Source organism: Argiope bruennichi, chromosome 10 (assembly GCF_947563725.1).
Source record: "Argiope bruennichi chromosome 10, qqArgBrue1.1, whole genome shotgun sequence".
In the NCBI taxonomy this organism is placed as follows: Eukaryota; Metazoa; Arthropoda; class Arachnida; order Araneae; family Araneidae; genus Argiope; species Argiope bruennichi.
In genome coordinates this window covers 63,606,052-63,715,747 of record NC_079160.1, presented here as the reverse complement: position 1 = coordinate 63,715,747, position 109,696 = coordinate 63,606,052, and the positions used below count along the sequence as shown (strand labels likewise).

Below are 109,696 nucleotides of genomic sequence, written 5' to 3'. Positions count from 1 at the left end.
ATGTATCGTTTCGCAAATATTGACTTTTATTTTCCATCGGATTTACTTTGCAAAATGTTAATGGGAATTTCCAAATTGCATACGTTTGTTTCCATTGAGTCAGGGATTCAAAATTTCCACACTCCAGCTTTTCCCCTGAAACGTCGTCCATTAGAAAAAAAATTAGCATTTACAATATTTCATAAGATTAGGTACTAGTTTAATTATTTTTATTTCAATATCTTGATTAATTTATTATTTATTTTTTAATAAAGATTCAAGGGCATGCATGGTGTTCCATTTCCTGCATACATAATGAATTGCATTTAGTTATAGCATGCTCATAGAGAGCTAAATCTTTTGACGGTCCAAGTGAAGGATCTCCGATGCACTTCTAGATCTGTTTCAATCAGGAACTGTCCTGTCTCAAGAATAGATCCCTCAACAGCTCAAATTCTACACTGAATAGTGAGAGAGTCTTTTGGCAGAATGGTACTCCGGTCCTTCCTGAAAACCATATCAATGCTTAAGTTCTGTGACGCGTTTGCGATGCACGAGAAGAGAACCTGGGACATGGTGATTCGCAGCCCAGTAACATGACCACAATACAAAAGCAATTGCCCGTGTAGCGTAGCTGTTAACTGGCTTATAAGCTTTCACCACAGACTCTCCCTCCAGTGAGTCGGAGGTGAGACGAGCGATATGGCTGTTGGTGGTGATGTATTTAGCTGTTGGGTCTAATGCGCCTGTATCCGTTTGAGTAGCGCCAAGCGTTATGGAGAGCGTGTATGGTTGCTATTGCTACGTCGAGTCTGACGACTTTGTGGTTGCTGCGTCAAGTGAATCTGACGACTTTGGTTTGTTGTGGGTAGATGGTGCTACAACAACTGTACGAAGGTTGATGGTTCATCGTCCAAGGTCACCAATGTAGCGGATTGGAATGAGCGAGGATAGAACCTGGGACCTTGTGGTTCGCAGTAGCATGACCACAATACAAAAGCAATTGCCCGTGTAGCATAGCTGTTAACTGGCTTATAAGCTTTCACCACAATTCAATACAACACTTTCATATCCATCTTTGAATGTAGCTTTATGCACTTCCATAAAATATAGAGGAGATTCATCCTGACCAAGTAAGAAAAGTTCATAACCTACTGTTAAGCAAGACGGGACGCTAAACCATTTTTTTTTAATAGATAGAAATGCAATTACGATGAATCATGGAATGGAGAAGAAATAAGTAAAACTTCCATTAGGGCGTTCCGCTTAGCTGTACTTTAAAAACATCAGTTGAAATGTATTCAAGAAACTTACGCCAACAAAAATTAATTTTTTTTAAATTTTCCATGGGAATATAAGAACCTAATAAGTTTCCATTTTCTTCAGTTCTAATCAGGGAATCCTTTGAGATGTTTAAAAATCACTGAATTATATTGGAATATTTCTCGTTCATCTAATTACTCAGATTCGGAATTGTATCATAGGTTACTGAGTATAGATATTAAAAATTTGAATTGTGGTTCAAAAACTAGACTTCTTCAATATAGTAAAGCAGCGGTATAAATTGATTTCCTCAGTAGATCATTGAGTTATTTTCACTTTACTGAAGTACCTATACCTTTATCTTCAAAAAAATTTATCAGTAGCATGTCCTCGAGGTCTTTTTATCTGCTTATATCGCGTCATTTGAAACTTCAGGAAAACGAAATTAAAAGATAGGAACACTATTAGGCTATTTCTGGGAGTTTATCATTTGTTACCCATTTTCAATGGTTGAAATATTAAGCAAGTTTTTCGTAATGCCCTTATGCAGTTTAGTATAAAGTACACTACAACGATTTTCAAGGGCTGCTGTAAAATAAACAATGCATAAATGACAAAACATACAATCGGAATTTTAATAAATAGATTTGAATTTTACAAATTTTATGTTGCTAATGGGTGTATTTAAAATTAAGAGTTTTAAAATTTATTATACTATAACAATTGTAGAATCGAAAACAATAATTTTGAATTAAGCATAATAAAATTTTAAAATTAAATATAAATCAAAAATTAAGAAACGCTATAACTTTATTGTACTTTTTTGTGCATAAATGAAACATTTCTTATCTTATAAGATTTATCTGCATGCAAGTAGGCTTTAATTTTTACTTTCTGGTTGTGGAGAATTGCGATGCGTGAGGATAGAACTTGGGACCTTGTGGTTCGCAGTCCAGTAACATGACCATCATACAAAAGCAACTGCTCAGGTAGCGTAGCTGTTAACTGGCTTGTAAGCTTTCACCACAGACTCTCCCTCCAGTGTGTCGAAGGTGAGACGAACGATATGGCTGTTGAGTAGTGATGTATTAGCTGTTGATTCGCCTATACCCATTTGAGTAGCGCCAAGCGTTATGGCGAGCGTGTGTAGGTGAGTGGTTGCTGATGCTGTTGCTGCGTCAAATGAGTCTGACGACTTTCGGTTGCTGCGTCAAGTGAATCTGACGACCTGACGACTTTGGTTGCGGGTAGATGGAGCCACAACAGCTGTACGAAGGTTCAAGTTTCATCATCCGAGGTCACCAATGTGGCGGATTGGGATGAGCAAGGATAGAACCTGGGACCTTGTGGTTTGCAGTTCAGTAACATGACCATGATACAAAAGCAATTGCTCGGGTAGCGTAGCTGTTGACTGGCTTATAAGCTTTCACTACAAGGTATACGAAGTATAAAGTATAGTAATCGTCAACAAATTCAAAATCGAGATTTCGACGAATCTCCACGTTTTAGTCCTCCCTGAGTTCGAAAAACACATTTTTGACAAATGTCCGTCTGACTGTGACAAAAATAATTCAAAAACCTTTTGAGCTAATGGATAAAATCTGGTATATAGGCTCAAAACCAAATTTGGAGACTTCTATCAAATTTTGAGAAACATCCGTTCGAGGAAATCTGTCTGTCGAACAATTCAAATTTAAGTTACCCCTATAGTTACAAAATGAAGAGAGCTAGATATATACAATTTGGTAGACAGATTTAAAATCTTTAGTATAAATGACTATCAAATTTTGAACGAAATCCAACAAGGGGTTGATTGTCAATCTGTACTTTCAAAAGCGTGTAAACGTGATATCTCAAAAATGCAGTGACTTAAATATATCAAATTTGGTACGTGATTTTTTTTACTTTAAGTGTAGTATTATGTCAAATTAGTGTATTGGTTGGGGGGAACACCTCTAACATCCAAATTATGGATACGTTTGACCAAATGCTAGGGATTAATCGCCAAAACACTCGACTAGAATCACATTATAATTTCAATTAAAAAGCTAAATTCACGCCAAAAGTTGCCAATGTCGCGCAAGGTTTCGATGGGATAACATTTTATTATAGAGTGTGAGGGAAGCCTCTCCTTTTGGTTTTAAAAAAATATTTAACCGTCTTCTGACATGCTGTTTGTCTATGAATTGTATTTGATTTCAATGAATAATTTTTCACTTGTCTTTTGACAAACAAAATAAATTGAAAGTTTTTCACCGACTTCCATTATTTTAAAAGAAATAGGAACAATTTCTTCGCCATAGATTAAATGAGTTCCAACCAATTTGGATTCTACTAATTCATGAATTGTGAATAATTCTGGAGTCATCATCAGTATCACAATTTCCTATTCAATGTTGGCAAATGAATCGAATCATCATTCATCTCATTCATCATCATTCATTAAAATTGTAATATTATACGCTGAAATATTACTTGCAGTTGTTACGGAGATGACGTATCATTACATTAACCAAGTATCATTAGATAAATTCAATAAAAATGGTAAATTATCGCCAAATATTACTACTTCGTGCGGAATATCATGCAAGGTATTTTAGGATAACATCTTTATAAGAGAGTATTGGAAAAAGTTTTGAGGCGGCCCATCTCGCTGGTTTTAAAATTACCATTAATTATAAATTGAGTAAAATTTGGCAAAGGCTTTTTTTTTTTTTTTTTTTTTTTTTTTGCGATAACTTCTGAAAAATATTCATTATTTTAACCGATTTAAATATCAAAAATTATTTTTTCAATGGCATTAATTAAGTTGTTAGAAAATTCTTTAAGCCGCATTTCATTAACTTTTTAAAAAAATTTAAGTATATTTTCTTGCAGTATTTTAACTGTGGCAAATGAAAACCAAATCTTTTGATTGATTTGAATTATGATTGTTATTGCAATTTCATCATTTTTAGAAGCACCTATACCATTGCCTATTTAATAATCTAACTCGTCAGCGTCCTGGCCTAGAGGTAACGCCTCTTTCCCGTGATCTGGGCGTCCCAGCTGCAAGATCTTGTTCGGCATGGTTGTTCTCTACCCTGCGATCTATCTGTAAGATGTGTGAAAGAGCCCCCTTGTAAAAAAGGGTTGTGCAAGCGAGTGTGTGAGTGTTATCTTCATATGAGTCAGACTTCCGCCCTCGGGTGCTCAGGGGTCTTTACCCTTAGAAGCTACTGTTCCCCTCTTTCTCCAATCTCTTCAACTTAGTTTGAATTGGAGTTCACTCCAAGAGGGATAACCAGCAACAACTTAATCCAACTCTGCTCCTTATCAACAGTATATTTAAATTGGCACTTTGAGGAGAGGGAAAATGGAATTAAAAACACATTATTTATTCAGTGCGTTTAAGATATATCTTATAAATAAATACAGTATACTTTAGAATTATTTAAATCAAGACAGAAAAAAAATTAAGGAAGATCGGGGTTAGTTATAAAAAAATTTTGAAGAAAAAAATGCTTATATTTTTTAAGTATTTGTGATTTCTTAATTATAATTATAGTTTTATAACTTGATTATCCATTCACAATATACATAAAAAACATTCATTATTATTGTTGAATAGCATCAGAAATATTTTTTTTTCAAAATCTATCGCTTTTTACAGTTTACCTCGTATATGAGCCAAGTTGTAACAAAAAAAAAAAAAAAAAAAAAAAAAAAAATATTTTAAATGATTTTTTTTTTCTTTACAAATATTTTAATAACTAAAATGCACAAAACATTTTATGATTATTATCATCTCATATAATGATAATAAATGTTATCAATTAATTTACAATCAAAAAAAAGAAATCATTTGACCCATGAATATAAAAATCTGTCTGCATTAAAATTGCGGTTAATGCAAGCATATGATTCTTATCGCGCATTGTTTGTGCCCAAAGTTTGCAAATTAAACACTAAACCTTTTTTTTTTTTCCATGAAAATTGCGGGTCACGATAATTTGCTTTTAATGTCTTCATTCTGAGGCCGGAGTGTACCTAGTTGGAGATTCACTTTTAACTAAGAACCGCTTTGTAAATAGGTCTGGTGTACTCTAAGTTTGCCGAGACGAAATGTGTTTCCGCTCATGTGGCTTAAAGAGAGAATTCTAGCTCAAGTTCAATTCTCGTTATCTGATCGCTGTTGAAAATTACGTGGTCTGCCCAAAAAATAACTTAGACATTGCTTCATGAGATACTATTGTAAAAATGCATACAATACAAAATTTGTCAAAGTTATTGTGTAAACCTGCGCAAGCTGGGGTAAAATAATTCTTTTTCTGAATCTAAATAAAGTCTTTTTAAGATTTTTTTTTACTTCTTTTTCTATAAATTATTAATTTTCTATTCTTTCTTTCTTTTTATAAGGTTTAAAAACGTAAATATCTTCATCTACTTCTGAATTTCACGACATTAAACAAAATCCTTCTTTAGCTTTCAAAAGAGAAGAAAAATCACGCGATGAAATATTTTATGAAACAATGAAAAAATTCAATATATTGATGGAAATTGGAGAAGGGGGACTCTTACCGAAATTCAAAAAAAAAAAAAATATCTCACGATTATTAAATTGATATCATTAATTTTTTTTTTTTTTTTTTTTTTTTTTTTTAATTTTAAGATGTAAAAATCATTTTTGTACAGTTGTATTTTTGGAAGTTATCGTGGAAAAAAGTCACAATTTTGTTTAATTTTTAATTAAAATTTTAACTAAAATTTCAAAAAGATCTCATTGAGGTGCACATTTTCACGCGTCCAAAATATATAGTTGACAAATTTGGTGGCTCTAAATCAAATGGTTTAACCTGCAGACTGCCAACACATATACAAACACATTTTTATCTTTATTATTAGTAGAGATTAATTGTGTGGCCATGTTCTTTTTCATGCTTGCTGGTTAGTTAGAAAGGGTGAAATTTTTTTATTATTAAGTGAGGCTTTGTTAGATTTTTTCCATCTGAAAACATCGAATGCATGCTAATATTTAAAGCAAAAAAAAAAAATGAATTACATGAATCAATCATCAATCAAGTTAAATCTTGCAGATGATTGTGTACAACAATATACCCCAACTCATACTTTCGTGCATTTTTGTTGATCATATTGATTGAATTATTAAATATTTTGTTAAAATTAGAAAAAAATACATTTTTTAAAAACCTCTTAAAAATAAATGAAAAATAATTAAGAAAAATACATAAGCAAATATATTTTTGAAATAATCAATTGACTTATCTTAAATGGTTGAAAAGAAGTTGCCTTAATTTTAGTTGGTTGAAAGGAAGCACATGTTCATAACCTCTCGTCAATCCATGTAATACAGCCTTACGTAAAAATCATGCTTTGTAAAATTTCTTATTAAAAATTTTAAAAACCTCAGCATATAAGCATGTTATATCAGCCCTAGCCCTCGTCTCATCTATAGCAGATAAATAAAGTCACTGAAAATATATATATTTTTAATTTTAAAAAGCTGCAAAAATAATTTTTGAGCAATAATATTTTTGAATTTTACTAAGCGAAACACCAAAATCTCAAACAATTTTTAATAATTTAATTTTTTTTTTAAATTCGCTACAAAATGTATATTTTCACCCTACAAAATTTAGCAGCTCCAAGTCAAAAGATCTCGCCTGTAGAATCCTAACAATACAGGCACTCATCTTTATTGTAAGGATTACTCTTATTGTCTTAATTTTGCAATACAATTTCTCTTAATTCAAATATTTAGATAAATCTTATATTTAAATTATTATTTTAATTCAAATCTAAAAAAATTTTGTGGGATTATAAATAAGGTATTTTTTGTGACAGGCAATTACGTTATTTATTGCCTCTCAAAAAAACAGTTTTATCAAATTAGATATTTTATTTCATTTAACCCTTCTAAGGCCGTGGGAAGTATGCTTTCCACCAAATTTATCAATCTTTGTATGAAATTATGTAGGTTGGCATAAGTTCTGACAAATTTTTTAGTTAAGTCAGAAACTTAGATGCTTCAGTTCTTTATCTCAGACAAAATGATGTGCCTTGATTTGTTACTTAATTATTAATTAACCAAATTAATTAATCAAATGAAATTTATCTAATAAGCTAAATGAACCCCGTTTCTTATTTTAATTTCAAGCCTAAAAATATTTTAGCATAATATGATTAGAAAAAAATGGCCCTTTAAAGGGTTAAAGATATACAAATACTCAATTTTTATAGTAAGGCACTTTATTTTCAACAATAATTTCATATCATGTATGAGACACTTTAAAAACTTCTGCATTGCAAAATTTACAATAAAAACTGATAAAATTAAAGAACACGATGCATATTTTTCGCCAATTTCTGCCTAATCGCGCCAAACAATAGAAAACACCGAATATTAATTAAAGAATACAGTTAGATTATCATATTTCAGTTTATCACTTAAAAAAATTACAGTTTGACAATTCTGCTGAATATTTTAATTCAGTACATAAAAGAGATCTTCAGACTCTAACATTTAGCGTAGTATTGAAAGAAGTATTGAAGTGTCGACATTACAAAACAGATGCTAAAAGAATGTTTTCATTTTTCCTAACATATTTCTAAAAAATTCGGCTGAGTTTAATGCAAACGCGATAACTTAACCCTTAAAGCTTATGCATCGTATTCATAATTAGACTACTTTGATATTATTCTTGTCTTGTGCATGATAAACCATTACAAACATTGATAAACAACCAAAATATCTTACAGTCAAGTTTTCATCTTTTGGCATGATCAATCAATACAATTTATAAAAAGAATTTAAATAAAATAAAATGATTCAACATTTAACTTACTATTATTAACAAATTGAATAAAAACATATATTATAAAAAACATATAATAGATTAGATCGATCATATTTTAAAACCTTTACTGGTCTTTTTTGCTTTTAAAAATTTGTTCGACGGAAAAAGGACGATGATTAAAAACATTTAAATCAGTTGAAGTTTTTCTAATGGTCAATATTAACCTGAAATCACAATAATAATACCTAAGAGGTATCATACACCTACGAAAATATTTTTTATGTTAGTTCAATTTAAAAGATGCATTAAAAACGCTATGAAATTTGCCAAAAAGTTTTGGCTGCAGGAAACAATTTAAGTGCCTTTGTTGATTTAAATCCGAATCTTCACAAGATCTGATATTATTTTTTACTTTTATAATGTCTTACCAAAGTAGTTTCAGGCATTAAGTTTCTTATTATTAAATTGTGATGTTTTCCTCACATAACTGATGCCTTGTTTATCACCTAACACTAGAAAGAGTCTTAAGAAATTCTTAATATCGTCATCTTCTTGCTCTTCTCTTAGGCTATTGCTTATTTCTTTATTTTCATTATAAATCATTTCTCCTTTTGGAACAGTGCTTTGTTCTTTTCTTTTTTTCCCTTTTCTTTTGTTTTTCTTCTTTTGGCTACTGTTGCATTTAATTTTGCTGTTTTCCCCGTCAACATTCGTTCCACCTGTCGGAATTGAGACTTCTCCAATGCCTTTCCATTCCTCTAGTTCTTTCCTTGTACCATCCTGAGTTTTGTTACTGTTTTCCTCTAGTTCTTTCTTCGTACCATCCTGAGTTTTGTTACTGTTTTTCTCTAGTTCTTTCTTCGTACCATCCTGAGCTTTTTTACTGTTTTCCTCTAGTTCTTTCCTCATACCATCCTGAGTTTTGTTATTGCTTTCCTCTAGATCTTGCCTTGTACCATCCTGAGTTTTGTTACTGTTTTCCTCTTGTTCTTTCCTTGTACCATCCTGAGTTTTGTTACCATTTTCCTTCTCAGCATTTTTCTTTGTGAGAGGTATCTGTTCAATTAGATTCATGAATCTGCTGGCGCTTTTTATAACTTTCCATTCGTCCCGTTCTTTTCTTAAACCATTCTGAATTTTATTATCATCTATCTTCGCATCATTATTTTCTGTTGTATACATCTGTCCAGCCAAAGTTGTGTTTTTATTTGTAGAATTTTTTGTTTTCCATTCGTCTTGTTCTTTTCTTGTATCGTATCTAATACCATTATCTTCCTTTTCGATGTTTTTTCCTGTTGAATTTAACTGTGCAGTGAAAATTGTGTTTTTCTTTAAATAATTCTTTCCTTTACTCTTAGATATAGTCATGTTTTCAAATAAATTTTCGGTTATGGTAGCTTCCATGCCCTGTTCCTGATTTTGCAATTGAAAAGACTCAGTTTTTGTACGGTCAGCGTCAGAAACTAACCCGGTTTTTATCAAACTATTCTGTTTTGATGAAATATCCAAGGTGGTCGGAGAATATTTACCAGCCTTCCTATAGTCTAAAACTTTCTCGTCCTCAGTATTCAGATTTTCAGCTGATTTCGAAGCCAAATTTACAAATGTTGTTGTTTGCTTCAATTTTGGCGCCAAAATATTATCTTCTTCTGATTGAAGGTTCTCATGTTTATTACAAATATTGGTTGCAAGATTGGCCATGAAAGTTTCAAGAGAATTGGTTGATGACATTCGATTCAGAGTTTTAACAATTTCTGAACCATTAGGATCGCAAAGATATTTAAGATGCATCAATGAATCTTCCACTTCTGAATAATTTTCTAGTTCGTTATTATAAGACTCTTCAGTAAGATAATCAAAGTCATTATCAGAGCTTTTATTTATATTTCGTGCGTAATATTTAACCCATGACACTGAAATATTTTCAGCATAATAGATTTCCTCTATCTTTTTAAAGCGAAAAAAATCTTTTATTGCTTTTCTTATTTTTATCAGAACAACAATTAAACTTTCTTGCTTACTTGTAATGTTTAGGAGTTCCACTGGCCGTCTGTAAGAGGCTGCTACAATCTTGAGACCAGTCCACCCTCCTTGTTCATAAAATTCATCAATAAATTCATCAAAGTACATTGCCCAACATATGTAGCTACATCTCATGACTTCTGTAAAATTTTTTCGGTAGCAGAAAGAACATAAACAAGAAACAAATGCACTTGTAGCAAACACTTTCTCAAAAATTGGCAAACTGCCAAATAAATCAACGCGATTGCAAGTTCGAATAATATAATAGTAGAAGTCCATTTGAGAATTCTGAAATTCATTTATTTGTGCACGAATTTCCTTTATATATAATTTTGCAGACAACCATCGTCGGAACATAACTGCCTCACAGAGTTCTTCACAGTTAGAAGCTTCCACACAATCAGGATATGCTAAATATTCATCCTTATATACTTCTGTAACATCGTATTCAGGCGACAACATTATATATTCTCTCAATGTAAAGTGAAACCATTTATACGCAAAAATTTCGATCTTCAAATCACGCGCCATTACCGATAATCTTTACAGATTTGAATAAATTTAGAATGTTTGATACTTTTAGAAAAGAATTCTACCTATTTATTTTCATAGACTTTATGTATTCTTGGTATCTTCATGACGCACAAAAAGAAGGAAAATACAAGACTGAAGTTTTCATATGTTGCCATAAGTTGGATTAAACATTTTTTGCCAAACGAACTTGATTATACGACTGCAACACTCAAACCATGGAACTTTATTGGCACTGTAATAAATTTAACATTTGAAGAACAAATAACTGATTTAACAAATGGTATTACGACACCCTTCTCTGTTGATCCTGTATATGAAAGTTTGAATTCCCGTCTATGTTGTCTTGTGCATTTTTTTTAATTAAGGAAAATACTATTGTAATCTTGCTTTGATTAATGAAAAAGTCCAAATTAACCAACTGTAGAATCCTTATTGATAATACTTTTTACTAGAAATTTAAGATTAATCCTTCAAGATAATAGCACTTATTTAGGTAAACATCTCATTTTGAGGAAACTCAAGACCTAACTTGTAGATGGACCTTTAACTTTGAACCTATGATCAAATAACAAGGGGGACGCTGAACACACTTCTGGGGGTGATTTCTATATTTCCGAACTATACAAGAGGAAGATCTTTTTTATCATCAAAATCAGATTTAACATCCACCAGGTTCCCATATATGGTAGGCTTTTGGTGGAATTGCATTTCTCATCTTCGAACCCTTCGGTCCTGAAATCAAAACCTTACCATACGTCATTACGATATTTTACAAAATAATTAATTATGTTAGTATAAATTATTATTATTGCTGTTTGCATTACTACATATTGGAAACATGCTCTTGAAAACGACGAGTTCACATAATAATTGATAGCAAAAATAACAAATCTACACTCATAAAAAATGTTAACAGGATGATAGGTGAAGATGTTGATGCAGGTGAGATTGTTTGGGATTGACCACACTGCTGCCTGAGACAAGTCGCCCTGGGTAAATAAAAGGATATTAATGAGAAAAATCCGAAATTGCTTTGAGCTTATTGTGTCCCTGGAATCGGGGGGGAGGGGGGAATGCGCAGTCTCCAAGAGACAAATGATCCCGCTGGTGTGGTGTGGAAGTTTGGAGAAAGGGGACCAGCTCATATGCCGTCCTCGTTATCTGACCACGGTTCAAAATTACAAGGTCCATTCCAAAATATCCCCTGTGTTACTTTAAAATGGGACGTTAATATAAATGAACTGAACAGAATCAAGAGACAATCGAGCCTGCAGAATTGTCATGAGGACTGTAATATATACAATTGCCGATCTCATCAATCCTGGCAATGCTGCGTAGCTCAGAGATGATAAGGTGATCGACTGCACATTTTGTTCATTTCATAAAAACTCCCCTTCTTATATGGTGGTCACACCTTCGATATCTCGGGAGAGACAAGATCTCGCGAATCAGTGATGAAATCTAATTAGGTCAGAATATAGTGGGCTGCGAATCCAATTTCATTCAATATCTGTCAAGAAAACTCTAATTTTCGCCTTCGCAATACTTTGTATATTAGTCCCTGCAATATCCAATTGACACAAACTTCTAATTGGATGCTTTGTAAACAAAACAATGGAGAATGGATTTTTAGCTCAAGTCTTGTGCTTCTCAGCTGATCGTGATTGAAAATACAAGTTTCGTTAACAAGTTTCGTCCTTTGGTAATTTTTGAATCAAATCTAATCAAACTGAAACACTTTTTGCATACGAGTGATATTAACCCATTATAATTCTAAACTTCCCTGAGCTGATTTAGAGTCTAATTGTAACTACCAAGAGGTATCTGGAATTTTCATTTACACATCTGAATAGTCTAAGTTACCATGATATCCTACCAAAAGCGCACATTTTGCTTCAGATTTTTTCCCCATCTTTGCAAAATAAGAGGGAATGGTTGACATTGTTGCAATGGTTGTCCACAAAACATTGTTGCATATTCTCTAAGAAGAATTTTATCCCTACCACTTGGGGCCGCGGTGGCCTTGTGGTAAAGTTTCGGCTTCGGAATCGTAGGGTATCAGGTTCGGGATCCGATTCCACCGAAGAAGCGTCATATAAGAGTTCTGATGCACGTTAAATCCGTCGGTGTCAAACGTCCTCCCATTGGTGTGGTGCGGAAGTCTGGAGTGAGGGGGTGCAGCTGAAGTGTCGTCCTCGTAATCTGATCACGGTTCAAAATTACAAGGTTCGTCCCAAAATAATCATAGTGTTGCTTAATATAATATACAATAAAACGGGACGTTAATATAATATACAATACAATCCCTCCCTACTTACCGAATAAAATTGTGGACCTTGGGTAAGGCTATAAAAGCCTTGTATGACACTGATAAACAACAGTAATGAAAAATCGATATTTGGAATGAATATAGTATTTTTACTAAATCTATCGTGCGAACTTTAGCGATGAATCCTTACCATGTGGTTAATGCACAATTACCCTAAGATCGAATATGTATTTCGGAAACTTTTTTTTCAATCGATAGAAACCACAATTAGGCTTAGAACTGTAGTTGTAATCACAAGATCTCGTTCTAAATCTCATTTATTTAAACCATTGTGTTTTTGAGTTATTGCATTTACATATATGCTCTATTTATAAGTTGCTGCATTTACAAAATTGCAGTTCCAGGTTTGCTTTTTGTAGTTATGAAGTTTTCTAGTACTTAAACTGCCAGATGGACAAACTATCTGAATGGATTTTATTCAAAACTTTATACAAATCTACAGATTTGGTGTAAAGTCCATACAGCAAATTTCATCCGCTTAGCTCAAAATGTTTTTAAGTTATCGTGTTCCCAAACAAACGGACAAAATTCTCCTTAAATGCATGCTCCTTAAATGAAAGTATGTTAGAAGCTTTTGAAATCGGAAAAACTTTTATGCTATATATATTAAGTTATTGAGTAAATGCTAGTTTTAATAGAGTAAAATGAAATTTATGAAAAGAAAAATTAACAGACCCAAAAAGAAATTAGTCCCTCGGCTCAAATAAAATATTTAGATAAAGGAGAGTTGAGGTTCCAAATAATGCAGTTATTGGTATTGTTTCTATTGCTTTAGTAGTTAAGAAATTGATATCAAAGACAATATCAATATATTGAAGAAAAAATTTTCAAAAGTGGAAATAATTTTATTGTTGTAAAATTATATTGTTAATTCTCGTATTAACATATTGTTGAACAAGTACTGTAAAAACATGAATAAAAACTTTTAAAAATTCTTCTCTAAAGGAGAAAAAAATTAAAAACACTAGCTAATGCAAAAATCTATTAAAAATAAAATTAAAATGAATGAAAAAGAAGTAATAATAGCCAATAAGTAAAATATGCTCAAAAAAAACACCTGCATTTCAGTGAATTTATAAAATAATAACAGCTTTTATTAATGTGAAAAATTGCAACATTGGAGATTTTTAAAAACTTGTCAAATGTATATCTGCAAAACTTAGTGCAGAATCTACATTTGGTATGTAAAAGATGCTACAATAAAAGATTGCATTTTTTGCCCTTAAAATTTACTTTTTTTTTTTCTTTAAATGTTTTAAGATTTTACATAAATGAAATATTTATATATATAAACATTATTTTTTGAAAAAAGTATAGCTTATAAAAATGAGCTCTTTAATTTATATTCTGGCTATATTATTTAGTTTTAAAATTGGCATTCAAAACTTAAAATACCCGAAACTTCTTTATATATATGCCGCATTTTATATGTAGTATAATGTCTATATGCTCCAAAGGAAAGGCAACTGATTTGATTAATTTTAAAAGTATTAAAGAACATTAAACATAATTATTTAGCATAACGATATGATACCTAGATCTCAGAAGACTTTGTATATAAGGCTACACACACACACACACACATATAAAAAAAAAAATGGATAATTTTTAAAAAAAAAACAAAATTTCATTATGGCACTGTCAAAGAATATGAAAAAAAAATTAATTCCTTAGTATTCCACAATGAAAGAAAGTACATGATAAAATATTTTATAGAAACAATAAAAACTCCTTAAATTTCACTGTAAAATGAAAAAAAACTTCTGCAAATATTGCAAAAAAAAAAAAAAAAAAAAAACTTTTAAAAAATTGCTATAACTGAAGGGCAAATGGTGCCATATTTTTCATTGGAATTTAAAAAGTCTATCATAATATTTAAATAAATATTATGATAGAAATATTATAAAGTTTTATTGCAATCATAAGTAACCATTGATTTCATAAATAAAAAGGAATGTATAAATTTAATTTAGAAAAATTGAGAATTCTTATTACAAAAAAATACAAATTTGAAAAATACGGCAAGAAAAATATTAAATAATATTACAAGAAAATAGAAAATTTCAATTTAAATTCTGATTATCTATTATTGCCATTAAATAGAAATTTTTATGAATAAAGGAAAAATTATTCAAAGAGAAAGCATCCCAATTGCCATAAAAATCAAAGTCGAGAATTTGATGAATCTCCAAGTTGCAAGCCTCCTTGAGTCAGAAAAACACATTTTTATAATAATGTCTGCTTTTCTATCTATCTGTGAATATGGTAACACAAATATGCTGTGAGCTGGATGGATGAAATTTATTAATGGTGTCTACTTCAAATTTGTAGGTTTCTATCAAATTTTGGCCAAAATTCATTCAGAGGAAGTTGTCTATCCACTATTCAAGTACATTTGAACTCGATAATTTCATAACATAAAGAGCTAAATAGATAAAATTTCATGCAGCATCTAAAATATAGATTTTTCTTAAATTTTGAATTAAATCAGACAAAGGGTTGATCATCTATTGGTCTGCTGTACTTTTGCATGCATGATGGTATGAAATTTGTGGTTCTGTGGCCGAATGTATTTTCAATTGTGGGATGTGATTTTATTTGTGGTTGTATAACAATTTTTAATTGGTCAGACATTTAATCAGCATCCAAAATACATGCTTGGTTTTCTAATACTTGTGTATTAATAACATGCTAGTTATTAATTGCCAAATATTACATTCTAATAGACTCTTTCTTAACTATTGTTCGCCAATGGCTTAAAAATCAAATATATTTATTAGAGAAAAACTGGGAAGTTTGGAGGATACCACTCCCATTGCTATTTTAAAAAATGTGGTAGGATTTTTAAGCTTTCTTTAAAATTAACTTATATAATTTTCATTCTCTTAATAAGAAAATGATGAAAATTTTGCGATATATATATATTGAAATTTCTATAAATCGAATTTTTTCTGGCAATCTTTAAGCTTAATATACAGAAGTTCGACTTAGTCACAATATATAAAATTTAATAATGCAAGTAGTTTATGTAAAATAAAAGAAAATCAATACTCAATATTTGAAAGGAAAAAAAATGTATTCAAAAATTACATATGTATATTTTTCAATAAGCTCTACTCATTTGAAATCTAAAGAAATTTCCAACTATAATAAAAAAAAAAATTTAAAACATTTTTTAAAAACAAATATATCTTTTTCATGAATCAACAGTCTCTATTTACATAATTTACAAAAGCATGTAATTAATTCCTCCTCTTCCTAACTCTGGATATCCTCCATGCATTAGGTTCTTCATATTTATTGTAAAGGGGCTCCAATTTCTGCTGTTTCTTCTGCTTACTGAGTTTTGTGGGATTAGCAAACTTATAGAAAGCAGGGGCAAATTCCACCATCCACTTGGGATCAATTGTTGTTACTTCTCGCATGTACTCTTTTGTCGTCTGCACTAACTCATGGTAGATTACCCTATGGAGGAAAGAACAATATCATGAAATATTTTATTGGCCATTAAACTTACCAAACCTCATATAAGGTATTTCTGACATGTATAAACCTCATATAAGGTACTGATCATGTATGAAGAGCAAGTTATTTGTAATTGCAAGTTATTATTAAAAACAAATATATATTAAATGGAGAATTTAAGATTTGATTAAATAACTATCTATTAATTGCTTGGTATAGTTAGCAGTGACACAGCAAAGGGAAATAAGGGAGTGCATATGCCCCACACCCCAGAAAGCAGCATAAAATATTACTTTTATATCCTTAATGCCAAATATAACAAGGACTGACAAAAACATTATATGTTTAATATGCCATTTACATTACTAATGATTAGTATGGTATTATTATTGATATTAAGTATGGTATTATTAAAAAGATTTCACAATACTTGTTTATTTTTATGGCCCATAAAACTTTCAGAATATGCCAAGATTGCCAAGCTTCATTACACAAAAGAATGACAAAATTGCACCAAGATATTTGCATTCCCAGATTTACATAGCGATCAAATTATGTTATGATCACCATGCTCCGTTACATATAAAATGACAAAACTGCTAAGACAATTGAATTCCCAAATTTACTTAGCGATTTTCAGATTATGCTAAGACCACCAAGTTCCATTACACATGAGATGCCAAGATTTCTCCAAGGAGGTTGGAAAAAGTTTTCATTTTACATTCAAGGGAATTTACAATTTTTGGTGAACAATCACGGGCATAAAAATAAACCAAGTACCAAAGTCATATATTATGATGGCTAATTGAAAAATGCCAAATATCAAAATGAATGTCAAAAAACATGTAAACATTGAACTTGTTAACACAATAAGACATCAGTGCCTTCACTGATGCCATGTTGCTATTTTTTGCAAATGCTCCAATAAAATTTATTACAAAAAAATGACATAATTTTAAATATAAAAACAAGCAAACAATGCAAAAACCACTACGAAACCGAATGTTTGCTATTCACTACTAAATAAAAAAAAGCATAATTTTTAACTTAGCAAAAAAAAAAAAAAAAAAAAAAACTGAAAATGAAAATGAAAATCTCATTGAAAATTTGTAATAATATTAAATAATAGGAGTAAGTAATATATAATAATTGCTTATTTATTATAAAAAGTAACACAAACCATTCTGGTTGTCGATGGAAGAGAGCACTGGATGGATGGATGTACACAACTTGACCATCCACCAAAGTGCGATATCCTTCTTGAGGATCCTTCTTTGCAGCATTCCGAAAAAATCCACTGCAAATAGCTTTCTGAACACGAGCTGTAGTTTTACCACAAGATACAATATCCAGTTTATGTCTACAAAACAGAAAATTCAAAAAAGATTTAAATAAAGACACTCAAGAATAAATAAATAAGAAAATTCTTTTCCAATTACTTATATATTATTTCAAAATAAAAACATAAATATAGTTTTAAAATTCATAAATTTTATTATTATATTTGTTGACAACCATCAGAAAAGTCCTTTATATGAAGACCCATTAAATGGCGGAAAATTTGTTGCTCTAAATATAATGGAACCTTGCATAACAAGCGTTCTCGAATCTTACTTGTAATGCAAAACACTCGATAAGTGAAACAATTTTTTTCTACAGGAATCCATGTAAAATAGGACAATCCATTATGTTCCAAAATAAAATATTCAAACAAATTTATAGCATAATATTATATTAATTACAGCATAATATAATTTATAAGGCATGTTATATCCTTTATAATGCACACTTTTTTTTACTAGAAAATTATCTAAAGACATTTGTTTGCAATTCAAAATTTTGCAAAAATGAGGCACAGTATTATCGTTAAATGAACTTGTAGCACACATAGCCACTGCCTTATCCAGGTGATGATTCTCAATATTTGATGCAATAATTTCCCATGCTTTTAAACTTGCATGAAACATGATCCAAGGTCATAAAAAAGCAAAAAATCTAGTATAAACCAACTTCAAACTTTGAATCATAAATAAACTTAATTTGTCATTCTTTTTCTAATAACTTATAAACTATTGATCTATGTTAATTTGACATCCACACTTTTTTACATACACTATGCATATAAAATAATGTATTTGGGGGGGGGGGGTCTTTGAATGAAGTCTATCATTTTGAAAATAATATTTTTGTAGATATAATTTCTGTTTTAAGAGTGAATAACTATAACAGCTACCTAGAGTAATTAATAATGAATCAAAGACTCATGATAAGTAGAAAGTGAGATTATTGTTATTCATAGTAATCTTGAAACACATAGATACTATATGAAGTGAAAGTTAGACATTCAGCTCAAGAATATGAAAATAGGCAACTTTAAAAAAAATTCACTTAATTCATGGCAGACAAACAAACAAAGGAGCATATAACAAAGGAGAAAAAATACTCACCTGTCCATAATTCCCAATAACTGTTTGCGAATATCCTGGGCGCGCTTTAAAGTTCGTATCTGTACAAAATTCTCATGGCACCATGCATTGGAAAACCTGTTATTTTTCCATGAATTATATACAGCTAGTAAAGTTAAGTGATCTCCTTCAGGTTGATTAAATTTAGCTTTCTTTTGATCTGCTAAAGTCTGTTTATCCTATAAAAAAAACATTATTTTTTTTCTATTTAAAATTTCGAATTAAAAAAAAGTTAAATTAGCAAAAGAAAGTTAGAAAATAAAGGCAACATATAAGAAAAATTTTTAAAAAAATTGTCACAAAAGATAATTATGCATTAAATAGTATAATTAAATTAGGTAGAATAATAATATCTTCGATTTCCGTTTTGAATAATTGCCAGGGTTCATTTAATAGTTTAAAATACTCTAACAAGAAAAAAAAATGCCTGCTTAAATAAAATAATTAATTTAGAGTTGTAACACTAAATACAGAAATTGCTATTAATTGTGAAAAAAATGTGGCTCTATTTTCATCATCAAAATATCTAATTTTTTTTAATTTTTTAAATATATACTCATTTTTTTAAACAAATTTAAGTTAAAAAATAAAATTAAAGCAACATAATCATCTTAACCCTTTAAAGAGTCATTTTTTCTAGTCATATTATGTTAAAATATTTTTAGGCTTGAAATTAGAATAAGAAAAGGGATTCATTTAGCTTATTAGATAGATTTAATTTGATTAATTAATTAATTTGTTTAATTAATAATTAAGTGACAAACCAAGACACATCATTTTGTGTGAGATAAAGAACTGAAGCATCTAAGTTTCTGTCTTTCTAAAAAAAATTTGTCAGAACTTATGCAAACCTACATAATTTCATACAAAGATTGCTAAATTTGATGAGAAGCATACTTCCCACGGTCTTAGAAAGGGTTAAAAGAAGCTGAATAATTCTACTACAAAAAGAGAATATAGAAAAGTGAAAATTTTAAGAATTAGAAATTTATGTTCCCTATTTAAAAATTAATAAGATATTATTATTCCTTCTATAATCTGAGCATTTGTGAATTGTCAAAAAGATTCTTAATCAGTCACTACTAACATACCAAAAACAAGATAAATTACCTTTGGTCTGTAAAATACATTTTGTACAGATAACATTGAAACTATAGTGAGGATTTCTTCACTGCATGCCAAGTGAACAGACATGATAAGCATCTTTGAAAGATTGGGTTCCATGGGAAATTCAGCCATCTAGAATTACAGAAATAAGAAACTGAAATGAATTTTAAATAAAGAACAGAACAAAATGAAAGTTTCGTTATAAGTCAATACCCAAACAAAAAGTATATTCTGCAAAAGTTCGAACTTAGTAATTATATTAAACATTAAAAATAAATAAAGTTTTTTCCCCCTTTTGCCATTTATGATTATTTCTCATCAAGGAAAAAAGAATAGAATTTTAAATGTCAAGAGAAATTAATAAAATGAAGTCTCTTAAAATAAAAAGGTTTTATTTCAATTTCCAATCAGAAAATATGCAATACAAAAATTCTTCTATATAATCTGACTTTTTCAAAGAAAATAATAATTTCTGACATTTCTTTTTATGAATAAATTTGATAATTCAAACATGTTTCCTCTATACAAATATTTTGAAACAATTTCAAATGGGTAATTTTTGGTTCATGATAATCAGAAGAAATTACTATTAGATATAATTAAAATCTACAAAATAAGAAAAAAAATTAAAAACAATTATCATCAGAAAAATGTCTTGAAATAATAAATAGGAATTTATTACTGAAGTCTGCTTATCCTTCATTTTAATTTAAAATCAGAATAAAAATAAAATATCACCCCAAACTAATGACATAATTTCTTACCCTTCTTCCAAGTCGAGTTAATAATCCTTCATCATCAAGAGCGCTTAGGGAATGTAGTTGTTCTAATGCCATTATGAGAGACTGTTAGGGGGAATAATAATAAAATATATAGCAGTTTACAATGAAAGCAAGTACAGAATAAATTCAAAAATAGAAGTAAAATAATTTACATGGTAAAAAAAAAAAAGTTGTTTTTACAATAAAATTAAAAAATTATCTAGATATTTTTAAAAAATGGCAAAACAAAAGAAAAACAGCCTTCCAGCCCCAGTCATTAAAATCATTTTACCTTTTTTTTTTTTCACCCCATTATAGGAAAGTTTAAGAACACTAGTATATCATAAATGGTCAGCTGAGCACCACCATCTTATATTTTTGATAAATCACACAAAATAATTTAATAAAGACACCCAGCTCAACAAATGAATTGATTGTATCCCCCTGAAGCATAGCTAACCAATCAAAATGTTAGGCTAGTAAATAATAGTGATCAAATAATCAAATATAAATAGGTGAATTTCAAAAAAAGGCTAGTAAATGGGAAGCAACTAGCATAAAAAATACTATAGAAAATAATAATTAATATAATAAAAATTATAATAAAATATAATTAAATAATTTATAATAAAATATAATTAAATAATTTATAATAAAAAATAATGACATAATTAATATAATAAAAAAAAGAAAATTATAATAAAAGAAATTTTTTTTATTTAAATTGTTGATTCATAACATTTGAATAATTATTACATCATAATAAGAAGCAATAGGTATTAATAAATTTTGAAATTTTTTTGTTTGAATTTCTTATAAAATACATCTGTTAATGCAAAATTCAATGACAATGAATTATAATAATAATAGTGATCATATATTTTAATAATAATAGTGATCATATATTTAGCCCCAACAACCAAATGCAAAATTTGTACGATTTAACTGTCTAAACCTTTTCAGAAACTTATGATATACTTTTATTTCAAGTCAGCAATATCATTATACAAAAAAAAATAATAAAAAAAGCTAATTTAAAATTTCTTGAATATTAAATAAATGTACATTTTACTAAAAATTCAGCTTTTTCTGTCTTCTTTCTAAAAACTTACTTCTGCTGGTGGTGCATCCATAAAATCAAATGTGAGCAAGTCATTGATCCCCATAGCTTTTAATTGCAAAACTGTATGAGCAAGATTTGTTCTTTGTATTTCGGGTACTGGTGTAGTCAACATCTCATCTCTGTACGCTCTTTCTGTGTACAACCGATAACATTTTCCAGGTCCAGTCCTACCAGCTCGACCTGCTCTTTGTTTTGCTTGAGCCTATTAGAGCATAAAAGATTTATGTACTTACTTATTTAAGTCGAAAGAAAGCACAAATAACTAAAAAGTAGAGGAAATATGACTAAAAGCTCAATTTAACTTTTAAGAAAATTCTTCCTAACAGTATGAGGCTAAAATAAAAATATAAGGAAATGTAAACAACATAGGTCAACATTTTTTTTTTTTTTTGTTCAGTTTTAACTGATTTTAACTATATTTGAGAATTGATTTTTAATATGAAAATAATTTCTCTCTATTGGCTTTATTTTTGAAATTCCAAGTGATTAAATTATAAAATATTAAAACTTTACAGAACAAGTTATTTCTTGGATTGATGAATTACCATTATAAAAAGGCAAAGAAAAAAAAGAAAGGAAAATATTAGTATATATTCAATGCCAAACAATATAAACTTTTATAATGGAACCAAATAACTTTTTCTTTCGTATTTATTTCATTCTTTTCATTTATAATTTTTAATTATGCTATTGAGCTATAAAAGTGTTGGTGCATTTTTTCAACTAATTAAAATATTTTATATAATTTATTAAGGAAATTTTTTTGGTTTAATGCTTACAGCAAAATCTAATTTAGTACATTAACATAAGTAACACTTTCAGTTATGTCTTATAAACTAGAAGAGATGAGCAAAAAATAACTGTCTCTATAAAATATGTGGTACTATATTATTAAATTTTATAAATCAACACTATAGTTTCTTATTCTATTTATATATGAATTTTGAATATAATTATTTTTAAAACACAATCATCAAAGTGAATTTTACTTCCCAAGTAGAATATAAAAATCATTCCTACACAGCTTTGCAATTCCATTAAAATCTGTTGACTTATGTCAAGACATGAGCAGAAAAAAAAAAAATAGCAAAATTGAATACTCAACTTACTTGTGAGATAGGTGTGACTATTAAAGAATCCATTCCTGTCTTTGAATTGTATACATTTTGTTTTACAAATCCAGGATCAACAACATAATATATACCATCTATTGTCAATGACGTTTCTGCAATGTTTGTAGCTATAACAACCTACAGAGAAATAATATAAGATTATACTATTTTACATATGAAAGATTACAAGAAATCAATTTAAAATTTTAAAAAACATAAATTTTGAATCTAAAACAAAAAATAATTTTATCAATTGGGACAATAAACAGTATTAAATGGACTAAAACTAATCTTGTTATTTATGTGAAGATAAAACTTTATGTAGTTTGAAGATTTGATCATAATCTTCCATCCAAAAAAATTTTTTAAAAATAATGCAAGAAAATAGCTTTTTATGTATAAAAAGATTAAAACATGACAATATTTTATAAGCTTATGTTACGGTATTTCGCAAATTTTCTTTCTTATCGGTAAAATATTTAATACTTCCCTCAAAATTTACTTCAATTTCAAAGTAAAATATCAACATTTAATTTTATCATACCATCTATTTGCACTACTGATCAAACTACTTGTCAACAGAGAAAAATAAGAATTTTCTTTTAAATATTTATTTGACTACTTTGTTATACAGTTAAGCATGTAATTTAAATTTAAATCATTAATTAACATTGCTGAAAAAGGCAAACATAGCAAAATAAATTTCGATTCAAAGGTTTCAATTTTTGCATTCAAATTCAAGTATATTTCAAGAAATCAAATTATTATCAAAAATACATGATAAGATTAAGAGTTTTATTATTTATGACTGGTTTGTGAGTTAAATATATCTCAATAAAATAATAATAAAAATATGCATTGAATTTTATAAAGCACAAAATATTCATTTAACAATTATATTTATGTATATCTAAATCAATACTTTTACTCATTAATTCATTCTACATTTTTCAGATGCATCATTGTGCTAAACAGATAAAAAAAATAACTTTCCAAACACATTGACAAATTTCTAACAGAAAATTAAAAAATTATTTATTAAAAACGATTAGTTTTAAAATGAAGCAGTATTAATCTAAAAGGAAATAGGACTTATAGACTTATACAAAACACTTATACAAAAAAAATTAATTCCTAGAGAAATAAAAAAATTCTGTCTAATTAGAAGAAATGCGCATTTCAAAACAACAGAAAATCAAGCAAAAAAACAGATGAATTGCAAATATACAATTAAACAATAATTCAATAGAAAGACAAAAACTCTAAAGTTGAATTGAGTAATTTTTTTACCCCACTTTCATTATATGCTTTATCCAGTTTTAAATAATTCTCAGTAATTTTAGAAAGGATTGATGCACAACAGCAAAAGATTTTTCTTTAAAGTACAGCATTCATAGAGAAAATGTAATTGCTCTTTAAAAAATTTCCAATCAGATGATATGTCATTCATCTTCAATCAAAATTGGAAAATAATATAAAATCATCGATTTTCAAAGGTGGATATTATTTGCAAAATAAAAGAAACCATAACAAGTAAATGTTAAGTTTCACGATTATATTTGTTAAAAACAAAACCTACAAACCATTTAATTGGCTATAAAAACATAAAAATTATAAAATTATGGAGATAATTTTTGGCCCCTTAAAAATTAATGCATCATTTTATTGTATAAGACAGGTGTTTTCTTTAATTTTCCAAAAACATTGGCAAATTAAGATAAAAACATTCTGAGCTCTTTTGCTCTTTTTTTTTTTTTTTTAGAAATTTTTATGGAAAAGGTATTTTTATCTACATTTATAATTTTTCCACTTTGTTATCTTGATAAATAACCACCACAGAACATGAAAGAATTGTCTATAACAAATCACCAACAGAAATGCTTACATAGACAATAATTTACATCTTAAATACAGAAATCTGGGGGGGAGACAAAAAAATTTTCAACACAATTACAAAAATATTTAGTGACGCATGGAGAGATTCATATTGAATTTAGAAAATTACCTTTTTATTGAAGTTTACACTACTAATAGTGTATTCAATTCAATATTAATAAAATTAGAACAGCAATAGAATTCAATACCTTTCTAGCAGCAGGTGGAGCTGGTTCAAAAATTCGACTTTGCATTTCACTGGGCAGAGCAGAATACACAGGCAGAATAATAAGTTCAGGAACTTCTGGTCCTAATGATTTCATCCGTTCAAACAAAATCTCACAAGCAGTATCAATTTCTTCTTGACCAGTGAGAAATAGCAATATGTCACCTATGAAGAAAAAAATTGATATTTGTTTTGAATACCAGAAAAATGCATAGAACTGATTTAGGATTATTTTTTTCAATATAATAAATTAACTTGCACATTAGAAAACTAAAAAACCCTGAAAAAAAACATATTGAATAAATTATGCAATTAACTCTACTAATAATAAAAATGAATGTGTATGTATGCATGTGTGCATACTGGGCACCATACAAGCTAAACTTTTTGCTCTATAGCTACCAAATTTGATACATATATAATTTGGAAAATGGAAATGTTTGAATTAATTCAGAGAAATCAATAAACTACATAATGAAATTTTGAAATTACTAAGGAAGTAATGGCAAGTTTCTAACTTTCCAAAATCTTGAATTTTCTTGTGTGTTATTGTTTACACAATTTAATTAATGTCAGCATTATTTTCGAAAAGAAATTCAGATGCTATGCAAATGAAAGTTTTTTGGCATTTCTTCAAAGTTTGCAAAAATAAAAACATGCAGATAGCCTTTTTGAAAACTATTATATTTTGATTTTTTAAATGGAATTTCAGAATGATTGATGTTTTTTTTAATTATAAAAACTTCTTTACACACTTTGATACTTTTATTGCATTGATTTCTTTCACTGTAGTTGTATATCATATTAAGATCATGAAGCAAACCAAATTTTAAACTGATCACATAGATAAAATTATTCCGTAAATTTCTTATTGTTACAAACCAAAAATACAAAATAAAAAAATAAAAAAAATAAAAAAAATTATGCTTATTACCAGGAGGTTCTGTAAGATGAATCTGCATCACAGTGATCATAGAAGCATCCAAATAATCACTTTCTGGTTCTCTGGCATACAAGATTTCAACAGGGTAGGTTCTTCCAGGAATAGTAAAAATAGGCTAATGAATAAATTAAGAATAAATTGAAAATATAATGAGCAAAGAAGAACTATTAATCAAACTTAAGAATTATAAAAAATTCATTTATTTTTAATTAGATAATGAAATATAATTTCATATTTTGTTTCCAAGGATACTTCTTTTTTTGTTATTGCATGTTTGTTTTTAATTTTTAGTCTTCTACATAAACATTAATATTTCTATACATATTTTTATGTCAAAATAGAATTAATTTAAACAGATTAATTTTCATAAAAATTTTAATATCCAGATATTTAATAATTCAATAAAAAATTGTGTTACAGTAAATAAATTTAAGATCAATAATTATAAAAATTAAAATTCTCAAGAATTACATTTATATCTTTATAATTATTATTGTCTCTTGGAGACTTTTCTGATTTTTCACTCACAGATTATATTAATTAATATAGTTTCCTATAATGTTGCATATAAACAATACTGATCATTTAGACTTAAAAATTAATCAAAAAAATATTAATAAAAATTATGAATTCTTGAATGCTATAACAAACTACACATCTTAGAAGAATTTCTTCAGAATTTCAGAATATCTTCTTTGCAATTGCTGCACAGACACCGTTCTTGCAAAAATGCTTCAGAAGCAGAGTTTGATCTTTCAGTAATAGAATCATAACTACCTCCCTAAATGCAGAATAACAGGAATTTATATTCTCAGCCTTTTAATCACAAGTGTAATGTGTGCTGTGCATGCCATGTCTTTTAATTAGCATTTAATTGATTTTTAATTAATTAATGGTTTTTTAGTATCTTATGATGAGTGCAGAGCCATTTAACAGTAAACTTCTGAAAGTCACAAGTCAAATATGTGCTGTGCATGTTACATCTTTTGATCAGCATCTTAAAATTAGTTTATCTTCTAATGCAATTTTTTTTTTTTTTTTTTTAATCTTTTGATGAATGCAATACCATTTATGGTATTGCATTCGGAATTCTTATTTTTTTTCCATACCATTTCGAAATTCTTATTATTTTTTTTTTTCCGCAAAACAAATTCTCATAGCTTCATGTATACTCAGATGAATTATCAAGCCATTCTAACTAGTGATTTATTTATCAATTTATTTTTACAGCCTACACAAGTGCAATTTTACTTATCATAAAGTTGTAATTTAAAATGTCAGATTTCAGATATATCATAGGAGAAGAAAAATAATTATTGTTAATAAATAAAAAGTGGATGTAAAAAATGGAATTCATTATTTACATTGTTTCTTGATTTATAAGAACAATATAAAAATACTCTTTCATTCTCAGAAAAATAATTTGATCAATTTCTATGTCTTTGATTTCATTATATTTCATGAAAAAATTTTCCTACGAAACATATGAATAAATCTTTTAATGAAAAATAGTTCCATCATAATTAATAACTGTGAAATAAATAAGTTATAATTTTTTTCTAGAAAGCATACAATTTATTTTAATATACAAACTAAAAATAACTCCATGTAAAAGGAAAATTCTTAATACTTAAACATAACCTTCTTACCAAATATTGTGTTATGCATAAATACTTACAGCTTCAAAAAAGTACTGGGAAAATTTAACAGCATCCAAAGTAGCAGATGTGACTATGAGTTTTAAATCTGGACGACGTTTCACAGCCTATGAGGTAAACAAGAATTAATTCGAAATTTATAGCATTACAAAGACAAAATTTACATTACCTACTGTTTCAGACAAACTGTTGGTACCTGTATTATAAATATTTTTATCTTATTGCAACTCTATTTTGATGGGGGTGTTTTAATTAAAATCTTTGGTATGGTGACATCACAAGTCAAGTTATTTTCCTTTTGCTAAAGTAACAACAAAGAGTGTTGGAACAATAATGATGGATTTTTGTTTAAAAAGCTTGATATCATTCGTTTAATTCACACTTCTTCATTAAAAATAATAAAGAACTTTGTTCTTTATAATACACTTTTGGCAACCAGCTGTTTGCCAAATTATTGACTTTTCAGGGTGTTAAATAATTATGATGAAATATGGATTCATTAATTTCATTTTTTATGTCATATGACTGAAAAACACCAATTCAATTCATTTTGGTGGTTGTTTTTTGGTAAGAATTTTTGGTATGATGACATCACATATTACATCCATATATCAAACGATTTTCCTTTTGCTAAACTGGCAACAAAGAGTTTTGGGGCATTAACAAAGGATTTCCACTGAAAAAAAAAAAATTATTTATCATTTTATTTACTCCTATTTTTTTATTAATAAAATTACACAAAGATGTATGTTTTTTATAATACGCTAGACATATTTGGCGACAAGTTTGTTATTCTAAATTATTGACATTTTAGATTGTTAAATGATTTATAGAATGCATTCTTTAAAAATTATCCCTTATTAAATAACATGACTGCAAAAACATGAATTCGATTAAATCAGTTAACTGCAAATTAATATGAATTATAATGATGATGATATATGATTGAAGCTTTAATAATTTGGTTACACCATTTAATTGTATAATAATATAATTGATACTTTCAAATTCCATATTAGTGCTTGATTCAATGAAATACATTATCATTCAATATACGAAACAGAAAGAAAATGGATCATATATATATAACATTTTATTGCTATTTTTTTATTTTTGCATTCTTCTAAATTTTATTATACATTTTGCAAGATATTTTCCCTTACCTTGACATGGGTGCATAGCACAGTCTCAACTTTATAACTGAAATGTTGTTTGGAAATTCAATTTTATGAAAGTTTCATGATGAATATGGATCTGATGAAAATTACATCCGTCAGAGGCCAAACATCCATACAAGTTTGGTTGCATAACATAGGCTCAGGTGTGATCTTTTTTCACCATCTGACCACAGATCAAAATTAAGGGATTTACCTCCAACAACACTCATAGATTTAAAGGGACATTAATTGAAAAATTCATCATCAGCCCATACCTTTGAAAGCAGTAAAATTACTAATTACAAACAATAATAAATGTGCATTTCTTACTGGCAAAGTATGAAATTTTGGCATTTTATAGAATGCCTATGTTTTGTATGTAATACTTAAAACTAGCCAGATTATGAAACGATTCATATTTCACACATTTCCTAGGCATTCTATATAATACCAAATGAGAAACCGGCAAAATATGAAATATATCTCCGATTCATTTCGAAAATAATGAGGCAACAAATGACTTTTAAAGCATGCCAGATACCTGTTGTGTGAATTAAAGGAAATGAGTGATGCACTTGCATGCAAAAAGTGTTGTCAAAAAAAATCATACCTTCTGTAATCATTCCAGTAAAAATGATGAAAATGATATTTTGTTTCAGAACTAAAAATGCTATTAAAGGTGAAATTAAATTCTAAAATCAATCCAGAAAAACAAGCCAAAAAAATATTAATGAATTTAGAGTAGGACAAGCATAAATTTTGTTTTGTACAACTTTCATTTTTCTTTACATATTTTGAATATTTTTTTAATGGCAAGTTCATTATTTTTTTCAGAATAACATTTATATTTTTGAGGAATGCACATCATTTATATAATAGCCTTTTTTCATACTTTGCCTAAATAGCATTTGTCATGCTATAGAATGACTAGATATTATATACAATGCCTGAAGAAAATATGTAATTCCCATATATCATACTTTGCCTAAAAATGCCCGGTATGTACAATGTAGAAGAGGTGTTCAAATGAAAAGATACAAAACGTCGTAACAAAGTAAACGTTAACATACTTGGCTATGCCGCTATGGGAAAACATAGCGAGACATCTAGGGATGCGATTGGAGTCTCCGGCATAGATCGGAGCATGCGCAGGAGAGAGCAGATACTCTTATAAAGAGCGCTGCCCAACTGATGTGGAAGGTCCGCTGCATGTTGAATTCCTCGAGCACAGAAAAACCATTAACTCCGATGTGTATTGTGAGATACTCCGAAGACTACACAGGTCCATCAAGAATAAAAGACCAGGGATACTCATGGAGGGTGTGATTCTGAGCCATGAATATGTGTGTCTACACGTCTCCTGGGCCACACACGCAAATTGGCCAAGTTCAAGTAGGAGCAGCTTGACCATCGCCCTACAGCCCAAACATGTCGCCCTGCAAATTTAATGTGTTTGGTCCCCTGAAAAGACATCTGAAAGGAAAGCATTTCAAATCGGATGGCGAACTCAAGGACGCTGTGAAGGACTGGGTTTCGTCATGGCCACAGGAACTCTGGGAACAAGGAATCCTTCAGCTCCCTAATATACTTTGAATAAAATCTTCATTAATACCCACAGTATCGTTTTGTACCTTTTCATTTACACACCCCTTGTATATAAAATGCTAGGTATTCTATAGAATGCTGGCATTCTTACTTTGCTGGTAACATACATATAAATAAACTCTTTTAGCTCCTAGTAAATAATGATTATTTTGCTTTAAATTTAATTCAAGAAATGTATTTACTAGATAATTATATTACAGTGCTCAGCAGGTTAACCAAATGAAGACATATGAATTTATTTCAAAAATTAAACAAAAAAAAAATATGCGAAATTCTAATGCAGGCGAAATATAAATTTATAAAGACTATTGAAATTTGCTAGCATATCAGTGTCATCAAAATTAATATAATGTATTAAAAAATTCAATTAATTTAGCTATAAAATAATTTTTTTTAACATGCAATAAAAGGTACTTTTTTGCATAAGAAAAAATATCATTGAACAAAAAAGACAAAAACTTTTTAAAAGAAAAACATAAGATCTTACATCTTTTAACAAACCAAACAAGACATCAGTGTGTATTGTCCTTTCATGAGCTTCATCAAGCATTATAACAGAGTAACTTTTGAGATCTGGATCAACTAAGCATTCAATGAGCAATAAACCATCTGTCAGGTATTTAATGACTGTCTCAGGACTTGAACAATCCTCAAAACGAATGGTGTAACCCACCTAAGAAAGTATCCATAATTAATTATTAACTAAATCATTTTGAATACCTAAATCCCAAATTTATTTGAAAAAGTTGCCAATATGAAATATTTATATCAAACACTAAAATAGCAAGACAAACATGTTAATTCATCTCTAATAATATTTAATGTTCAATGAAAAAATTAAAAATATAAAAAGTTTAGCAAATATAATGGAGAAAGAAATACATATATTAAAACATCTTCCATCTATAAAATATACAATAGAACAAATTTTGAAAATATGCCAGAACATTCAAATTATGTAAAAGGAATTTCAAAGATCAAAATAAAAAAAAGAAATGTCATACATAATTTAATTTAATAATTATAATTATCTAAATGAAACGTACATGAAATTGGTTACATATTGCAGAGTACAAAAAAACTGTTTAAATCTAAAAATATAAGTGTTTTGAGAACTTTTTAATATAATAATGTAACACTATCATATTGAAATTAAAAACATTTTTTTTTTTACAGTTAGATAAAAATTCATTAAAAGTGAAATTTTTGGATAAATAATTATAAGCTCTAGAAACTTACTTCTTGTCCCAATCGACAGCCAAATTCATCAGCTACTCTCTTAGCAACAGACGAAGCAGCTACACGCCTGGGTTGTGTACATCCAATTTTGCCTCTAGCTGTAAAACCTGCTTCTGCAAGATACTGTGTCATCTGAGTAGTCTTTCCTGATCCTGTCTCCCCAATTACGATAAGGATCTGATTATCAGTCACAGCCTAAGAATAAGAAAAAATAATAGGTACAGATTCTTCAGCCATAAATAAATTCTTGAATAAAAATATCCAATTTTTAATTGCTAATATAAGCAAGACATATTTATTTTATTTTTATTTAGCAGTATAATTTCATTGATAATTTATTTTTAAACTTGTTCATGAAAAGGGAAATTTACTTCTGTCTTACATAAAAAGTTATTAAATGAAATTCTTCTGATTACAATCTAATTTTCAATAAGATCTCCAAAAGAATATTATTCCAAGGTAGCGCAAATTGTCGCACAATATTATACAATATTGTGCAATATTATATTATTTAATTTTTAATAATATTATACATTACGAATAATGATTAATATCATACAGTATTGTATAATATAGGTGTACTACTAGGGTGATGGATTGAATAAAGGAAGATTTTAGATTAGAAATTTTTAGTAGGATATAAACAATAAAGAAAAAATTTCGTAATAATAAAGCTATTCTTCCCATAATGATCAAACTAATTTTCTTTATTTTTACATTTATTTTATATTTTATAAAGTTATATAGCCTTAGAATTTTTAAAAAATGATGGAGTTTATTTATTTTATTTTATTTATTTATTTATTTTTACTACTTTTTTTAAAAAATTATTTTACTTTATTTATTTATATTGACTAAAACAAAATTCAATAAATGCATTATTTGTACAACAAATAGCAAAAAAAAAATGGCAGAAATAAAAAATATATATATATTATTGCATAAAAATTTACAAACTATAATCTAATCAGATTTCATCTTAAAGCATATGTCATCTGTACTTAAATTTGAATTAAGATATATTTAGACAAATAAATATAATATTTATTAATAAAAATAAACTAATTTATTTGGTTATTAAATAATAATTTTCATAAAAACAGTTGGTAAATATTAGCTTATGTGTTTGGAAACAATTTCTCAATTGCAGACATTTAAAAAAAAAAAAAATTAGTATTTTCATCTGCAAGTAATACAAGTAAGTATGTAATAAGTAAATAAATAATACAAAAAAAAAAGGAAATGAGACGAAATATAATATAATATTTATTGATAAAAATAAATGAATTTATTTCGTTATTAAATAATAATTTTCATAAAAACAGTTGATAAATATTAGCTTATGTGTTTGAAAACAATTTTTCAATTACAGACATTTAAAAAAAAAAACTAGTATTTTCATCTGTAAGTAATACAAGTAAGTATGTAATAAGTAAATAAGCAATACAAAACAAAAAAAAAAGGAAATGAGACGAAAATACACAGGAAATTTAAAAACTTATAAAGGCACATGAAATAAAAATGGCATAATATCAAATACTATATTATTTTTAACTGAACAGATGACTAACGTAAAAATTAAGGCCAAAGAAATTAATAACATACCTTAATAAGATCATCTTTCAGTTTGTAGATAGGAAGACTTTGTCTTTGTTCTAAAATAGAGAGCTGCGTTTTTTTGCCATAAGATGCTTTGGAACCTCCACTTATATGTTTCTTCCACTCTGGAATATCATGAGTAGATAATCCATTGCCACGAATATTTGCTGCTAATATACGACCTTCAGCTAAAAAAAAAGTAAGAAATACAATTGAAATATTGAATTCATTAAGAAAATAATTAACTCAATATTTAATCAACAATATCAATTATGGAAAATTGTAATTTATCACTGTAAAATATAATACATAAAATTATTAAATAACACCCAAAATATCATTTCAAACTTTTGAGATACAGTTTTAATTGCAAATAGTTCATAATTTCTCGTAAATTTGTGCAAATAATGTGTTGTAATTGAGTAATAATTACTCAAACTATAATGCCGTTTCAAAAGCATAACTATTTTCTTTAAATTCTCAATCTCTTATTATAAATATTCCACTTTGTTATAAATACTATAATAACGAATTAATTACCATGGTTTGGCTAATGACAGTGACATTTCAAAATTATAAATTAACATTCATCAATAATAAAGATGGTATCAACATCGTAGATTCTAAAATTTACTGAATTTTTAAGTATTTAAAAAAATTATTGCAAGGAAATAATAAAAGAGAAATGCATTGGAAACATAAGCTGACAATTCGAAAAAAATATTTAAAATGTCTGTTTTAATTAATATGTTTTTATATATATTGCTTTCTCATAATTTTTTAAAATATATTAAAATTTTTATAAATTCAATTCCTCAGAAACATGAATAGTATATTTCTCTTCATAGAATAAAATAATTAACAGAACAAGTTAAGAAACAAACACTCTGATATTAGAATTATTTTGTGATGTGAATTTATGCTAATTTTCAATGATCTAGAAATAAAGTAGTCCGAATAACAAATTTTCTTAGATAAATGAATATTAATAGAGTTGTCCCTATTATCAAATTATTGGAGAAATTTATTTTCCCTGTAACTGCTGTAGTTTGTGCTAGTATTTAGAAGCATATTACTTGTTTGAAATATACATATAATGTTCAACCTTTCACTTGTTTCGCTTCATTGTGCTTGGATAAAGATCCCAAACAACAAACAAACAAAACTTTTTTGGGGTGGTTTTTTTTTTTTTTTTTTTTTTTTTTGTAATTTAACACTCGACATTTTTAAAATTACAATTTATAGTTTTTTTCCCCCCTTCAAATTCTGAGGGAAGTTTTATTTAAAGCACAATTGCCTATAATGCTAAAAATTTATTAAAATTTTTATATTATCTAAAGAAATTAAAGATATTTCCTATTGAATACATAATTCATTTCTGAAACAAAAGTTGATATATTGAATTCCAGACACAAATGCAAATTTCTTTTTAAAATGTCAAAATGCCCTCCCGCCTCCCAATCATCAGAAATAAAATTATGTGCAAGCATGCTAAAAATATGTCAATAAAAAATATTAATAAACATTTTTATGCAATTAATTTAAAATTTAGCCATCACAGTTTATTTGGAAACTACCATTAAAAGTACATGTATATGAAAACTCCATTATTTTAAATGCAATAGGTCTGTCTGAATGCAATATACAATTTGAATCTGTTTGTGTCTTTACACATGGACACAAACATTTCCTTTTACAATTATAGATTTTAAAAAATAATTATAATTATAAAATATTCTTTCAACTATGTCCCTTTTTTTTTTTCATTACTTATAAATAAATTTCATAATAAGACAGATTTCAACCTTCAGGCAGAGGATCAATCCAGTGCTTGTTGAGGTCAGTTGGAACTGAATCTGCTCCCCGTAATTGTTGCTGCTGTTGCTCACGACGCTCTTTAGCCAAAGCAGATTGCATCATAGCAGCTTGCGCCAAGGAACCATCTGGATTCTGAAAATATAATAAAAATCATTTTTTATCATCCAGATATCATTTTGAATACTTTCAGAATTAGATTCATATTTTCAATGAAATCAGTTTCATATCAGCATATCATTATTTTTTTTTTATTTTGGATAAATGGGATACATTTTTGGCTATTACTAGCATATTAAATAATTACATGTTATTAATCTTAAGCTTTCATTAAATATCTCAATCAAACTGATAATTATAGTAAAGAAGAAGTATATGTCGACAAGTATGGAACTTTTAATATATTTTAATTTATTTATTTTTTGTTTGTTTGTTTGATGTGATATTTGTTAGTTAGTTTAGCACATGTTAGTTGCATTTAATACAAAAAAAAATCTCTGAATTGTTTCTGTTCATAGCAATTAGTTTGACATAATATATCCTCTATCAATATATATATATCCAAGAGTATCTAATACCAATAAATTACAACCAAACCAAATCAAAGTAATCTTAAAATAATTACATAAGAATATTTATAATGATTTTTAACAAGATTTCATATTTGTAAAAACTACTTTCATGTTTTATATACAGCTTCACACATTATAATTTACTTTTTTCAAACTGAAATTTAGTTATATAAACAAGCAAAAAATAATTGAACCAAAAAAAAAATGCAAAAAAAGTAATAATTTTCATCTAATATTTAAAAAAAACTTTAAAAATATTTTTAAAGTGTTCATTTAATATGCAAATACTAGTATTGCAATTTCTTTATCATTCAAATAATAATAAATACATAAATTTAAAAAAAATACTTTGACTTACTTTCATTACTCTAATAGGACTTAAATCTCTCATACTAGTCTTACCATGTCCAGATAAAAAGCTAGGTTCATCCTCAACAAGTTCTATCTCAATGTCTTCTTCTAAATAGAACAAATATAAAAAAAAATATCAATTTTTTAAACCATTTTATGTCATTAAATTTTTATATAATTAAATTTATTTAATTTTACTCACCATCATCTTCTTCTTTTGGTAATATGCCAGAAGTCTCATCAAAATCTGGCAATTCAGACATATTAATGACATTTGCAGCAAGCATCTGGAAATTGAAAATATGTACATAAATAAATAACAAAAAAAATTATCAATTAAAATAAATGTATTATAAAAAAGAAAAAAAGAAGCAAAAAAAAAGAGAGACACAGAGATACAAATATGATAAACTAGTTGCCTTTAGTTAATTAATAGCCTTTCATTTAGATAACTTCTTATCTGTGATTCTACCAAACAATTACACATTAAATATTAATTTAATTCTATTACTTCTATTCATTGTGTACATGAATCTTTCTATTGGAGTAATCAAAAATGTAAATATCTTCTGAATTCCATGCTTCACTTTTTTTATTTGTAAACTATGCAAATGTAAAACAGAATCCTTCTTCTTCCAAAAATGGAAATAAATCGCACAATTAAATATTAAATGAGACAGTGAAAATTATTTGAATTTCTGGACAAAAATGTAATCTAACAATGGAAATCAAAGGAAAAATTTTCAAAAATTGGCAAAAATTAGCACACCTATTAAATTAGTATTAGTAAAAAAATAATTTTTTTTTTTTTAAATTGCTCAAGTAGTACATTTTTATTATTTAAGGTATATATGTAACAAATTTATAAGATGTAGGCAAAACAATCAAGCCTGTAGACTGCAACACATATAGTCATCTTTATTATTAGTTGTAATGCAAAAAATGAGTGTATGAAAGCTGAAATTATATCAAATTTTTAATACTATCCAATTCAAGGGAGAAAAAAATTAGGAACAATTGGCATTCAAAATTTTCTTGATGGGATAATCAACAAAACAAGCTATTAAGGGGGAAAATAAAATTACTTTGCAATATATATATATATAAATGCATGTAAGATAATGACACAACATTTGACATGATATTTTCTAAAAGAATTTTCAAGGTTTTAAAATATTGTGTTTTATAATGCTTACATCTTTGTTTTTCATTCAACACTTATCACGAATATAATAGAAAGGACTGCAGATCATTTTAAATAATTTTTGATAAAGTTTAATACAGCTAATCTAAAAAGAAAATAGTATTTTCAATTTATTCTAATTGTTTTGCCAGCTGATTTGCCAGAAATATTGGTTGTGTTTAAAATCAATTAAATCATTTAATCATAATTTCATGCCAATAATTCTCACAATAAAGTACTTTTAAGCATGAAATTCTGTTAACATAAAAGTTGTATTATTTTGACTAATTGACTGAAATATGACGAAAATGGGGTTTTGGGGCGACAAAGGCTGTTATCCCTTAATGCCAAAAAAGTGCACTGAATAAATATCAAAAAACTTCAGAAATTGAAGAATGATCCAAAGATACTGCTTATTAGAAACAGCTATCTGAATAAAAGCTTTGAATAAAGAACATGATTGAAAATCGAAATTAAGTTTTGCACCTGTGAGTTGCGTATTTCGAACACAACAAAATGATATGCTAATGAATTGGGTTTTTTTTTTTTCCTTAGTTTTAGCAATTTTTGAAAAAATTAGTTTTGGACATAATTTGTAATACTGTTTTTATTCCAAGGAAATTAAAAACAATCTCACTGCTTCATAGAAATGCTGAGTCATGTGATAAAAAAAATTCTTTCTTTGTTTTAAATTAAGCTTAAAATAGTTAATTTCACTTGATGCCTGGCACTAGTTTTGACAAATATATTTTTATCATATTGTGACAATTAACATTTTTTACTTTCATTTTGCTTCTAATTACAAAGCTAGCCTTTTTATAACTTAATGAAATTTTTTTCTGTTATTTATAAAAACTAAGAATTGTTAAATCATTTTCATTTTATCATAAGATATATAATCATGTTTTCTTGTAAATTTTAAAAACTAAAATATAGAAATCCTATTTATTTTTGCACATAGTTTAAAAAGCAAATTTTATTTAAATTTTCAAAATATGAAACATTTTTAAAAAGTTCTTTATAAAATTTAAGAAGTAAGAAGAGGTAAAACAATTTTGTTTTTCTGACCATTTCTAAAGTTGCTATTCTTTTCTACTGAGAAAAATTGATCTATATAAAACTCAATCCCAATTAGAACATGGTATTGTTTCATCATCAATTTCATGCCGGTTTTGCCAAATCATATGATGATAGACATCTTGGAATGTTTAAGATCTTAGTTTTACGAGGCTGCAAATAAAATATTTCAGCTTTCTAAATATGGTGAGCTAGTACAATAGAAAATTTACTTTTTCCACCCAAGACATGTTAAATTATATTAGTTGCTGGATATACATAAAAATCCAGCAAATAATTTTTGGACATGTTATGCTTTAACATCAATGTTGATATTTTCAGAAATAGATGTTTTTATCCAAATTGACAGGTATGTTGTAAATTTTAATAAATGTTGAAAAAAATTCACAGATTTTTATTGTCATTCCTACAAATGATGGCGTAACCTTTTTGGTAATAATTATTTGAATTATCATTTATTCTTATTTTTTCTTTTATTTTACTTTATTTTATTTTTGTCAAACTAAACGAATATCTTTTGTTCAAAAATAGAAAACATTGTACAAATACAAAAATATTAAAATTTAAAAATATATATATTTATATTATTTTTCTTACTTTTTAATAAAAACTAGGCATTATTATAAAATAGAAAAAAATCTTATGCTTGAAAAAATGTGCAGTTCTGCATTTGCAAGCATGTACAAAGGTAATTTCTTTGGCTAAGATATTAAAAAATGCTTAATCTTTGCAGCAATTCTTTACTATGCACTTTGTATAACTTCACTTATTTATTCCCCTTGTAAACTGTACAGAAAACAGTTTATTAAACAGAACTGTTCTTAGCTTTCAACAACAGGAAAACTGCATGATTCAGTTTTGATGAATCAATAAAAAAGGCTAGAATCTCATGGCAGCAACATAATATATTGGTGGTAAATAAACAAAAAAAAATGTATTTAAAAATTTCACTACTAAATTAGTCTCATTAAAAAGACAATGTTCTAAAATTTGAAATGGTATAAAATTCACTCTAGTGTAATAATATTTTCAGAAGCTATCACATCTATCAGCTTAATTCTTAATTAATTAAAATTCTAATTAAATTTTTAAAACATTCAAACTGCATATTCTTATCCTCGGAAGTATATATGTACTTAGTAACTTTAGGTCAAATAGCCTGGCCTGTAGAGCACCAGCACATACATTTATTTTTATTTCTGATTCTAGTTTTCTAATATTTATTTTTGCACGATAATATTTTCTTATACAACAAACAACAAAATTCATCACAACTTTTAATTAATTAAAATTTCAAAAAAAATCACATTGAAGTACATATTGCCTGTCTCTCACATATATATATGTGTCTAATTTGATAGCTACAAGTCAAATGGTTTGACTTGTAGAGCACCAAACACACACCTACATGTTTATTACTAGTAGAAATATATTTATATGGGAAAAAAATATTGCATTTTAAATTTGTGCCATTTGTTTATCAGCATAATACTATTAAAAATCAGGAATCAAAAGACACTGAATATGGGATATAAAATCATGCAGCATAAAAATAATAGAATATCTATATGATCTATTACATCTCTTGAGACTGCAGCAATGAAAAATAAATGAAATATTTTATCTTAAAAATTTAATAAATACTTGTTTCATTTCCCATCTTTCTGGAGAAGAAACACGTTGAACATGCCTTCTAGAACAAACACTATCATCATTTGTAGAGACAGAAGGAAAATTAGATGGCTGGTCTGGATTTCTAAAAATGTTCTGAGATGATACTGTTTTCATAGATTCTGAGTTGACAGTAGTTGGATTCAGGTCTTCTCCTGTTTCCTGATCCACATCCTAGAAATAACACAAAAAGAATTGGAATTGTATTAAAAAACTATATTTTGTATACTATATGTTTTAAGTAGTCTAAAAACTATATGTTTTAAGTAGTCAACAAAAATTAATGAAGCAGTAATGATTGATAAACCAGAAATGATCCAGTTGATTCAGAGAAAAATGTTATAGATTTAAATGTAGATATATTCTAAATATGAATGATACAGGAAAATTAAAAACTCAGTATATGTTTAGCCAAGATTTAAATGATATTGTTAAAAATAACTAGAGAAAAGTCTTGGTTTCTTTTTAAGTATTTAAGTAGTACAAATGTACACAACTTCCACTGAAACATTTTTTTTTAAATTAATACCTTCTGGAACTAAACTTGCAAAGTTTCCACATAAATAATCTCAGGCAGAGAATTATTTACAACAAATATATGATAATTGTGAATGGTCTACATAAGATTATCAAGGGTAACAAAGAAATGTCAGATTTGGTTTCATTTCTAAATGTTATAACAGTTCATTTTCATTAAACGTTTGCAGCTCTGGTGGCATAGCATTCTTTTTTAATGCAATGCAAAATGACATGAAAGTTAGAGCATTCAAATTTATCAGATATGTTTATCATAAATTGAATTCTATATGTATATTTAAAATTATTGCATTTTTTATTTAATTTAGCATTTTTAAAGTAATGCTTTATTAGAAATTTTTTTTAACAAAAAAGATAATCACAGCTAACTATAGATTTTATGGTTTTAAAAAAATCTGAAATTTAAGCTTATCAAATACAAAACTGAAATATCATTGTATAAAATTAATATCAGAGTCATTCTGACTTATGCTTCAAAAATCTGGGCTATGGTCCAGAGGCATAAAAACCTTTTAGTTATTTTTTTAATGAAAACTTTATAGTGGAATAAAATTTTGATGCAAAGTTACAAAGAAGATAAAATCACAAACTGTACAAATGTTTTAAGACTATTAATATTAATAAAATAATAATACAAAAGATGTAATGAAAAAGTCATGTCATTTGCATTCATATGAGCACACCTTAGTTTCCTAATTAAATCAACGAGAAAGCATTACAGAGAAAGGCAAAAAACTAAATGAGCTAACTTATTGATGGGGCATTGATGATGATGATGATGAAGAAGAAGATATTGGGTAACTGGTTCACTGAGCATTTTCAATTTACTTTTATCTTTTATATCTATTAATAGTCAGCATATTAAATTATTCATTTATTTAATATTATAATAATATCAAGACAGTTATATACTATAATTTTCTTTTTTATTCAATTAAAAGAATTTTATCAGATTGAATACTGTACACTCCTTCTTAAAATAAGTGACAGTAGAGGAACAGCCAAATTTCATAAAAACAATATGAAAAAAAAGAGGAAATAATTTGAAATGCCCTTAAAATATTATTACTACTATCTTAATTCCATCGGAAGAAGCACTAATGGCATCATTAATTTGATCAGCAAATAATCATGAATTGTGTATGATATTTTAAAAAATTTAATGAAAAAATTTAAGACTGAATTTGGTGAATGAAACATAGATTTAAAATGTAGTTAATTTACTGAAAAAAAATTATCATATATATCTTTTATTTTCCAACAAATGTATATACAAATACTAATTATTTATGATATAATTTTACTGTGTATATAAATGTGATCAAATTGGCCTTGATTCATGATTGAGCAATTTTTAATGAGTTATAACAAAATTTTATCTTCCTGAATATTTATTTACAACTAATCATATTTAAATTTTTTTAAATATTACAAGAATTATTTAAATCCTGAACATTAACTTATTTACAAAATATATAATTAAAGATACATTTCCAAAGGAGACTGCAGGATTGAAGATTTCAAAAATTTGTCCCTCACAGGACCAGATGATGAATTTAAAAACGTTGTCGAAATTACTTTTATCTACCTACAGAGATGGTAATTTCCAAAACTTCAATGACTGTTTTTCTTCCTCTGATGAGAATACTTCAATATCACAAATCTCAAAGAGCGTAATGAAACCTCCGAAGACTGTTAGTTAGTCTTGTTCCTCTAGCGAGAATTCAAACTGAAGAGCCATTGAAATTCCAGCTCAAAATAGTTTTTTTTTTTAAAACATGATCTCAGCTTGGTCTTCCTTCTGTGATTAGAATCATTGATACAATATAAATAAATCATTCCTTCAATATAAGAACAATGACTGAGAGTTTTAAAATCTATCCATTTCTTCTAATGAAAATTTTTATAAAAACATTCTCCATCCCTAGACCAAATCCTCATCCTTTTCCCCCAACCCTTATTCTTTACAAATTCATCAAATTCTGCCTTGCTACCAAAATTTTAAAAAGAAATCAAAATTGCTTCATTGAAGTGAATAAGTCAAAAAAATTTCACCTGACTATATCCCATTTGAGAGAAATGAAAGTTTTGTAAAAGAGCTACGGTATGAATTTGGTTTAAATCTGTTTTTATATATATTTTTTAATTTTTATATTAATATTTATTAATAATAATATTTTTTAAGTTTTAATTTTAAAATATATATATATATATATATATATATATATATATATATATATATATATATATATATATATATATATATATATAATGTGTAAATCGGTCTAAATTTTGGCAGCAGAATGTGTGTGTGCTTAAATTATATGCTTTAAACTTTTTCCTCTTTAAGAAATTACATGAAATATTGCAATTTTCACAATAAAAATGTTGACACTTTAAGTATTATATTTTTAAATATAACTGCTTTTACCTTCAAAGATAAACTAGTTTTTTGGCCAGTAAAAGAGAGAACTTTGACTTTGACTTTCTGTCCTTTCTGCACAATATCCTCAACATTTGTGACACGGCCCTCACGAGACAGCTACAATATAATAAAATATACATTTAATATAATATAAATATTTAAGAAAATAGAGAAAAATCTGCATGCTTTATAATTGATAATTGTGCTAATGATAATCTTCCCTTATTTAAGATTTCTAAGAGCATTAAAAATGAAAAAATTTTAACACGCATTTAGAAAAAAATATACATCATTTTTATATAGCATTCATTTTATACAGATATCGATGACATTAATTTTGGAATTAGTCAACAAGTAAGAAATTTTTATACAAATTTAATATGCAAAATTTAAAATTGCAGTAATTTTCAATACCACAAATGCAATAATATCTACAATAATTAATTCTTATAAATAAAACAAAAATGATATTTTTTTGGTGTGTTTTTTTCAAATAAAAGTTACTGAATAAGTTTTCTTTAAACTTTGACTCCAAAACTGTGAAACTAAAAAAAATTTTAGTGATGGTATTATGAGAATTAATTAAGCTGATATTTTTTTTATTAATAACAGACATGAAAATATTTTTGTCTTCATCAAATATGAGTATATTTGTTATAGAAAAAATGTATTTTTAATTTGAAATGAATTTTAAAAAAATATTTCAAATCTTCTAAAGCGTCCTTTAATAAAAATCATAACCCTTTATAGTGTAATGCACACTTATATTCCTAGGGAAAATATTAATAAGCTTTGAAAGAAATATGTTCCAAATTTGAGGAAAATTTAAGAATAAAAGTAGTATTTTATGAATAACAAAACATTAAATTAAGCATATTTAAGAAAGAAAGGAACAAAATACATTTTATTTCTAGTCTCCATAATCACTTTTATTAAATATACTTTCAATCACAATGCAAAATTGAAAGTATATCTTACTTGAGAAATATGAACCAATCCTTCCCACCATTTTCTCAGACCTTCTAATTGGATAAAACACCCAAATTGCTTTATGTTTGTAACTTTTCCATTATATACCTATGAAGAAAAAAAGAAAAAAAAGCAGAATTGTTAATCATTTTGAAATTTAAAAAAACAAATGCTTCAGAAACAATCTCAACATGAAAGCAAAATGTTGTCGCTTAACTTTGCAACTAGCACTTACAATAAATAAAACTGAATTTATTTAATTCTTTGAAATTTATCTAGTATAGAATATTTGAAAACTAATTAAAAATGAAATTTCATGTACTATTAACATTACTAAGATCACTTGAAATCTCAAGATATCTAATAAACTGATACTAATTATAAAGTAAGCATAACAGTATTTAGAAACTATTTAAATATACATATATATTGAGCAAATTTCACCACAAGATTTTCCAATCACTGTTACATTTTAACTAATAAAAACCTATTTCACATAAATAATTCAAAAGCATTTTGATTTTTTTAAATCAAACTAAAATGCATATAATTACAGAAAATACCTTAAAAATAGGTTAATTGGAATGATAATTTTATCATAAATATTCTGCTAATTAATCAGTATATAATAATAAAATCAGAACAAAAATTTATTAACATACTGAGAATAAATCCACAACTTCAGATTTTTCTAAAGAAGGCAAATAATAACAAAGTATTGAAGATCTGAGTACTCAGGGCCACTTTTTTTTTTTTTTTTCAATGTCTGGATACTAAGTTATCAATCTGTTTAAAATTGTGAACTTGATACTGCACACATATTTATTCTATTTTCTATTGGACTGCTTAAAATTATAAATTCTATTTAAAATAAAAATTCTGTCTAAAAGAAGCTTTTTTTTTTTTAAGAAATTCTACAAATGGCCCTAGGTACAAGATCTCATTGTACCACAAATCACTCTTCAAAAGTTGGATTTTTCTCAGTAATGAATAGAAAACTAACATACACATATGAATTTAATTAAAGAAACAATAGCAGGTTATGTTTTATTTATCAAATAATAACTATTTAAATTGAAATGCAAAAAAATTATTAGTAAACTACAAGTATTTTCCTAAATTATTCAACATTATAATTTGAAATATTAATTCCAGATATCAGCAGCATGCATTATCACTTTGAAGCACTAATTGATATTTTTTTTAGCGAAGCACTAATTGATATTTTTTTTAGCAATTTCAATGCAATATTGTTATTTTCTGTTGCCTAAACAAACATCTTCAAAATATAGAAACTTTTTTAAGCATTCAATATTTTTAAATATTTAACATCATATAGTTCTACTTTAAAATCTATTTCAATCATATAAAAATGTCCAGTTTTTCTGTCTAGTAATCTTTTTAAATAAAAATCCTCTTTTTTCAATAATATCCTCTTATAACAGTTACTGCTGAACTTGCATTGTCAGTGCAATCAGAAGAATCTATAATGTCTGATAATTCTTTGGATGCCTCAACTTCAAACACAGTTGTTTTTAAGAACTCTTCTTTTAACCATTCTTTTTTTTTTTTTTTTTCCTTATTCTGGAGTATCTGTCAAATTTCTACATTTCCATGGTTTTCGACTACCTCAACAACAAGACAGAGACAAAATACTGACAGAGGGTATTCTCTTTATCTTTAGTGAGTGCCATCCAAAACAATGTATTGATTAGAATATGCACAATTAAATTCTATATTTTTGTAATTAATCTTCCAACAAAAATCGATGCAATATTGTTCTGCTTATTCTATACTGTTATGCTGCTGCCCAAATTGGAATTCGATCATTCAAAACTGCTCCTGTAGTCGCAGTTGCAATATTTGCATTAGGTTATGATTTCTTTATTCCATCAGGATTTCTAGGTATCTAAATCTATAATTATCAAAATTTAATTAAAGAGGAATATATATAAATTATAAATATGCAATACAAAAGTTGGATAAAAAGTAAAGATTTCATTAAAATATGTGATAAATTTTATTTAAAATTATAATTTTTCTTTTAAAAATATAAAAAATAATAAATGCTCATATTTATTAAAACAAAAAAATAATGTGCTGCTATCTCTTAAATAATAATCTGCAATAATAATAATAGCAAATATATTTTTTATAAGTCCAACACATTGAAAGTTATTTATTGTGAAAAGATCTAATAAAATGACAGCATAAAGAATATGATTGCTATTGTACTTTGATCTATGTCCTTAAACACAAGCATCTAGATACAAGATTATGTAATTGCATACAAAATGTCTTCTACTGATTTCAATTAGTACTTAATATTGCAAAAAAATCGTCATTTAGAACTCAAAGAGAATTTATTTCATTTATTTGATTACCTTTGTACAATAATAAAATAGATGAATTGCAGAATTTTACATTAAATTATCCAAAAATTTTGTCACTTATAATTTGCCACAGGTTTCTCCTACAAAATTTTAAAATGGCTATAAAGAGGCAATTAGTGTTACCCTTCATGCAATTCAGCAATAAAACTTAAAACTAAACATTATCCGATTAAAGAGTGGATCTCTAAGTACACAGGTCTCCCCTATATTGGTTATTGGCCACTGAAAACAAGAAAAAAGAAATCTGAAATAATCAATTTTTTTATTAGTGATAGATGAACTATTTCATTCATTAATAGCAATAAACTACAAAATAATCTTGTATAGAAACATCAGATGTTTGAACACAATGACAGCCATATTTGCCAACAAAAGGAATAAAAATAAAATATATAATTCACCTGACCAACAATAGGTTCCAGAGATAGAGGTGGAGATCTCTCACGCTCATATCTTTTATGATGAGAACGATGCTTATTTTTATAACCATGCTGACAATCTCTGCCTGGAGGCGATGATGAAGACTTTGATTTCCTGTAGCTGTGTCTTTTTGGAGAAGGAGAGCGTGAACATCGGCTTTTCCTTTTGTGGGATGGAGATCCAGATCTGGAATGTATCATTTTGTGATATTTTGCAGTAGAATGCTTTCTTGTACAAAATGAGCAATATATATATATATATATATATATATATATATATATATATATATATATATATATATATATATATGATAAAATTGTCATCACAACAAAAAAAATCAGATAATAATTACATAAATCAAACCTAAAATAATAGATGAATGTGTGTGCATGTGTATGTTGTCATTCTATACAGTTTAAACTGTTGACTCTGAACTACCAAACTTGTACATGTATATTTTGGAAAGCAATAGTGTTCATTTCGGAGCCAGTTTTTTTTAATAGGAATTTTATTTTATTAAGAATGAAATGAAATTTTGGCATTTCCCTATTATAACATTCAAAAATATTATGGTACAAAGAGATTTTATTCATCTTAAAATTCAAAAAATTGCCTTTTTACGATACCAGTTTTTTTAACATATAAATTAAGTCTATATTTAATCAGGTTTTAAATAATATTTTAAGCATATTTTTCAAAAATTTATTTCACAAAAAATAAGAATAAAGTATAACACAGGAGCATCTTATGTCTGCATGGGAAAAAATTAGCTTTTGCAACATGTTACCATCATGTTAATAAAAGTTTAAATTAAAAAATTAAATTAACCGCTATTGCAAATTAAACCTAGATAAGTGCAATTTTTAATACTGTCTGTAAAAAATGAAATATAATATTTTTTAGAAAGATTAGTGTAAGAAAAATTAATTGAGAACTTTTAAAATATATATATTAAGAATTCAATAATTCCGTAGCATTTAATTCACATATGGTTTATATATAAAGCGAATATAAATTATAAGCAGGTCCACTACCTAATATTTGAAAAGTTAGTATTAGGCATATACATCTAATATGAAAAATGGTCTAAATATTACTTTATGCAGTTTGATTCAATAAATATTTTTATAAATAATGAATTTTATATTTATATACAATCCTATAAATCATATTTAATTTTTTTAAAAATTATAAGAAACTAACATTTTAAATAAAAAGAAAGGTTCAACTTTTTTGTGACTAAAACTGTTTGAATATTGAAAAATTAAAATTAAATTTAAATAATAGTATCTTGCAAAAACACACAATTTTATCACTGACTGTCACATGTTAATAATTAAGCAATTTTACATGTTTGAAATTAAATAACATGAATTTATCCTTATTGCAACTTATCAAAAATTGAATTTTAAAGAAAAACTTAAGATCTTATCCTGCTCATTCTAATATTTACAAATAAAATCTTTTAGGTAACATTTCTACAAAAGTAATATATAAAAATTTAAGTATGTATGGAGAAAACAGATAAAAACAATATATTTATAAAAACATCAAGTGCTACTAATGATGATAAAACACAAATAAAGCAATAATAATTTGTTGAAATTTATCATTAGCAATGAATTTTAAACAGCTAAAAAGCTTCTGATATTTTTCGTCACACATCAAAACAATTTAAAAGAAAGAAGATCATCCATACTAATAACAAAAAAATTACTTTTTATTTGGATTCAGAGCTTCAAGTTCAGCTACAGCAGCTTCTGCAATATTCTCATCCTCGCTTGATAAATTCTAAAGAAAATTATTGAAAATTAAAATAAATCAATTTCTTGGAAACTAAATAATGCTTTATAAAAATCTACTATGAACAGCATGTTAGGATGAGTTATCAGTAATTAGCTGACCATTTATTAATTAAAAAAGAGTAATTTTTTTTTACAAATGCTAATTTTTATGTCATCAATATATACTTTCTTTTTTTTTACAAGTATTTTGTTCCAGTAGGACTTTAAAATTAGGTTGCTATATAAATTAAAACCATGACACCCAAACAAAAAAATATTAGGAAATACTACATTTAAATAAATACATTATTTTATCAGTTTAATGTCACAAAAACTAGTAGTAATCAATTTTTTGAAATAATACTGATTGACAAAATAATTTTTTTTTTTTTTTTACAGCTAATCAGAATTTCAGCATTTTTCCAACAGTTGAAAGAGTAATTGTCATCGTATATTCCCTTTGCTCTACAGCAGTCAAAATATGTATAAGTGTAGAAATATAGAAATATTATGTTGTGAAGATAATACAAAATAAATTTATTGACAATGAACATTTTTTCACTTAGCATCTTCAGCATATGAAGATTATATAAAATAAATTTATTGACAATGAAATTTTTTTCACTTAGCATCTTTAGCATATGCATAATCTGCATTCCATATATTGTTACTAACAAAAAAAAATACCCTTTTTTTAAAAAAATTAATACACAATAATGTAAAATTGCAAGCGTTGTGGCATAGGGGTATTGGGTCTTCCCCGTGATCTGGATTAAAGGGTTCGAATCCTAAGTCATACTTTGGTCCTAGTTGACATTACTAAAAAACAAAAGAAGGTCACTCAGCTTAAATCACTGAGAGATAACTGTCAGCGGGCTTGTAAAGTGCCATAAGTCACAACACAGCAACAACATAATGTTTTTTTTTTCTTTTTATTGTATTGTTATTGTTATGCAGATGAAAAAGGGCTAAAGAAAATGCCTCATAACTTTTTAATGAATTCAATTGCTTAGGTTAACTCTTAACTTCTAAGAGATTGGGGCTATCAGAACACTTTTAATACAAAAATGGTTTATTATGTTACTGCACTAATTCACTAATATGAATCATGTTTCTTTCTTCAACCATACAGAAGCAATGAAGAATTGAAACTTTTCACAAACCCCCATTTATACCACCATTTTAGCTGCATAGTCTATTTAATCAAAACTACTCTAGTTATCTTGTATGCAAGATAACTAGATTTAAATATACGAATTTTATTATCTTGTATACAAGATAACAAAGGCATTATAAATGGCTTAAGAAAATTGTAAGCAGAAAAAATGCAAAGCAAAAGTTATGTCATGAGAAACAGAGTTATAGGTAGTTTGACAATAATGAATCAATCTAATAATAAACTAACTATTTGTTTCCTATAAAATTATTTACTGGTATTCTTTTTAAAGAAATTTACTGAGGTGAAAATTGAGAAATTAAACTCTAAATTAAAAATAGAACAGTTCAACTGAAAAGAATCAGGGGTTAGGACATAAAGAATTTAATAACTTCATGTCATTTTTAAAAGTTTACAACTTTTTAATATTTTATAAGATGTATTTAATAAAACTACAGATTTGTACCGCTTTTAACTAAAAAAATTGTGCATATCTGATTGGAGAAAAACAGTAATTTTCATTTGTTGAAAGAAAATAAAATGTTTAGATTACTTTCCAATGTTATAGTAAATAAAAGTATCAATGTATATATAGGCTTAATTAGTTTTTATGTTACTAAATAATGTAATTATATGTCTTTTTTTTTTATATTAACTTACAATTATTTCAGAGTCAGGTACAGTAACAGCAGAATTATCACCTTTCTCATCAAATTGAGAAGTGTCTTTTGGTTTCATCTGTTTAATCATTCGAAGCAAAGAAGATATGAAAGAATCCTGAAAATGTAAAAAATTATACTTTATATAAATTTTAAAAAGTAAAATTTACAAAGAATCAAAACTACAGAAATAGTAATGAAACACAACAGTAAATGTATAGCATATAAAATAATTTAGAAATAGTAACTATCTTTAAGGATGAATTTATTATTTACAGACACTTGCTTATAAGCTAAAATTAACCACTAAATATATGTATTAGGTCAAATAGAAACATTTACAAAAATTTCAATGTACTTTCTTTTTCAGTAAACATTATGTTTTATACTATATTGATCTGGTATTTTCTAAATTACAATACTCATTTTCTTCAAGAATATTAACTGAATTTTAAGGATCTATCACATAATCTGTAAACTTTCTGCTAAATTTGTGCATCTTTTATTTCAATGAATTTATAATTATAACTTTTAAAAAATTAAATCAATTATCAATAAATAATTATTAATTAAAATATTCTATTTCATCATAGTAATTCTGGTTAAATGCAGATTGTAGATAAAACAAAAAGTCTTGCAAACATTTAAGCAAAGCTTGTACAATATTGCAATTGAATCAGAAAAGTATTTCATTACACTAAAGGCACTTGACTTACATGAAATTATAAACGTTTATTGTTCTCTCCCTTTTTAGAAAATAAAATTAATGTAGCTTAAAAAGACTTCATTGTGTTTTGCTTCATTGCATATACAGCAATAATACAATTCATTTATAGATAAACAAGTTTGCATAATGTTTAAAATCAATTAGATCTATCCCATGAATATAGTTAATTCTATTTTATATTACAAATTAACTGTTTATAATTACATTCTTAAGAGAGTGAAGATAATGCACAAACAAAAGGCTGAGATAAACTAATTTTTCTGGGTAAAAATTTTGAGGTACAAAACTTCATTCATATTTTTGATATTATCAACTCAGAATGGAATAGACTTTTTTCATTAAAAAATATGAAATAATGAAAACAAAATTTATTCTCATTATTCTGATTTGAATTTGCTTAATAGTAATATATCATTATAAATTTTATTCAATCCTTTTTTCTCCTATAGCTAACAAAGATTAGACTATTATCAAAACAATTAATTTGGTTTCAATGTTAGGGCAGACATAATAGCAACAAACATTACTTCACATTGCTTTAGTGATGAAACAATCTCAGTAAGATGACAAAAAAATATTTTTTAAATCCTTTCACAATGGGTGTATCATATATCCATCTCCTACAAACATACTACCCACACATTTCTGGAAATCGAACTTGTGGGACAGTGATGCATATGTGCATTTTAAACTGGAACAATTTTTAAATGCTATTAGATGGCTCCTTATGTCTATTACTTTTGAAATAAATATAGTTTTAGTTTCCTGACTTTCAGTTTATTCATATTCTGCCCGGTTTTGGTATTTTACTCATCAACTATGGTGGGGGGAGGGGGTAAGAGTAATGTAAATAAACAGAGCTGGATTCTGTAAATTTCCAGTTGGTAGAATCATTCGCGTTTCTAGTCTCCCTCCAAATTCTTTTTTTGTTATTACTGTGTAACTGTAACTAGTCTTTTTGGGTTTTACTATCAGTTCTGCTGTATTTTGCATGCTTTTGGATACATTTTGTACAATTCTCTTTTTATTACAGAAAAACCTGGTTTTCAGTTTATTAAAGCAAGAAAACACTATTTGTCAGAGGAAGAATGTGCTTATATTATGAATGAACTAATAATCTAAAAAAGTAGCAAAATTGACAGCGTTAGGACTTAAACTTTATTTTTTGTGATTCCCCCCTTCAAAATTAAGCTTAGCAACACGAAGATCAGATGATTAAGCTCATGTACACTCTGTCCCATATGTGCATCTAGGATTAAAGCCTCCAGTCCCAAAAGGATTAAATATTAATTAAAAAATATGAAATACTTACAATAGTTAATAGTACAATAACACAAAATAAATAAAATAGCATTCATTTGCTAGCAAATTATATTATTTATACACAAATAATAAATAATACAGTGTTCTTCAATAAAATGTAATAAAAATGAAAAAAGTCAGAATATGCTTACAGTAAATTCTGCACCATTATCATTAAGAGCTTGCTTGAAGGATTCAAAAGTGTCATTTTTTTCAGATAAATTAATGACAAATTCAGCTGAAATAACAAAAAGATAAATTTTAAAAAACCGTGAAATGTTTCAGTAGTAGAAGCAGATTTTGTGAGTTATATATATATATATACAAACGTTTTTTTGAAAATAATATGTTGCAAGTTTCATTACTGGTCTTATTTTCAATATTCGAAGCAAAAGTTTTGTAACAATGAATAAATTAACAATGCTCTTAAATTTTGCAAAGAGTGATAATATTGATTTTATAAAATTATAATAATTTCTATTCATAAATATTAGTACTTAAAAATCTTAAAGAAGAATTCTGAAGGAAGCTTGTTCTATGCAAATAAGAAACTATGCTATAATAAATATATGCTTGTTCTATGCAAATAAGTTCTATGCTATAATAAACAGCTACCAAATTTGACATATATATACTTTGGAAAATGTGTACCTTAGAACTTTTGAAAATTACAGTTAATTAAAATTTAAATAAAATGTTGATATTTTTTCTGCCATAACTATTGAAATTCTTATAAAACAAAATTTTATACCATCTTCAAATTCAAAAAATTATATTTTCAATGATATTAATTTAATTACCACCTAGTTAATTATGTATTTTTAATTAATTTTTAAAAATATTTTTACATTTATTTTATAATATATCTCATTATTGTAAAGAAGCATTTGTTTCATAGTTTGTTGTTGTCAAAAAAAAAGGTTTTATTTTTTCAAGATGGGTAGATCATTATTTTAACTAGGTTTTTAAAATTTTCTGATTCTTACAATTAAGTAAGTAAGCAATTATATGTTTTTAGCTGATACTTACAATTAAAAGTAAGCAATGATAAAAGTCTTTTACAGACTGCCCATTTATAAATAGCTTCAGTATGAAACAGTTTTTGTATTAATTGCAATTTAATCACTTCTATTTCAATTAAAGTTCAAACTTTGGATAAGATGGTAAAAAATTAGGAAAATGCAGAATACGATAAACAGAACAACGTAAGGCTTCTACAGTAGGCGAATCTACACTATTGGTAAAAACATTATACATCAATAATTTGCTCTGATACTCTTATAAAATAATTAGAAGCACCACTTATTTACATAAGAATCAAACACAATTATTTTGCACATAAGAAGTTTACTGTCGTCTCTTGTAATTTGTAGACTGGTATGGTTGTGATGGGAGAAGGAGGTTTGGAAGGAAGGTAGAAGGTTGTGTTTTTCCGGCTCTACTTTCTGTATTAATTTTTGGTGCGTGGAAGGAAGGCAGCTAGAAGTGAAGGCTGTTTCTTGTTTCGAGTGTTTGTTTTTGCCATTGATTTGTTCGCAGCTTTTGATTTTTGTTTTCTCTAAACAAATCCATTATGGTGTTTCTGTTGGGGGTGGTTCCCTAGCTTGCTTTTCAGTTTTTGCGTTGACTTCAGCTGAAGTTTTTCTCTTTATTTTTGGGGTGCCAAGGTGGCTGGCACTGGATTCTGGAAAATAAAGGTAGGATTTTTCTAGTTTTTCCTTTTAATTGTTTCGTTTTCTACTAGTTTTGATTCTGGCTGCATCGTATTAGATTCTTCGTCAGTAATGACGAAGAGGAAACCAGAAGACTTTGAGTCAGAGGGGAAATATAAGGATAGGAAACTAAATTATATTCTTACAAATGAGTTCTCGGAGAGGGACAAAGCAAACATTGCAATTCAAAGGGGTTGCCCCAAAATAAAATTGTGCATTGATAGTAATAATGGCCCGTCGCCATGGATTAAACCCAAATCAATCAATGCCACGTTCGGACCACTGACCCACAAAGAAGACACTTTTTCCCTAAACAAATACAAAAAATTGGTTCTAGTTACTCGGCACTTAAGCTCAGTGGAGAAAGTAACTGATTTTGTAAAGAGTGTTCCGGAAGCAAGGATTCGTATCATTGATACGAATATTGTAACAAAATACATCATCCGTGATGTTGACACGGATTACAGCATAGTGGAAATTAATGAAGAACTATCTTCACAGGATATCATCGCAACAAAAATAGTTAGATTTAAAAAGAAGGGGACGGCAGAACCTATCCCAATTGTTCTTATTGAAGAAATTGGGAAAACTAATCGATCCGAAATAAAGATCGGCAGACTTATCTTTAAAGTGTCCAAATTTATTGAAAACCCTAAAGTTTGTTATAAATGCTTAAGATTTGGTCATACACAACTCCGGTGTCAACAAGATAAGAGGTGTAAAAATTGTGGGGGCTCACATGCCGAGGATTGTAAGGTACCCACTAAATGTTTTAGATGCGAAGAGACTCACGACGCTCTCGACAAAAAATGTAGGTTTTACAATCTAGAAAAAGAGATTATAAACCTGGTTAGAGAAAAAGACATATCATTTCAGGAAGCAAGGAGGATAGCGAAATCGCAATCTTTTGCACAAAAGGTTAAGGGCGATCAGCCGGTCCAGTGTACCGAAATCCCCAAAAAACAAATAACGGACCTCTACTCGGCTTTACAAGACTTAACAAAACTAATTTCTGCTCTAATACCCCAAGGGAATGAACTCGTAAAACTCCAAGAAGTCAACAGACAGTGCATTGCACGTATTGGGGAGACTCAAGGAAATTTAGAGAAACAAGTAGAAGAGAATATTACTCTCCGGAAACAAATCGAGACTCAAAGGGCAACGATTGACTCGCTACAATCTAAAATTGCCCTTCTGGAATCCAATCTTGAATATAGTCACGTTCTGAGCCCAGGCGTTGTGCACGATCAACGGTCCCTCGCTGAAATAAATCATTTCAGTGTTGCGGAGGATTTCTCGGGTATCGGATAATTAAAAAAAAAAAAAAAAAAAGGGAAAAATTAAAAGTTTTTACTTTTTTTTATAATTTTTATTAATTTTATTTTTTATTTATTTTTTTCCATGAGGTTTATTCAGTGGAATGTTAGGGGGATCAAAAATAAGATCCCTTGGCTGCAGGCCCCCCCTTTTTCGGCGGCCCAGTGTTTAATTTTGCAGGAAACATGGCTCAATGAGTCTGCATCCTTTTCTCTTAAAAACAAAAAAATCTTTCGAGCTGAAAGACAAAATTCTACTAGAGGTGGATTGTTAATTGCAGTAGAACAGAATATCCCTGCCCAGATTTTGTCACACTCACTTCCTCCGTCAACAGTGGAGGTCTTAGCGGTTAAAATATGGATTGGACCAAATTCAGAATTCCCACTAACGGTTATCAATCTTTACTCTCCTGGAGGTAAATTTGATGACAACTGGTTGGAATCCTTGTACTCGCAAATCTCTTCTCCTTTCGTTTTACTGGGGGATTTTAATATACACCATCCAGCACTTGGGAGCGATCATTTATCTTCCGATGCAAACCGGGTCCTGGATTGGATTAGCACAAAACATATGTGCTTGCTTAACACGAAACAATATACCAGATACCAGGGGACTCAAGCCCCTTCGTTATTAGATTTGTCCATCTGCTCCGCAGATATAATTAATAAGATTAATATTGAGATCTCGCATGATATGTATGACAGCGATCACTGCCCCATTTTTATTTCCTTTTGCAATTTAGATGCAAAGTCTATCTATACTCGAAAATACATCAATTGGGGCCAATTCTCAAAGAAGGTCAATGCTCTTCTTCAAGGTAATGGGGATGTCTCTTCCCTTGATAGACTTACCAATATCTTCCAGGTAAGCGCAAACTCATCATCGTACTCGTTTTCTAAATCAACACACTCGCACTGTCCTTGGTGGGACGCTAGATGTAACTACCTTAAGGCCCTCAAAAGGAAATTGTTAAGAAAGGCGAAATCATATCCCTCCATCTTAAACTGGACTGCATACAAAGAAATGGCGGCAGCTCTCAGAAAATATGTTAAGTATAAAAAACGCAGTTTTTGGGAGAAAACTTGTCAGGAGGTAGCTTCTTCCCATCAGGCTTTTAGCATCGTTAAAGCCCTACTAAACAAAGATGAGTCTCCCTGTAAATCCAATCTTGTTCTCTCTTCGGGTACTACTCTGATAGCGCCGACTGCTCAAGCAAATGCAATTGCAGCTAACTTAATTAAGAGAGCACCAAATGTGCGTATTCCTTTAGATTTCTCAGTAGATGATCCAGAAAATTATGATGAAATGAGTTTGAACCGTCCGTTTTCCTTTAGGGAATTCCAAAACGCATTAAAAAGAACAAAAAACAAATCCCCTGGCATGGACAAGATAAATAAGAAAATGTTGTCTTGTCTTTCCGATGAAAATAAATTTAAAATTCTCGATTTATTCAATAACTTATGGGCGAACACGATTGTTCCAGAAAGCTGGAGAATAGCGAAGATTATTCCTATTTTAAAACCCAAGAAAAATGCAGCAGAGATCACATCCTACAGACCCATCGCGTTAACATCAGTATTGGGAAAGATTTTTGAACGGATTATTCTGGACAGGCTTTTGCGGTATTATTTGGAAAAAAGATTTTTCTCTCCTTTTCATGCTGGTTTCCTCCCGTACAAAGGCTGTGACAGCCTCTCTGCAGCCCTGTTCAATAAAATTTTAACAGCCAGAGCTAATAAGAAACTTGTGTATGGTATGTCTTTTGATCTAAAGTCTGCGTATGACAACGTATGGCATGACGGCTTGATGCTAAAAATTTTACAATCGGGGATTAAGGGTAAGATTGCCCTGTGGATCTCACAGTTCTTACATGAAAGGAAAGCATTTGTTTCATGGAGAGGAGTGTCTTCCTCACTTTTTAAGCATGAAAGGGGCGTTCCGCAAGGAAGTGTTCTTTCTCCGTTGCTCTTCACAATTTTTATGAATGACATATATAGCATTTTACCCAATGATGTTTTTTGCTTTATATATGCAGATGACGTTTTTATATTAGTTGAAGAAAACAATATCGAAGCGATCAAAAATAAGATGCGGTTCTGTGTTACTAAACTGGAAAGCTGGTGCGACGAATGGCATATGGATATTGCTCCCCAGAAAAGTAATATTATAAACCTCTCATCTCGTAAATCGCCAGTGGGGTTTGGAGTCCTTTTTCACGGCTGTAGTATCCCTTGGTCTAATAACGTTCGCTATCTAGGCATTCAGTTTGCTTCAACCTTGTCTTTCCGTTCGCATATCGACCAGATCAGAACTAAAGCCTTTAAAAAGTTAAATGTGATCAAAAGTTTGGCTGCTCCCAGATGGGGTGCAAACGCATCTAATTTGATAAACATTTGCAATGCGTGCATTTCACAATCCATGGAATTTGGAGCACATACGGTTGGCATGATGAATAAAGCTGGTTTTGCAGCTTTACAAACGATTCAAAACAACATCCTTCGTTTTGCTCTTGGACTCCCACGATGGACACCTATCCCAATTTTATTTAAAATATCAAATGAAATAAATATGAGACTTAGGTTTGAAAAGAAAAACGTGTTATTCTTTGTTAATCAGTTCTCAGCCCGCGAATACACTGAAGTTTCGAGATCAATTTCCGAGGTGAAGTCTGTAATCTCTAACCGAATTTTCCAAAGACTTCCCTGCGCAGGCACTTTAGAAGAATATTGCCATCAAAAAAACCTGTCCCTGGACCAAATAATCCCGATTATGGTCCCGGTTAGTTGGGATGATTGTGAACATTTTACCATTAAAACCCATGACTTCGGCTTCCAACAAAAGAGCTTGGATTCGACTACAATTAAACGTTTATTCGCCGAGTTCAAATCACAGCTATCCCCAAATCAAATTATACTGGCCACAGACGCATCCAAGAATGAGAATTCTACTGCGGTGGCGGCTATAAACTGCTCCTCGAAGGAAGTCATTAAGGGAACGGTTCACAACATTAACTCTGTGTTTTCAGGGGAGGGTTTTGCCATAGCTCTGGCTGTAATGAACTTTGTCAAAGAACATAAAGATTATATTTTATTGACTGACAGTTTATCTAATTTGACAGCCCTGAGATGCCTAAATTTCCATTCTCCCAAAAGTGCCCTTTTTGTGGCCCGCGTTATATTTGATGCCTTAAAGACATGTTCCTCGTTAGAACTGATATACACTCCTGCCCACGTTGGAATTGCAGAAAATGAACGGGCTGATGATTTAGCTAAGCAAGCGTTAACTTCTTCAAATATTTGTGACTGGATCTCGCCCGAAGACACTTGTTCAGTTTATACTAAAATCGTACGACATAAACAAGATTTAGAATGGGAAAATTCTAAATACTATGAAAAATACAAATGGCTTGTTTCTTTCAATCTTAAAAAACTTAAGTTATCTAGACGTAATGAGGTTTTAATATTACGATTAATATCTAGGACTCTTCCAGTAAATGCAGTTCTTCATAAATGTAGGCTCATTGAATCACCAAATTGTGCCCATTGCCAGATTCCAGAAACTTGTGAACATTTTGTTCTTTCTTGCAGTAGATACGAGTCAGCGAGAAATTCTCTCCGTGCTAAGTTGGGTTGTGTTCCACTCTCTTTTGACTGGATTTGTGATTTCTCCGTACAGGGTCGTGATAAAGTGAAGGCTATGTTGGCTTTCTTTGTGGCTTCTGACAGATTTTAAAAAAATTTTTGTGATATTCGAGTTTTGATTTTTGTGAACCCGGCACAAGCTAAGAATCCGTTCAGGAGCATACGCCGGAAAACAAACCTCATTCCTTCCTTCCTTCCTTTGCACATAAATAAAATTTTAAAAAATATATCCTACAAAATGACTGTAGCAAAGAAATGTACCTAAATCTTTATCGTTGATACCCAAATGATTGTCAAGTTCTGTACATATTTTAGAAACAAGAGATAAATACTCAAGTTTCCGAATTTCTTCCATGTTTACATTTGTTTGTTTACAAATAGAGACTTGTGATTCATTCACTTCGATTCATTTATTCGTGCTTCTTTTTATTTTTAATTATTTTTTTTATGTATAATAACAGCTAAATATCACAGTGGTTAAAAATATTGACATCTTCATTTTTTTTTTATTATTATTATTATTCGGGCTGGACAACGTATTACGCATTGTACTCAAATCTTCATTTCCAAATTTTTTACACTTTTTTATTTTCTCATATATAAAGAGAAAACAATGTAATCGTCAAAAAATCCAAATCCGAGATTCTGAGGAATTTTCGTGTTTAAGATCTTCCAAAAACGAAAAACACACTTTTGTCTGTCTGTGTGTGAAGACGATAACTCAAGAACGCTATGAGTGAGTTACACGGGTGAAATTTGTATACTGACTTAAGACCAATTTTCTAAATTTCTTTCAAATGTTGAACGAAGTCCATTTAGAAGAACTTTATTTATCCAGAGATCCGAGTACAAATGAACATAATAGCTTCAAAACATATAGAGCTACAAAGATAAAATTTGGAGCTCAGGCTTAATATCTTAAATGCATATTAGTTAAGAGATTGTCCATCTAGTTGCATCTGCTTTCGTATGAAATTAAGTACTCAAAAATGCAATAACGTAGGTAAATTAAATTTGACAAGTGATTATTTTCAGACCTAAATTTTCGCTTAAATCGTTTAAATGATAGACGTCTAAAATGGATGTTTGATTTTCTTTCTTTATTTAAGAAGCATGCAATTCTCATGTGCTGGGCTCTCAAATAAAAGTATTAACATTCGCGGCATTCATTGCTTTACCTTAGGTTTACAATGTTACTCAGAGAGAGAGAGGTAACAGTTTTATTAGAGAGCAAGTGTCGACAAATTCATTCCAAATTGTTTGATTATGTGAATTCGCATTTAAAGTTTTATTTCAACTGTCATAATTTCTAAGCTGTTTAAAAAAAACCACCTCCTATTAGTAATATTGTCCGCCATTCAGAATAGCGAACAACATCGTGGAGATATAGTACTGTCTCTTGTGCTAATAGGAATATTAGTTTCTATTATAATGATATGGGAGATTCATATGAAATACAATCTCTTTTCAAAGAATAGATAGCATATAATTATTCCTTCTGGCAATACAACAGAATTTAGCAGAATTGCAAACTGCACATTTTTTATTTAAACATTCAGCCATTGTTTTTTAAATTAATCACTTAAAAATATCAATGAACAAACCAGTTGCCAATAAAAAGGATAAAAAAAAATCCGATTCTTTTCGGCGTTTAAGAGAAGGAATCGATTTAATCGTAGGATATTAAACCTAAATTATAAAACGGGCAAAGTTGACAATTGTTTACATGATAATGCAGGCTCATAATGGGTAGAAGGTTAGGTCCACGATAGACGTTTCTTTTTTTCCCCTGATATTTTTCAAAGTAATTTAATTCATTTTCTTAAATTTGATTTACAAGAGCCACACACTTGAAGTTATTCAAATTAAAAAATCAACTATCATTTAAATTTCAGAACAATATACTCAGGATATTTTGCATGTTTTCAAATTCAATGCAATGTGTACTCCCCTCCCCCCCTGCAATTGGTTGACTAGCATACAAGTTAACAACTTTGATGTACTTTGTATTTGTTTGTCTTTATATCTATGATATTTAGATCGTGTTAAAATGGTATGCTTAAGGAAAATAATTTAATGGAATTCATCCATAAAAATGTTTTATTTCAAATTCTCAATTTAACATCCACCAAATTTTTAATGCTGCCAGAAAAGCTCTAATTTAGAACATTTCACAGCAATCTATGTATTTTTAATAAGGATACCTTAAAAAAAAAATATTTTTCATTTATTGGGAATTATTATTTTTAAAGCTAATTTATTTTCGTTTATTCTTACTTCTTTTGATATTTTTAGAATTAAAAAAAATGATGTTATTTTTTTATGCTTTAACAGTGGATTAATTTAAGAAAAGTCAATCACTCTTAGAGGAGAAAACCCATATTTCCATCCCATCCAAAATCTTCATTGCTTATTTAAATCAAAAATTTTCAATTTAATTATATTATATTTATTTGTGCAGCATTTCATATTACAGTAAATCAAAACATACAGCATCCTTCCCAAAAATCCAGAAATAAAAATTTATTTGAAATTTTTACTACTATCCTAATCATTGATTCTTAACTTGCCAAAACTGTCGTTTCAAAATTTTCTTTTTCTTGTTTCATATTTGAAAACTCTCTTTACAACAGACTTCTTTTAAAAGGTGCTTCAAATATGAATTTCACATTTCAGAAAGAATTTGCAAACACTTGTTTATTTTCATAATCAGGTCTGTACTGGCTAAACAAATTAATACTTGTATCAGTAAAAAATAATAATAATAATGCAAGAAATAGCTTCCTATTTAACATGTATTTGTATAAACTCCATTGACTACAATCATGAAGATAAGAAAAAGAAAAAAAAACATTCAATATATAAAAAATAAAAGACCTTTATTTATGTACAATCTTCTATTTACAGTCTATCAGCAACTAATTGTTCAATTAAATTAATTCCTCCTTCTCCTGACTCTGGATATTCTCCATGCATTAGGCTCCTCATATTTGTTGTAAAGTGGTTCCAGTCTCAGCTGCTTCTTGTGTTTACTGAGTTTGGTGGGATCGGCAAATTTATAGAAGGCAGGCGCAAACTCCACCATCCACTTGGGATCGATAGTTGTTACTTCTCGCATGTATTCCTTGGTCGTCTGTACCAATTCATGGTATACCACCCTGATGAAGAAACAACATCAAATCATTTTGCTCATTTAAATTATCAATAAGTGAATTTCTGAGTGCTGCTACTTAATGTGTAATGTAAAGACAATAAATTAAAAATATTAATATTTTGCAATAATAATAATTTATAGACATATTTTTTTATAAGTCATCTTATATTGCTTGACACAATTTACATGCCGATAACAAAATGCAAATAACCTTCATGACTTTTTACTGATTAGTGGTTATACATATGGAAAAAGTTTAAAAAATCTGACAAATATATTAATTTTACAAAATTTACCTAACTTGCATAAAAGACAAAAAGTATTACTTTTAGTATTAAATATTACTATTTTAATTTATGATCAAATATTACATGACATTACCCACTAATTTTGTTATATTCAGTACTAGTAAGGATTCAATCTAACTGGTCTGTATAAAATTGAATGTTAACAATATATCCAAGAAATAACTTAGAGGTTTAGTTTCCAGTAAATCTTACAGCTGTAATCTGCATTTGATATATAGAAATACTTATGATTATTATACACCAATTTTTCCAGCAACATCTGCATCAATCTTAGACATAACCAATGAAATCAGAACATTCACTGATAAATATCAATCATCTTTGAGCATTATTATGAATAAAAAATATTTGATTATTCTAATTACAGGTGATTTTCAAAGAAACAGAGCAAATATATGGGAAAATAAAAGCTTTGTTTTTCCATATATTTGGTTTTGAATGTATGTTCTTTTGCCAACATGTTTAAAAGGGAGGAAAAAAAATGAGGCTATTTGACTAAAAATTTGTAAAAATACTAAGCAATGGGCACAAGTAATACATCATAGTTGCTTATTTAAAATGAAATGAAACACAAACCATTCAGGCTGACGATTGAAGAGAGCACTGGATGGATGGATGTACACAACTTGACCATCCACCAAGGTGCGATAGCCTTCCTGAGGATCCTTCTTTGCAGCATTCCGAAAAAACCCACTGCAAATAGCTTTCTGAACACGAGCTGTGGTTTTACCACAAGACACAACATCCAGTTTATGTCTGCATGAAAGAAAATTCATAAAAGATTTGAATACAAATACTTAATGATAAATAAATTATTTTCCAATTTCTTACACATTATTTAAAATATAGTTTTAAAATGCATAACTTTTATTACTATATTTATTGACATCAGGAAATTATGTTCCTTATATGTTTCCATTTAAAGGAAATAAATGGCAGAAAATTTGTTGATCTAAGTGTATTGGGACCTCACTTAATAAGCATAATTCGTTCCCGAATTTTATTCATAAAGCAAAGTACTCACCAAGTGAAAAAAAAAAAAAAATTCTGTAGGAATCCACATAAAATAGGACAATGTATTATATTCCAAAAAAATATTTAAATAAATTTATAATTACATAATATAATATTATTTACTGCAAGAAAATTGTTTAAAGACATTTGTCTTTGGAATACACTTCAAAAATTTTGCAACAGTGAGACACAGTATTATTGTTAATAGTGCGCACAGTCACTGTTTTATCAGAGCGATGCTTCTCAACATTTGATGCGATTATTTCGCATGCTTTCAGCATTTCCTTTATTTCACTAAAGAACTGTTGCTCAGATGAGGCTCTTATTTCTTCCTCTCATAACTAAATCTCTTCTACAACTTTTTACTGTGGCAAAGAATATAGCTCCATAAGCAGGGCCACCGCGTGGGTATTAGGCACCCTTGTTCAAATGGAAATTTGGAGCCCCTTTATAGGGTTCTGTTGCACTGCAGCAAATTATGTGCTGCATCATATGATTTTCTCTCAATATACTATTTGAAAGTCGAAAGCCCATTTATGTCCTTTGCTACTAAATAAAGATCCAGATAAAAAAACTAATTTAACTAAAATTTTAGAAACATTTTTTTTTTTTTTTTTTTTTTTTGCAGGAAATTTATTTCTGAGAATTTAATGTGAAATTTTTTCTTCTTTCTGCCGATTCAAAATATTTAAGTAAATTAAACCAATATTAATACAAATTACTAAAAAGCATTTGTTATAAGCAATTGAAATATTGAAAACATCTCAGGTATAAACTTTTAATGAAAAAAAGCTATAATTATTAGTAATTTGTTTATAATTTTTTTCGATTATTTGGAAATTGTAATTGTATATCAGAAATAGATAAATCAAATTCTGCCCAATTAAGAGTAAGATTTATCTGGGTTTTATAGAGATAAATAAAAAGTTGCTTCTTGAATTATTTTATTAATTTCAAAGATAAAAGTTTTTCTTAATGAATTGTTTCTTTTTATGAATTTTTACTGCTATGAAAATAATGCTAATAATATATTTAGATTGTTCATTTACCTCTAAATAATAATCCTATTTTTTGGAGCAATTATAAACAAAAAATGATTTGAAAACAATTAATAACAGTACTTTGCATCCGAAGCAATTCACAGAATGTACGCACTTTATGAGCAGCGACTACGCATATGATTCAAAATAAAGGTATTCCCTGTTAATTCAAGAGCACATAACGCACGGTGGCGCCGCAACAGCTTCACAGCACGTAAAGAATAAATATATGCCGATACAAAACATTCCCAATTTCTGTTGTTACATGTTACAAATTCTTAGATTTTTAACCCGTTCCGTGTGGTAGCGCGAACTCCACACGGAACGTGTTATTGTTGTTTGTATCGGCAATCAAATTTTGTTTTACACAAAAGAAAACAACCCGCAGAAAGGAAAACAAAAGTAAAATAATATTAAAGTATAAAAGAAAATCTCATTTTATTGCTTAGAAAATATAAAACATGCAAAATTGCAAGCGTATAATTAACAACTTTATTTTAAGTAACATTAAATTAAAAAACTGTAAGTACTATAAAGTTTGGTGCCCCCCTGGCCCAGGCGCCCTTGTGCGGTGAACAATTTTGCCACCCCCACGCGGCAGCCCTGTCCATAAGTTATTTAGTAGTTTTGATTATGTTTTTTCATCAGCTAATCAATGCTGTTGCTACCCACCTCTTGCTCCAAAATCTTGATCGGAGACAAAATTTCGTTAATTAAGGCTTCACAAGCACATGCTGAAACTCTCGGAGTTGAATTCAATAAGCTATCTGACCCAAACTTGTTTCATGTAGATATGCAAACTCTCTATAAAGTAGCTCTCTAGACAGATTAATAAAAGTCAACCTAGCATATAATGTCAGAATGTCTCCTCTGCATTCATTCTATGAAATATGTTCGTTTAACAAATCACTTCTTTACATTTTATTTTGCTCTTTATGTGAGGTGCTCGTTATGCGGAATTTACCTTTGATTAATCAAAATAATATATCACATATCAAATTAACTGAAATTCTCAAAACATCAAAATTTTAAATGCAAAGAGAACAAAAAGAGAAAATATTTTTAGTTTCTCATGTCATCACAATTAGAAAATGATGTACAATATTGTACTATAACAAATAAATAAAAATCTGCATCAAATGTGTGCTTGGGAAAAAAGTTTACTTTGAAATTTTTCAGAAAACAATTACGGTAATATGAAACTTGCCAGATTCTTCTGGAATATATCATATAAAAAGCAGAATGATAGAATGAATCTAATTAAAAGCTTTAGTCAGAAATTTAATCAAATAGTTAAGTCTCTTCACAGAATTGGTAATTGAGTGATCTATTGAAGTTCCTATCAATTTGGTAATTGTCTCATTATGCATGCAAAATATTGAATTTAGAAAAAAGTTTCCTTGAATAAAATCTGTCATTTTATACATAAATAGGGATCTTGATAGCAGGATATATATACTAAAGACTGAACAAATCTTAACAGATAGTTTTCCTTCAATATTTTCTATTTCATTTCATTCATGCATCACATATTGAAGATGGACCATTACAGAATTTTAGAGAGAAATTTAATGCAGGAAACACCCTCATCATCTGATTTAATCAAAATTACAAAGCCCATTCCAATAGTCACTATGTAGTATCAAAACAGAACAATAATCTAACTGAAATCATGATTACAAAATCGTGAAGAAAATTAAACAATTTTCAAAGTAACTAATCAACAAATAATTTCTTTAATTTTTTTACATTTTTATTTCACAGTGCCAAACAAAAAGTGAGAGAAATAATTACCTATCCATAATCCCAAGTAATTGTTTTCGAACATCTTGAGCACGTTTTAAAGTTCGTATCTGTACAAAATTTTCATAGCACCATGCATTGGAAAACTTGTTATTTTTCCAGGAATTATAGACAGCCAGCAAAGTTAAATGATCTCCTTCAGGTTGATTAAATTTAGCCTTCTTCTGATCAGCTAAAGCTTGTTTATCCTATAAAAACAAATCAAATTACTGTGTAATAGAAATTCAATTCTCAAAAGTCAGAGTTATTTAATAACCAGTAAATATAAGAAATCTTTTAGAAAATCCTTTTCTACCTTTAAATTAAAAGTCCTAATAAATTCAGCATTTATCATCATGATGGTATTAGTATATTTATGCTTATAGAAATACTTTTAAATAATTTTTTTTATATTTATATAAGCAAACTACTTTTATATAAAAAATGTCTTTTTTAGTATTAAGTATAAAAAAATAATAAATTAAAACAAAACTTTTATATATTAATTTTATTAAGATTAAATAAAATAAAGCAAACAAGCATTTTAAGGAAACAAAAAATTATTCTATTATTCATCACCTAAATATCCTTATAAAAGAAATAAATTTTTCAATTTAATCATTCAATTAAAGTTTTAGGAACCATTAATACAAAGCTCTTAAGAATGTAAAAGACTCAGTTCCTCCTCTTATATCTGAGCTTTTTATTTAAATGGTTTCAAAGAGAGAAAAAATGTGGACAGACAAAATTCTAACAGAAACTTCTACTTTCAGATTCTTTCAAAATTTGCAGGTAAAAAAGTTAAGAAAATCAACACGCCTTCTATCGTGTCAACAATTTTCCTCGATCGATTTCATTCAAATTTGACAAGTTAATATCTTGAATTAAACTCCGCTATAATAATCTAATAATATTTTAAAATTCTATAATAATTATTTAATGTTATTCTTAGTTACCAATGCAAAATTTTTTTGATGAAAATAGGTTTCAAGGTGAAAAGTTTAAGAAGCACTGCTCTCTCTGGACAAATAAGATGAAAAAAATTTTGTTTGAATACTTACAAAATAAACTTATAAATCAAATATGTTAAAATTAAAATCTTTTCTTTATTGCATATTTCTTACTTACCAATTTTATAACCAATTTATTTACATTTAATGCAATTATAATTTTAAATAATCAACTAATCCAAGCAATTTTTCTATTTTGTTTTCCACTGTATTTTGATATAATCACTAATGAAAATTAGCTAAACTATGGTAGATTTATGATGGCAAATTTGTATCACTTTCATGCTCCACCTCAACAATACTTTTTGTCAAAATTCCTCCATTTTACAACGATTTTCCAAATTTATTTAGATATTTTGTTGCATATATAATGTATGCAGCAATAGAACATTTTAAAATGTTTATACGTATCAGAATGCATTTTCCCTTAAAATAATAATACAATAGTTGACTGTTATAAAATTAAAAATCAGAGCAGACTAATCATATTAGAAAGAGGAGAATAAACGCTAAATATGTTGGACCAAATTTAAATGACGCTTAAAAAATTCAATACAAGCCAATACCTTCAAATGAAAACATGTGAATGATAAATAAATAAAACAAATCTATATAACATATAAAAATATTTAAAAAAAATAAGTAATTCAAGTTTTTATTGAAATTTTTATCACTGAAAATCCATTCTGAATTGATCCAAGTGCTACAAAATAGAAAATAATTTCAGATAATCTCCTAGTAAAAAATTCAGAAAAATATTGAACCGTAGCCTTTAATTAAATAATAAGTAACTTTTCTAAAAGGTATTTAGAAAAGCATTTATATCTATTTGAAATTTTATTTTAAAATAAATATTTCTGTGCATCTGGTTAAAAGTCTATTTTATAATTTCTGACAGAACACTCAATTTAACATTTTGCACAAAAAGTTGAAAATTGAAAGGATAACAATTTTTAATTCCATCCTGCATAATTAATATGCATTTGATTTTATATTTTTACTTATAAGCTTGGTACTGTTGATTCTCAAAAATCTTAAATAATGTGTAAATACAGCCAGAAATGAACAACTAACTTTTCTGTTCAAGTATTATAAATTGATTATAATTTGTAATACTTGAATTAAATGTTTCTTCATGCTATATATATATAAAAAAAAGGGAGTACTTTATTTGAGAAAGTAGTTGTGCTAGTTAAAAACATATATAATGATTTTTCAAAATTTCTTTTAAAAAGATGTTAATTATATATTAGATAAATCTTGCTAAGTTTATAATTTGATTCATATTTCAATTCTTTAGTTGATGATAATCATGGCTCATATACTACTAAATTTAAAATCTTCTCTCATGAATAGAAAAAAAATTCTGATGTGAAATAATATTAAAAACCATTTTTACTTTTTATAAAAATGGTTTTTAGAGGAAAAAACCTGGTATTTATATGACTAAAAAATAAAGAAAAATTTGATCAAAACTGTCTACATTTTGAATGCAAAATAAGAATCTGATAACAATTTTATACACACTATTTTTTATACATTACTCATTTGTTGACTTTTCAATCAATAAATAGAATCTATCATAAATTTATATGTATGTCTTTTATAAATAACAGAGTGTGATGTTTTTAAAACTTTACATTTTACTAAATTAGAAGTGTTCAAAAAACTGTTTTTACCGGTCTAACTATACACACACATCTGAATATAAGGTAATCTGAATATAAGGTTACACATACATCTGAATATAAGGTAAGAAAATTTACCTTTGGTCTGTAAAATACATTTTGTACAGACAGCATTGAAACTATAGTGAGGATTTCTTCACTGCATGCTAAATGAACAGACATGATGAGCATCTTTGAAAGATTAGGTTCCATGGGAAATTCGGCCATCTAGGATTATAGAAGCAAGAAATTCAAATGAATTTTAAATAAAATGAGGTTAGACAAAAGTGGTTTTAGTGGAAGTGGAAAGACTTTAAAACATATATTTAAATACCTTTTGAAAAAATTGAGCATACAAACTAAACCATTCTAAATATGCATTAAAAAATTATTTCTACAATTAATAATTATTTCACAATTTCAGAGGACACAATTTATATATAAAAAATCATTTAAATATTACCAAATAGAAAAAATATATAGAAAGTTTCATTTTTTTTTTTATTTAGAAAATACTGAAAATTATAGGAAAAACTCAATTAACTCATGTTTTCTGCTCAAATGCTATTCTTTTTCTTAAATTAATTTAATAAGTTAATTTAATGTTGCTTTATGTGTCACAGCTTTACTATAGTTCCAAATATTTACCAATTCAGATGAAAGTAAATTGTGATTTTTTAACATAACTGAGCACACAAATTACAGAGAAAATTAAATTATTAATCATCTGAATTAAAACCTGAAATATAATGAAAAGAAATGTATTATTGAACTCTGTTTATGGTCAGTGCAAAAATAAAATTTTAAAAATCAATGCAAAAAAAAAAAAAATACAGCTTAAAATCAAGAATAATGAGTATTTTCTTACCCTTCTTCCTAGACGAGTTAGCAAACCTTCATCATCAAGAGCACTTAGGGAATGTAATTGTTCTAAGGCCATTATAAGAGACTATTGTAAAAATAAAAATAAATTTAATAAAAATAAAATAGATTAAAACAAACAATAGAATAATATTTTATATAAAAATATAATCAATATTATTGTATCATCAATCCAGAAATGATTCTCTATTTTTTAGGGAACCATTTTACCATGGAATTTCTGAATTTTTTACACCTCAAAGAAACTATTCCATACCTATTAACATAAATTCATTTAAAATTGAATTATGAATGCTTTGAATTATTTGTTATTCCGAATTTAAGAAATGAAATAACAATTATAATTTTAATGAAATGTTATTAAGATTCTAAGGTACATAAAAATTATGAGCATTCAAATAAATGAAATCGAGTTGCCATATATAGAATAAGGTAATTTCAGCTTCATAACTATTTTGAGAACATTCAACAAACCTTCAGATCACAATGGAAATGAGGAATTTCCAAGTAATTAAAAAAAATATTACATTTTATTCAAATAAAATAATATTTATGAATTTCAATTTATTTCTCTCTCTTCTTTCCAGAATATCTTTAAAAATGTATGAATGTACAGTTAGGTGAACAAATATAATTAAAAATCTTGCTAAAGTAGTATACACACATCCTTTTACTGCAATCAAATATATCAAAAGACATTAACTGCTTTTAATAGCATTTTAACAATTAACATTACTGTAATGTCATTCAGAAATATGCATCAGTGCAGAAAGAAAAATATTTTATGATTTAATACCTAAATTGTCTAGAAACCAAATCTTGTTCTAAAATTTTGAATAGACTTACTTCTGGTGGAGGTGCATCCATAAAATCAAAAGATAGCAGATCATTAATCCCCATAGCTTTCAGCTGCAAAACTGTATGAGCCAGATTTGTCCTTTGAATTTCAGGTACTGGTGTGGTTAGCATTTCATCTCTGTATGATCTTTCTGTATACAGTCTATAACATTTCCCAGGTCCTGTCCGTCCTGCACGACCCGCTCTCTGCTTTGCTTGAGCCTACCATATCATCAAAATTATGAATTTACGACAATTAAAAAGTAATATCAAATCTATAGATAATTAAATACAAATATGCATTCAAAATTTTAAGCTAAACAAATCTGTAATGTAAATTTATAAATTATGTATATTTAATTTTTTAATTTATATAAAAAAAATTTTTGATGATAACTAATGAACAAACTTTATATAGATTTTGATAGTTCATTATTTAAGACAACTTATCGTGATATAATTTGAATTCTATGTAAAATGCATGAAAATACAAACATAAATACTTTTTTAAGCATACAGTTATACAAATATTTGTATAATTATGATCATGATAAAAACAACACATTTTTAGAAATCTTAGAACCAGATTTTTGAATATACTTACTTGTGATATAGGTGTTACTACTAGAGAATCCATTCCAGTTTTAGAATTGTAAACATTTTGCTTCACAAATCCAGGGTCAACAACATAATAGATTCCATCAATTGTCAAAGATGTTTCTGCAATATTTGTTGCTATCACAACCTATCAAGAAATAATTATGCATAATGGATTGTAAGGAAAAAAAGTAAAAGATAACAGTTTTATTCATAATAATTCAATAAAATCATTGTATTTTACTGAAAGTAGAAAAAAATGGGTACTAATTAATTATGATTCATCATAAATTATATTTAAAATTTTAAATGAAGCATTTGAAGGGATAAATACTATTACATAAGCAAAATCGTATTGTGACATTAATTTTTTTAAATGTATTTTATATGCAATTTGATCACAACATGCACTGATAAAACATGATCAGATAGAATTTGACCTTGAACACAAAACTCTCTCATTGCCCTAGTGTATGATTCTTGCCTTTTAAGGTATTGTCTTCTTTGAATCATATATACTAACAGATGCAATAACAGAACATAGATGAAAGCTCTGAATAATCATCAGATTATAAAATATATCATTAATGTAAATCCAATAAAATAAAAAGATTGATAAATATGCAGAGGTTCTTCTCACACAGAAAGCAGATATTCATAATGATATTTATTGTTGTATTTCAACCTTAAGGGATTATCCCATTTATTTACAAGAGGAAGGGAGAAAATTTTGTTTCCTTTTTAAAGTGTCTGAAAGACAAAATATGCCAGACATAAATTGCATAGGAAGCAGAGAAATAATTCCACATTTAATTTTTTCATAAAATTCTCTTAGAAACTGTTGAAGATAATTTCTTCATAACTGTCATCTAAAAATCTTTTTAATGTACATCCTCATTTAAAGTAACAATCTAATAAGGTTTTTTTTTTTTTTTTTTTTTTAAGCAGCATCAAAAATTGAAGACATTTGAGAATAGTATGAAGAAGAAAAAAAATCAGCATTCAAATGATAAAATAAACTTTTGCAATAATAATTTAAGAACCAAGTTTTATAGCAGTTATTTATATTTTTAGAAAAACACTATCACAACTCAAAAAGACACATTTTTTTTATGATGATTAATTTAGGAATGATACTATAAATACCAAAAATACATGTTTTTAATAAAAATCAAACAAGTTATTGAACAGTAAACAAAAGAGAGACATCTATTAGAGATATTATTTTCCATTTAAATACAAAAACACTTAAAATTTATTCTTCAAACCTTTCTTGAACCAGGTGGTGCAGGTTCAAAAATTCGTGTTTGCATTTCACTGGGAAGAGCAGAATACACAGGCAGAATAATAAGCTCTGGAACCTCTGGACCTAATGATTTCATTCGTTCATATAAAATCTCACAGGCAGTATCAATTTCTTCTTGACCAGTGAGAAAAAGCAATATATCACCTGAGAATAAAATAAATATTTTTCAATGTGAAAAAATAACGAAGATATTAATCATATAAAATCAACTTGGAACTTTTAATAATTAGGTTACCATCCAATTACTTTTTAAAAATAATCATAATAGTTTTTTATAGGGAAAATTTTAATTTTCAACTGCAAGTAACAATAAGATCATATTCTATTAGAAACACTTCTCTCTATCTCAATTACAGAAAATTAATGTTCTAAAAAAAATTTGTGTGGTTAAAAATTATAAAAAGATTGTGAATCTTGAAAGAATATTATTAAACCTTTTATTTGAACAAGCAATTGAAATGGAATTTAGTACAAGTTTTATGATATTGCACACAAAGTTTCATTAAAAATCTAATCATGAAAATTAAATGAATATTAAAAGTTATAAAAAGATTTTTTATATCATAAAGATTTTTTATATGTTTATATTAAAAATATTTATATATTTTCCTTAATATTAGAAGCATACAAAAGTCGTAAAATTGAAAAATAATTTTATTAAATACCAAAATCCGAATTATACCTTATTATTGGAAATAGTAATCAAATTTTTAAAAAATTGTAAATTCAAATAAAGAGTTAACAATTTATTGAAAGACATGCAAACAAATATTTAGATCACCTGGTGGTTCAGTAAGATGTATTTGCATCACAGTGATCAGTGATGCATCCAAATAGTCATTTTCTGGTTCTTTGGTGTACAAAATTTCTACAGGATAAGTTCGCCCAGGAATAGTAAAAATAGGCTAAAAAATTTTAATATTTCATTAAGACACTGAATGAATAAGAATAAACAAAAGCAATCATAAACTTTTCACTCCCTTTATTACTTTATAAGATAAATGGAAATCAAAATTTTGCTTCAGACAAGAATAAAAATTTTTAGCCCTCCAAACATAGAAAATATTTGGGCACATATTAACATATACAGTGATTTTAAAAATATTGAGAAGCAGGAAAAATGTAACATTTCTTAATAATTTAATTATATACTTTGATTCCTTTTATCATCACATATAATTTATATATGATATTTAATTATTTCATACTTTTAATGATATATTTAATCATAGTAAATCATACCATAAAAACTAAAAATATACAAGATGATTAAAAAAAATCTTCATAATAATAATAATAATAAAATATAAATTGTTACCCTCAAGAAATACACATTTTATTATATTAATGGTATTAACATATTCTCAATCATCTCTTCTCGATTATTAGAAAATTAAACAACTTCTATGCAAAATTTATCAAAAAAAAAAAAAAATGATATAACCAATTCCCATATTTCTATGCTCTACACATGCTTTAAATCACATTAAGAACTACAACATATCAAATCAAGAAATAGCAAAGTCTTCAACAAAATATCTTCAACAAAATACTTCATTAAAAAATTACATTTCATCAAGAAAACTCATCTGAAGAATGCATACATATACAAGCAGAATTACTATATTATATATTAATGCTTACCGCTTCAAAAAAGTATTGTGAAAACTTAACAGCATCCAAAGTAGCTGATGTAACTATGAGCTTTAATTCTGGACGCCTCTTTACAGCCTAAAAAAAAATATGAAAAATAAAAACATTAATTAAACAATTTCAATTTTTTTAAATTATAAAGATACAATTGTAAATACTTTCTATTCCAAATTAAGTTTCTTCACATCTTTTTTTAATATATCATACTTCATATATAATCCCAAAATGAAAATAATAAATAAGTAAAATAATCAGCATAATGATTAAATTTCAGGAGATTCAGATATTGATTAAGCTTTAATAAAAAGTGTTCAGCAAATGTATTTCTAGAAGGAAAGGGGGGGGGATTGTTTAAATCAATGGTACAAAAACTTTTTCAGTTCTCTATAACTTGAAGAATTCATGCTGCCCTGTACTAAAGTCCAAAAAAATATTTTTTGCAAAACAATCAATAATTTTTACATTGGACAGACGAAAATAATTAGAACACATTTTAGGTCACTGATAAACACTCTTTAATAGCTATTGCTATGGAAAAATCTTGTCATTACAATAAGTTTTCTCAAATACAGGAATTCAATTAAATACAGCAATCCTTATTTTCATTTCCACAATCATTTTATAATAGTCACTGCTAACAATCCAACTTAACACAATTAAGAAATAGTAAATCAAATTAAAATTGTCATAATTTTAGTAATGAAAATTATATAATCTGTGTGAGGAAATCTAGCTATCCAAAGCGCTGCAGTACACACTGGGAATCAGCAGTTTAGACTTTCAATAAACACTTGCAAAATAATCAATAGTCTGAAAATGTCCCATAAAATATTATTTGCAAAATAACTCACAATATACAAAAGAGTTGATGTCTGTATTTTTATATATATATATAATTTAGTGATAACTTTTGCATTTTATTATAAATCGTTAAAAATATGAATATAAATAAACTTTTCCAATTTCTCAAAAATTACATCAATTATGTTCTAATTCTGAACCAAGAAAATCTCCTATTGTAGATTGAATGCATTATCAAAATACAAGTCATTTCCAAGATGAAAACTAAAACTTAATTTTGAAATACATTGTGATAATTAGTTTTGTAATACATTGAGCAATTATTCAACAACAACAACAACAAAAAACAGAATGTAATATAATGCTGAAAAATAAATAACTATATTAATATCCTACTTAATTTATTAAATGCATCAACTACTTTACACTATGTGCATTCAAAAATTTATGTCTGATTAATCTAATGGTAGCATTTTAATAGTAATTTCAAAATATATAATTACAAAAGTTCCTTATTATAATTATATCGCTATTTTTAAGGAACAAGAGAAAGAAGGAATGAGGAAGAGAGAAAAAAATATAACATACATTTTTCAACAAGCCAAACAGGACATCAGTATGGATTGTCCTTTCATGAGCTTCATCAAGCATTACTACTGCATAGCTTTTGAGATCTGGATCAACTAGACATTCTCTGAGTAACATACCATCTGTCATGTATTTAATAACTGTCTCAGGACTTGTACAATCCTCAAAACGAATGGTGTAACCCACCTAAAAAAACATGAATAACAATGTCAAAAAATGTGTTTATTTTTTTTTTATTTTTTGTCTTTTTCAAAATAAATAAAATAAAATATTTAAACTTTAATCCGTGTATAAATCACATGATAAAAGTATTGCAAGTTTTATGATATAAATATAAAAAAAATATCATTTAAGACTAAAGTATTCAAAACATTAGCAGATTTCAATTAACTCAGAAGATCCCTCTTTATGAATATTTAAAATAAGTAATATTTATATGACAGTTCAAAATAAAACATATACAAATACACTTATTAGACTTCATCAACTTAAAAAAACTAAAAAACTAAATTTAATTATTCAAACTTAATCCAATAGATAAATCACATCTAAACTCAATTACTCAATGTATTATAGATTTAAACATTTTAAGAATCATTAAATAAACAAGATGTGATAGATTTCATTTTACAAATTATTAACATAAAAACTAAATCAGACCATTTTTATAAATTACATAAGAATGAGCAATCTCAAGAATGAATAATTTATAGATACTAACTTCCTGACCCAACCGACAACCAAATTCTTCAGCTACTCTTTTAGCAACCGACATAGCAGCCACACGCCTAGGCTGAGTGCATCCAATTTTGCCCCTAGCAGTGAAACCTGCCTCTGCAAGATATTGTGTCATCTGAGTAGTCTTTCCTGATCCTGTTTCACCAATTACAATAAGGATCTGATTATCAGTCACAGCCTAAAAAAAAGAAAATGCATATTAATACATGATAAAAAAAATTTTAATTTTCTATTTAAAGAAGCAATAAACAGAAAATAGTTTACATTATTTTAAATTAGTACTGGAATTCAATTGATTACTTGTTTTAAGCTACTTCATACTAGTAATAACTACAAATCCTATTATCTGTTATAGGTTATAGTTCAGTTTTTAACAAACCTTCCAGAAAAAAAATAGAATTAACAAAATTTTACAAAATACACTTTGAGGAATTTAATTAAAAGAAAAAGGAAAGAAGCCTGGTGCAGAATGACCAGCATTTCTGCTGTCTGATATTCCTAAACTTTTCCCTTTTACTTCCAGTTTTCTAAAAAATTCAACTGCCTCTTTGGTGAAGTATACAAAATATTCAGAGTAATTTTGCTTCATTTTCTTCCTCTTATGATTTGTACAGTATATTCTTAATAGTATGTGCAAAATAGTCTATGAGTTTTTTAAAGTAAAATCAATATCGGAAAAAAATTAAATAGTGTGTACTAAGCATATAATTAATTATAAATAATATAAAGTTAATATATATATGGATTATAAAAGTGTTCACACATATTGAGAAGTATTTAATAGATTGAATTTCGAAAAAAATACAAAATTTAATCAGCTACACTTTCACAAACAACAAGAAAACCAAAGACACAAAAAATATTGTCATTTTCAATTTTATCACTATCGCATGATTATTTGTTCAAACATTACGCCATTTAATAGAATTACGAATTTAGATATATCTGAATACTACAGAAAAGAATTAAATAACACTGAACTAACCAATTAAATGGTTTATAAAATTATGAAAAAATTTCATGAAAATTAGGAAGCAATTAAAAATATTTTCTTTTACTTCATTATTAATTTCAATTGAAATCGATGTCAAAATTCGAAGTCAAAGATAATTGTTCAAAATTATCATGTATACCTTTATAAGATCATCTTTCAGTTTGTAGATAGGAAGACTCTGCCTTTGTTCCAAAATAGAAAGTTGTGTTTTTTTACCATATGATGCTTTGGAACCACCACTTATATGCTTTTTCCATTCTGGGAGGTCCTGAGTAGACAATCCTATACCACGCATATTTGCTGCTAATGTTCGACCCTCAGCTGAAGAAGACAACAGCACATTAGATAAAATAAAAGATTTTTTTTTTTAAATCAAACATAAAATTGACAACAATGGGTTATTTTGAAAATCACAGTTTAATGTACAGAATTTAGACAATCCACTTTCGAGAAAAAAATCTCAAATTATAAATCATTTCTAAAACAATTTATTAATTGAATGAATAAAATAATAAAAACATGTTATTCCTTAAAATAAATACAAAGTTGTCACAAATTACCATTTTATATTTATTTAGTTCGTATTCTTTGTATAGCCAAAGCAATTATAAATTCAAATTAACTATTTATCATAACATAGTCTAAAAAATAAAATTAATGAAAGTGAATCTATTATATTCATTAGTATTTGATAAGAAAGAATAAGAAAATCATTAATTTTCAAACTGATAACTGTATTTAAACCCTCTTGAAACGTGAAAGAGGAAATGGAGTCAAAAACTATCTATACTTTCATTGTTAATACAATACAATAGAAAGTATCCATACGGAATTATTAAATGCCTTTCTATTCATGAAGTCCCCATTCTATTCTCTTTCTTTTCATGAAAAAAATGTAATTTCTAAAGGATTCAATTGCTCATAAAACTTATGCCTTAATAATTTGCTATAGACCTTAAAATTATAATAGGAAGCTAAAAAGTGAAGCGAAACATGAAAAGTTTAAAAGATTGAAGGATAATAAATAAAGTTTCCTGAATCAAAATTGAAACAAATAATTAAAGCAATCCTACTTTCCTTTAAAAAATATGTGTTAACTATTTTTCAATTTATAGAATATTTCTTCCTTTTGTTGCTTTACAAAAAATATTTCGCAATTTGAATTCAAGAATATTGAATGCATACCATCTGGTAGAGGATCAATCCAATGCTTGTTGAGGCCAGCAGGAATAGAATCCATTTCAGCTTCCCGTTGTTGCTGTTTCTGTTCACGACGTTCTTTAGCTAATGCAGACTGCATCATAGCTGCCTGTGCTAAAGAACCATCTGGATTCTTGAAAACAAAACATAAAATTTTTTTACTATGCAAATACTATATAGAATTACTTTAAATTTAGAGTCATACTTGTATTAAGTAATGGTGCATAAAACTATATCTTATTTTAAAATGCAATTACAAAGTTGTCAGCAACAAAAAAAAGTTTTTGTTAATCGACATCTTTACAAAATCGTCTTCAAGATTATTAGTTCCACAAAATGAAGAAATATAAATATTTATAAATTCATTATCTAGTGTTTAGTATATTACTTTAAATAATTAGATAAAATTTTATTTTCATTAATAATGTATATTCATATTTTGGCAGTTATGAATTAATTCTTTTCCAGTAAATTATGAAAAGCTAATACAAAAATATAGGAAAAAAATTTAATTGAGTAAAGAACACACATGCACATAAAAATAGCAGCTGAATTAATAATTATTGTTTTTAAATGTTTGATTCAATTCAGTACCTTGAGAAATACTGCTTCGTTAGAAACTTAATACTAAAGTATCAAATGGACATAGTGAAGCAATTAAAAATGAAGTTAACCATTTTTTAGGTCTATTGAAAACTGTATGAATTGCATGTAGTTGTAACAGTATAAATTGAAACTGTATCTAATTGTATGAATTCACAATGCAAAGTTGACACAATAATAATCCCTTGAATAACAAAATATTTGTTGACTTTATTATTTACTAAGCATTTTTGAAGCAAGAAACATTAGAATCTTTCTGAAATATTTCATAAAAACAACTATATTTCAAAATAAGAGCATAAAATTTGGTTCATTATTGCATAGCTGTGCCCATAAGTGCCTAATATTTTCAAAATTGAGAGAGTTTTACCAAATCAAAGATAAAATGTTCTACAAAATGTTAAAAAAAAAAAAAAATATCACTAACTTTAAATTTACTATCCAAAATTTCAGTATAAAAAAAGCACAAAGGATATTAAAAAATATTTTTAAATAAAATGCAATTTTGGTTTTGAACAATGAAACCAATAAAGGATTTTAAATCTTAATTAAAAAATTTTTTAAAGAAAGGGCTATTATGATATACATTTAATTTTTGTAAACGCATAAAGAAATTAGTAGCATGAAATATGTCTGTAAAAACAATAAAATAGCACAGAAACATTAAAGAAGACAGATTAATGTAATAGATAAAAAAAAATGGTTATCACATATCATTAAAAAATTGAGCTTCTAATATACAATGGCATACCTTCATAATTCTAACAGGACTTAAATCTTGCATATTAGCTCTACCATGTCCAGACAAGAAAGCTGGTTCATCCTCTACAAGTTCAATTTCAATATCTTCATCTGAAAGAAAAGAAAAAAAATGTAAATTTTCACCAAAATATTCTGAAATTTATCATTTAATTTATAGATAATTATTTAATTTACCATCATCTTCTTCTTTTGGTAATAACCCTGTTGATTCATCAAAATCTGGTAACTCAGACTTATCAATACAATTTGCAGCAAGCATCTGGAAATGGACATACATGTATTTAAGTTGTTTTTTTTAATTCTTTAAAAAATTAACAAATTAAAATGTTTTTTTTTTAAAAAAATTTCAAATATCATATAAGAAGAAAATTGTTCATGAATACTTTTATACTAAATTTTTAATGTCAAATTTTGAAAAGACGTCTTCATAAAAGAAATTATATCACAGAAATTCTCTTTGAAAGTACTCATATTGCTACACAATACAGAAGAAATTAAAAAAGAGATACTTTGTAATATAATTATCAGATAAGTTCATTCAGTATAGAATCATTATGAAAATCTTTGTGTTTGCATAATCTAGAAGGAATTTAAAGGAATTCAGAGATCCAAATATGTTAATTACATTTAAAATACAATAATATTATATCTGAAATTATTTAAATGGGAAGACTAATACAGCATATTGTCTTTTCTATAACTCTCAGCATGAGATGGTACTAATTACAGCAATGTTTTAAATAAATCAAGTGGAAAAAATGTATTTACAATGATAGACATTAATTTAATAGACCTATTGAACTCTGGCTGCATCCATAGCTAGAATTCAATATACCTAAAAAATGAAGAAATGAGTGATTTTTATCATTAAAAGAAGTTAAATACTTGTTTTATTTCCCATCTTTCAGGTGAAGAGATTCGTTGGACATGCCTCCTAGTGTCAACATCACTATCATCAACTTTGGAGATAAGAGGAAGACTAGATGGTCGATCTGGATTTCTCAAAATATCTTGTGTAGAGACTTTCCTCATGGATTCTGTGTTAGAAACAGCTGGATTCAAATCTTCTCCTGTTTCTTGATCCACATCCTGCAAATAATATAAATTGAAAGCTCTATGAAAATCCTTACCAATGAAATAAAAGCATGGCTAATTCAGTGTGAAAGACACCTCAATAAAAAATTCGAACTGAAAAAATAACAGTCTCAAACAATAAGAACATCAAAAGAAAACAACCATTTTTTGAAAATACAAATGCCAATATTTATTTTTAAATAGTCACCATTAGGACCAATTGGTTCATTGGTGATACTGCTTATATTTAATTTAATTTAGATATAAAATTATGTCCATGATTCATAAAAATATGAGACATTTAAATTGTATTATTTTAATTATCTTACATACAGCCTGGTCACTATGTACGTGAACATATCTGTTCATGCAGTTCACCTATCTTCTAAATTTGATAGCATTGCAGCAACTTTCAAATTATTCTTGTAAATGACAAACAAACAAGGGCGTTTAAACAGAAATAATTATTCTTTTTTAACTTTCAAAAATGGGAGAAAAATACACAATTAAATATTTCATGAAACAATGAAAATGGTTTGAATTTCAGGATAATAATGTAATCTAATGTTGGAAATCAGACAAAAAAGTATATTTTAAAAAACTTTTAAAATTCAGTAAAAATTTACAGGACTATTAAATTAATATCATTAAAAAGACAAGTTTTTAAATTTTAATACAGTGTGAGATTTATTTTTGTGCAATAACATTTTTGTAAGTTAATGTGGAAGACATCAAAATCCAGGTTAACTTTTAATTAATTAAAATTTTTAAAAAAATGCTCTGTAATGCATATTTCTATCTTTTAATGTACATATGTGCCAAATTTGCAGATCAAACAGACTGGCTTGTAGAACCCAACACATACAGAAATACACACATTCAACTTTCATATCTAAAATTTAACTCAATACATTAATTACATCTAATGCCAGTATTTATTTATTTACTTTGATTTCACGCTTTTCATATTAAGTAAATAATTATGAGTTTTGCTCAAAACATCAATATTAATGAATTTTTAAAAAATATTTGACAGTACATAAAATAGGTAAGAATTAAGATAGAGAATGAACATGAATGATAGCTAAATTTATCATAAATGTATAAAAGTACTTGTGATTAACACAAAATATTCATTATAAATCAAATATGTATTCATAAAATAATATTAAATATTTTTGGAAGAAAAATTTAACAGTAGCACAAATATAATTTTAAATTTGAAACCATGTATTTTTTTTAATTATTTTTTTTTTAAGAAACTGCATGCAGCAAATTGATTAAATACATGTATCATATTTTAAACAGTTTTATATTTTACCTTCATAGATAAACTTGTCTTTTGGCCAGTAAATGAGAGGACTTTCACTTTTACTCTTTGGCCCTTTTGAACAACATCCCCAACACTTGTAACACGACCTTCACGACGTAACTATAAAACAAAAGAAATTTTTTATTATGACATAAAAAAATTGAAAAACAAAATAACAAAAACTGATCTGAAACTGACAATCATTAATACATAAGAATCTTATAGAAAAGACATCCCTCTTCAGAAATCAGCATTATACTTTAACTGAACCTCGAAATCAAGTGATTAATATTGAAATTTAATTTTGTATTAGTATTACACACAAGTGTATAATAATAACATAAATTTCAGATGTCATGGAGCAGCAAATTTTCTTATACACAAAAATACACTATTTATATTTAAAAAAATATAAAATAATTGCAGTTAATGCCATAAAATTTATAAGAATATTAAAACAAAGTATTTATTTTGGATAAAGCAAATTAAGTTTGGAAAATATAAATTAAATACAAATTAAGCTTAAAATATATTTCTAGTTTTAAAATAGATAGAAAAATAGACTACTAATTATTGTATAAAGGTTTCATAACTTTTGAAATTTGCAATATATGCTAATAACCTAGTCATTTTTAAAAAATTATTTTATATTACGAATGGAAGTTTAAAAACATTTTAGAATAACTGAGAATTAAAAAATCAAGAATTTTACAAATCAAAAAAATTACTTAAACAGCATTTTAGAAACATAAAGATTTAAAGAAATATTGTATTATCTTTCAAAATACACTTAATTCAATTCAATATCTTTATTTAAAATCACAACAACAAAAAATCAGAGAGATTATTTTACTTGAGAAATATGAACTAATCCTTCCCAACGTTTCCTTAGACCTTCTAGTTGAACAAAACAGCCAAACTGCATTATGTTAGTTACTTTTCCATTATATATCTATGGAAAAAAAACAATACAAAATCAGTGGTTACAAAAACAATAAAGAAAGACCAGAACAATTTGATTTTAACAGTGTTAAGAGATTTACAGTAATAAATAAGAATTAAGCAACAACTAGTGGAGGATTTATGCATTTTGATACCCTAGGCAACACTCATCATGAAGCCCTTCTTTTAACACAATGGTCAGTTTAATTTTACATTTCAGTACATTTTTAGCTAGTTAGGATATCTTTTTTTTTTCTTTTATTAACTTTGTAAATATGTATTTATCGAATATAATTCTAGTTCACATTTCCCCATAACACTTACATGCACTTACTTGCCTATCATTCTCATTTGTACACAACATTATTGAAGGAACATTAAAATGTACATTTCTTTTTTTTAAATACATTAAAAAATCTTTGCATGAATTTTTAAACTTAACATGGTAGTAGCATTCAAAACTTAGAATGGCAGAAAGGGTCATAACAAAATATACCTTACCTGACTCACTACAGGTTCCATAGGCAGAGGAGGAGGTTTCTCACGCTCAGATTTTTTATCATGGGAATGGTATTTACTCTCTGAACTATGATGACGATGTTTCTTTGAGTAAGGTGACAAAGATCTGGATCTCGTTCTATGTCTCTTTCGACTATCTTTTCTAGGAGAAGGAGAACGTGAATATCGACTTTTCTTTTTATAGTATGGTGATCTAGATCTAGAGCGTGATCGTTTCTTTCTGTGATGTCTTTCTGTTGAATGTCTCCTACTATAAAGATATAAGACATTAAAATTTCTAAAAAATAAGAAGATATGATATAAATTTGAAGTAAAATTTATTATTTTTATTTGCTACCACTATCTTAAAACAAAGCATGTTTAACAAAAGTGCCATTACAATAGAAAACAAAGAAGGTAATAATAAAACTATTTAGCTATGAATAAAGTTTCTTAAGAATGAGAGACATTTGAAAAGTATTATGTTTTTCTTATAAAAAAGTATAAATTATATAAAAAAATACACACACACAAGAGTTTTAGTAGCTTTGTGTACCAATATAATATTTACAATTATCTAAGCCTTAAATTAAAATTTTAAGCAGATGAAACTTTTTTCTTACTTAGATTTATTTTAGCAATACTGACTTTGTAAAATATTTAAATATTTTAATACTGTTTATGTAAGTTTAAAAAAGGGATATAAATGAACACAATATATCTGCTCTGATAATATTTATGTTACTCACTTTACATGCTTAAATGTATTTAATGGTACCACACATTTAAATGGTGATACCGTTTAATTGTGGGATGCTGTAAATGTGTACAATATCATTATTTCTTGAAGTAAATAAACTAAAAACTCCATTTGTCAGTAACTTTATGGGAAAATAAAATTTAAAATAATAATAAGTTTAGGAATCACACTTCCAAAAAAATTGAAAATCAACTGGGAAAATTTTCTCCCAGCAAGCTGGAAGACACAGGTAGATTTCTTATAATCTAAGTTAACATTTTTTTAAATTAATTTCAATCCTTAAGCAAAAACAAATGAAATATTGCACACTAAAGTGATCACATATAATAATTTTATTGATACCACATAATTCAGCATTTATTATAAAACAAATGTTTTACATGGTGCATAGAATAATTAAAATAATTAAATAAACAACTAAAATCAAATATATTCAAAACATTTAAAGCAAATGCAGTTTTTAAAATTTTCTAAAACTGACCACTTCTAAATAATGCTGTCAAAAAATATTTCAGCTCTTTCATTTTTATTTCATTAGTTTAGCTTTACTTGCACACACCTTTAAACAATTTAAGAAGAAAGGAAGCATAGAAGTTTATTTATTTATTTATTTAAATGTAGTAATACAGATCATGTTAAAAAATAGTTGCAGTTATGGGTTGAAAATCACTTTTCAGACACTAACTTCTAAAGAATTGCAGCTATTGAAAAACTCATTATAAAAAAGTTGTTCATCATAATATGATGTTAATTCACTTAAATTGATTTATTTTCCTAAAGTCCTAAATAAGTTATGGGAAAACCAAAATTTCACTTTCTTGCCATTTCCACTTCCTTGGAACTAGATGGGTTATCTATACACTCATCCAATCCTCACAACATATCTTAGAGAGGTTAAAATCAACCAAAATTACTCTAATTGTCCTGTTAACAAGATAACATGAGCAAAACATTACAGGCATGTGTCTGCTTACGAGTGTGTTTTTGAACTTTTTAATGCAGAGTGATTTCGGGTTCCAGACACCCAGATTGGTGATCATTTACAGAAAATTTATGTCATGAGAACACTGCAGTAGGCAGCTTTCCTATAGGAAAGGAGGAGTTTCTTAAGGAGTTTATCTAAAAAATAGACCATCTTACAAAATTTAAAGTAATTTTACAATTTTTAAAAATACTTATGATGATCAAAAATTTCTGAATTTATGCACTTCACACTTTAAAATTTACAGGGTTTGAATTATAATTGAAGGATACTTATATGTGTTTGTGTGCATGTAAAAGTTAAAGGATATATTATAATTCTAGAAGTAATGTGTATTTGAATCATAAAAACACAAATTAACGTAATTTGTGCAAAATAACTGAAACTTTAAGCTAACTTTGTTATAAATTTTGTCATCTCATTTCACAATTTCAATTCCTTTATAAAGCAAATAACAAAAATTTATTAATTATTTAGTCTTTTTTTTTTCTTTGAGTTTTTGTAGTAAACAGTAAAATTTTAATGTAAAGTGAATATATATATATATATATATATATATATATATATATATATATATATATATATATATATATATATATATATATATATATATATATATATATATATATATATATATATATATATATATATATATAAACATTTTATTCATTTATTTCTAAAGCTCCTAATGAATGCTACTTCAATAAAATAAAGATATTAATCTTAAAAGCTATCACTTCTGAGCTTAATTTGGTACAAAAGGTTTATCTTCAGTGGCAATTTTCTATAAAAGTATGATGTGGCCTTTTTAGGAACTCTTTGGTTGATTCTTGTTTATCTGGTTATTAAATAAAATTAAATAATTATCTGGTTATTAAATAAAATTAATATTTTCATTCAAAATATTACTATTCTTCAAAAATTAAACATTTGTATCAAAGTGAATTAAAAAAGCAATAGTAGTATTAATTTTTTTTAAATCATGTTCTTCCTTTATTATTTTAAGTACTATATTATACAAATATTAAAACAAAACAGCAAAGTAAAAAAAAAAAAAAAATCCAAATAAAAAAAATAATCTGAAAAGCAATTTTTTTTCTGTAATTTTTATTTTCACAGATTTATTGTTATAATGATTTATAGATTCATACACTAAAACTATAGAAAAGCAGTATAAAAGAAGCACCTTTTCGATTTCTTGTGTCTTGATTTTTCCTTCGTATAATCTGGAGATTTTGATTCACGTTCTTCTTTTCTGTAAATATGATGAGCAAATAATAATAATTTAGTTTCAAAAAATACTAAATTGATATTGAATTTTGAAAAAAAAAAAAGAAAAAGATGTTTTCCTTTGAAGAATAATTAATCCACTGTTTATAGTTAAATTGTTCAGTACTCAAAAAAACCTTTTGTGTCTTTATTTAAAGATCCCAAGGCATTTCGACAAAAAGAGGAATAATAAACAAATTTATTGAAAAATCTTACTTCACATATGGGTTTAAAGCTTCAAGTTCAGCTATAGCAGCTTCTGCAACTTCCTCATCTTCATCTGAAAAACTCTAAAAGAAGTAATTTATAATTGAAACAATTAAACATGATTCCCCATTTGACAGAAAACACATTATTACTATTATCGTTATAACTGAACAGATAACATATTTGAAACAACATATGTCAGTGTAAATTTATTTAAAAAGCAGAGGAGAATGTTTATCGATTTAGCTTGTTTTAATGTTTTAAAAGCTAATTATTTAAAATCAATTATTCATTTGCATTTCACACATACATACATACATAGAAGCAGTAAATCAGCATTGAAGAAAATACAGTTGGGTGAACAAAAGGTACAAACATAACATATTGATACATGATAAATTTGGATTGAAAAAATATGAAAGTTAAAATATGGGAGGCAGCAATATCTATTTTTCACATGTAATAAATAACTTAATTTTCTAAATTCATGTGAAAATGCATATAAATCAAGAATTAAATATGGAATGGTTTAATAGAAGTATCTATAATGAAAAGATTAGAAGCAAGCTATAAGGAATTACATTTCTATAACTTGCACTTCAATTTTGTGTTATTTGCCTAAATTGGTATTTAAATATATTTGTATATTTTATTTTTTAACCAGAAAATTCATAACATCTACATTGATTAAAACACTAGCTTGCTCCAGTGGGAAAGCATATATATCATGCCTACTATGTTTTTAATTATTATCTTTTATGAATTATATTATTAAACATTCATACTTTAGTCATTTTTTAAATAATATGTAACATAAGGAAAAATTGATGACACTCACAATTTTTTCAGTATTGGGTATAGCTAATCCTGGAAATTTAGCTTTCAATTTGTCTAAATCAGACTTCTTATCTTTTTCAAAATCTTCATCGTCATCTAGTAAAGGAGTATCTTTGGGTTTCATTTGTTTGATAATTCGTAGCAAAGTAGAAATAAAAGACTCCTGAAAAAAGAAAACATGTTTTATTCTCAAATAACAAATAAAAAAGCACTAACTTTATAATTTCGTTTTCACTGAGAATTCATTTTTGAAAAGCAAGTGAAAACTTAAAAAATAAATGAATAAACAAAAACATGAATATTGTTCATTCTCAGATTCAGAAACCCTTTGCACTACTGTGCATGTATAAGGATGCATTTATTTCATCAAAAAAGGGGTGAGAATAGAAATGAAAGGAGGTGTTTATATTTAGCAATAGAATGAACTAAAATTATCCACAGCATTAGGAGACACAGTAATCAATGACATATTTGCATACCACTTCTTAGTGAAGTATAATCATCAAAAAGTATTAATCTCAAGACCCTGAGATGAATAGTAAGTAAAAATTTACATACAATAGTAATATTAAAAGAATTTGAAATAAATTAATGACTGAATTCTCTCACTTTGGAAATGTAGTAATACACAAAAATCTATATATGTATAAAATTGAATGCCTATTTGTTTGAATCTTATACAATTTCACACCTTTCAATAGAATCAAACGAAATTTGGCACACATATTTCTTAGCATCCAGAAGAAATTGTATGTTTTAAAAAATTTGTATTACTTTAGTACCATACTAAGAAATAATATAATAATAATTAGTTTTTAACACACAACAAATTTACTTTTATCTTTAAATGTCATTTAAAATTATTGTAAATTCTTTTACTTACATATTTTAGCACGGGAATTTTTAATATAACATTTGGTATATCATATGCCTTTTTTCATGATTGTTTCTTAGCTTGAACTCAATGAATAAGAATATTTTTTTACTTAATTAAATTTTCCAATTTTAATTATTACAAAATTTAACATGTCAGCTTCAAATCATTTTTTAAAAAATGTCAGATTACTTTCCTCTCACTTTGAGAGATCACAGAATATTTGCCTCTTTTTAATTTCATAGTATCTACAATTCAAGCAACTCTTTTTTTTTTTTTTTTTTTTCCTTCCCCTTTTAACCATTATTGTGATATTGTCAGAACTCAAATTTCACTGAATTGTGAATATTTGATTAAAGAAGATTTGAATATCACAGTTCCTAAAGTGGTATGAACATGAAGTAGGTTACAAAATCTTGCACAAAGCTAAAAATGCAGTCACAATAAATAAATACAATGATATTATCTTTAAAAAAAATCTAGTTATTTCATGCATGCTGGCATTGATTGCATCTTGAAGCATGAAAATTATTTTTTGGACTGATCTGAATTTTTTAAAATCCTATTTTAAGTTTAAACTTAATATTAAGAGATCAATGTATATTATTATGTGTCTTAAATACCAAATAAAAGAAGTATTAAAAAGCTAAAATTAAAGAATCTTTTAGGTTCCCTTTTCTTAAAATTGATAATTTCTTATTTAAAATTAGATCTCTTAAAACTGCCAGTATTAACTTAGAAACTTCATATTTCTGCCACAACCAAATATATGTTCACAAGTTTGAGAGCAGGAACTCAAAGTAAGTTTTACATATATGTGACATAAAATAAAGCTAAAAGTGATTGTTTATATGAAATCTTTAATATTAATTAATTATTGCTCAAAATAGAGTGGAGAGTTCAAAACAACTTAAAGGAGTTTTAATATTAGGATTCAATGTTATACAATTATATGTATTTTGCTTTTTCTAACATATATATAAAACAGATAAATACAAGCAGAGCCATAGGTACAATAACTAGTTTTCATGAAATAAGTAATTAATTTTCAGTAAGAAAAATAAAATAAATTTTTGATGATGTATTAACTTTTATACCATGCACAGCAATAAAAAAAAATAATGAAAAATATCCTTACAGTGAATTCTGCTCCATTATCATCAAGGGCTTTCTTGAATGATTCAAATGTATCATTTTTTTCAGCTAAATCAATAATGAATTCAGCTGCAATAAAGAAAATAAAATTTAAAAAGTTTTGAAAGAGATATTTTAAATTTTAGGGAGCAATACATATAAGTCAATACAGAAATCAAAGACATCTACCTCTACAAGCTTTCAGTGATGAAATATTATTATGCATTGTAAGATGTTTTTCGGAACTTTTTTTACTTTGCATAATTTTAGGGCAATTAATTTTAAAAAAATTATTGGACTAATTTTTAAAAAAACAAGTTAAGAAACTCAGGTAAAAGAGAAATCTATTTTTAACATAATATAATAATATCCTTAATTTAATAGATGCACACATTTGTAAATTAGCAGAAGTATTCTTCTCTGAATTTCTTGCATATTCTCCAATAAAAATCTTATGTCCCTCTACTACTTAAATTTGTAAAGCTTGGGTAATACTGCAAATGCCTTAAATGCAATAGTAACAATATTTGGGTCATTTTCAAAATTCGGTGCCATTTGGAAATTGAAAAGACAAAAATAAAAAAAAATTTTAATTAGTAAATTTTTTTAATATTATTAAACAGACATTATTTCTGTATATTACTTGAATATTTTTGATACATTTTTTTCTTTTATATATTTTTAATTAATGTTTTTTTGGTCAGATATGATGAAAATTGTCATGTCTGTTACCGGACATTTTTCTTGAAATTTTTGTATTTAAGTTCAGTGTACAATAATGTGAAGCTATATTTAATATAAGTATAGAGTCATTTTACCCATATAATAAAGACTTTTGAATAAAAAAAATATTTCTTATGGTATTTTTATACTTTTGTTTGTCATGTCTGTTACTAATATAGAATTATTACAAGGATTTTTTTAATATAAAATACTATAAAAAACAATTAATGCAAAATGTCTGTCATTCTTATATATACTAGGCAGAGTCAATTAATATGTAACTCTAATTGTAGCAATATTATGTCAATTTAAACTTTTTAAGGAAAATTTTGAAATGGTAACAGACATGACACAAAGTAACAGACGTGACACTGAGTAACAGACATGACATAAATTCAGGAGCTAAATTTTGATGTAAAGCTTGAAAGATAGAATTAAGCTAAAATATGTTTCTCTTTTAGTACATAACTTTTTACTATAAAATAAAAAAAAACAAATATGTATATATTATTTGAAATTCACGGATACAGAATGTGGAACATGTGTACACATTTTATTTTTTAGTATTTTCTTGAGTTACAATGCTATTTATTCAACATCATATTTGGAGAGATCCACATCAAATATTGTAATTGACAAAAAGAGCATCCAGTTAGATTTGGATTTGGAAGTTTCATTACAATATCCTCTGCTTCAATATTATATTCTTTATCATCCTCTCAAAAGAACTTTGCATGATTCCTGACTTTTTTTAAATACTTAATTGTAAAATTGTTGTCCTGGATGTCGATTATTTCTGAAACGAAATATTTTATCGATCGTTTACCCTCCAATTTTACAAGTACGAAGCTTCCTTCTTGAATATCTTGTTGAAAATTGTTGGATAAAGGAGAAGAAAAAGATTTACAATTATTTCCTCCGTTATTTATTGTCATGGATGTACTTTCTTGTTCATTTTCTTTTAATGCAAATACATTAACTGTAAAACAGTCACAGACATTTTTCTGTCTGCAGAAACAGCTTAAATCCCTAAAAAACATTGAGTCGTTCCCAAAAGAAAAAATTTGATGTATGCTCATCGTTCCTTTTAAAACCGGAATATCAGATGGAATTATTTTTTTTAACATTTCTACATCTGTTTCACAGATATAATGAAGCTGAACATTTGTTTTATTTATTAAAACATTAAACAGAGTTTTTGCATCGGGTATATCTATCCCCTGTGCAACTATTTTGTCAGCAGCTCTCTTAATGGCTCCCTCTATTCCATCAGCAGCACCCTTGCCATGACCAGCCTCAAAAAAAGACCATGATCCATACTTATAACCATTATTTGCTATATGCTCATTCAAAAGGAAGAAATTTTTCTTCTGCCGATATTGCGTGGTAGGGCCATCAGAAAAAAAGTGGATAATTTCAACTTCGGGGGAAATTCTCTTAAGCTTGTTGAATATTGGCTGAAGGTGAGCCAAAATTGCTGCAGGTCGTAACATTCGGAAATTGTGCAGAACGAAATTGGTTCATGCTGGTTTCTTAGATATAAAACGCCAGTATGCAGAGTTGCCTGCTTTCTCGATCCTCCAAAATGAAATGCCTGCACTTCTGTAGCATGTTTGCACATGTAATTTTCAGAAATAAAGTTTAATAAAGCAAATGATTTGATAACATTGCAAACATTAATAAATTCAGTAAATACAATTTGATAATAAAAAACAAAGAAGATAAGAGAAAAAAATGTAAACTGTAACAAATATGCGCTTTTAAAAAGTAAAAACTTACATTTATTCCCTTCCCCCCCACCCTTAAAAAATTCTTCCTAAAATATCAACTAAAATTTAAACAAAACAAACCCAAAAATTGAACCATATTTCAAATCTTGAAACATGTCAAGTCTGTTACCAAGATTGTCATGTCTGTTACTATATAGAGTAACAGACATGACCAGTAACAGACATGACATTTCAAAGTACAAAAATTAAGGAAACTAAATAATTCCATAAAAACATGAAAATACATTTTAATTAAAATTAAAAACCTAAAAATCTAAATTAATCAGTTGAATAAATTAATAAATAAATATATTTTATACAAAATATTAAGGTAACAGACATGACATGCAATAAAAATACTTTCCACAAAAAGGCTTCAGCTTCTTCAATCAAACATCAAACATTCAAGATAGCTGTTTGCATTTCTTTCTTAGGACATGTTTCACTGATATACAAGAGTTGTCATTTCAAAATTTTAATCTTGTTGCTTAAAATGTTGAAAATATTGTATGGTAACAGACATGACTTAATGTCTGGACAGCTGTATTTAATTGGTAAAAATCATCTATTCTTCTTAAAAGGTTATTAAAACCTTCTTTATAACATAATTAAAAGTATATTTCACAATAAAAAAATATGTCAGAATAAAAATTTTAATTTTTGGAAAGTAATGCAGCAAAAAACATTTTGAGTTTTATGATTTGGACAGCTGAATTTTTGTTTCCTCTCAACTTCTTTATTAGAAAAAAAAATAAAAAATCAGATGAATTATTTTAATTTTATTGTTTCTCCACTGGAAATTGCCTGCTAAAAAGCATGGTAAAAAGAAAAATCATTTAAACTTTATAACATCTTGTAAAAAAAATGTGTTTCACATGGACAACAAATAGCACCGAATTTTGAAAATGACCCATTTATGAAAAACAGGTCTTTTGCATGAATTTAGAACTTTTACTGAATTTATCATGCAAATATGTATTTTGGTGCTTTTTTTGTCGCAGAAATCTTTTTTCAGAGATCAGGCAAGTCTGAAACATGAAGATTCATAAAAATCTCGAGTTTGAATTTATGGAAAATTACAATTGTTCCTTTACACATACATGAGGGGGGGGACTTAAAATTAGTAAGCTCTAAACAAAAATCTGTCAAATCTTAACAATAGCTCAAATGATTAGCTTTTAAGGGGAAAAAATGTTAACATAAGTTTTAAAAAAGAAAGGAACTTAAATGGCAACTAAACAAAAATCTATCAAATCATAGCAATAGCTCCAATCATTATCTTTTAGAAGAAAAAAAATGTTAGCATAAGTTATAAAAAAGAAAGGAACAAAACAAAACTAAAAACTCCCAGGTTGTCATGACTAGAAATGAATATTACAAACATATGCATTCATTATCAAGTAAGTTACTAAAAACTAAATTACAACTTAAAACTTCAAAAATTGCTGACCAAAAACAAAATATCATCTGTAATCCTTTTTATCCAATTCTGTTTGATTTCCTGTATAAAATAAACACTACACTTTGATTTGTAAGATAAGCAAAACATAGCAAAGTTTGATAGAAAAATGTAAACAATAAATGCATTAGAATTGTTTTTCCAGGGAGAAATTTAAAGATTTTAAGTTTATATATATATATATATATTGCAATTTTTAATACAATTTCTATTGAATTCCTTATAAAGTGATGATGTACAATTTTTCTGAACTTTTAAAGTTGTTTCAACATTTGATTCTTTCTGATTTTTTATGTATAAGAAGGGAAGGAGGATGGCACATTTCAAAAAAATTTTAATGTAATCACAGCTTTGTAGGAAATCTGTATTTTTTTATATCAGAATTTAGTGCCAAAGGTTACAGGTTGTTAGTTTGTAAAAGAGTTCTTTATCATAACCAAAAAGGCAAATTATGAAATTTTAAGTAATGCCTAAATCTATTGAAATGCAACTGCCTGCAGGAAGGGGGAGGGGCATTTTTAAACAGGCATGGAACAGCTTTCAACACATAAGTAACAACTTATTTCATTGAATTGAACAATATAATTGAAGTATAAGTAAATGTAAAGGAGATATAATAAGCTGACAAGATTTGTCATTATTTAAAATAAAAAAAAAAATCTTATGGAGATAATAAGATGTTATTATATTATTTATAATTAATAAAAGGAAAATTAGCAGGAAATATGAACAAAAAATACTTTGAGAAGTTCTTCCAGTTAAAATGTGAATGAAAAAGTTTCATTTTAATGCATTTCTTTCAATACAATTTATTCCTTTTTTAATGTCATTCAATTCAACACAATTAGTTTCATTTACTTATGGAAAAGAAAATTTCAAGAATCTCCCTCCCTCCCTTAATATTTCTTCTTTGTCTTCTATTAGTTGTACAAATATTAGTATATTTTTCTTTCCACTAAACTCTTTCCAAAAACTAACCACTTTCTTTCCAAAAACTAAAGTATAAAATCATTTATTTCTAATACAAAGTTTTCATTTTTTAAATTCATATATATATATTTTTAATTCTAATGTTGCTGCAGAATGTAAAGGAACTTCTTTGCTTTTACTACATGAAGATTCATCAAAGAAAAAGCAGTTTGAAATATAAGATGTTAAATTATTATCAGGATCAAATGTTTTACTTCTTTTTAAAAAAAGTCACAAATTCATACAAAATAGTGCATTTTATGAGTTTGTATCTATTCCAAAAGATATCATGTTTGATAGTATGCATAGCCTTTACAATACTTTCTACTTTCACTTTTGATTCATTACATTATTTCATGTAAGTTCAGATAATCTTATCCATATTTGATAGGAATTTAGTTAAATTAATCTGCAATGTGAGTGAGATATTTCAACAGTAATACAGCTGTTAAGTTTAAAATAAGAAACATGTGAATTTTCAGTTCATAGTATTGTTAGATAATGTCTTAATTAATCTGGTGAATAAATACAACTTACCTTAATAATAAGGAATAAGTAAAATTCAGAAATGAAAATAAATCTCATTTCCCTCTAATCAAATTATAATTTATTTTTTTAAAAAAATTCTGACTGTACATTTCAACAGTGTTGAAACTTACTCTCACACATTTGTTGAAAGCTGTCCCAGATGCAACTATTATATTTAAGATGTTATAAATCTCTTTACAAAAGAAATTACTAAAAATTAATAGTAATTTTAGATGGAGAAATTCTTAGTTAATTTGATGGATAAATTCCATTTACTTCAATCAATAAAAAAAATTCATAATGAAAATTAATTACAGTTTTTACTAAATAGGCTAAAAAACAAAGTCCATTCAATAGTAAAACTCATATTTTGAAATATAGCAGGATCAAAAGCTATGTTCTTCTGGAACTTGACTACATATATGCCAGTCAATGATATAGCATTTCTAATTAAGATAAATTCTATTGTAATGTGCCCTTTATTGAAATTACATCCCTCTTCCCCGGTATAAACATCATTTAAAAAATACTAAGTTTACAAATGATGAAATATATTTAAAGGGATTGTTTGTTTGTTTTGAAACACAATAGTATGTTAATGGTTTAGGTTTGATTTGTCTATTTCTATATGTAATAATTTGCACTTTTTATAGAATATTTGGAATAATTTTTAACCAGACACGCCACATCATGAATGTTGCAATTTACAGAGATACCAGATTATAAACCTTATCATGTTAAATGTTATATAATGAGAAAGACAGACATATAAAAGACATGCTGAATGGTATTTAATGAATAGCATGCTTTAATTTCAATAAAATCTATGTAAGTAAGGCATTCAATGGGAACATTTAAATAACAGTTCTACTAAATTTTAAAAAAAAACTCAGCAAACATCTTGATTAGTCCACAATAAATTATTTTTAAAATTTTTCAATACAAAAAATATTTTGAAATTTATAAATACTAACAGATCAAGATTACAATAAGAGTTTCTAATGCTTAATTACAAAAGAAAGATTTTAAAACTTATAAAAGGAAGAAAGATTTTATTATTATTATTATTATTATTATAGCAAAATTTCTTTATTACATGGCTAAAAAAGAAAAGAAAAAATTTATTGCAACGATTTTTTGGGGGTTTTCTTCCGATTTAAGAAAGTTACGACGAAAAAATTTGTATTTTAATTTTATTTCGGAAAAAATAACTAAGTCATTTATAATTGTTGTGACCTTTAATTTTAGACTCTAATTAAATCGCTCTAGAAAAAGATAAAGTTTAGCGTGTTGAGAGTTCAGTGTGTAAAAATATCGCATTAATAAGACACTTAAATATTTAAAAAAGTATTAAATTTAAATATTAAAAAAAAGGAAATTATATCCAAAAGCAAAGCTAAGTTTTATAGATGTTACACTGCACATAAAAATTTAGTTATAAAACAGGAAATCTAGAAAAATTAAATAAAATTCAATTTCATCAAATCAATTAAATATTTCATACATAATAAAGATACACTTTACTTAATTTTAAAATTATGGATAATTTATTAAAAACGATCTAACATTTTTTAAAAAGACTTTTTTTTGTTGTTCGAGAAACTAGCACGATCTTCAGTAAACACAAAAATTTTAAAAATCCACATAGATGTTTTCGAAGAACTTACCTAAATCTTTATCATTTATACCCAAATGATTGTCAAGTTCGGTACATATTTTAGAAACAAGGGATAAATACTCTAATTTACGAATTTCTTCCATGCTTTAAATTCACTTTGTTGTCAACTCCGAGAAATTCAAAAGTAAATATTGGGTTTATTCACTTCAATTCATTTATTCCAGTTTACTGGTCTCGAATTACATCTTTTCCCATTGCAGATCCGGATACGATAATTGATATCGAGAAAATATAAGATCCGGATCAATCTTTGATTCCAACCGTGAACCTATATCGTGACTGAACGAACGCAATACCATGCATGTAAACAAGTTCGAGAGCAAAATTTGGTCTCTAATTAAATGTTTTACGAAAATTTCTGAAATTAAATAATACAAATTGAGATATTATAAATTTTCCAAAAATGAATGCAAATCATATATTCAGTAACACAAAAGTATAGAATGTGGTAAATTATTCAGTTTTATTTAATTTTTATTTACTTTGGTGCTTATGTAATAAATTTTCGACAATATTTTTTAATGATATAATTTAATTTTATTTTAATGATGTTATTTAATTTATTTATTTGCTCTTTAAGAATGATTTCACCTTTTCAAAATTATCCTGTACATTTGTGTAAGTTAACAAGATAAGATTTCAGCAATAGTAATAATTACATTTAAAAACTATTGATAGACATTTATTAGCGTTTCGCTATCAGTTAAGAAACTGTAAAATACTCTTTATGTATTCAGATGTACAGGCAAAAATTGGGTGATAATTTTATAATGAAATGTTGCAAAGTTATTATTATGTGAAGATATTTCAGCACAGGATACATGATAATTTCTTGCAAAGTGATAAATCTTATATATATTTTTTGTTCTCTTTACTCTTATATTAAAAAATATATCAGATGTGAAAAGAGTTGAATTAAATGGATATCTAATTTAATGCCATAATATATATTTTGCCGTAATAAAACTGTTATGTATGCAAGATAGTTTATAATTCTGTAGTTCTTTTCACAGTTTTATTGAATAAAGGAAATTTTCAGGTGAATTAAGTGCTACTTGTTTATTCTCTTGAATAGAATTTAAAAAAAAAAGAAAGAAAAATTAGGCTTTCATTGGGAAAAAAACAAAGATTCAAGTATATATTTCTTAAATACATGTAGAATCTAATGTAATATTCACAATTACATATTGATATAATTTACATGGTTTCATGGTACTGAATTTTCTTTTTGCTCTATGTAATTATTTTCTTTTAATGAAAAAAAAATTCAAATGCTTCTTTATGGAAAATTTATTAATTAAAAAAATTATTTTTAGTGCTAAATTTTTAATTATTATACTCTAATAATCTTTAAGGCAATTATTCTTATTTATTTTTTGATAATTTTTTTTGCTTTTAGTATTTTTTAATAGTTTTTATATGATGCTAATACAAAACTCATGAAAAAACTATAATTCTTTAAGTTTATTTAAAATGATGTATGCAAACTGAATATGCTTATAAATATTCTTTAATTTCTTTATACCAAATATTTGCTAGATGAATGCTCAATTATGTTATGATATTTTTCATATTTTTTATCTGCTTGAATTCTTGATTGTGATCTAGTTAATAATTTATTTTTCTTTTGGTATCAAGTTTTTAATTAATTTATGCTTTCAGTGATAATGAATATCAAATCTTGCTAAATTTTTAATAATTAAGCATTTTTTTTTATTAATGCTCTTTTTTATTTTATTTATTTATTTATTTTATTCTTTTAAGAATTACACATAAAAAATATTGTATTAACTGCATACTTCATATTAATTGCAAGAAAAATTATGTTTATTATAACCAATGATTAATCATCAAAGATGTCATATCATTTGATTATATTTGCCAATGACATACAGTTAATACACAAGTGTTTAACTTTTTGAGAAAAAAAAAAGCTTTATTTTTATCTATATAATATTGAAGTAGATGAGAAACGATCAGTTCTGTAATTTAAGTGTGTAGAATTAAATATTGATGAAGGAAATTCTATTAAAATCGAAAAAAGGATTTTTAAAGACAAATGCTATTTTTTTGTTTCTAAAACTTATCAAATGAATTGAAAAAAAAAAACTGTGTCTAAAATCTTTCAGCCTCTTAATTTAAAATTGTATACATGGACATATTATCTAGAATCTTATAGAACTCATTGTGATAACACTAGCTTAAAAAATGTAGTTTTTTTTTTTTTTTTCCCTTTTGTCATTTTTTTTTTTTTTTTTACATGTCTAGAAACATTTTGTAGCTGTTTAATCCCTAGGTATTTAACCAGATTATTGACATTATTTTAATAAATTAGAAAGACAAATTTTTATTTAAAAAAGTAGAAATGTGGATCAATATGAAATTCAAATTAAGACATTATTAATTATTTTATATATAATAAATATCTTTAATTTTTTAAAATATTAATAGGGTTTTTTTTTTCTAATATTAAAGAGAAATATTCAAAAATCTTTACTGTTCATAATCAAAGATTTTCACAAGTTTTTTTTTCTTTGATACATAAGCATTGAAGAAATTATGTTTTTCATTTTTTTTTTATCTATATAATATTGAAGTAGATGAGAAACGATCAGTTCTGTAATTTAAGTGTGTAGAATTAAATATTGATGAAGGAAATTCTATTAAAATCGAAAAAAGGATTTTTAAAGACAAATGCTATTTTTTTGTTTCTAAAACTTATCAAATGAATTGAAAAAAAAAAACTGTGTCTAAAATCTTTCAGCCTCTTAATTTAAAATTGTATACATGGACATATTATCTAGAATCTTATAGAACTCATTGTGATAACACTAGCTTAAAAAATGTAGTTTTTTTTTTTTTTTTCCCTTTTGTCATTTTTTTTTTTTTTTACATGTCTAGAAACATTTTGTAGCTGTTTAATCCCTAGGTATTTAACCAGATTATTGACATTATTTTAATAAATTAGAAAGACAAATTTTTATTTAAAAAAGTAGAAATGTGGATCAATATGAAATTCAAATTAAGACATTATTAATTATTTTATATATAATAAATATCTTTAATTTTTTAAAATATTAATAGGGTTTTTTTTTTCTAATATTAAAGAGAAATATTCAAAAATCTTTACTGTTCATAATCAAAGATTTTCACAAGTTTTTTTTTCTTTGATACATAAGCATTGAAGAAATTATGTTTTTCATTTTTATTTTGCAGCTAGAATAATTTGTTTCATACTGAAAGAGTGAATTAAAAATGTTTAAATATATTTTGATAAATGATAAAGATGGAGTTTCTGCATACTTTTTTCAAAAAATGCATTTGTCATGCTTATTAGATGATTGCTATTCTTTTACTCTATTGCAATTAACTTTCAAAATAAATTCTTTTTCAAGTTATTTTCTTGAACTTATATCTTTTAATCCAATAATTTTTCCCTTGTGAGGAATTTAGTAAAAACAATACTGTTATGAATTCACAAAAATCAATGCATATTATTTTTTATAGATTTCAGTTAGCTCTTTTGGCATTTGGTCAACTTTTGTTTCCACATTTGAGTTTGTTTTTTATGTTTGCATGTACTACATGTAAGCATGAATAATGACTTGTTTTATTATTGAACTATACATATTTATATAAAACTGAAATATTTTTTCTTCTTCTAATGTTTTTTCTAGATTATTTGTATTGGCATAGCATTTCCTCAGATTTCAACATTTTATGAATCAAATTTTATCATTCTTGAGATCAATTAATTTTTTGTATCATAATTCTACACTATTTTTAGTATTTCAAGCATTTTTTGTATTAATTTTCATTTTATTATTACTTTAATCATACCTATTTATTTTACATCTTGGAATTTATGTTTTGGAAAATCCATTACTTTATGAATTTTTTTTCCTCCCAAGTCTGTGTCATGTCTTTTTGTTAGTGGTTCACTGTTTGCTTCAAATTTATTTTAGTAATTATTTTTTTATTTGAGTGTTTATGGATATATATTCAATATTTTGGATAGAGAAGATCTCACTTTAAAATTTAATGTTGAAATATACTTACATATAAAATGTACTATGAAACAATAATAACTTGTTTTAAGCTTATATATATATATCAAGCACTATGCTAATGTGCATTAGTTTATATGTGATAAGCCAATGTATATGAGATTTTCTGTTGTAATTTGTATTATTTAATTTGTGACAATCATATCTGAGACACTCTTATGTTAATCTGATATGTTGATATGTCCTCAACTTAAATAGCCAGTTATTATGATATAATTCATGTCATCAATGATATGTTGTCTGTTTCAAGTAGTCTGGGAAAAAAACAACCTCGAATAATATCTCAAAAGGCCCTCATATCAGACCAAAACTTCCCCTACATGGCTGCTTTTTTTTCTTTTGCACTTATTATTAACTAATTTGGTAAATAATAAGCAACCTTTCAGATTATAAATCCTTTATGATATATAGTTTCTAACACTTTAAGAGAATAAGAGCACAGCAAAATTTTAATTATTTATTTAGACCTACCCTTACCCCAGTTTACAATGGTTATCACAGAATGGTTAAGAACACAATAGTGAAAATTATTGTTTTACATATGTTACATATAAGTACATAAAAAAATCAAAAAAGAACATTGATTCTTTTTTTTTTTTTTTGAATTAGCATGCAAATTACTTTAATTTTAAAAAAAAACTTTGAAAAATTAATCTTTTTAGTTGTTTGAAAAATTTCTTCTTTATTTTCTGAAGTTAAATTAAAATTATCTTTCTTCATTGAATTAAAGATAAATTTATAATTGTATGAAATTATATAATGATACTGACATTTTTTTTTTTTTTTTCAGATGGCTCTGAAGATACGAGATGGGGTGGATTAAAAACTAGATTTTTTTAAATAATGCAGCGGAAATATATGCTTAGTGTATATAGATAAAAAGCATGTTTTAATGCAAAAAAAGCTATGTTTTGACTTCAACTCTGAAAAGAAGAGAAAATGGAGACATCCGACGAGATGAATGCAACACATTTTGTTAGTCCTTCGGATATTGATATAAAAGTCGAAGGTGAAACTCAATTAAATAAGAAATGTTTCATATGTGAAACTTGTGGGATGGGATTTCTTATGGAATGTGATTTAAAGCAACATATTCATTCTCACACATATTTAAAAACTTATTCTTGTGATATTTGCAGTAAAGTATTTACGTGGAAAAGCAAATTAAATGAACATTTGTATGTTCATGCAAATGAAAAACCTCATTCTTGCGATATATGCAATAAAAAATTTGCTCGGAAAAATAGTCTGATTGTACATTATCGAATTCATAATACAGATCGCAAACTTTATTATTGTGATATATGCAATAAGGCATATACTCAAATATGTCATTTAAAAGAGCATTTACGTAGTCATACAAACGAAAAACCTTATTGTTGTGATGTATGCAATAAAGGATTTTCCCGCAAAAGTGGTTTAAACGTCCATTATCGTATTCATACAAACGAAAAACCTTATTCTTGTGATATATGCAATAAAAAATTTTCTCAGAGAAGTCATTTAAGTTTACATTTGCATATTCATACAAGAGAAAAACCTAATTATAATAATGTATCCAATAAAAAAAATTCTAAAAAAATTGATTTTAATAAACAGATGCACATTCATAGAAATGAAGAACATTCTTCCGATGCATGAAATGTAGTATTTTCGGGGAATTGGTTTAAATACATAACATGTGTTCATTGGATGTGAAGGAAATTTATCTTGTGATGCGTGCAGCTGAAAATTTTCTAGAAAATGACATATAATTTGTCATATGATTTCTCATTCAAAAAAAATAAATAAATAAATAAACAAACCTCACTCTTCGAATGTTTGTGATGAAATAATTAAATAAAAATCTTAATATTATGTAATTTTATATCTGTTGGATATTTAGAAAGGATCTGTTTACAAAAATGAATTTTCGGATCCGAATTAGTATGACGTCTTTGTGTTGTTTTTTCCAATTCCTCACCATTGATCTCAATTTATGTAAACAACTGACTGATTCGAACCCGACCTTTTTCTAAGTTTAGTGATTGGCAATAACTGTTATGCAAATCTAACTGCTTTAAAAAAAAAAAAAAAAAAAAAAAAACTCGGTTCGCGTTTTTCTTTTTTTTTTTAGAAGGTATATGAGAAGGAATGAGACGTGTCGGTATGTGATGGAACGGTTCGAATTGTTTGCCTAAGGTCTGGTAATTCTTTTTTATATGAAAATATAATTTTGATTGCTCCAGTGATGAGCTAATTGATTCTTTTAATTAACTTTAATAAACTTATTTTTAAAAAACTGCTTTTATCATTATGCTTCCTCGACATAAAATTTCATTGTGAACTTTGCTAAAGCGTGGATTAGTTAATCCTGAAGTATAACACAGTGGTTAAGGGCCCAGACCACGAGTCTTTGTCGAGGCAAGCTAAGCAGTTGTACCAGACCTTGAAATTTCTCCATTTTTAAATATAGTTCCAGTCAAGAACTGTTTTTTTAAGAATTTTCTGATGCTGTAGAAAATATGGAGATGAGTAATCAGATTCCAGTGTTGACGCAAAATAATTGGAACACGTGGAAGCAAGACATGCAAATCATTTTGATGCATTTTGGATGCTGGCATTTTATCATACAGACCAAGCCAAAGGAGCCTGAAGAAGGGGCAAATTACAAGGAAAAGTATGATTTCCAGCTACGTAAGGATCGATGCTATACGTTGATTTACACTAACATCAGTGCAGACCTGAAGAGTCTAATTACAGAAACAACTGATGGACTGGTGGCGTGGAATATATTAAAGAATCACTTCGAACCGGTGACAAGAGCCAGAGTCATCCAGCTTTTAGATGAATTCTTCGGAACAAGATATCGACAAGGGGAAGATATTGGAATCTTCATATCTCGAGTGAGGACGGCGGCAACCAGGCTACAAGAGGCAGGTCATAAATTGAACTACCTATACATAGGGTTTCAATTAATTGGATGGCTTCCTCGGGAATTCCAGTCCACCGTGCAACAAATTTATAGATGGAAAGAGGAGGACTTCAGAGTAGTAAAGATTGAAGCGGAGCTGATACTAGAGGCCAATCGTCTTACACTTATGAAACAAGATTTGGAAAAGGCGGAAGGTGTCTACTTCAGCAGTTCCACATCGAAGAAGAAGTCATGGAAAGTTCCTAGTGGTGCAGCTACAACTCCTGAAGATCTAAGTGTTAAAGTAAAATACCAGAAAAAGGACAGTAAGGTATTTGACTATAAAACTACCAAAAATGTAAAACTGTCTAATAAGATATAAGTCCTTGTTATTTATGTAAAAAGTACGGGCATCTTAAAGTAAACTGTAAAGAGAAAAACTCTTCTCAAAGACCTTTGCCTGCAAATGAACATTTTAATACAGAGTTTAATATAAATTTAAGATTTTGTGAAACTGAATGTAGTCTTATAGAGCTAAATGAGCAACTCGTAACTAGTTGTAACTTATTTGAGGAAAACTCTGATAATAGATACGGCTGCCACGAGTCATTTTTGTAATGATAGGAGTTTGTTTTTAGATCTTAAACCAATAACTAACATGGAAATATCTTTAACAACGGAGGATAAGAGTTGTCCAGTAGAGGGAATCGGTAAAGATAGATTTTTAGTGAAATACATGGATAGTTTTCATGATATCTTTGTTTGATGTTTTATTTAATCCCAAGTTGAGGAGAAATTTATTATCCGGTTCTAGATTAGAAAGTAAAGGTGCGAATTTTGTGGGTACCAATGGTAAAATTAAAGTTTTTAATAAAGACTGGATAAAATTGTTTTCGGCGACACGTTACGAAAATTTGTATTTTTTAAGCCTGACCGTTATATTGTACCAAAGTGTAATAAAATGAATTCTGTTAGTAATGTAACCGACAAAATAAAACTTGGTGCAATTGAAATATGGCATCAACGCTTTTGTCATATTAATAACGATTACTTGGTAAAAACTAGTAAAAATGATAGTGTAAGTTGGTCTCCCACGTTTAACTTATAATGATACATCTCATTGTATTCCATGTAAATTAGCAAAGTCCAAGAGTATCATTTAAAAAGACGGGGGCCGTAAGATCAAAACGTCCATTAGAATTGTTACATATGGACCTTTGTGGCCCAATGCCAACTGAAAGCCAAGGTGGTAATAAATATTTCTTGAGTATAATTGACGATTATTCAAGAAAAGGGACGGTATTTCCCATTAGAAAAAAATCTGACGTATTTCATACGTTTGTAAGATTTCAGAAACGTGCCGAGCGTTTTCTAAATAGAAAAGTAATAGCAGTTAAAACTGATGGCGGATTAGAATTTTGTAATAAAGATATGGATACTTTTTTGGCTGAACTGGGTATAAAGCATGAAATAACATAACCATATTCCTCGGAAATGAATGGAGTCGCGGAGAGATACAACTTAACCGCTCTAGATAGTATAAAAGCATTGCTTAAGTCTAGTGAAGTTCCACATAAGTTTTGGGGAGAAGCATTACTTTGCTTCACTTATGCGTGGAATCGAATTTGTCACAAAGATAGTAACAAAACCCCGTTTGAAAAATATTCAGGTAGAAAACCATCAATATTGCATTTAAAACCTTTTGGCTGTTTGGCATATGCTGGTGTGCCAAAATAGGAATAATGATGGGCTATGCACAACGTACTAAGGGCTATAGGATATGGTTAATAGAAGAAAATAAATTAGTCGAGACTATTAATGTAAGATTCGATAAAAATAAGAAAGGAATTGATTTTAAATCAAAAACTAATAATTACTCCAAACTTAATTTAAACCTTCCTGATTATGATGATGAGGACGATTTTGATACTATAAGAGATTCGTTAACGAGTCGTTTAGTTTCAAAGATAAGTACAAAAACGCCCTCAACATTACATGAAAATCCAGATTTATCTTCTGATAATCGTAACTTAATCCCTTGTTCAGAGGTTAAGTGGATTCGAAACATAGATAGAAAAGTAACTGGATCTAACGTATATTATAATATTAAAGGGACAGCAACCCGTTTGAGATCTTTTGACCATATAGAACAATACTGTAAGAAACATAACATTGAGTATAATCCGAATCTGTTTGATTTTAGTAAGGAAGACTCCGAATCCCAGGAATTTTCAAATCTGACTGAAGGGCAACTAGAAGCTAATGTGGTTGAAGTATATATTCCTAACTGTTATAAACAAGCAATCAAATCCAGAGATGCATCTAAATGGTGTGATGCAATGGATAAGGAAGTAAACATAATGAAGGAACTTAAAGTTTGGGATTTGGTTGATCCTCCGGACAATGCTAAAATTTTAGGAAACCGCTGTGTTTATACCATAAAACGTGATAAGAATAATAAAATTGTTAGATGCAAAGCCCGCTTAGTTGCGCAAGGTAACACACAATTAAAAGGCGAGTCGTTTGATGAGGTGTTTAGTCCAGTTGTTAACTTTACTATTATAAGATTATTTTTCACCATCTGTGTATGTTTGTGGAAATGGATGCGTGTTCAAGTAGATATCACTAATGCCTATTTATATGCTAATTTAGATTCTGTTATCTTTATGAAGCAACCAACTGGATATGAAACTGATCATAACAAAGTATGTAAATTACGTAAAGCAATATATGGACTTCACCAAAGTGGACGCCAATGGTTTTTGGAATTAGAAAATAAATTACTTAAATTGAAATTTAAGAAATTAGATTGGGTAAATTGTGTATATATGTTTGAAAATAATGTAATTCTATTGTTTTATGTCGATGACTTGATAATATTTGGTAAAGAAATTGAAAACATAAATTTTGTATTAAAATTATTGCAGAAAAATTTTGATTTAAAGATTCTGGGTAAAACAAAGAAATTACTAGGAATAGAATTTGAAGAACATGGTAATGACCTATTTATACATCAAAGATCTTACATTCAATGGTTATGTAAAACTTATGAAAAATTTAAATATCCTGTAAGTTCATTACCTATATCAAAAGGTCAAGTTCTCTCCAAATTAGATTCACCTAAAACTAGCAAAGAAGTTTTAACATTTCCTTATAGAAATTTAATAGGATCTTTGTCATTTATTGCTATACGCACAAGACCCGACATTATGTATGCTGTAAATGTACTATCCCAATTCCAATCAAACCCAGGAATGAAACATTGGAATTGTTTATTGGGTTATTTAAAATACACCCAAGATTATAAATTGGAACTATAAAAAATTAAGTCACTAAAATTGAGATGTTACTCCGACTCTGATTTTGTTTCAAATAGGGATGATCGAGTGTCGATGGGAGGATTCATAATTTTTATTGACGAAACTCCAATTTCCTGGCGAACTTTCAAACAAAAATCCGTTAGTCTGTCTACTATGAAAGCGGAGTATGTTAGTTTAATAGAAGCAGCAAAAGAATTCTTTTGGTTAAAGAATGTAATTAATAATAATATTTGGAATTAAATGAAAACGTAATGTATTGCGACAATCAAGCTGCAATAAGTTTTTCAAATTCACCAGTAGAAAATTATAGAACGAAACATATCGATATTCGTTACCATTTTTTAAGGAATTTAATACACGACAGGGTTTTTCAAATTAAATATGTTAACACCAAAAATAATTTGGCAGATATTTTTACTAAACCCATGATAAAGGAAAAATTAATGGAATTTTGTAGAAAATTATTTTTTATTTAAGAGAACTTTGTTTTCTTTTGATTAAAAATATTTGTCACTTGCAATAAAGATATTGTAAATAAAGTGTATTTTTCTATGTTAAATTGTATAACATGTTATAAAATGAAATTATATTGCTGTTTTGTAAGAGATGATGGTGTGAAAATTGGAATAAAGGGGGCTGATTGTTGGATATTTAGAAAGGATTTGTTTACAAAAATGAATTTTCGTATCCGAATTATTATGACGTCTTTGTGTTGTTTTTTCCAAATCCTCACCATGATCTCAATTTATGTAAACAACTGACTTATTCGAACCCGTCCTTTTTCTAAGTTTAGTGATTGGCAATAACTGTTATGCAAATCTAACTGCTTTTAAAAAAAAAAAAAAAAAAAAAACTCGGTTCGCGTTTTTTTTTTTTTTTTTTTTTTTTTTTTTTTAGAAGGTATATGAGAAGGAATGAGACGTGTCGGTATGTGATGGAACGGTTCGAATTGTTTGCCTAAGGTCTGGTAATTCTTTTTTATATGAAAATATAATTTTGATTGCTCCAGTGATGAGCTAATTGATTTTTTTAATTATCTTTAATAAACTTATTTTTAAGAAACTGCTTTTATCATTATGCTTCCTCGACATAAAATTTCATTGCGAACTTTGCTAAAGCGTGGATTAGTTAATCCTGAAGTATAACAATATCATCCCGTTATCTTTAGGAAAGAATAAAGTAAAATGATTCTATTTATAATAATATAAAATCTTATCTGAAGAAATCGAAGCCTTTTTGTTATTGAATTAAAAGACTTATGTAGCGTAAATCCGCGATCTTCGACGAAGCGAGTAACAACTCAACTCCGTATTGAAAACAAAACAACTTGGAATCAAAAACTTGAAAAACGGAACAACGTTGTGATCAGCTGCTGAAAAGATTCCAGAGGTGGCGGTAGAGATTTACCAACGGGGGGGCAAGCACCATATTTCTAATTTGGTTTCAAAATAACTCATAATTCATTTAATTAAAGAAAATCAAGTATTATTTAATTCGTTTTTATTCAGATGCTGATTATTTTTTCATTGTTAAAACTTTATTAAGGTATTTGTAAAAAAAAAAACAGGTTCTCAGTTTCTTTTATTAACCATCAAAAAAAATTGTCAATATTTGAGTCTATTTTTTTATGAGACTCTTGAGATTTAATTTCTCTGCGATCTAATTTTAGAAAAAAAATATAGTCATATTTCATGATTGTAGTATATAAATAGAAACACAGATTGTACAAGAATAACGTGTCATGCTAAATGGACAAACTATTACTATTTTATATCAGAAGCTATATAAAATGAATGTTGAAACAAAAAGTTTTAAAAAAGTAACTGTTTTAGAAATCCGATGTTTTCTCCAAAAACTAATTTTTCTGCTTAGTCCCCTACCTATAATATTTGTTAAGTAAGGATTACAACAACGAGCAAGAATTAAGATGTGTTTCGAATCCGAGGAAAATAAGTGCGCGTACTCAACAAAAATTTACTATAGTTCGGACACGAACAATATAGAATGCAGAAAATATACAATATGTTGTTTTCTAAGAAGGCCGGAGAAAATATTTTGTAAATATATGTACAAACACTATTTTATGTAAGATATGAAAAATGGACTGCTTAAAAGTTAGATCCCCTTTGTATTTATTTATCTATATATATTTAGGCTTAAAAAAAAACAATACATTTTATTTGAAAAAAAAAAAATTAGATCTTGAACATAAATTCACCTTTCTTCATTTTTATTTATATACTTTCTGACTATTCTATGTACTATTAAGTACTTTCTTAATTCGAAGTTATTACAAGCTAATATTCCTACCAAAAGATGAGTTTTATCCTTTTGTAATGCAAGTGCTAAAGCGTATGCCATTTGTATTTTCCTAAGAGTAGAGTTTCGTGATGAGGTGTTTGTTAGCTTTGTTCAGTCTCGAGCTAGAGTCTCGCCTTTAAAGAACTTAACGATCCACCCTGAACTTTTTTCCTCACTGTCAACGAAAAATTTCA

General features: G+C 27.2%; 2 protein-coding genes across 4 annotated transcripts; both read right to left on the bottom strand.

Moving 5' to 3' along the window:
* Positions 1 to 16,017: 16,017 nt before the first annotated feature.
* On the bottom strand, positions 16,018 to 59,362 carry LOC129988045 (ATP-dependent RNA helicase DHX8-like). Of its 2 annotated transcripts, none has more exons than XM_056096139.1 (24): positions 59,232 to 59,362; positions 52,453 to 52,538; positions 50,273 to 50,389; positions 48,390 to 48,463; positions 46,654 to 46,858; positions 43,869 to 43,967; positions 42,897 to 43,007; positions 39,902 to 40,102; positions 36,200 to 36,284; positions 36,005 to 36,105; positions 35,065 to 35,209; positions 33,266 to 33,447; positions 31,661 to 31,855; positions 30,909 to 31,094; positions 27,680 to 27,766; positions 25,993 to 26,116; positions 25,042 to 25,223; positions 22,955 to 23,095; positions 21,835 to 22,047; positions 20,726 to 20,806; positions 19,965 to 20,093; positions 18,837 to 19,033; positions 17,570 to 17,749; positions 16,018 to 16,389 (listed from the first exon to the last, which is right to left on the bottom strand). In XM_056096139.1, the coding sequence occupies exons 1-24, from the start codon at positions 59,323 to 59,325 to the stop codon at positions 16,167 to 16,169; spliced, it is 3,438 nt and encodes a 1,145-aa protein (XP_055952114.1). In that variant the 5' UTR covers positions 59,326 to 59,362; the 3' UTR covers positions 16,018 to 16,166. The 2 variants fall into 2 exon arrangements, with proteins under 2 accessions (XP_055952114.1, XP_055952115.1); XM_056096140.1 differs by having other exon boundaries at positions 36,005 to 36,102.
* Positions 59,363 to 61,832: 2,470 nt separating this feature from the next.
* Positions 61,833 to 97,036, bottom strand: LOC129988044 (ATP-dependent RNA helicase DHX8-like). Of its 2 annotated transcripts, none has more exons than XM_056096137.1 (25): positions 96,911 to 97,036; positions 89,800 to 89,885; positions 87,789 to 87,950; positions 86,960 to 87,033; positions 86,661 to 86,729; positions 83,736 to 84,003; positions 83,146 to 83,244; positions 82,302 to 82,412; positions 80,792 to 80,995; positions 80,081 to 80,165; positions 79,896 to 79,996; positions 78,527 to 78,674; positions 77,481 to 77,662; positions 76,331 to 76,525; positions 75,610 to 75,795; positions 74,212 to 74,298; positions 73,349 to 73,472; positions 72,530 to 72,711; positions 71,269 to 71,409; positions 70,674 to 70,886; positions 69,814 to 69,894; positions 69,045 to 69,173; positions 66,281 to 66,477; positions 63,009 to 63,188; positions 61,833 to 62,128 (listed from the first exon to the last, which is right to left on the bottom strand). In XM_056096137.1, the coding sequence occupies exons 1-25, from the start codon at positions 97,002 to 97,004 to the stop codon at positions 61,906 to 61,908; spliced, it is 3,621 nt and encodes a 1,206-aa protein (XP_055952112.1). In that variant the 5' UTR covers positions 97,005 to 97,036; the 3' UTR covers positions 61,833 to 61,905. The 2 variants fall into 2 exon arrangements, with proteins under 2 accessions (XP_055952112.1, XP_055952113.1); XM_056096138.1 differs by having other exon boundaries at positions 83,736 to 84,000; positions 96,911 to 97,029.
* Positions 97,037 to 109,696: the final 12,660 nt, after the last annotated feature.

What these genes read in the sequence shown, in the direction of transcription:
- LOC129988045 (XM_056096139.1), bottom strand. Translation starts at nt 59,325, where the DNA reads ATGGAAGAAATTCGGAAACTTGAGTATTTATCTCTTGTTTCTAAAATA. An exon ending in TACCTGACTCTGAAATAATT is followed by an intron (nt 48,464 to 50,272) that starts GTAAGTTAATAT and finishes AATTTTCTTTAG; the next exon opens with AATTTATCAAGCGAGGATGA. An exon ending in TGGAACCTATTGTTGGTCAG is followed by an intron (nt 43,968 to 46,653) that starts GTGAATTATATA and finishes TTTTCTTCATAG; the next exon opens with GTATATAATGGAAAAGTTAC.
- LOC129988044 (XM_056096137.1), bottom strand. Translation starts at nt 97,004, where the DNA reads ATGGAAGAAATTCGTAAATTAGAGTATTTATCCCTTGTTTCTAAAATA. An exon ending in TATAAATGATAAAGATTTAG is followed by an intron (nt 89,886 to 96,910) that starts GTAAGTTCTTCG and finishes TCTTTATTGCAG; the next exon opens with CTGAATTCATTATTGATTTA. An exon ending in ACCAAAAGAAGAAGATGATG is followed by an intron (nt 79,997 to 80,080) that starts GTAAATTAAATA and finishes CTTTTCTTTCAG; the next exon opens with ATGAAGATATTGAAATTGAA.